Here is a 128,024-nt window from a genome sequence, read left to right on the forward strand (position 1 = left end):
GGGCCAAACCCTTAGGTTTTATAGGGGCGGCGGATGTGGGGAAGGAAACCGTCCACCTGGATCTCTGTGCCTGCCATGATTCACCACCACGTCACCACATGGGATATGCGCCCCCAATCCCTATCCTTTCCCACCAAAGTCGCGCCAGACGTTTCACCTTCTCGAGAAGACCAAGACTCTTTTCCCACAGAAGGGACATAGGTCAAAAAAAAGTTTCTACAGCCCGCCTGGGTCCAGGAGTTCAAGGGCTAGCCCAATGGTTTTGACGGCCGTCCCAACGAAGGATGGGCCCGCGAGCACCCAAAACTCAGGGACACGAGCCTCAAGGGAGTCTCAATCCACGATCGAGTCTTAACCGGGCTGATCCTGGACAAATCCCCGTGAACGGGATACTAGGGTTCCCTTTAAGCTATCTGGCTAACAAAAACACCAATTCTCACAGCCATGCCCACGAAGGGTCTGAATTACCCCCCGAGCGATTCTATCCGAATCACTCGGGGGTTCGGGGGCTACACTCGATGGTTGCGCTCGTGCGCACCCTTTGGCAAACCAAAATACCTTTTGGGCGATTCTATCCGAATCACTCGAGGGCTCGGGGGCTACACCCATTGGGTGCGCTCATGTGCACCCTCTGGCGAATCAAAATACCCCCGGGCGATTATATCCGAATCACCCGGGAGCTTGAGGGCTACACCCATTGGGAGCGCACCCTCTGGCAAGTCAAATCACCCCCGGGCGATTCTATCCGAATCACTCAGGGGCTCGATGTCTACTATCGGGGACCGAATACTTGGGTACCTAAAGAGGAGGAGCTAATAACTTTCAAACGTTGATGCTTCCGAACAAACAAGAACACAGCTACACTTGTTGCACAAATGATTGAGGGTTGGCTCTGCCTCGCTCGACCCCTGAGGGCTGGCTCCACCTCGCTAGACCCCCGGGGGCTAGACTCTGCCTCACCCAATGTCTAGGGGCAGACTCCGCTTCACCCGACGTCTAAGAGCAGGCTCCGCCTCGCCCAACGTATGGGGGCAGGCTCCGCCTCGCCTGATGTCCGAGGGCTGGCTCCACCTCACTCGACATCTAGGGGCTGGGCTCTACCTTGCCCGATGTCCAGGGGTACACTCTGCCTCACCAAAATGTCTAGGGGCAGACTCCGCCTCACCCGACGTTTGGGGGCAGACTCCACCTCGCCCAAAGACTGAGGGCTGGCTCTGCCTCGCCCAACATCCGAGGGCTGGGCTCTACCTCGCTCGACATCTAGGGGTAGACTCCGCCTCGCCCGACATCCAAGGGCAGACTCTGCCTCATTCGACGTCCAAAGGCTGGCTCCGCCTCACTCGACGTCTAGGGGCAAACTCTGCCTCGCCCGATGTCTATGCGCTACTCCTTCATAACTTCGTGTGCAGATAAGGCAGGGCACTCAAGTCAACCACAATACCGAGGACCATACCCTACACGCCTACAGGGAAGTAACATCAGGATATGACCAGACGGGCGCTTTAAGCCCTTCTAGGCATGTCAGAGCCCAAACAGTGTTGCGGGCGCCGACATTTATCCTACAACATTATGGGCTCCAGCATTTGCCCTCAGACATGAATCCTAATGGGAACATACGATAACCACTACGATCCAGGAGGAAACTCATGTCATCTACAGTACAAACGTGGGGCCTCTACGCCATCTGCTCCCCATAGGGTCATGGCTCGACGCCCTGGCACGCCACGCCGCCCGTTGGAGTGGGATGGGACGTAACCTCTTACTGAACAAATCTAGAGAATGGCCCTATTAGGATCAGCGAACGTGCTATCCCTGACATCATCTGCCATGTCAGCAGGGCAGGCTCAAAGGAAAAGGAAGACCCGGCACCTTCGAAGGACTTTCTCTACCTCTGGTTTTTCTTCTTTCTCCCATCTGTAATCCCTGCTCCCCCTTGATCTATAAAAGGGAGGGAAGGGCACCCCACTAAGGGGACGGATCGATTCAACACACCACGCACCACATAACATATGGCTGAGCAGCAACCGAGCTCTCAGCACCAGTTTGACCTTTCTGATGAGGACATGACATCCATGCATATGAACATGTTTGGCACATGGTATGGAGGGGTAGGAGGCCATCAAGGGTGTCCAAGTCAAGAAGGAGGTCCAAGGATAATTCGGTTTGAGTCCCTGAGGTGGAGGCCCAAAGCAACTCAAGTTCGAGTCTACCTCGGTGTCCAGGACTAGTCTACCTTAAACTGGTCACCCAGGACGCATACAGACTCCGTTTTCAACAATCCACATATGGTTGGAAAGCTAATTTGATAAGGAATCCAATCCAAGTGGTCTCACATCTAAAGACCTTCATAATCAACGGGAATCGTCAAAACAATTCAGCATCTAGAATCTGCCAGGTGCCGCAACACTGTCTTTTTGTCCGTTGAACCGTGTATCGTGTTTGGGCCCATTAGGAGGCCCATTAGGAGGTGCGTCTCGGGCCTCCTTCTTGACTTGGACACCCTTGATGGCCTCCTACCCCTCCATGCCATGTGCCAAACATGATCATCTGCATGGATGTCATGTCCTCATCATCTGAACGACGAAACTGTTCTTGACAGATTAATCTAAGCAAAACTCAAAACATAATGACGGCGGTGGCATATGATTAGAAAGGTCTTAGGGTCATCGCCTACCCTGGATGTGCCTCCTAATAGGCCCAAACACGATACATGGTCTAACGGCCCAAAAGACGGTGTCATAGCACCCTGGCAGATTTTGGACGCTGACTTCTTTCGACGATTCCCATTGATTCTGAAGGTCTTTTGATGTGAGACCACTTGGATTGGATTCTTAATCAAATTAGCTTTCCAACCATATGTGGATCGTCGAAAACAGAGTTCATATGCGTCTTGGGTGACCAGTTTAAGGCAGACTGGTTCTAGACGCCGAGGCAGACTCAAACTTGAGCTGCTTTGGGCCTCCACCTCGGGGACTCAAACCGAATTAGCCTCGGGCCTCCTTCTTGACTTGGAAACCCTTGATGGCCTCCTACCCCTCCATACCATGTGCCAAACATGGTCATATGCATAGATGTCATGTCCTCATCACTTTCCATCAGAGACTTAGGACATGTCCCTCTCTCGACCGTTTGTACACCATACTACAAACCTTTCAGTGCTAATAACACGAGCAGCAGCAGCAAACTAGACGTAGGGACATTCTGTCCGAATCAGTATAAACCTTATGTCTTTTAGCACACCATCTGAGCCTAACGTGCAATAAATATAATTTTAATAGTTGGTGCTTACTCGAAACACCGACAAAAACTTATGCATGTTTGCAGCACACGTGCATGTCGTTTGCTAAAGGCGCCATCAAATGTTTATGGAAAACTGAGATGGGGAATGTTACATAACCACCTTTTTACGAAATTTGAGAGCTATAATTTATTTTGTGATGAATGTGGTACTCAAAATATAAGGTAACATTGGCAACAATACGACAATGTCTAATTAAATTTATATTAAATTAAAATATAGCCTTAATATACTCTTTCTCATGTTGCTAATTAAGCACAAAAATATTTGCTCCTAGATATATCTTAACTTTAAATTTGATATAATATATGTGTTTGTTGATACAGTAAAAAATAAAAAAAATGAAATGGAAACACATTTAGTTCAACGTTAATTTTTATACAACTAAAATATACGGATTGTCAACATCTACCCGGCAGGACCAAAACACGCATGCGATCTATATCCGGCAGGAAAATAATCACCGCATGGAGACACTGGAAGGCAAGTAAATAAAATGTAATAAAACAGAAAGAGAATTATGGGAAGAGAAAAGAATTTATTGGAATATCACAACGCAATGATCATGATCGTGATCCAAATCTCGTTCGTCGTCCTTCGCGTTGTGTGTTGACAACAAATACTTTTTTCCCTAAAAAATGAATTATTGCCATGCCTCATGCGAGCTAAGATATTGTAAGTCCGAGTATACATGTTTTGGCAAGGCAGAGCATGGATAAATTCAATTCGATGCCTAGCAATAAATTTTCAGCCTTTGAGGCAACTGTTGTTTGTCGTAACTTTCAGACAACAAGCAGAATAGGGACGTGGCTAACACACGCACGGCCATGCATTGTGCCGTGTGCACGCACGCAGGCAGGCACATTAGCTTCTTAGGCGCCAAAAAAGCACAGCGGCATCTTCCTCCTTCACTCCGGCGTCCTCGCCTTCGCCCCCACTGTTGCCCACCACCCCACATCGGCGAGCTAGGGTTTTGTTGGAGGTCCGCGGCCGCGGCCGTGGCCATGCAGCTCCTGCAACTGCGAAACTCTAGCTCGCCCAGCGACGCTACCTTCTTCCCCTCCCCCCGCCGCGTGCCGCCTCCATCGCCGCCGCCACTGCCTAGGCCATGGCGCCCTTGCCCTAACCTGGTCCGACCACCTCCATCGCCGCCAAGGCCCCTAAATCGCCTGCCGGCTTCCCCGCCGCCAGACCATCCATCCTCCCCCAAGGCCCTTTCCTTCTAAGACCACCGATGTTTGGAAAGAAGAGAAGAGAAACTCGTCGGAACCCTAGCTCGCCTGAAGAGGAGGAGGACGAGGAGGAGGACGCCTACCTCGTCGGATCCGCCATGGCAGGGGCTGGATCCGCCCCCAAGCCATCATCCATGGCGCGGTGGGGCGTGGGGAGGAGCTCGCCGTCGGAACCAGCCGCCGCTACCACCATTGGGGTGAGAGGGAGGAGCCACGGCGCATGGGGACTGAGGAGAGGGAGAAAGCACGTCGAGCGCGTGGGGAGTGAGAAAGCGCATTGGCGTGTGGGGAGGAGTCGGGTAGATGGCCGTGCGATGGCCCTTAATAATATAGTCGTCCGTTATTAAGCCTTTACCTTTAATATAATTTTGTTACTTTTTTATGGTTGGGCATACAAGCATGCATTTGATGAATTCTTTCCGCACTCCTACAGCTATTGTACCCTAATTTAGCCATTTGTTGTCATGGTTTTAAAGGAAAGATATATTGCGACATGGTTAAGCTTCTTGATTTTTATAAGGGCATGGCTGCAACTTCTATTAATAGTGGTTCCACTTGTCTCTTTTGGTTGGATGTTTGGAATAATCACATCCTGTCCCTACAACTACCACAACTTTTCTCATTTGCTAAGGACCAAACTATTACAGTACAACAAGTATGCCAAACTCGAAACTTGTATGACCTTTTCAATCTACCTCTCGGCTAGAAAAAGCTTTTCAGCAATATCAGCAGCTGGTTCTAGTTCTGAATGACCTCCATCTGCAAGCAACCCTAGATCAATGGACTAATATTTGGGGTTCCTCCATCTTCACCCTATAGAAAGTTTATGATCATCTCATCGGTTCGCCACAGGTCCATTTAGTCTTCAGATGGCTCTAGAAGTCATGTGTCAGAACAAGCGCAAGGTGTGCTTTTGGCTTCTTTTGCGAGACTGTTTGACCGTTTGAGTACCAGGCAACTTTTGAGACGGAGAAACATGCATTTGGATGACTACAATTGTGTTCTCAGTGCTTCTCCTTTAGAAGAGACTGTAGTTCATATGTTTCTTTCCTGCCCCTTTGCCCAAGTTTGCTAGGCAAGTCTAGACCTGGTTGCTACTCAACCTATCACCGACACGCGTCTCACCGCCCAGCTCCCGCCCCGCAGGAGGCCCTGCCCTGATAGCCAGGCCACGCTCGGGAAGTCGGGAGGAAGAAGGTGTGTTTTTCGTTTTGACCCCTAAATATGTTTTCATAATTACATATAAGTCCATTTCAGAGTTAGAGTTCTGCCAAACGGTTTGGTGAGAGGTCAACTCCACCGTAGAGTAGCTCTATGGTGGAGCTCCTGCTCTGGAGTTGTGTTTTCAGAGCTAGAGCCCTGCCAAATAGGCCATAGTGTGCCTAAACTAACGATGCATAGTGATGCTACCCCATTTGGGAGAGCTCTGTTCCCTTATTCTTTAGTTCTGCTCCTTGATTCTTCGATATAGTAATTCAATTGGATTCCTAGGAGGGAGCAAGGTGGGGAGCTGATGAGAATTGATTCTCTACTGATCTCCACCAGAATATAATAAGGAGCAAGGTGAAACATTTTTTAGCTCCCAGCTCCTAGTTCTCTTCTGATACCCACTTGAATCAGTTGGCATTTTAAGCATTTGGTAGGTTGGGAGTGATTCTCTTCGGAGAAGCTGAAGATCTCCCAAACAATCCCATGTCCTGTCAAATCCACCAACCTTTAGTTGGTTTCTAGATTTTATTTTTGTACACATTTTTAACTTTTTAGTACTGTCGATTCGACACCAATGTATCTACTAGTTCCTAGGAAGATGTAATTAGGGCGATCACGAGAAGGATGAATAAGTGGCTATGATTCTTCGTTTCTTTGTGTGGGCTTATGACATTAACTCTTCAGAAGCAGTTGTGAATGCTTTGGCCCCGTTTGGCATAGCTCGGCTTCTCCATTGTAGAAGTAGCTTTCTCAATGAAGGTAATCTATTTTGAAAAAAAAATTGTTTGGCAAAATAGCTTCATCAACAGCATTATGCATGATTGAGAGAGGGAAATATGGGAGAGAACCGTGAAAAGCTATTTTTTTAGCTTCACTTATCTCTATTCCTTTGCAAGAGCATTAAAAATGAACTTCACCCGTTAAGCTGTCGTAAAAAGGGTGTTCGGTAAAAAAACTGCTCACAACCACTAGTAGAGAAACGACCTTTGATCCACTTAGAAATTTGGCTGTAGTCCCGGTATTTTTCGTGCCCAGGGCTAGAGAAACCTTTAGTCCCGGTTGGAAGCTCCAACCGGGACTAAAGGTCCCTGCCCAACGGCTACTGCGCCAGGCTTTTGCTGGAGGGGACCTTTAGTCCCGGTTGGAGCTACCAACCGGGACTAAAGGTTCACTTTTACTCCTGGTTGGTCCCTCCAACCAGGAGTAAAAGTCTACTCCCGGCTGGAGGCTCCGTCCGGGACTAGAAAGGGACCTTTAGTCCCGGTTTCTGTCTACAACCGGGACTAAAGGTCCCCTCCTATATACCCCTTGTTCCTCCCCGAGCCTGAGCCACTTCGAGCTCAGTGTTCTTGCTTCATCGCCGGCCTCTCTTCTTCCTCATCACCGGTGATCACAAGATTTCTTCCATTCCTCCATCGATTCTTCGGTTCTAAAGGTTACCAACTTTATACTCTCATGTTTCATCAGTAGCTTATTTCATTTTGTGGACTAGATATATGTGGTTTTTTTATGGTAGATTTTTTATTTGTAAGCCATTTAAGCTCAAAATCACTTTAAAGTTTGCATATTTGGATGAAGGAAGGTTAAAGTAGTTATTCAAAACTAGTATTGAGCTTTCATTTCTAGCATACATAGCACACTTCATGCTTTAGAGATATAGAGAATTTTAGAGTTTTTTTTTAATTTTATTTGTTTATAAATTGAGAAATTTATATTATATTAAAAATGAGTATAGAGAGTAGATGACAACTGCTTTTGGGTCCTCGGCCTCTCATCGGGTTACAAAGCGACTGAGGCCGGACCTCCCTCTCATTGCATGTGGCAAGTGTGAGGAGAAGATTGTGATGGAGTACCGGGTGAGGAAGGAGTGTCCCAACAAGGGCCATATCTTCTACAAGTGTTCGGATCGCAATGTGAATTATTTTGTCGCATTTGATGATTATGGTTAATTTATACTTATTTTCATGATGATTGTGATTAAAGTTCTAATTTTTGTTTAATTTCAGTGGGATGACACTTGATGTTCAGGCTGGTACTGGGAGGAAGAGTATGTTGAACACGTGCAAAACTCTCTTGCACAGGCGGTTACGGCAGCTGATGAGGCAGTGATCCTGTGGAAGAAGCCCATAGATGTTGAACAAACGCATGATCTGTCTGTTTTAGTTGGGATTGGTCGCGAAATCCTTATGCTGCTGAAGTGCATTTTAGCTTTAGTTTTTTTAGTGGTAGTTGGGATTGTCTACATTGTAGCGAGACTTTCATAAATTAATATCTTGTGTGGTGGCATGCATGTCGTATAATTAACTAATTATGTTCTAGATTTTAATATGGTATAGGTTTTAATATGGTATGTATGTCATGTAATGCAGATGAGACGGCATTAGATGTACAATGCTGATCGCCGCTCCCAAGAGTTCATTGAGGGCGTGCATTCTTTCTTACGTGTGGCCGAGGCAAACAAACGCGATGGTTTCATGTGCTGCCCATGTGCCATATGTAAGAATTTGAAGGAATATGCTAGCTCAAGGAGTCTTCATTCACACTTGTTGAAGTCGGGTTTCATGCCAAACTATATTTATTGGACGAAGCACGGAGAAACCGGGGTTATAATGGAAGAAGGTGAAGAAGAACAATGGGACGATGATGACATTATTGCTGAATATGGGGCCTTCAATGATACTGTAATGGGGGAAGCTGAAGAAGAGGTAGGGGCAGAAGATGAGCCCGCTGATGATCTTGGTCAGGCCATTCGTGACGCACAAAGAGAATGCAAAAGTAAAAAGGAGAAGATCAAGTTCGAGCGCATGCTAGAGGATCACAAGAAATTGCTATACCCAACTTGTGATGCAGGGCAGAAAAAGTTGGGTACCACACTAGAATTACTGCAATGGAAGGCAAAGAATGGTGTATCTGACAAGGGATTTGGGGAGTTACTGAAAATCCAAAAGAAGATGCTTCCGAAGGATAACAAATTGCCCGCCACTACGTACGAAGCAAAACATGTAGTCTGCTCTTTGGGATTAGAAATCCAGAAGATACATGCATGTCCTAATGACTGCATCCTCTACCGTGGCGAGGAGTATGAGAAGTTAGATGTATGCTCGGTATGTCATGCATCGTAGTATAAGATCAGGCGAGATGACCCTGGTGATGTTGAGGGCGAACGTCCCATGAAGAAAATCCCTGCCAAGATTATGTGTATGCTCCTATAATACCACACTTGAAACGTCTGTTCAGAAACAAAGACCATGCAAAGTTGTTGCGATGGCACAAAGAAGGCCGTAAGGTAGACAATATGTTGAGACACCCTGCTGATGGGTCCCAGTGGAGAGCAATCGATAGAGAATTCCCGGAGTTTGCAAATGATGCAAGAAACTTAAGGTTTGCTTTAAGTACGGATGGTATGAATCCTTTCGGGGAGCAGAGCAGTAGTCATAGCACTTGGCCTATTACTCTATGTATCTACAACCTTCCTCCCTGGTTATGCATGAAGCGTAAGTTTATTATGATGCCAGTGCTCATCCAAGGCCCAAGGCAACCTGGCAATGACATCGATGTGTACCTGAGGCCACTAGTTGAAGAACTTCTACTTTTGTGGAACAGACCAGGTATACGTGTGTGGGATGAGCACAAATAGGAGCACTTTGACCTACGAGCATTGTTGTTTGTAACAATCAATGATTGGCCTGCTCTAAGTAATCTTTCAGGACAATCAAACAAGGGATATAATGCATGCACACACTGTTTCGATGACATTAAAGGTATATTCTTAAAAAAATGTCGAAAGGTCGTGTACCTTGGCCATCGTCGATTTCTTCCTGCGAATCACCCCCTAAGAAAGAAAGGCAAGCATTTTAAAGGTAAGGCAGACCACCAGACCAAGCTGGGCAACCAAACTGGTGAGGATGTACTCAATATGGTCAAGGATGTGAAAGTAGTATTTGGAAAGGCACATGGCAGCGAACCTATTCCGAATGACGCCGACGGTCACACACCCATGTGGAAGAAGAAGTCCATATTTTGGGAGCTACCCTATTGGCAAGTCCTAGAGGTCTGTAGCGCGATCGACGTGATGCACCTGACGAAAAATCTTTGTGTGAACCTGCCAGGCTTCATGGGTGTGTATGGGAAGCCTAAGGACACACTTGAAGCACGACAGGACCTGCGGTGTTTGAAAGAACAAGACAACCTGCATCTAGAGAAGACAGATGATGGACACCATTACTTAAGTCCTGCTAGCTACACTCTTAGCAAAGAAGAGAAGAAAAGCATGTTTGAATGCCTAGCAAGCATCAAGGTACCATCTGGATTCTCCTCGAATATAAAGGGTATAATAAATGTGCCAGAGAAGAAATTCCTAAACTTAAAGTCCCATGACTGCCATGTGCTCATGACACAATTGCTTCCCGTTGCATTAAGAGGAATTCTATCTCCAGATCATCATAGTGCTCTGGGAAATCAGGTGGCAACGCCGCCACCGCCGCCACCTCCAAGGAGGTCTCCAACGCCTCCAAGGAGGTCTCCAACGGCTTCCTCACCTCCCTTGATGACTAAGAAGAAGCCAGCTCCTAAGAGGTCCGCCCCGCAAACGAAGCCGTTGGCCCACCAGCCGGCAAAGAAGAAAGCCTCATCTAATCCAGTTATTCCCCAAAAACTATCTTACGAAAAAAGTGAAAAGGAATTAAATGCTGCAGTACAAAAAGATGTGAACAGTTTCTTTGAAAAAGTGAAAAAGCAACGAGAAGCGAGGGAGAACCCGGAGAAACCGTACTTCTACCTACCTCCAGATCTTCTAAGAAAGAAGGTGGACCAGAAAAAGCGGGAATCTCAAAAGACCCTGCCAAAATCGGACTACGACCGCTCTCTCACCAAGTCATTTGAGACGGCGCAGAAAAAGACTAGACCAAGGAAAGGTGTTGCACAACTCGGACAATAATCGCAACAATCAGCCCCCCCCCTCTTGTCGTTCGTAATGAATATGGTTCGAACTTAGACTTAGACGTCGATTTTGAGGAGCTGGCTCGGTTTTACGAGGAAACTGGTTTGGACCTTGCCCAAGTGCTCGCTGAAGGACCATCTGCTCCGAAAGTGGATCCTTGGAAGAAATTTGAACATGGAAAGAGTCTATATAACCCTGAGGCCTTAGGTGAACTGGGTACGCAAATGTGCCTGCTAAACAAGTGGTATATGGCGGCGTGTGAACGGGGAGAGGCCTTTGTTCCTGTCAGAGTTAGAAACCAACATTACTTCTGTGGTGATGACGTTATATATGTCAAGTTTGTAGAATTACACGAACTATGCCACCTGGACTCTCTCGATAAAAGTCTCATTAGCTGCTATTGTCTGTAAGTGTGATTATTTTCTACTATTAAAGTGTATATATATAAAGCTACATGTATATATATAAATTATATATCCTCACACTATATTTTTATATATGCAGATATGAGATGACAGAACTCAGAAAGAGAAAGGATAATGATGTTGGTTTCATTGATCCAAATGTCGTATTCAAACACCCTAACCCCCGCCTCAATGGAAAGCTAAACTCGTGAAAAAATCTCATGAGGTTCTTAGTGAGCCAACAAAACAAGAACATACTCTTTCCCTACAACTTCAAGTGAGTGTTAAATAATTAATGTCGATCATATGAACATTTATTCAATTATTTGCTTACTAGCTAAGCTATCTCACTCTCACATATATATATATATATATATATATATATATATATATATATATATATATATATATATATATATATATATATATATATATATATATATATATATATATATATATATATTGACTCTAGTTAATGTCGATCATATTTGTGTATAAAAACATATGCAGCAATCACTGGATATTGATGGTCATCGATATGGCCAATAGTCGGTTGAGCATCTTAGACTCGTTAAGAAAAGAGCAAACAGAGTACCAAGATATGATAGATATTATCAAGGGTAATTTGGTCTCTCTAGCAACTATATATACCCCGATCTCTTAACTGCAATAATTATTAAATGCCAAATTAATTTTTTATTTTATTGGGCATAATGTTTGGAAAAGTTTCATTGAGGAATACCACATGAAACATTGCAAAGCACCACGTGATGTAATCGCACACAAAGTAAGTACTAGCTATATATATATATATATATATATATATATATAATTCAATTAACACCATGCATGCTTTTAATTCACCGGATCTTTTTTCTTGTAAAAGTGGGTTCTGAGGCAAGAACAGGGGAACAACTACTGCGGATACTATGTTTGTGAGTTCATCATGGCGTACGCAAAAAAAACTCCTGAAGAGATCATCAAAGTACGTTATATAAATATATTCATATATTCACAATTTCTTTTGTTGCTCATATATATATATAAGTAATCACGTGACCAACATATATATATATATATATATATATATATATATATATATACTTTTCCTTTAACTTTTATTGAAGACTCTATGGTTGAAGGAAAAAGTCATACGACGTGACCAACTGAAAGCAATTTAAGAGATCATAGCAGGATTTCTTAATGACCAGGTCTTCAACCCCGCCGGCGAGTTCTACAATGACGTCAACGAAACATGGAAGCCAAACCAGATGGAGTGAATTTGTTATCCCAAGGATATGATAGAATATACAATGCAAACTTTATTTGTAATATATATATATATATATATATATATATATATATATATATATATATATATACATATTATATGTACATAAAATAATGTACAATATATGTATATGCATGTAATATATACGTTAGTTTCATACTTTAGTTTGTACAAAATGTTCGAACATTATAAACGTGTAGAATACGTATATTACTAGCAGCGTAGAATGCGTATTCGAAAACCTATTCAAAAACCGAAACGAATCATCAATTGAAAATAGAAACAAAAAAAAAAGAAAAAAAAAGGAAACCTTTAGTCCCGGTTGGTAATACCAACCGGGACTAAAGGGCCGCCCCACGTGGCCAGACCGGGAGGCCTCTTTAATCCCGGTTGGTCTTACCAACCGGGACTAAAGGTCCCGGGCGAGAAGCCGGGACTAAAGGAGGGGCCCTTTAATCCCGGATTCATGCTCTCGGTTGGGAAACCGGGACTGAAGGGGTTTCCCAACCGGGAGTAAAGCCCGTTTCTGTACTAATGAACAACTCATAAAGCTGTCAGCCAAGCTATGCTAAATATAGGGATGAAAACGGTACGAATATTTTTCGACCGTATTCGAAACCGAATCCGTTTAGAGGGGTTGAGATCTGTCCGTATCCGAGTCCGGATATCCAACATCCGATACCGTATCCGTATTCGAATACTCAAATCGTATATTTATGATATCGATATCCAATCGTATCCTATCCGACATAGTTGACACTATCCGTATTCGAATCCGAATTCGGACAGAAATATGAAAACAAATGTAATATCGGTGATATCCGTCCGTATCCGATCCGTTTTGACCTTTGTGCTTCTCATGACACCCTACACCGATGCATTCATGGGAGATGCCACTGGAGTGACATGTCATCACGGTCGGATTCACCACCCTCCCCAGCCATTTGTCTCGTGGTTTGGACGGATATGGAGTCAATCTTGGGGCAGCCGGATCCAAGGGTTCTTGAGTCCAAATCTGCTCGGTGGTGACGCATAGGTGTCATGTGATGGCTTCTTTAGTGGCAGTCATTGTGCACAACTACTACTCATCGTGGTCCGCGAGGGTGGCTATAACCATGGCCTCAAACGATTTGCAGAAACTCACAAGGTATTGGTGGTGGACTACTTCTGCGTGTGGGTAGTGGGTGGTTGTTGTGGATGTGCTCACGAAAGCCTCAACGCTGTTCCTACCAATCTTGACAACGGCGATGCCTTCAGGGCGCCGTTTCTCTTCTTGAGGTGCCATTATGGCACTCCATAGCCCTCCTATCCACCGATCTCTAGGTGAAAACTTTGCCTTGGATTTTCAGGTGGACAACATCGGTGACACTCGTCGTCATTTCCATCCTTGGAAGCGTCGCTTTGGAGGTCCATCTTCACAAAACGTCGATAAGTGGATTTATGCAACCCCAACCTCTTGGGTAGTGAAGCTTCGAACTTGTGTAAGATATTTTGTGTGCTATCTTCACTACGGAAGACATTCGTTTGCAGGAGGCCATAATGTTTGGAATTGTGTGCAGCAAGTTTGGATGGCAAAGTGCTGGGATTTAGTGAGTCTTGTTTCTTTGTTTTCTACCTTAACTTTGTATCATCCTCATATGGGTGGAGTATAGTCTAAGCAACGTAAGTCTGTTATAAACGGCTATACACGCACTTATTCATTTATGAATGTTCGAAGTTACAACATTATATTCCTTTATTAATAAAAATGCTGGCATATTAATCCAATGCCAAGACCAGTGTTGACTTGCTGGAAAACACGGCTCATTTGCATTTCTAGCAGGCCAGGCCTCGTCCGTTGCACTCCATGGACTAGGCTACGGGCCTCAAGCAGAAACTATACAGGTTGAGGCTGCACTACGGGAGCTTGTTAAAACAGGGGAACGAATAATGAAGAAGAAGGCGGGCTCACGGAGATGCGTGGAGAAGGTGGGGACGACGCGCATGCGGCGGTCCCGCATGTGGGTGAAGGCGACGGCGCAGAGCCACGCCGCAAGCCCCTGCGCTTGCTTGCTCCATGGCACGTACATGTCCATAACCGTCACCATAGGAGCCGCACCACCCCTGTGGCCGTCGAGGAGGCGCGGTACTGGAGGAAGGCCTCGTCATCGGGCGTCTCGAACCTCCCGTTGTCCTACCTCCACACTGTGCTCTCCGTCTCTGGCGGAGGGGCCTCCACCGTCCGCTGGGCCGCGCCGCCACCCTCGTCCGCCATCACCCCTCATTCCTACCAAAATATCAAAGGATGTATTTGTAATTAAAATGAACATTAAAAGATTGTTCTGATATTATTAGATGTTGAAACCGTCATATTGTTTTAAGATTCGTGCCAATGTAAACCCTAATAAGACCATCTCTAGTGCCTTTCCTCTCTCCCTCCTAACATAACCGCGCCGCCGCCACTCCTCTTTCTTTGGTACACCCCACACCCACCCACCACCACCATAGCTGTCGTCGTAAGCTCCCCCTCTGAGCTCGCTCTTCCTACTACGGTCGTCGTCTTTGCCTTCCCCATGTGCGTCGTCACATGATGTTTAATTCGCTACACTTAGTAAGTATCGCTACCATCTCTTGTTGTTGTGGATCTATTAGTCACTTGCTTCTCTGGCGCCAACCTTCCAACTATAGGTAACCACTTTCCCCATCTCAAGCATGGCTGCCAAGGTTTATCGCTGTGGATCAGCCTTAGTCATTGCTTGGTTCTCCGTTTCCATCCTTCTAATTAAGGTAACCACTTCCTCATCTACACTACTACAGAAAATATTTTGCGAGGTAGTGCCCTTTTATTACTGAGAAGGCGGGCTGGGCGGCCACCTCCGTTAATCGGTGGCAGGGCCGCCGGCTGAGCGCCTACCTCAGTTAAAGATTAACATAGGTGGACAGATTTAGTTGTCCGTCTCCGTTAATGCTCTAACAGAGGCGGTCGCTAAATAACCGCATCCTAAAATCTAGTAACGGAGGCGGAGCTCCCAAAAAATAGAGGCCATTTTCGGAGACGGATGCCTTATAAGGCCCACATCCATAAATATATTGAGGCCTAGCCAAAAGCCCATACCATACCACCTATCGGGCTTATATAAATTGCAGAAGTTAGGGTTTCCTGACTTATCTCTCTTAGCTCCTCCCTCACCGCCCCAGTGCGACGCCCCCTTCTTTTCCCGTGCGCCCTCCTTCTCCAGTGCACGGCGGTGCCCCACCTTCTCTCATGCACGGCGATGCCCCTTCCTCTCGCCCGTGCATGGCGGCCCTCCCCCACCCGAGCTGGCAGTGGCGTCCCTCCTCCACCGAGCACGACGGTGGCGCCTCTCCTCCACTAAGCACGACAGCGGCGCCGGTGCCACTCCTCCATCGAGCACAGCGGTGCTGCTCCACCCTCAAGCAGCGGATCCGGCTCGACGGCACCCCTTCCCCACCCTCGACGGCAGATCTGGTGAGTGGCGCTTCTTCCCCACTCCCGATGATGGTGGATCTGGTTCTGGAGGTGTGGATCCGGTGGTGGTGCGACTAGATCCGGTGGCAGAGGCGCGGCGCGGGGCTCGGCCCTTCTCCGGTGGTGGCGGTGGCACAAGGCTCGGTCCTTTTCCGATGGTGGCCAGATCCGGCTAGTAGGCTAGGAATAGGCTCGCCGGTGGGCTCAAGAACGGGCTCGCCATTGCACGTTAATAGGTGAACCGAGGTAGGCAAAGCAGCCGTCTCCATAGGTTTGTATTAATGGAGACCTTTGGATGGAGGCAGTTGCAATGCCCGTCTCCGTTAACCAATTTCGCCGGCCTCCAGTAAGTTTTTTGTAGTAGTGCTAAGCGGCATCTTCTCGTCTAGTAGCCAGTGTTCCAAAAGGCGCTATTAGGTGCTCACCTAGGCACACTTATGCGTTAGGCGGAGGGGCACCGACTCGCCTAAGGAGTAGGAAGAGGATAGGTGGCGTGCCCCTAGATCCAGAGCTCCATTGCTTAAGGGAGTGATGGCGGGTGGCGTCGGAGGCAGCGAGCGCGCCCAGGAGGAGGCTAGCGGCGGGCGGCCGATGGCCGGTGGGTGACGGGAGTGATCGGGTGGAGAGGCAGAGGCAGCGAGCGACGAGCATGGCTAGGAGGAGGCAAAGGCAGCGGTCGACAAGCACGGCTAGGAGGAGGCAGAGGCAGCGGACGACGAGTGCAGGCGTGCGACTGGAATCAGGAAGAGGTGGATGGATAAGGTTGGGAATGGGTAAGGTGGGCTGGACTCTTTGATGGGCCTTTTTTCCCAATCTAAGCTCATCTTTTCTTTTAGATGCAATATATGTAAATGTATATGTGTACAAAACGCCTTAAAACACATTGGTTCGCTTAGGCTCCAGACAGTGGGTCAACACCTAACTAGCGCCTAATGTAACCTTGTGCCTAGCATATCCATCGTTACCTAAAAACATAACTTGTTGTTCTCACATATTTCACCTTGATTGAATTTAGGTTTAATGCATTTACGCCTCCACTGTGCTCTGCCCCTGCATAACCATTTATGTTTCCCCCCTTTTTACGAAATTTGAGATCTATAATTTATTTTGTGATGACTATGGTACCCAAATATAAGCTAACATTGACAATAATACGCAAAGTCCAATTATGTTTACATTTCATTAAAATATAGCCTTAATATATTTTTTCCTCCTGTTGCTAAGCACAAAAATATTCGCTCGTACATATATATCTTAACTTTAAAGTTTGATATAATATATGCATGTGTTGATGTACAGTAAAAATAAAAAAATGGAATAGAAACACATTTAGTACAACGGTAATGAAAAAGAAAAGAAAAGAAAAGAAAAGAAAATGTAACCGGGACGGGAGAGGTTTGGAAGGGGAAAACCGGAATAGAACGTAACCGGATTACCGGAACGGGAGTTTCAGTAGGGCTCGCGATCCCATGATCCATGGGGGGCGTCGCCGATCGATCCACGTCCGACCCGCCTCCTGCTCAATCTATATACTCCGTGTCGACCTCCGTGTCCGACCCGCCTCCTAATACTTGTTACACTACTAATACTTGTTTATATTAGGAGGAAGAATTACTTCGTTGATTACACGGCGACGACGCGATCCCAATTCTCCCATGGCGGACGACGACGACGCGGCTGCTAAGAGACGACGACGGAGAAGCACGGGCACGGACGGCATCTCGGTTTTGCCTGAGCACCTCCAACACGAGGTCTTCTCCCGCGTGGGAGACGTCAAGGCCCTCTTCAAGCTCGCCGTGACATGCCGCGGGTGGCTCCGCCGCTTCACCGACCGGGCATTCCTCCGCGACCTATGCCCTGGCAGCCAGGGCTCGGGCTCGGGCCACCGCGCGCGCCTCCTGGGTGTCGTCGTACAGGACAAGTGGTTCAATAGCGGGAACAAGGCGATGGTGCAGGCGCGGATGACGACGATGGCGGCACCGCCGCAGCAGCGCGCGTCGTCGTCGGCCTTGGCGCCCGTCTTCTTGCCGGCCCTGGGCTCGCCGCTCGGCCCTGCTGGTCGTGCCCTCACCTCCTTCGTCGGCGGCGGCGACGACGACGGCACCTTCGACTATGCCGAGCCCCTAGCGGCGCGCCGCGGCATCGTGCTGCTGTGGCTCGCGCCCCGCACGCCCGAGGAGATGGAAGACCGCCACCTGTTTGGCGTCTGCAACCCCGTCACCGGCGACCGCCACGTTCTCCCGCCGTTGGAGTGCATCCGGAGACTCGTCGGTTGTAGACTGGTCGGCTACGCTATCATCACAGCCGCCGACGACAGCAGCATTAACGGGAGGCCGGCGCGCTGGACGTTCTCGCAGCTGCTCGTCATCACCCAAGATGGAGATCTTACCAGGGGCGAGGTCGACTCGGCGTACCTGCACTCGTACTCCGCCGCCACGCGCCGCTGGAGCGCGCCCACCAGGTGCCTGGACAGGTGCGTCTTCTCCCTGGTGGGCGCCAGATCCGCCGTCGTCCACCGCGGTGCGGCGCACTGGCTGTGCGTCGACGATGGCCACCGCACGTGGAGGCGACGGCCGGGAGGAGGCAGAGGCGACGGCGACGACCACCAACTGTACAGGCTCAGCGTGGAGGTGGCCACCGCGCGCGTCTCCTTGAAGAGGCTCCCCGTCCGTGTCGGAGGCAAACAGCTCCTCTGCGTCAACGGCGACGGCAGGCTCGCGGTCGCCTCCGTGTATCCTCTGCACGTGACTGTTTGGACTCAGCCACCAGGCGGAGCCGGAGACGACGACGATGACGATGACGACACCACTCCTGCGGTTGCTGCGGTGTGGCCCCGCACTTCTTTTAGAATAGCCCCGCAACAGCACCACAATGACAGGTGGTGCAACTTCAACCATGGATCGTTGCTCGCGCTGTTCAGGGGCAGCGGCGTCTTCATCCTCGACCTCGACACCAAGGTGATGGAGAAAGTCTTCATCCTCGACTTGGACAACAAGGGCAAGCGGTATGTGACGTGTGTGCCCTATGAGATGGATTTGGTGGAGTTCTTCACGCTCCAGCTTGGTGGCATACGAGAGCGACTCGGAACTACTACTATCCCAGGAACTGAATCTCCATAAATGTTAGTACTCTTCTTTCGTGATGATGCTATTTAAAAAAAAAATCAACAATTGAGTTTTTTTGCTATTTAATTTTGTTACTTTTTTATGATTGAATATACAAGCATGCATTTGATGAATTCTTTTCGCACTCTTACAGCTATTGTACCCTAATTTAGCCATTTGTTGTCATGGTTGTAAAGAAAAGATATATTGTGACATGGTTGCAGCTTCTGTTAATAGTGGTTCCACTTGTTTCTTTTGGTTGGATGTTTGGAATAATCACATCCTGTCCGTACAACTACCACAACTTTTCTCATTTGCTAAGGACCAAACAAACTATTACAGTGCAACAAGTATGCCAAGCTCAACTTGTATGACCTTTTCCATCGAGCTGGTTCTGGTTCTAAGTGACCTCCATCTACAAGCAACCCTAGACCAATGGACATATATTTAGGGTTCCTCCATCTTCACCACAAAGAAAGTTTATAATCATCTCATCGGTTCGCCACGGGTCCATTTAGTGTTCAGATGTCTCTAGAAGTCATGCTGTCAGAACAAGCGCAAGGTGTGCTACTAGCTTCTGCGAGACCGTTTAGGATTAACTTTAGTTGGTGGGAATTTGATGGAAGTCATGCTGTCAGAACAAGCGCAAGGTGCATCTACAGGTATCTGATGGAAGAAGTTGAAGATGCCAGTTTGGACAAGTTTATAGCATAGATGATAAGATATCACTAGGGACAATGTCATCTTCGAGCAATAATTGAGTTTTATGCCCGATGGAGTTATATTGCCCTAAGCAAACGCATGGCTAATGCACCGTAACACCCCAGGCCCGGCACATGGCCCAAGCCCACTCTGCGAGGGGTGGGTCCCACCTACGTAGCAACCCGTTTGCGCTTTCGTCCTCACTTCGCACAAAACTGTTAAACGAAGGTTACTACGCGTCCTTAGTCTGGCTATTTAAGCTGGTTCGGCGAACTCAAAATTCACGATATGGTACTAAATTTCTGGTTGCACAGTGTTTTCCGCAGCTACACTAACTCGGCGCTACATAGCCCGAATTCAGTCCAGCCCAATTCAGCGCTACAACTACAGTAGCCCGGCCCAACCGCAATTCGGCCCATGAGCTGGGTCTCACATCCACCCACCCTTAATGGGTTCGACGTCCTCGTCGAGCTATGTAACTAGCTTACCCATACAGGTCAAATGCTCAAGATCGACTCTCTTGGCCCACGTCCATATCACCAGCTCCCCGGCCCAAGTGTCATGCTAGCTGTTGCAGAGCTATGCGCAACCTGTCCGAGCTCCCGAGCCATACATCCGTGAAACCGCGAGAGTTGACTCTGAATATCATTTGTAACATCCCATCCCCGGCACACGGCCCAAGCTCACTCTGACGAGGGGTGGGCCCCACCTACATAGCAACCCGCTTGGCTTTCGTCCTTGCTTCGCATAAAACGGTTAACCGAAGGTTACTACGCGTCCTTGGCCAGGCTATTTAAGCCGGTTCGGCGAACTCAGAATTCACAGCATGGTACTAAACTTCTGGGCGCACAGTGTTTTCTGCAACTACAGTGCTCACGCTACAGTAGACCGAATTCAGCCCGCCCTGATTCATCGCTACAGCTACAGTAGCCCCCGCCCAACCGCAATTTGGTCCATGAGCTGGGTCTCACATGCACTACTGGAGGTAATCATCAAGAAGAGTCAATTTTGGTTAAGACGATATTTTAGTATACAAGTTTTACTAAAAAAATACCGGGATACCTTAACCACTAAAATTGTCCAAAGGAGGCTAATTTGGGAAAACTGACTAGGCCGGATTTGGAACTTCTGCAAATTGTAAATTAGATTTACATTAGCGTTCCTCTCGTCAAGATGGTCGAAATGCATATATAAAGCGTCAAATTGGAGTCTAGATAAGGAAGTTACAACATCAAAAGAGATCCATCAGTGGCCGATTTCCAAAATTGCCCAGTTTTGGCTGACTGAAATCGAATTAGAATTGTATTATTACAGAGATTTCAATCCATTATGAAACATAATCCCACCCCACCCTATGTTAATAAAGGGCCACTATCGATTGATTTAAATACAATCATACAAAACAATCTACAACTTTATATGTCAACACATGTTTTTGATATAATACCACCCCACCTTACTTGTTGTTGATCCTTGATCCGACAATCAAGGTTGGTGCCCTACACCTGCCGAGCAACCTAGGGCATCCCACTGATGTTCACATCCTGTTAGGTCCCTTCTGGGCGAGAGTTTCAATGGTTGTTTACTAGTTTGTGTGAAAACCTGTCATTTTTCGACATATATAAGCACAATAGTTATTTTTTACTAGTTGGCTTGTAAACTTAGCTATTCTTTCACCATATAAGCGTCAGGAATGAACACAAAACCGTCAGGAATATAATTTCTGACGGGCAGCCGTCAGGATCAGCTTGACAGGAAAACAGAGAATTCCTGACGGACGTCCGACAGGAAATAATTCCTGACGGCAACCCCTGTCGGTTCTAAACCCACCGACGATTCTAGTGTATTGTCAGCCTGACCGACAGGAATTTCCGTCAGGAATCATAAACCGACAGAAATCAGCATATAATTCCAGTCGTTGCAGCCGTCAGGAGAGAAACCAGAAACAGGATTAAATTTCATTTTCTTGTCGCCCAACCATCAGGAAAGTAATGACAGAAATCCCTTCCAAGTTCCTGACGGGAGTGGTGACAGGAATCAAGATCATGCTCACAGGCATCCATTTTGATTCCAGAAAAACAAAAAAAATATTATTCTACCACTTGTATTTGGCATCACAGGCACAAATTTACACACACATTCTAAATCCAAATTGCACATTACATTTCAAACTGGTTTACAAGTACAAATTCACCACATTGCTCGAGAGTCTGACTTCAACAAGTCTTACATGCTAAGTAAGTAAGTTCAAGAGGCAAGATTTCACCAAGTCTAGCTGCTTACATGCCAACTAAATAACAGTTCAAGAGGCAAGACTTCAGCAAGTCTAGCTGCTTACATGCACACTAAATAACAGAGAGGCCTTTTCACTCTCTGACATCTACATACTAGGTATATCACTGCTCAAAAGAGGTCAGCTTACTTCAACAGAAGCAAGTCAACTTGGAGCTTCACCATATACACTCCAACTCAACAAAAGGAGTCAAAAGAGGCTTACACTGTCTAGACACTATTTCAGTCTATGTTAGTGTTGCCTTTGAAAGGGGACCGTGACGCCTAAGAGGGGGGGGGGTGAATTAGGCAACTTAAAACTCTAACTCTAAACTATGGTCTATTTTTCTATTCTTAGCAAAACATATGCAAAAGATAAACTATCTAAATGTACAACTATAGTTTTGCTTATGTGTTGCTATCTCTACCGTAAAAGGGGTTATGCAAACAATATAATTGCAGAAGCTAAAAAGTAAGGTAGAGATATGCAAACTCCTATCGATGACTCCGATATTTTTACCGAGATATCGAGAAGCGTGCAAGCTTCCCTCTAGTCCTTGTTGGAGCCCCTCGCAAGGAATCCCTCACAAGGGCCAAGCTCCCGGTCAGGTAACTCCGTGGATAGCCTCGGGCCTTCCCCACGCGTAAGTGGGTCTCTGGTGTTTCTTCCGGCAAGCCTCTCCCAGACCGCTTTCCGCCGTCTTCACTATCAAGCTTCCGGCCGAAACGTCATGGGCCTGTTCCCTCCGGTACACGGTGGCGGCCACACCACAAACGCGGTTGGTGTGATCTTGCAAGACTACAAGCCCCTCTGATGTACAACAATGGTGCGCGCAAGCACCGAGTGGTAAGAGGTATGCAAACCTCACTAAACACTAGGTCTAAACCTAGAGCAAGCGCATAAGCGGTGGTCTAATCAACCTAAGCACTTCACAAAGCACCTACGCTAATCACCTAATGAATCACAAAGCACTATGCAAGTGAAGATCACTAAAATGGTGTATCAACACCCTTGGTATGTTTTCTCAGCTCCACACTACTCAAATGGCCGGTTGGGGGTCTATTTATAAGCCCCACTGAGACAGTAGCCGTTGGGGACCAAACCCACTTTTCTGCTACTGACCGGACGCTGATTACGTCTTGACCGGACACATCCGGTCGTCCCAACCGTTGGAGCGCGCGTGTTGATCGGACTCTGGGCTGAGTCCGGTCATTATTGACCGGACGCGTCCGGTCGCGCTGGCGCCGCTTTGGAACCTCTTTGGACTCGATCGGACGCTGCACTTCGTGCGTCCGGTCGTCTAGTCTGTTGCGTCCAGTCACGCTGAAAACACTGTCGTGACGATGAACAGTGTCACCGGTGCATCCGGTCACTGCTTCGCTCAGCGTCCGGTCACATCTGCCGACACCTGGTGTTGCCTGGCACTTGATCGGAGCGTCCGGTCACTCATAGGTCCGCGTCCGGTCACCTCTGCCGGGCTCGTTTCTTCGCGATTTTGCGTCCGGCTTGGCTCTAATCTTCGTGCTTTGGACTTTGCTTGACCTTGTATGTCTTCTATGCATCTTCACATGTCTTTCTTGAGGTGTTGATCATCGAATCATCACGTCGCCTTCGTCCAAGTCATGTTTTGCACCCTATTGAACTACAAAACAATTACTTGCAAATTCATTAGTCCAATTTAGTTGTGTTGGTCATCAAACACCAAAATCCAAAGTAAATGGGTCTAGGATCCATTTTTCTTACAACCTTCATTCTCTTCGATGCCATTATTGCTCTCTAGACCACCAGAACCAGCGTCTCCAGCATGGGATGATTTTGTACCCTACAAAGTGATAGAACTTAAATTGATGAGTGATTCTAATAGTAAAGACAACACATGACAACTCAAGTTCAAGAGATATAATTTGAATAAGCTAAACAATTTGAATAAGTGAATGAAATGAGATGTATTTTCTCCAATTCCTCTTGTAGCACAAAGAAAAACTACAGCGAGACCTTATGTGATACAAGATGCACAATGCTAAAAATGGACATAGTTAACATTGCATAACAGTAAATATACACAAGTAGGACAACCAATCGACGTTAATCAACCTGCAGCCATACATGTTGGTGCTCACAGCCAAAGTATATGTAACTGAACATCACACGATACGAAGAGACGAAAGCTAGATATAGACCTGTTCAATTGGTGGCATAGAAGCATTTGCATTTGCATTTGCATTTGCACTTGCATTGACTGACTGCAGGATGTCTGTAATTTTTGCTGGTAATTCCATGTTCAGCTTGTCAAAAATATCCAAAAACACAAGATGATTTGAGAACATTTTGAAGCAAAAGATTAGGTACATATAGTATGTCAAATTAGCTCAAATACCTTCATATGTTTGGTTAGTACAAGTCCAATATTGTTGTTCCGAGCGTTCTGCTCCAACTGCGCATTCCTCCTCAAAAGATATTGATAAGACATTGAATTTGCTTGGCTTGTTGTGTTTGTCCTCCTACTAGATCCTTTCATCTCAGTTTTTCTTATAGCACCATTTGCTATTGGCACACGGCCATGAGCTAAGCCACGACCACTACTTTTGTATAGCACAATAGGATCAAGTTGTGCATCACTTCTGCGCTGCTCACAATCATCTGGATGTTCAGCCTCAAGAGCAGCAAAGTAACCATCCTATGAAACAAAAAAGTTCATGTTACCCTTCATATCATACTACAGAACCTTAGATATTTAAAAATTAGGTGGAACATACAACACGCTGTTGGGCCTTTTGGCTTGGAATTGGACCACTATTTTCATTGCTATCACAATTTTTGACACCCGACTTCATGGAGCAAAATGTATTCATGTCAGTGGCTGTGTGTGGACCATAAGTCTTTCCCTGTGACATAGAGATCTAATTAGAAAGTTGTTCAACCCAACAGTAATATATGGACATGTAGAGTTCAGCTCATCACAACTTACCAGATATTGTTTGGTTGGACCATATGGTCAAGATCCGCCCCTGACAGGAATCTAAACTCTTTGCTGACGGCTATATTATTTTTCTGACGGTTCTGACAAACCGACAGGAAATATCTTCCTGATTCCCGTCAGTTTTCAGTGGCCGACAGGAATGGTCTCGGATTCCCGTCGGTTTTTTAAAAACCGTCAGGATTTCACGTAGCTGACAGGAATTTTCCCTAGTCTGGTAGTGAGCTGCCGTAGCATCGCTTGGCTCGTGATGCGTCGCCCTTCGGCTGCCTCGATGACGACACAAATCCGTAGTAGCAAGCGTTGCAGGCTCTGCAGCCTCTCCTCCATGTCTGGCGATGCAGGTGTTGAGTATCTGTCGATCAGAAAAGATATGGACCTGCTTGCGAGTTCACCAATGGCTGCGGTGAGAACTACCTCCATCGGGAAGGTCTAGATCCCCTCCAATGTTTGCAAGATGATGGTGGATGCTGGTATGGAACCGCAGCAATATCAGTCCAGTGTAATGTGGAGCTTTTTTGTTAATGACGAAGGAAGACGGAACTACTCCTAACTAATAACGGTGGGGTCTTCTAGGTTTAACCGAAGGATGTAACGACCTAGAGTTTATTTTATTCCATAGTAGGTTCCCAAGGGCATGGAGAAATGCTTTCAATCTTGTCCTATATGTAGTTCTTGCTTAGGATCTGACACCATCAAAATGGAATCTACGCAAATGACGAGAGAATCTTTATGCATTATTTTGTCTATTTATTTATGTTCTTCTATACTCATCTACTAGTCCATTTATCAACTCATGCTCTATATATGTAGGCCAGTAACTTAAAATGCATTTCAAGCAAGCGCAAGCGCACGCGCACACACGTACGCACGCACCAGCCCCTAAAAATAATATAAAGTAACCCCTAAAATCTATAGTTAAATTATCTACCTCTACCATCATAGATATAGCATACACATTTTTTTGCAGTATTTATTTAAGTAATCTAACATTATAATATTTTCCAAAAGAAAAAAAACATTTTTTTGTTGTGGCCTGAAGGCATAATTCCGGTGTGGTCATATGGGAGCAATGGATGGTCACTATCGTGCCAACAACCGGCAGTGATGCAATGGGTCGATGTCAGACCACATATAACTGGCAGTGATATCACGGATCACTAACGGGTTGCCAACAACCGGCAGTGATGCAATGGGTCAATGTCAGACCACATATAACTGGCAGTGATATCACGGATCACTAACGGGTGGCAGTGATATCACGGTTCACGTACACTGGGTTTTGTTTTGACTGAGCAGTGAAACTTCTGTCCCTGTGTATAACCAACACGCCCCTTCCGAAATTTCATCTCCCTGCGCCACTTTCAAATTTTCATCTCCCCACATCCATCAACTCCATGTTGCTGCCACCGCAGTGAAATTGGTAAAATTTTGATTTGATTTAACTTTACATGTGACGTTTTCTTGTCTCATAAGCCTTTCCCTCGAAACTGGTAAAATTTGAAGACAGCGACAATGTTAACAGTATCTAGTTGTTCGTGATTTGGGATATACGGCAAGCATTATATATATTATAATACTAGCTACACTACTGGAAACAGAGACTTTGCCGAGTGTAAATTTCTTTGCCGAGTGTCAAAAATCGGACATTCGGCAAAGATCTTCTTTGCCGAGTGCTGCACTCGGCAAAGAATTGCACTCGGCAAATATTTCTTTGCCGAGTGCCGGGCACTCGGCAAACACAGGCACTCGGCAAAGGACTTCTTTGCCGAGTGCCAGACTCTCGGCAAAATCTCTACACTCGGCATAGGCTGCCCGTGAAACGGCGCCCTGCCACGGCCTTCTTTGCCGAGCGCCTGCGGTTAGGCACTCGGCAAAGATTTGTTTTTTTTTTTTAATTTCTTTGCCGAGTGCCCTAGATCTGGCACTCGGCAAAGAAATTAAAAACAAAAAAAACAAAATCTTTGCCGAGTGCCTCCCTGATCCGGCACTCGGCAAAGCCGCGACTTAGCGGTTTTTGACCGGCCGGGCAGTCACTGTCAGCCATCCCGCGCCCACGCCTGCCCGCCCACGCCTGCCCGCCCCGCTCGCCCGCGCCGCCACCGGCCGCCCGCGCGCCCGCGCCGCCCGGCCGCCGTGCTGCCCGCGCGCCCTGCGCCCGCGCACCCGCGCGCACCTGCCGCCCGCGCCCGTCCGCGCGGCCCGCGCCGCCCGCGCGCCCTGCGCCCGCGCGCACTGCGCGCCCGCGCGCCAGGCCGCCGCGCTGCCCGCGCGCCCCGCGCGCCCGGCCGCCCGCGACCGCCTTGCCCTCGCTGCCCACGCGCCCGGCCGCCAGCGCGCCGTGCCCTCGGCCGCCATGCCCCCCGGCCAGCGCCGCCCGCTGCCTTCGCGCCCTGCCGCCGGCCGTGCCGTGCCCCCAGCCGGCCCTTCCCCCAGCCGCGCCACCCTCTGCCAGCGCGCCAGGCCGCGCCGTTGCCCCTGGCTGGCCCCTTCCCCCGGCCGCGCCGCCCTAACCCCGGCCGGCCCTGCGCCCCGGCCGCGCCTTTTTCCGGGCCTTGCCCTGCCCCGGCCGCGCCCCGTGGACCACCCGCCCCGACGCCATCCGTGCTCGACCCCGTCCCCGACTCCGCCCGATCCCGACGCCGCCCGCCCCTACCCCGTCGCCCGTCAGGTATGCCTTCTCACTTATTATTATCGAGGTAGTGGTAGTTGTAGTAGTATTAGTTGTACTAGTGGTAGTATTAGTACAACTAGTGGTAGTATTAGTAGTAGAATTAGTGGTAGTAGTAGTAGTAGTAGTGGTAGTAGTAGTACAACTAATGATATTAGTTGTAGCAATAGTGGTAGTAGTAGAAGAACCAATGGTAGTAGTAGTAGCAATAGTGAAAGTAGTAGTACAAGTAGTGGTACTACTTGGATATATTCTTCTGCATGGATTGATATCCAAACTACATGGCTTTTGTTGAGCCATATGTGCTTGTCGGCCATCGTGCCGTTGTTTTTTGCAGGTTTTGGAAACCTCACCGTGCAGGGGAGGTTCTGCCGAATTTTTTTGTAAATAACAGTATTTTGTTCCATTTTTGTAGAGAAGAGCCCGTCAGAGTTGAGTCGGAGTTCTCGCCACCGTGTCGGTCTGCCTGCACCGCGTCGTCTCGCCACTGCACCGACCCGCCACGGCCCCGCTAGCCTGACTCCGTCGCCACCCTAGGTATAACCCCTCTTTTCATATCATTGTCGTAGATCGCGTAACCCAGTTAGGCGTCTCCCGTTCGAAAGAGATACGGTTGGAGGTATGCAGATCTTTGCATATCTATGACCGTATCTATTTCGGATTGTCCACGCTTTTTGGACAGCCCGCGGATGCGTAGATAGATTAGTTTCCATGTTCTGCTCTAGTCCGAGACAGAGTTTCGGCATCACCTCCCTATTGTTCTCTGGATACACACTCTTCTTTGACAGGACGTGTATCTGGAGAACAGCGGGGAGGTGCTGCCGAAATTCTGTCTCGGATAGGAGTAGAGCATGGAAACTAACCTCATCTACACATCTGCGGGTGGGATTAGAACATATCCTCACCTATTAGACAGTAGGAACACCATGTACATGCAATTAATGGTTACATTACTCGCCGATACATATGTTAGAGGATGGATGACCGTCAGTGGATGTACACGGGCTGGAGAAGTCAGAGTGATTACACCACGGAATGGATGAACAAGACCGATGCTTTCTTGAACAGTGCATTTGGCAACGCTGCTAAAGGACATTGCCTAGTTTTGTGTCCCTGCAGCAAATGTGGAAACAGGAGAAGGGTAAACAAGGTGGAAATGGGTAAACATCTTGTGAAGAATGGATTTACGTCGGACTACACCCGGTGGGTCCACCATGGTGAAGCCCATCGTATGAGAGAGGAGGTGGTGAGACCACGGGTGGAGGCTTTTGATGCTGATGCCGGGATAGTAGACATGTTAGATGACTTTCACCAAGGATAGTTCGATGAGGGACGTGAGAAGGAGGAGATGGAAGCAGCCGCACAGGCGTTCTACAATATGATGGACTCGGCACAGAAACCCCTTCACGATCGGTCAATGGTGTCTCAACTGGATGCCATTGGACGCTTAATGGGGTTGAAGTCCGAGTTAAACTTAAGTCGACTTGGCTTCGATAAGATGTTGGCCGTGATTGGCACCTTGCTTCCGGAGGGCCACATTCTGCCGAAGAGCATGTACGAGTCACAGAAACTCCTTCGAGCACTTAAGATGCCGTATGAGCAGATACATGCTTGTCCGAAAGGGTGTCTCCTATTTAGGAAAGAACACGAGCATGCAAAGTTCTGTCCAAAGTGTAAATCCTCCAGGTACCTGGAGGTAGACTCTGATGATGGCCAGAAGAGGCAACTTACGATCCCCATGAAAATCCTACGGTACCTTCTGTTCCTACCGAGGATCCAACGACTATACATGACCGAGGAATCCGCGAAACAGATGACATGGCACAAAAATGGCAAACGGTACAATCCTAACAAGATGGTACATCCATCCGATGGTGAAGCTTGGATCCGCTTTAATGACAAACATCGTGACAAAGCAGATGAGGCTCGTAATGTACATGTCGCGTTGGCAACAGATGGGTTTAATCCTTATGGAATGATGGCTGCCCCATACACATGTTGGACCGTCTTTGTTATCCCCCTTAATCTCCCCCCCCCCCGGTGTCTCCTTTCAACGACATAACGTATTCTTGTCGTTGATAATTCCTGGACACCTAGGGAGTAATATGGGTGTGTTCATGGAGCCCGTATTTGATGAATTGGTCCGTGCTTGGGACGAAGGGGTATGGACATACGATCGAGCTACAAAGACAACCTTCAAAATGCACGTTTGGTACCACTACTCCCTGCATGACTTCCTGGCGTATGGGATATTCTACGCCTGGTGTGTTCACGGAAAGTTCCCATGCCCAATATGCAAGGAAGGTGTGAGGTTTATTTGGTTGCAGAAGGGTGGCAAGTATTCATCGTAGGTCTGTGAACTCGATTTACCAAAGACAACGCCGGTCGCAGGAGGGGGCGGAGGGGGCGGCAGAGGGATCGAACAGGAGGAGGAGGACCGCTAGCCGCAGGAGGAGGCCATCTCCTCCCACGCCACGTGAGGAGGACCGCCAGCCGCAGGAGGAGGTGGCGCCCGTGGACGAGTCAGATGAGGAGTTGGTTCGGCAGACGGAGGAGGAGGAGGAGGAGGTGGTGGAGGAGGAGGGGGGGGGAGGCGGCAGGCACGGGTTCCACTTCCTCCAACTCCTCTTCGAGTGTCTACTTGTGAGGTCCCATGAGCCTCCCACAGGTTCCGCTTCGTCACCAATGCCCACTGATTCGCCCCGAAGGACAAAAGTAAGTAACTGTATATGTTATCAGCACTACTTCATATGATATGATGAAAAAAACTAATATTTTTTCTTAATTACTTGTGCAGGAACTGGGTGGTTGTGTCGGGTGGTAGCGCACGGCTAGTCAACGGCATCCTGGGTCTTCTGTGCAGGCAGCACTTCCCCGGCATTGTCACGTACGCATCGAAGACGGAGCCGGCCTACTCGTTTGACCACTACGTCGTCGCCTCCGATGCGGAGTACCCCAACAAGGCGGCGCGGGTGAAGGCAGAGTTTTGGGTAAGTCTCCCTTGCACAACATTGCTCAATACGTCGCATTCATTAGACTTTTCTTGAAATAATGAATCGATACATCGCTTTTGTATGCAGACTTATTACAGATGCGAGGAGGGATTTGAGGCCAGGGCGGAGCAGGCGACTACCAAAGCCTGTAAAAAACTCGTCACCGACATGCATCATGAGGCGCGCATCTAGGCCATCGTAACCTACTACGGGTCGAAGCTTGGAGAGAGGAAAACCAAGAAAGACGCAAGAGAGATGCAGCTGACCCGGGAGCAGTACCTTGAGGTAAATGAAGAACATCAACATTGATTCGATTTGAGATTAAGTTGGTTTAATTTGATCTTCTTATATGTCCAATACTTGATGACGTGTAGGTGATTCCCTGGTGGTGCCAAGCGTATCTCGAGTGCTGGGCGATGATGGTGGACAGGTGGTTCACGGAGGAGTACCTCAAGATGCACAGGGATGCCCGGGACCGTCGTTTACTGATGCAAGGTCCAGCACACCATCAAGGAAGCCGCAACCTCGCTGGATACAAACAAGCATGGGTACGCGAATTGATTTATCTATTGTCACGCTCAGTTCTGTCTGATTTCTAATCATCGTGCTGTCTTTCTCGCAGTCGGCGTCACATAGTGGCCAGGCTTGCTCGGACTTCTAGGCATGGTGTATGGCCCACAAGGGTAAGGCGACGTCTGACGTCTCCTTCAACCTGGAGGACCCGCCCGAGGCATACACGAACCCGAGCGTCCACTCCCGCATCAGTGAGTACACTGAGGTGGCGAGGTCGCTCCATGGGGCAGACCACGATCCGAGCACCCAGGACTTCGATGGAGAGGCCGTCATGAGGGCGGGGCAAGGCAAGAAGCATGGACGGTTCTGGCTTGGCGACGGCGTCATCGACACGGCCTCTACTCCCTCTCTCTCCCAGATCCGAGCACGGAGCATGAGCGAGAGCCCGGCCATTCGCACACGGCCGACCGCTGCACAGCACCGGGTCGACGCACTCGAGGTTATTCCTGTTTTACTCGTCATACATTGATCTTTACACACCTTAATTAGCTTTGCATTACTGAAACATTGGAGTGAAATATTGCAGGCCCGGCTGGAACAAGAAATGAAGGAACGTCAGGAGCTGGGGGCCCAGTTGGAGGCCGAGCGGGCCGAGCGGCAGGCCCAGGCGCAGAGGCTAATGGACATTACGGATTTCCTACAAGGGCTTGGGCAACGTATGGGCTTGTCTCTGCCACCTGGGCTGTTGGTTCCACCTCCGCCTCCGCGTCCTGCAGCTGTAGCTACTCCTGTGAGTATCAAAGTTTTTTACTTTCACTTGTGCTTTGCTTGTATGGCCTCTATCGTCCTAGATTAGCTATCAAAATAATTTTGTCTCACATGCAATCTTTTCTCCTTTGTGCAGTCTCCATCTGACGGTGGTTCGAATAATCCACCTCATGCACCTACGAATGATGCACCTGGGCCTTCACCACAGTCGCAGTGGCCGAGATGAGTGCATGTTGTATTTTTTACATTTGTTGTTCACTTGGTGATGGACTTGTGATGCACTTGTGGACTTTGATGGACTTGTAAACTTATTTGGATGGACTTGAGCACTTATTATTACATATTGTGATGGATGTGTTATGGGCGGATGGATGTGTGGATGGATGAGATATATATGTGATGGATGAGATATATATGCGATGGATGAGATATATATGTGATGGATGAGATATATATGTGATATATGTTTGTATGAATGTATTTGTCATGATGGAACGCAAAAAAAAAAATATTTGCCGTTTTGGGTCACTTTGCCGAGTGTTGCACTCGGCAAAGGACCCCTTTGCCGAGCGCAATGGTCACAACACTCGGCAAAGCTGGCAAAATGGGCGACTAGAAAACAGATTTTCCAGCTTTGCCGAGTGCTGTTACTATAACACTCGGCAAAGAAATTTTAAAAAAAAATTTAAACTTTGCCGAGTGCTTGCTGTGTTGGCACTCGGCAAAGAGTTTAAAAAAAAAATCTTTGCCGAGTGCCTGGAGTGGTGGCACTCGGCAAAGAAAATTTCCAAAAAAAAATAAAAGCTCTTTGCCGAGTGCCTTCCGGGTTGACGCTCGGCAAATAATTTTTTTAAAAAAAATAAAAAAACTTTGCCGAGTGCCTGGAGGTTTGGCACTCGGCAAAGAAAATTTTCAAAAAAAAAATAAAAGCTCTTTGCCGAGTGCCTTACGGGTTGGCGCTCGGCAAAGAATTTTTTTTTTAAAAAAAAGTTTTGCCGGGTGCATGGAGGGTTGGCACTCGGCAAAGAAAATTCTCAAAAAAAAATAAAAGCTCTTTGCCGAGTGCCTCACGTGTTGGCACTCGGCAAAGAAAGTTTTAAAAAAAATTTAAAAAAATCTTTGCCGAGTGCGGCAGGGTTGACACTCGGCAAAGTGACCGTCAACGGAACCGGCGCCGTGACGGTCGCTTTTCTTTGCCGAGTGTTTCCGGGGCACTCGGCAAAGCCTTTGCCGAGTGCCCGATAAAATACACTCGGCAAAGAGTGCTTTGCCGACCAATTTTTTGCCGTGTGTGCTTTGCCGAGTGCAATATAGCCTTTGCCGAGTGCCTCAGGCACTCGGCAAAGAACCTGAATCCAGTAGTGCTAGCTTAGCCGCTTAGGCTACATTTTAACTACATCTAAATTTTGGCCCAAACTATCATACAACAAGATGTTTCCCTAGCTAGTTAAGCATGCAAATTCAAGCAACATATGGGGTATTAAAGTAAGTAATTTACCTTTATATGTTAGAAAAAGTTAAAGTACTTTACCCAGTTAGTGCTACTTGCAAGGGTGGCAAAACCACAGGATCATTGTCATCACATATTGATGCCACGTAATTCATCATGTTGGCAGTGTAATTTTTAATCTGAGATGCGATTTCTAGGGTCCCACCATAGGCACTTTTGTCAGTGGAGCCTGGAGGCATGGAGTGCAAACGGCGAGTTGATCAGCTAGATAGTGCTCGACCTTGTCACCTCCGATCATCGTTTCATCTAGTCTTTCTCACCTTTGGACTTTGGAGTGCAGGTTCCTTGGTGCCGTCGAAAACTACATCCACCACAAAGACGATGGGCATGCGTGCCTCTATCTCTAGGCTCCACATGTGGTGACGGGTGGCTGCTTTATCTTCTACCTCCCGTCACACCGGTGTACCCCGCTGCTCTCCGGTGGCACATGCCGTCGTGCTCACTTCATCACTTGCGTCACACCAGCTGCACATATATAGGAGATCTCAGCTGGTCGCACGTACGCCACTTCATTTTGTGCTTGGCCGTAACATTGAAGAACGACCAAGCAATGGTCGCTTGCACCAACTTGAGGCTTTCGGCGGCGGCGCTCCTGGCAGCGCTGGCCGCGGCGGCCACCGTCTGCTCGGCGCAGCAGCTCCGTCGCAACTACTACGCTGGCGTGTGCCCAAACGTGGAGTCCATCGTCCGCGACGCGGTGACGAAGAAGTACCGGGAGACGTTCATCACGGTGGGCGCGACGGTGCACCTCTTCTTCCACGACTGCTTCGTGGAGGGCTGCGACGCCTCGGTGGTGGTGGCCTCCACGCCCAACTCCACCGCGGAGAAAGACCACCCCGTGAACCTCTCCCTGGCCGGCGACGGCTTCGACACCGTGATCCGCGCCAAGGCGGCCGTCGACGCGGTGCCGCGGTGCCGGAACCGGGTCTCCTGCGCCGACATCCTCGCCATGGCCACCCGCGACGCCATCGCGCTGGCCGGCGGGCCATCGTACGCGGTGGAGCTCGGCCGCCTCGATGGGCTCTCCTCCGCGGCGACCAGCGTGGACGGGAAGCTGGCGCCGCCGACGTTCGACCTGGACCAGCTCACCGCGCTGTTCGCGCGCAACGGGCTGTCGCGGGCCGACATGGTGGCGCTGTCGGCCGGGCACACCGTGGGATTCGCGCACTGCGGCACGTTCGCCGCCCGAATCCACGGGGGGTCGGCGGCGCCGGACCCGACGCTGAACCGGAGCCTCGTGGAGAAGCTGGCGGCGTGGTGCCCCGACGGCGTGGACCCCCGCGTGGCGGTGACCATGGACGTGGTGACGCCGCGGGTGTTCGACAACCAGTACTTCCGGAATTTGCAGGTCGGGATGGGCCTCCTAGCGTCGGACCAGCTGCTGTACACGGACTCCAGGTCACGGCCCATTGTGGACGCGTTGGCGCGGAGTAGCGTGGCGTTTGAACGGGCCTTCGTGGAGGCGATCACGAAGATGGGCCGGATCGGGGTCAAGACGGGGGCCCAAGGGAACATACGACGTAACTGCGCAGTGCTCAATTGACCTGGTGAAATCTAAAACTGAGGTGTTTGTTGCTCTCATGCTCTGCACTTGTACTCGTCATCGATGTGATGAACAAATTTGCCATGCTAAGTTCTTGTGGTACAGTGGAAGTAAATGAATTCTCTTAGGGGCCGTTTGGATCGCATCATTTTGAAGGAATTGAAATCTATATAATGGATTAGGCTATTTAGCTTGGAATTTGTCATTCCATACAATTCCTAAGCTCACAAATAAGCCTATCTTAAATTGATAGGGTGGGAGATGGAAATAGATTTTATAGATCACTGTGCTATAATTCTATTCTCCAACTTATAGCACGCTCTTCAACTCACTTTCCTACAATAAAAATACAACATATAAGTATGTCCCTCGCATGCCTAACAATAAATATACAAATATATATAACTATATTAGCTTAATTAATTTATGCCTAAATTATAATTATTAGAATGAATTCAATTCAAGAATCCAAATAGTCCCTTATATATATTGGAAAAAGGAAAGGATATCAGTTTTTGGTCTTCATTTTTTTTCTTTTCTTTTCTCAAACAACGCAGATGAGCTCCGTGTCATTTCATTAAGAAGAAATAAAAATTCAGAGAGACAAGACTACAAGAGTCTACTCCTACAACAAGGGAGAGAAACTCAACCCACACTCACACCTCAGTACACTAAACCACCACTCCTATCTTTGTGCTTAGCTGAAGAAGCATCTGCATGTTTTACAGCAGAGGCTCCCGCCATGCACCAAAGAACACCCTCATTAGTTACAGCTTGCATAATTCCCAAGCGACCAAGCAGATAATTAAAGAATTCAGCCCTTTCCTCATCTTTTTATCGAACCCCTTGATTTGGTCTTCATATTGAATGATTGAGGTTGATCTTTACCGTTGATCGGCTGATGAGATGGTGAAAGGAGTAGAGTATTTGGTAAAGCAGGCAATGAATTATTGGCCATGGATGACGAAATGGATCGGATGACCTAATAAACGACCCACTTGTGTCAATCTAGGCACGGCAAGCAGTGAGATAGGAGTGTGTTTAGTTATACTTTTTCCATACTGCCAAAATGGCAAAGGCACTTTATTTCAAATGTGAAGGCATATGGAGAGTGCAAACGCACGTATGGTCTGGTCACTTGTAGTTGTAGAGCTCGATCGAGTAGTTACTCACCTCCATGGCTCCATGTATATATCTAGTACTGTATATATATAAGTAAACTTTTGACTCTTCAGCTAATTCAGAATGAATTCATCTTCACTGTTCACTCTCTCTCACCTCCATGTATATACTTATCTAGTACTATGTGGAGGCTAGTGCTTGGCGTGGGTATCAATCATTTTTCAGTTCTAGTGCACTGCCACACTCACGTCCATCTCTAGCTACCCTAATGAACCATTAACAACAACCCTCCTTTCCCTCGGCAGATTTTTTTTCTTTTCTTTCGAGAGCGTGTCTCGATATAGGAACAGTAACAAATCAACTACTGTCGTTATCACAAGACAGAAAGGCCTATATATATATATATGAGAGGTCCAACAGTACAGCTAATTTGCATTCGACTTTGTTCTATCTTTGTTCGCCAGCGCATGATCCACCACTTTATTATTATCTACATACTTTCCATGAACCAGTTGAAATCGACCTGAGACTGTGAGTCAGTCTTTGACATTATTCTGACTGTCAGCAGGCCGGGCAGAGATAGGTGTCACTTTCAGTTTCAGTACACTGGCAAGTGGTGGACGGCTAGTTAGCTCGCCCAGTCGCCCTGCACCGTCGATTCCACGATCAGACGGTCCATATTATTAGTCCGGTCCTCGTGAGCAACAGCCATATCCTCCGATTCCTATACCACTATAGCGCATCGTCTGTACTCATCCACTTCATAATGGGCAGAAGAAGCACATTGAGCAAGTGCAGGCTGTCGTAGTGCAAACTAACATAATGGTCACTTAAACTTGTGCTTTAATTAGGTTGTCACATCACATACAGTCACATCCATTACTCTTTTTTTCTCGAACGTGGCATTGGCATGGTATTCATTAAGCAGAAGGAGAGTTTTATAAATTATTAAAACTAGGACGGTAATTTGTGGTTACCGAATCAAACACCGATAAAGCTCACACAGTTGTGAGTACAAAAGAAACTACGTAGCGGCCGCACAGAGGACCAAGCAAAGGGACAAACAAACACAGCAGGCCCTGAACCCAGCGGCTAAAAAGTGTTCTGCTCGAAGCCAGTGAGGTTGAGCTCCATGGCCACCGGATCAAAATCTGGAGCGAAGAGCGCCTGAAGGGCCTCCTGCTTGGAGGGCGACAACGGCTCAGCGAAGAAGGCCTTGATACTGTCCAAGGCCGCAGGCTCCGGACTCTACGCCATGTCTGCGATCCCTAGCTTTTGCTTCGGCACATTTTGTGCCTGGACAGTCGGGTTGGAGGCCTTGGCCTTAGCAGCAAGCCTCCCACTTCAACGCACCGACAACACCGTTGAAGGTGTCCTGAACCTCCTCAACCTTGGCTTGCTGATCAAAGGGGTCTCGAGCGGGATGCATAACTGCGCCTACAATTGTGTCAACAGGGACACATCAGCCGATGGAGGTTGAGCGCTATGGCCTTCGTCGTCAGTCGAAGACCCGCGGCTGGGCCTCAACAACTCAAGCTCCACAGCTTCCGAATCCAGCACAGGCATCATCGGTCGCTTCCTACCCTGGGGGGAGCAACGCGTGGCCAAGTCAGGCGATCCACAAAGCTACGCCGGAAGGGGCGACCCTCTTGCTGGGACCCCCACACCCGAAGGCTTCTCCATGAGGACCAACCCCTCGGAGCGCATGAGATCCCATCGCTCATGGGCCGGCACAGCCTGCATCTCGGAAACGATGGGGTCGAAGAAGTCGTCGAAGGAAACTTGAGGCAGGGAGGAGTGCACGGCAACCTCGCTTGCAGCAGGAATCACGGATGGGGCGTGGGGCGTCGACGGATCAACGGGCAACCTAGATATGGCCTTGACGGTAACGCTGCCGAAGCGAAGCGAGCCAGTCCACAACCATGCTCTGCCACCCAGCGCACATACACCCATCAACGACGAATAGTGGCATGTGGAGGCGGTAGCGACAATGTTGGACCTCGGCCGCTTGCAGTCACGTGCTATGTGCCCAAACCCGTGGCAGTGCAGGCAGTGGCGGGGGAGCCGGCAGGTGGCCACCCGTTGAGTCCGGGATAGACAGTGAAGCACCTACCCCAAAAATCGGCGGGGAAGATCCGGGGTCTGACCCCCGGGCGGGCACCTTGTTGAAGCCTGGCCTGACCGCCTCCCGGCACAGCTGCTGGTTGCCCACGGGATGATTTGGAGAATGAGGCAGGATGCACCGCCACCCATCAGCATCAAGGGCGGATACCCTGCTCCGCGGGCCGAGCCGCAGTTGAACTGGGATCCACGGAGCCTCGGAGGGCGAGGCCGCACCGCCCCTGTGTGGTGCATCGCAGTCACCCGTTGTGGCCGTGGCAGCCCTCCGCCAGCAGTGTCGGTGACGGCGTCGACGCTGCCTACGGCGCCGCGGCACCGGGATGGCAGCCGCAGCCGCAGCTGCCATCGGTGGGGGCTCACCGAGGAGGGAGCAGCGCCCGAGCGAGTCAAACGCGCGGCCTGCAGCGACGGGGAAGGAGAGCGCTCGAGGTCGGAGTCGCCGGAGAGAGAGCCATCCTCCCAACGCAAGCGCTTGGACCTACCGGCGGAGAGGTGGTCGGGGAAGAACAAGGCGGCGTCGGGGGAGAGAGTGGGGCGACCAGGTGACGCCAACAGCCCAGAGTTGGTGGCCGTGGATGCGCCCAGCCCGGCCCCACCCTTTCGGGACGGCGGCGACGACAGCAAAGAATGCGTGGCGGCGGGCACGCCGGCAGCCACGAAACCCTCATCGGCAATTGTGGCAGTCGCAGGTCCACCCGCTCCAGGCGAAGACCGCTCGGCCGGCAGTAGCCATTGGCCGCCCGCCGGAGGGGAGGCGCCATCACAACTGCAGCCAAGACCGGAGGCAGGAGACCCACCGGTATATAGATCAGCACGAGGAGGGAACGGATCCGAAGCTAAAGGAAGGATTTGAGCGGGATTGAGGGAAGATTGTGGTGGATTTAGGGGATTTTGTGGAGGGGGCGGCGAGCACCCGAGGGGAGCGGGTGGGGCTCCAGCGGCTCCAATAGATTAGTAAACTGTGTAAGGAACTATGGACGTGTATATACAAATACATCCATTACCCATTACTCTAGACGCAATGCTAACTACTATATAATATATATATATATATATATATAAATATATATATATAGTATTACTATATGGTACCTGGGTACCAAATAGCTATTCAGGATACCCAGCACCGCCACCGTACATGCTAATCCTTTGCTTCTAGAATATGTTGATGACTTACAATCAAATGATGTCCCTAACCATAGCATTAGAAACATATTAAGAGATATGCATGGAGGTGAGGAGAATATAGCGATGACAGATCGAGATTTGGAAAACCGGTGAGTGGCAAAACATAATATATTTTTCAATTCTTGTCGATATGTGATGAGCTTATGTACGACTAACCTGCAGAAAGACGGCTAATATGAGGGCGGAGCATGCAAATGCCGTCAACAAGCTGCTGGAATTCTTCAAAGACTGTGAGTTAGAAACCCCCCAATTCCGCTGGGAGGCAAAGGTTGACTTGAATGGATGTATACACAGGATATTTTGGAGTCATGCCTAAATGGGCAATGATCACATTAGCGTACAACACATGAAAAAGGCCACTAAAATAAAAAAAGCATGTACTAACCGCTATGGAGTGCTCTCAAATACAAGCCTTTTTGGGTTGTCAGGCATCTTATCAACTAGCTCCAACCGGAATCTGAAGACATTGAGTCAGAATCTAATTAGAATACTGCACTCATATAGTCTACAACTTAAAATTACAAACTCAATCCACATAACAATGTAGTTGCAAATGCTGACTCAATGTGAATGTCTAAAATAAGATAAGTAAAACATAATGGGGAAATGATAAAAAGAACACGCCGCCCCATAGCGCTGTGCCACCGAACACACACGTTGATTGCCGAGCTTGCATCATTTTGGATGGAGCCGCCCGGTCCCTCAGGTTTCCTTTACCCTTCTTATTCATGCATCTCGCTTTGATGCCCCATTAAGGTAGTGTCAAATTTGCTTGACTATTTAGATTCCCTGATATGGTTACTGTTTGTTAAAGAATGATTAATGTGTTTCCATTTCATTTTTTATTTTCCCTTTTATTTTAGTTTTGGTAAGCATTATGCAGATATAATTCTTGAACATCCTGTTGAACTTCACTAATTCATTATGCGATGATCTAATTGGTTTCTTACAACCATACACGTTGATTCAGCTTTGCATTGTGTTTTTTAGATCATACACGTATGTTTTTACTTATGGCGTGATTATAGTTTCATAAATCAATTCTATTTATTCTGCATTTGCAGAGGATGCCCATGCCGGAAAAGGCCCTGGTTCGTCAACTAAAAGGTTCTTTTTATCATTTCCCCATTATGTTTTACTTATCTTATTTTAGACATTCACATTGAGTCAGCATTTGCAACTACATTGTTATGTGGATTGAGTTTGTAATTTTAAGTTGTAGACTATATGAGTGCAGTATTCTAATTAGATTCTGACTCAATGTCTTCAGATTCCGATTGGAGCTAGTTGATAAGATGCCTGACAACCCAAAAAGGCTTGTATTTGAGAGCACTCCATAGCGGTCAGTACATGCTTTTTTTATTTTAGTGGCCTTTTTCATGTGTTGTACCTGCTTTTTTCTGTACGATGATGCTAATGTGATCATTGCCCATTTAGGCATGACTCCAAAATATCCTGTGTATACATCCATTCAAGTCAACCTTTGCCTCCCAGCGGAATTGGGGGGTTTCTAACTCACAGTCTTTGAAGAATTCCAGCAGCTTGTTGACGGCATTTGCATGCTCCGCCCTCATATTAGCCGTCTTTCTGCAGGTTAGTCGTACATAAGCTCATCACATATCGACAAGAATTGAAAAATATATTATGTTTTGCCACTCACCGGTTTTCCAAATCTCGATCTGTCATCGCTATATTCTCCTCACCTCCATGCATATCTCTTAATATGTTTCTAATGCTATGGTTAGGGACATCATTTGATTGTAAGTCATCAACATATTCTAGAAGCAAAGGATTCTTGTACTTGTGCGCCCTCATCTGTTTTGTTTCTGTAGGTTTTGGGAGCAACACGTGGTTATGGTTCAGTCTGACATCTGTAATCTCTGCAAATTCTTCACTATTTTCTTTGTCACATCTAAACTTTAGCTTGATGAATGCCAGGCATGATGTCTTCTTTGTTGTCTTGCCCCTGACGTGTTTTGCCTCGTTCCCCTTATAGTATTTACCTATTCCATAATTATTGCACCTTAAGTACCTAGTATAATCCGTTTTGTTAGCCTTCTTTGGCTGGAAACCTACCCTCTCAGCATATGTACAGTAGAATTTATGTTCTTCATCCTCTGTTTTGAAGCACATACCCACTCTAGGAATCAAAGCTTGGTCCAAGTTTTCTTTCTATTCAAAAAAATAATTCTCATAACCATTTCAGAATTATATGCTTACCATTTACACTACTGAAACAAATAGACTGTTTTTAAGATCTACTCAACTCAAATTACCGGCAAGGCCAATATTACACTTACATGGCTGTATTTATGCTCTTCGTCTGGTGTCACAATCACTGATGGGTCAACAGTTTCAAGCGGTGAGAACAAAGTTATGCTACGTCCTTCTTAACCTGAATGAGAATAAAGCTTAAAATGTATGAAGCTGTACAAACCTTGAAATGGAATAACCAAGCACTAACTGCATCTGTATCTGTCACCTCTAAAAAAAAGACTGCATATTATTATTGGGAGTGACTACCCATCACTCGGTTGATAGTTGATACAGTTATCATCCACTTTTTGAGCCAATCATAATTAAACACGTCATCAGTAGGATATATGTATATAAAACGGCACAGAAACAATGATTGAAAAATATGATAAAATCAACCAGATTTTCTATGCAGAGCAATAAAAAACTGATTGACAAGTAACAAAATAATCAAACCAGATTCTCCCTCTCTGCCCAAACGCAACTACTCACAGGAAAAGTCACGTGCCCTCTGTACACATCCAACCACTCCGATTCCTTTTGGCAAGCTAACTGAAACTTATCATCTTGGAGGCCAAGAAAAAAAAAGAATAAAAGGAAGGAAGATAGAGCCAAAGATAAGAAAAGAAGTGCTATTTGCTGATCAGAAATGGACATTCTAAAAGCAATACTGTAAAGACAGATACTGCTGCTAAACACCAAAAGTTTAGAACCAGCACACACGTAGACCACTGACAAAAAATCATTGAACCGATTACTGAAAAAAATCATGCAAGCAATAAAATAAATATTGATAGAATTAAAAATTTTAATAATTTATGGCTATCGAGCACCAATTTCTGAACCAGAGAATTGCAGTGTAATTGAAAGCTTGGGTATATGCAGGCTACTGAATCTGAATAACTTTGCAGTCAGAGATGGTTCCTTTCTTTTTCAGTCAAAAGGCACCAGAAACATAGTAGCCAACAGATACTGTGCTGGAAAATGATTTTTGAAGTACAGCTGAACTGTCTATATTGCTATTATGGATTCTTGTTCACTGACAGAAAAGGGAAGAACGCTCTGGCTGCAAGAAGCCTAGAACAGAAACTTTTAGCATTACTCGTGGTACATATAACCTGAACTGAAGTTATCTGCTGAAGACAATGACGGAGCATAGTAACACAAGGAAACACTTGAAGTGGGTCCCAGATTAGCCTACTTTGGAAAAAAAAGTGTAACATTCAACTGCGAAGAAGGATTGGACAGCAATGAAAATTACTGCAGACTGAAATACAGAGCAAAATAGTGGAGAGAAAAATTCAGAGGGAGCACAACTGAAGACTGAAAATATTCAGACTGAAAATTGAAACAATAAAATACTGAAATCTAAAACACTAACCCTCGGTTTGGCAGCATGCTTGCGGTGTGCGGTTTCCTTCGGTGCTTCTTTCACTTGAACCATTCCCCTGGACTCCTTGATAGACAAAGTTGCAGCATGGAGTGTCAACCTGTTGCATCCCTATATTGCATCTTGTCACCTCTTCAACAGCGACACCCTCTTCGTTCATCTCTGCAACACATCTATTCTTTCCTACTTCATCAAATTGCAGCCTTCTCGTTGCCATCCTTATTCACTGATCAACAAATGTTTAGGGCCCTTCAAGACAATTGTACATATTTATCATCATTACTCAATGTCAAACATTTTGGAAACAAAAACTCTCGAAGCCTACACCTCTCCTTTCCTTGTCTCAATCTCTTATATTTTTCTTTCCTTATGCAATTCATTATTTTTTTTGCCTATTGATGCATGCAGATTCATAAATTTCTTTCATAATAATCGGATTGTTTCTATAAATCTAATTTTCCATCTCTCTTTCCCATGTTGCTTTCTTTGCTCCTACCTCCAGCTTCAATTGGGTTGATTGGGATCAGTTGTCATTTCAGACATGGCACGTGTATGCACAGAGCAGAAACTAATCTCCACAAATTAGTCAACAATCAGTCCCATTGAATGAACTGGTTCAACAATCTATAAGAGTGCATCCATAAATTGGGGACGCAATCAACAGGAAAAGAATCGATAAGAGCCTGTCCCATTCACTGAACATGTAATTCATTTTTCATACCACAATCTAATCCCCAAAACAAATTTATGATCATGTAAGTTATTATGGACCAGAAATTGTACAGGATGCACTCCTATTGAATGAGCCGGTTCATTCAATCCTATTGAATTGATGGACGCTTTTTGCGACAGTGACATTCAGAAAAACCAAACTGGACTTGCAATCACTTTCAAAGCTTGCCCATACATGTTGAACAGAGAAGAACCAAGGACTAAGGTTTCCAGCAGTGATTTACCCTACCCCAAAAGTAAATATAAAGTGTCAATAACAATCAACTGTGATTACCCTCCCCTGACTTTACTACCCTGCAAGTGCCCCTCACCTAAGATTATCAGTATGACTCCATGGTGGCATTTAGTATCGGAAAGGTGCTTTCTTTCCCTTAAGCAGCTTAATGGTATGACAGCGACTGACAAAAAATATCAGGACAAAAGTTTGACCTCATAGCTGATCCAAGGAAACTGGTGAATCAATCCGTATATATAGAGTGACAAATTTAGTCACTGGAAATCAATCAAAAGCACATCAAGTTGCAAGATTTGAATGAATGAGAAGCGAAATCCTCAGGTCAACTGCTACAGCCAAGATTCTACAGTGCAATATTAGGCCCCAAAGCCAAGGTAGCACAGATTATTCATGCATCGAATGAATCTCGCACAAATCAAGAACGTATATGCTACTACATAGTGATAACATACAGGATCGTGTAAAGCAAAAAGGAAACCAGGATGGAGAGATGAAGCAAATGAACGCAGCAGCAGGGCAGCTACAGGATAAACAGAGAGAAGGTCATGGTCTGACCTCGCTGTCCGATGGTGAGGGCACCGGGCGCTGGCCAACGGGGGGTGCCGGCCGCCGGGCGCGCGCAGGGCCGGAGGGGACGGCAGCGGTGGCGGCGTCGGGCTTCCGGGGCGGTGGCGGCGTCGGCCTTCCGCGGCGGCGCGGGAGGCCAGCAGGGTCGCGGGGACGGCGCGCGGGAGGCCGGCGTGGGTGCGCGAGGCCGGGAGAGGGCACGGCGAGCGCATGGCGAGGGCTCCCGCTCGTTTGTCAGGCCAGGGCGGCCGCAACCGCACGGCGAGCGCTGCTGCGACCGCAAGGCGAGCGCACTGTGGTGTTCTCGTTTAACCGGGAAATTGACTTCCTGCTCGGAGTAGCAACCGCACGGTGAGGACTGCGTACGGATGGACCGAATCCAAAAATTTTTCGGAAGAAGGTGCGCACGGCCGAATCCAATTTTTTTTTCGGAAGGACGCTGGGTACCAAATAACTCAGTAAATAACTAGTACCCGGATACTAAATAGGGTTGGTATATATATATATATATATATATATATATATATATATATATATATATAAGAGAGAGAGAGAGAGAGAGAGCACCGGATGATGCATCAATACAACGGTAGACAGCAGACAGACATTCCACACCAACCATATAAGCAGAAATTAAAGCTGATCGGCTTTGGCACTGGACGGCAGGAACCAGGAAGTACAGGTGGTCGTCTTGGTAAATAAAGATTCATTTCTTTTTAGAGAACGAGTTTGTTGACATGTGTTTGTGTAAAAGAGGATAAAGTGAACAGTACAAAGCGTTAGACACCTTGCTCCAGACACGAGAGAAGCCATGGAAGCAAATCAGAACAGCTGCTGACTATATTAAAAAAAGAAAAGGTCCAAGGCCTCGTTTGGTTCAGCTCCCTCTGGCTCCGTCTCCACCTGCAATCGTCCTGTGTGTCACTGTGCTCTCGTGTAGCAGGCCCTGAACCAGCTCCGGCTTAGGCAGAGACTTTGAGAGGAGCTGGGGAAGCCAGCGATGGGTGGCACCGGATGGCTCTGCCACAGTAGTGCAACAGTGACAGAGCCGGAGCCACACCAAACAGCCTCTTAGTAGTACAACGATTCAACGAAACACCGAAGGGTCTAGCAACAACATAACTAAAGCAAACTAACAACAATGACCCGTTGGAATTGGACCTCAACACGAGCCGTAGAAACATCAACTCTCACCCTCCACTGCTCTACACCAACAAAGACCTGACCCTCGTTAAGCTTCCCCACAAAGCCAGTCGAATATCACACATCATTGATTGACGGAGTCGTCAAGTCGAAAAAACAAAGTCAATGCGCACGCCATGCTTAAGCAAGCAACAACACAAGGGTTGGTCACTACCAAAATGGTGGACTTCTCCTAGTGTTTTTAAGTAGTAATAAAATAATACCGCTAGTCATAGCATATAGAAATTTCACTAAAAAGCATTTAGTAGAAAAAATTTATATTAAATATTAAATGCTAAAACACTAGGAGAATCCCACCTCACTAGAGAAAGATGGAAATTCTAGTTGTGAGTCTTTGCACTCTGAATGGGCAGCAAGTGCAAAGGTCGGGCATTGTGTGCGCGGATAGGTGTCGCCACTTTGTTACATCCATCGTCTTGCATGCGTGCATGCATGATCCACTTCCATTACCTAGCTAGGAGTACTAGCATGATGATAAAGCGGTTGACTGCCAGAGTCTTGCACTCTGACTGTCTCTTTCAGTTTCAGTCCACTAGTAAGAAGCCCATCTGGTATGGATTCGCCGGCAGCTTCGAGAGCTATTTTTCAGCTCCGGTCACCAAACGGGGTCACGCCGCTCCACTTCACACAGGGAGCTCCGCAATTTACGCTGAGATAAACGAAGAGAGACAAGATGAGCCAAAAATACTGGCATCACCTAGCTGCGCCTCACAACAGAGACAGCAGTGGGCCCTCGGGCAGCCATGGTCGGCTTTGCCCTTGTGGAGCCTTCGCGCGGGCACGGTCGGAGCCAGCACCGGGAGCTACGGACGGCCGCGCGGCGAGGGCACAGGAGGCGCGTCCGCGGGGAAGGACGGCGGCGCGGCCACGCGGCGAGGGCGCATGCGGCGCGCCCTCGCAGGGACGAGCATAGGCGGCGCGCCCGTGTGGGGAGGAGAGACTCCGCCGGTTTGCTCTGGGTCGCCGGTTCGCTGGGCCGCGCGTGGGCGAGCTCGCCTGGCCGCGGTGGAGCAGAGACGTGGAGCAGACGACGAGCGCCGTGCAGCTCGAGGAAGATGTGGACGCGGTGGGGAGAAAGAGATAAGGTAGACAGAAGGGAAATAAAGAAAGAAACAGGGAAAAGAAAAAAAAAAGGTATTATGGGTATTTTACACCTTTCAACAATATAATGAGAAGCTGACTGTCCATCAAAATAGAAGCTCCATCTATAGAGCTGCTTCTGAAGTTAGAGAAAATAAACGAAATGACTAGCGCTCGGAGGTCTAGACGGACGGAGCGTCCGGATGCCCGCGCCTGCAGTCGTTTCCCACGCCGTTTCGCACGCCCACGCGGGGCCCGCGTCGGCCCAAGCGTCACCAGCGTCGAGAAAGAGAGGGATGGGGGCGGCAGATGCCCAGCCGGTGCCGGAGGAGGAAGAGACACCGATGTGAGGCAGCAGAAAAAGTGAGGAGGGAGATGCAACACCCGATCTACGTTTGAAACATCCAGATGCAACACTTGCAACATACATCTGAAGGTAGATTAAATGCTTGAAACATGCATATGAAACACTTGTTGCAACATCAGATCTACTTTAGAAACATTTAGATGAAACCAACATATGTACGAAAACAACTGAAACACTAGGAACATATATTTGAAAAACTTGCAAAAATATATGCAACATTCAGATGAAACACTTACAAACATATATCTGGAAAAACAGATGAAACATTCAGAACATATACTTGAAACATATGTGTATAGCCATTGCAACATGTGCAACATCCCGATCTACTTTTGCAACATCAAGATGAATCACTTGCAACATCCAGATGAAACATCTAAAACACTTAAAACATACGGTTTCGACATGGGCTTTTTACGCAATGTCTTTGCGTTGCTTGGACGAACGGAGGCTTGTCGTTGTGGAGCTCGACGCCGGCGCGGAGGTCGTCATCAACGCATGGAGCTCGTCGTGCGGCCACGGCATGGGAAACTCGTCGATGGGACGACTTCATACGAAGCTCACCCCCTTACCTACTTGCTGGAGCATCCGTCGTGGAGGCTCGCCGGCTCGGTGGAGGCGGCCACAACGAGCGGGCCGGCCGCGGCAAGTAGGCAGCGTGGTGGAGTGCAGCCGCGCACGAGCAGGCAACGCGATGGAGGTAGACAAGAGCGAGAGAGGACATGATGGAGAATTTTACTTTTTGGCAAGGTGCGGACCAGATGGAGAGAAGACGCGATTACGAGCGGGGGAGGCACGTCCGTCCGCCCACGGACGCCCGTGTGAAACCATTATAAAAAAATGAATTTACGGGTGAAGCGGAGCTGTACCGAACCGACCCAATACGGGCCCGTTTGTTTCGGCTCCAAGTGCTCCGGCTCCTACTGACACCGGCACTGTTGATGAAGCTGTTTCTCTCTCTCCTATACTGTAGCAGCACGGTTCACCGAATCCGTTTTTCTCTTTCCTACTTTTTCGTCTCACTGTTCACAGAGCACTGCTGATGAAGCCGGTGGAGCTCGATTTTTCTGCTCCCGCGGCTCCGGTACAGTGCGTGAACAGTGCCGAAGCCGGTGCGCGCAGGAGCGGTGCCAAAGAGGGCCGTACATGTCCTCGTTCCACATGTCCACGTCACGACGTGACGGCTCATCCCGCAAAGTCGATCGACGGTCCAGAAGTTGTCCACATCCGCAACCAGTGTACACAATGCATACACACACATAATCGAACATGAATGAAGATATCGAGTTCTATAAAGCTGCAAATGGAGTGTTTTGCGCGCATGCGCTTGTCCACTTCTTGTCTTAAAAATTCAAGTGTGTTCTCAGGGAACGTACTAATTGAAGGATGTGGGAAATATATACATTATTCCGCTCTGCGTTATAATGCATTTTTAAATTTTTAAACGATTTAGGGAAATACTCAAATGATGCATGTACACATGGATTAAATTAAACTCAATTCAGAAAAAATAACAATGATGAGGGACCTAACTAGTAATTACTGTACTGTGCGCCAATCATACTTCATTGCCTCTATTTATTTATTTATTTATTTTCAAATCAAAATAAAATGAAATGGCGATACACCATATATGGGAGCTTATTACTGTATCACACATAGCTTGCGAAAAAATAGCAGAAAATGTTTTAATTTTTTTACTCACTGGTATATATATGCTGCTAGTTGTTAGAGATGTGAAAACCTTAACCATGCAACATCCCCTAGAAAAGCTGCAAGTCAAAGAAATGGAGATGTTCGGATAGAGGAAGTCCAACTCTATGGTGGAGTTGGTGAAGTGATGAATCTCGTTAGTTTGAGAAAACTACTAAAACAATCCCAAACACCCACCCTAAACCAATCTCCCTCTCTGCAATATATAGGAAGCGTCACAGCTCAATTTCTTGTTGTCACATAGCCGAAATAAATAAAGGACTTCAACACAAGCAATGCGACAAGAGCTAGAAACATATATACGACAGGCTCTGAGAGGGTCCGAAAGAGGAATGAAGCACTGGGAAGAAGAAAGATGCATGCCATATTGTTCCTTGTGTACCAAAGGCAAGGGTAGTTCACGGTAGACACCAACCAGTCAAACATGGGCAGAAATGAACCGCGCAACTGTAAGAGTCTTTTTATATCCTTTTGTATTGATAGGAATATAAACTTTGGTGGAAAAAAAAAATTCTCCACTAGTTTCTTCAATTTGATCTCTAATAAAATCCCCTTTGGATTCGAGGAACTTTTTCTATTTCCCGTGTTTTTCTATGAAAATGGACTGATTTCTGTAAAATACCTGTACGATTCCGGTGGAAGTCCTATGTTCCAAAGGGACCCTAATTATTGTTTATTCCTATGTTCTAAAGGGGCCCTAATTTAGTTTCTCACTAACTAAAGATAAAGGGCAGAGATGGCTCTCCAAAGTGTGCACAACATATATATAGCGGAGTTGTTGTGGGGTGTAATGTCATAGAGAGCATTTTTATTCAAGTAGTTCTCTAAACGAGGATTTAAAAAGTGAGTCTAAAAAAACTGGACCTGTAGCGGGTCAGACCACCCCCAGGCATTGTTGTGATAGAGAAGACCTTTTCACATAGGCCGTGAAAACCCCCGAACCTCTGCCCCACCCTAACACAGGGGCACTGTTGCCCTGTAAGAACCGGGCGGGGCCTTTTGACATGTGCTTTGGCCATGGGACAGACGAGGGGATTTTTTTTAAGTACTGCCTGAAATTCGCTCCCGCGGGGAGTCAAATCCAGGACCTATGGAGTGCCACTGAGGCTCTCTAACCAGATGGACTAAGATTATTGAAGATACAAGGAGTTACTGCATTTTAAGTGCCTGAATTTTTTAGGCAACAATCTTAGACAACCAATTACCAACCAACCAACAACAAAGCCTTTTAGACAACCAATTAATATAATTAAAAGACGCAAGAAATAATTTAGTTTTTTTTTCTAAAGTTAAATAATGATATAATTATATTTTTTGATCGGAGATATAATTATATGTTACTTATGTTACCTCAACAATAGCAAAAAAACCCAGGCAACTAAAATATAGGATAAGTGAGAAATGAAAGCTCATCATCTTTGCAGTCGTCTAGCGCCAAGAAGCAAGGTTAATGTTCTAGCTAGCTAGCAAGTGACCTTATCTTATCCCCTATAGGCTGTGGCCACCATGCCGCAATATTGTGTCGACGTCGTATCGTAGTGAGCACTTCACTTGAGCACTTGCGTCACACCAAGTGCAGCAGCGGCTTGCCCTAGCTTTATTTGCAGTTTTCTTTGCAACTGTGCAGTGCATACGTGTGTATATATATATATAGGTAGCCTCCGGTCGCACGCCACCGGCCATTTGTTCGCTGGCAGCGAGAGCAACGGCCAACGGGCAAGCTAAGGTACCATTGCTAGCTCGTTAGGCGGTAATAGGTAGCTAAGCTAGCTAGGTAAGGGCAGCATACGTACATCGATCAGCATGGGCGCCGGCGCCGGCAGCGTGAGGCGTGAGGCGGCGGCGCTGGTCTGGGTGCTGGTGCTCGCGGCGGCAGGCGGCGGCAGCGTCTGCGAGGCGCAGCTCCGGCGCGGGTACTACGCCGGCGTGTGCCCCAACGTGGAGTCCATCGTTCGCGGCGTGGTGGCCAAGAAGATCCAGCAGACGCCCACCACGGTGGGCGCCACGGTGCGCCTCTTCTTCCACGACTGCTTCGTCGAGGTACGCACACAGACACTGACACAGCAACACGATCGTGTACACGCATGGGACGCGACCGCCTGAAGGTTGCAGATCGTTCGTATGGCGGTGCGATGACCATGCCGCATGAATGCGTCGACCAATGCAGGGCTGCGACGCGTCGGTGATGGTGGCGTCGACGGCGAACAACACGGCGGAGAAGGACCACCCCATCAACCTGTCCCTGGCCGGCGACGGCTTCGACACGGTGATCAGGGCCAGGGCGGCCGTGGACGCAGCGCCGGGGTGCCGCGGCAAGGTGTCGTGCGCCGACATCCTCGCCATGGCCACGAGGGACGCCATCGCGCTGGTACGCACACGCACGCCGCACGCGTTACGCACACAGCACACTGCACTTCAGTTACAAGCGAATTCACGGAAACTGAATTCGTGCATGCAGTCCGGCGGGCCGTCGTACGCGGTGGAGCTGGGTCGTCTGGACGGGCTGAGGTCGACGGCGAGCAGCGTCAACGGGAGGCTGCCGGCGCCCTTCTTCAACCTGGACCAGCTCAACCAGATGTTCGCCGCCAACGGGCTGTCGCAGGCCGACATGGTCGCCCTCTCAGGTACGTTTCTGATCGTTTCTGGTCTCTTGCAAGCTACTCACGACCTCAATCATCAGTGGCCTCTGCAGACAAGTGCATGGCATGCAGCACTTTTCTGAATCTGAAAAGCTAAGCCTACCTTTCCACCATAACTGCTTGCATTGCTTATGGTTGGCAATCAGACAACCACAGCCATGCACGCAACCGTCGCCACTACCTTCCGCCATGCCGAAATCCAGCAGCTCGCACATGATGGAAGTCCAATCCATGTTTCGCTTTCCCGTTCTGGAAAGCTTTGTGAAGCTTTCGTACAAAACAACATCCGTAAAAACCTCACCGACCAAGGTAGAAGAAACATCAATGACTGACGACGACCACTCACGTACCGTTACCTTGCATACATGCAGCCGGGCACACGGTGGGGCTGGCGCACTGCGGCACCTTCGCGGCGCGGCTGTGGGGTGCCGACGCGACGCTGGACGCCGGGTACGCGGCGCAGCTGGCGGCGTGGTGCCCGGCGGGGGTGGACCCGCGGGTGGCCGTGGCCATGGACCCCGTCACGCCGGTCACCTTCGACAACCAGTTCTTCCGCAACCTGCAGGCCGGGAAGGGCATGCTGGCGTCGGACCAGGTGCTGCACACGGACCCCAGGTCCAGGCCCACCGTCGACGCGCTGGCCCGAAGTCGCGTCGCCTTCGAGCGGGCCTTCGTCGACGCCATCACCAAGATGGGCCGCGTCGGGGTCAAGACGGCGTGGGCCCAGGGGAACGTCCGCCGCGACTGCGCCGTGCTCGGCTGAGAACAGGTGGTGGATGCTGACGTGGACTAAAAAGACAGAGAACTGCTGCTGATGCCGTTCAGCTACATTGTTACTCGGATTCTTCAGGCGTTTATTTAGAGGGGGAAAAAATGGAGAGAATTGGTTTAAATTTATGCGTATGTATAACTGGAATTACACTATGCCAGAAAATGTTATCAGTGACGCGTGTAGAGGGCTTTCAGTGACGCGTAAAATACGCGTCACTGATGTTGCGTCAGTGATAAGGGCATATCAGTGACGCGTAAATACGCGTCACTGATAACCCTCTATCAGCGACGCGTGTATTCAAGACGCGTCACTGATAAATGGTTATCAGCGACGCGTGTGGCCAAGATGCGTCACTGATAACCCTTTATCAGCGACGCGTGTGGCCAAGACGCGTCACTGATAACCCTCTATCAGCGACGTGTCCAGCCAAGACGCGTCACTGATAAGCCCCTATCAGTGACGTGTCCAGCCAAGACGCGTCAATGATAACTATTTCAGAAAAACAAAAAAAAACTACAATGACCCTATATACATCTAATATGACCCTATATATATAAATATATACACACACATCAGACAAGTTCCACCATTTCAACAATCAATCCTTAGTGCAGGGCGCACGCCATCGCGCGCACATGCAGTTACATATTTGAAGAACACAATGCATAGTATGACACATTGGGAGATGTAAACAAACATAAAAGTGGTCCTAGGAGAGTAGTGAGCAGGTTCAGATTTCTAAATTACATAACTTCTAGTTCAAGTTCAGGCTAACATAGCATTTGAGCAGGTTCAGGCTAACATAGCATTTGAGCAGTACAGAATGAGGTGGTGCATCCCTCTTGGTCACTTGATTTTTTCCGCTTCCTCCTATTCTTCTCTGATGGACCATCGCTGTTCTGCTTTAAAGCAACGTCCTGTAATGGCATGGCATCTCTCTATAAATATGTGAAACTACAGAGGCATCGAATTTTGAGTCTCATGGCATGGCTGCATCTGTCTATAAATATGTGAAACTACAGAGGCAACGAATTTTGAGTGGCAAAGCACAACATTAAAAGAAAGCTGTTTTGTAAAAGATATTCAGAGTCCATCACATGGCCTGAAACTCTAAGTATTAACAGATCAGATGTCTAACATTATTTAAGTCCTCTATCTAATTGACATTCCCTTGTATCTATAACTTGCTGCTAGCTGTTACAAGGTGTCTCAACTCATGTTATTTTCACTGGCCATATTTGAAAGCTGAAAATGGCCTTAATGTTGATTCTGCAAGTGTAGAGAGGCATAAACAATGACATTATTGGAAAAACACTTCGGGTGTAGAAAGGTACGTACATACTTTACATTTGCTGTTCCTAGGCTAAAGTGCTCTGGTTGCTGATTCCCTGCCACGCTGAACAAGACGTTAGCTTCAAACCTTGCTGTACAAAGCAACAACGCTAACAATAAACCAATATAATTCAGATCATCATCTCCAAGAATCCACATATATGACTGATTGACTGAACCGCAAAGCAGCAGCCTGTAGTAAGAAAAAAACAAAGGTTCAATTAGTGAACAAACAAAGGAGCTGCTGCAGCAGAGTGGGAAGAGCAAGGCAAGACTAGGCCATCAAATACATAGTCCAGACCCCAAAAAAAATTGGCCTAACAATGTAAATCCAAGAAGAGTGACTACAGCTACCATTTTCCTTTGGTACAGTATGATTTTTAGCAATCAAAACAGCACAACTTGTGCAATACTATTCAAAGTTGGTTACTGTACTACAGAATTCAAATTTCGTAGTTGTCTCCCACCCTCCAGCAAGATAACTTGATGACTACTACAGACCCTACAGTACAAGGCCTCCTCATTTCAAGGTTACAAGATGTGAATAACATGAGCATGGCAGCAATTATAAATCAATGATGGATAGCTACCTGCATTTGCTAGAGTGATTTATTACCAGCTAGAAGCCAACATAGCTATCTGCAGTCCTGCAAGCATCAAAATTTAAGTATAGGCTGATTACAACTAAATCTGAGAGGCCGGCTACAGCTACAGCTTATAAATCTGAGAGGAAATGCTACAACTAAACAACTATAACTATAGGCAATATGAAACACTGAATTGCACTGGTACACTATTAATATTTCTAACTTATTATATTTCAGCAACTGATTTGTGTAAAACAATCAGTTGCTGAACTAAAATGTAGAAAATAATAATAGTATCGATAGTTATATGTATTCTTTTATTTACACAAATCCAAATGAACAGCTAGCTGTCATTTTTGAGTCATGGCCAAAAGATCTTAATAACTGATCTCATTTCATATTTCTCTACTCTTAAGGTACAGAATGATTAAGACTTCCATAGCAGTATTTATCTAAAAGGCTACCGATAAAACGCTTTTGTTTATGTGGAAAGCCACACTTTCCTACTACAGATAGTATAAATCAGTGAATCACGTGATGTGCAACAGATGTGTGTGTATAGTTAAATTATTTGTCTCCAGATCAGTACTTCAGGTGCCTAATTCAGTTCTGATCTCTTATAAACATATAAAACAGTATACATCATACATCAGGGAACATTAGACCATATCTATTGCTATGTTGTCCAAAGTTCACTAATCACTAGTTCGCTGAAGACACTGGTAGGAACCAGTAGGGACACTAATGTTATATCTGAGGGTTGAAGCTGGAATCAAACTTGTGTTTTCCCCTCATATTCAAGACATGTAAATATTTTGAGTCATTGAGATGATTGATTTTTAACTTCAGTAATTTTTTTATCTAGACTTGGTGTCAATGGGTGCTGGATAGTGTCAGTGCGAATTTCCTAGTGTCACCGAAAAAATTCTGGTGGATTGGCATGGTAGGAATGGTTTTGCAAAGGTTTGATAGCATAAAAAAAACTGTGAGATGGAACAGCAAAGAAGAAAAACCTGTACATGCCTCAAGTCAGTGCTAACAGCAAAGAAGAAAAACCTATGAGATGGATGTATTGATATCCTAAGTTACTTATTGAGCCCAACATGACAATAATAGGGGTAGTTGTAAAAATTTTTAGTCATATATAAAGTGACCACTTAGATTGAATTGGTCAGGAAAGGAAGAAAGAAAGGACGTCCATAGAGTTAGAGAACAACACCCATACCTTCCTAATTCCAGAACACGTCGTCCATCCAAAATCGACCGGTTCCTAACCAGCTATGTAGCAAATGAAAATGTCCCAAACCATAACAGGTTGGCATTAAGCTCATGGCATGAGAACTCCCTTACACTCAGTTTTTGTATGTCAATTTTTGAATGGTGAACAAATTGAGCGTTAGCCGCCAGTTTAAGAATTGTAATAATGCAATAAGGAATGGCTATAATGAAACTGAAATGAACTAGTTAAATCCTTGATGACAAAGTCAAGCCTTGATGACAATTCAACTGCTTTTGAGGATATCCCCAGATTATTAATAAAACACAATGATGCAGCATATACTGAAATGAACTAGTGAAATCCTTGAAATTACAAAGTCATATAGTATTTGGGCAGTGAGCTACTCCAAGAAGGTAATACAGTAATACACTACATCATACTGATTTAGAATGTCCAATTATACCATTGTAAGAAAAGGTCAATAACATAGCCGTCATATGGCCTATCGACCCTTGGTTGTGAGCCTCTCATTAGGTGTATGACAATAGCATTACTAACCTGCTCATTGTGGCCTAGATCGAGTTGAGAGACTTGTGCTCCTTCACAGCTGTAATGGCATGGAATTTGTGGGCTTCATCAGTTCTTCTATGCAATTGAGACTGAAATCGAGTTGTTGTGTGTCAGAACTTCAGACAAAAGCAGTAGATCAAGCACACTTAACAAAGATGCTATGAATACATAATAAAGAGGCAATGAATACTTAATAAGCAGTGGTTCAAGCAGACATGACGTGCCCTTATGGTCGGTTAGGAGCAAACTTCTTCTACTGAACTTACTTTAGGAATCAATAGGCACATAGCAGTACTGCAGTATTTATTTATGTGTCTTGCAGATGGCCAGTCACTTGTCTTATGTTTTAGACCTGAAGGATATAAAATCATTAGGGCATCAGAGTGTAGCCTTGGGTTTACCAAACCAAAAAGGACTACATATTTTTGTTAGGGTTTACCAAACCTAAAACTATCTTACCTAATTTTCCAGATAGTTAAACATCAGCTTACTAATTTTGCACAAGTTACAATGTAACAGCTACATCATTCCAACTCACATGTGTCACGTAATTACCACAAATTAGTGATTGGGTAAAGCAATAAACTTATTACCTAGCATATTGTCACATAAGTTTCAAACAAATTTGAATATAACCTAGCATAGAGATTGCAGTACAAACAAATATTAGTTTTAGAAAAATTTGCGAAACCTCAAGTCAGGTGGTCTTGCTGGCATTGCGTCGAACACCTGCTAAGCGTGCGCTGAAGACACAATATGGCTCGAAGAAAGTACTCCGCGTCAGTGGTCTAGGAGACCCTGCTTGAGTAGAAGGTGCTGCCGTAGGGAACCCTGCCTGCCCCGCCCGGAGCCACCACCGCCTGCAGCGCCTGGAGCAACCCCTGCCTGTGCAGAAGAGAGGCGGAGGCTCCATCCAGATCTGTAGGAGAAAGAGAGAGATGGCGGCGGGGGAAGAGGACTGGTGGAGGTGGAGGAAGAGACGTGAGGGGTGGCGGTAGCCAACGGAGGAGAAGGGGCGACCAGCGGCCGGCGGGCGGCGGGCGGTGGAGTGGCGTCGGGATGGAGGCGAGAGAAAGAGAGGGGGGGTAGGAACACGTGATGAGGTGAGGTGCCGTCCGAGTGGAGTCTGTACAGGAGGGTGGGGAGCGGAGTCCGGACTTCACTTTTCAGTAAAGCGTATTTGATAATTTTTTCGGGTCCGAGACCTTGAGTGACGCGTTTTGTCCCAACGAGTCTATGATAACAGCTACGGCTATGAGTGACGCGTATTCTTAAGAATCATCGCTGGTAACTCGTCATCAGTGACGCGTTTTTGTCTCCAGACCATGGGCGGCACCTGACTAGTGACGCGTTTTGTGTACCCGCGTCACTGATCCGATGTTAGTGACGCGTTTTAATTTTTGGTCACTAAGCAAGGTGTCACCGATAAGCTTTTCTGGCATAGTGTTATATATCTGAGTGTTTGCTGACGCACTCGAGCAAATAAAAAAACGATGTTATAACTCTCATGTCGGTTTCTTAAAAAAAACTCAGGTAGCAGTTTAGCACTAAGTGCAGGTGAGCAATTCGGCCAAATCAAGCAGCCAACCTACACAAGGCTGATGCATGCACCGTAAGTGTACATGCATCGTTGTCCGGAGTTTGGTGTAACATTCAGGGCAGGAAAATAAACGCTTAGTGTAACCAAATAGGGGAACATACCTCCATCAGCTTTGATAATGATTGTCCTACTCGTCACACAGAAATCATCTAAACATGAAGAGACATTGGATCACAGGGTGTGTACCTTTCGACTGTGCAGAGAGAGATGATGTCGCAAGTGGTGGAGACGCTATTGTTGATGGTGTTACAAAGTCATCGATGAGAAGTAGAGGAACATTCCCGTTCAAGATGCGACAAGCCTGCTGGCGGTAGAGAAGGCGCCCCCCGACGCGCCCCGATGCAGCCTTCGAAAGAGAGCCATCGTGGAAGTTGGTACCAATTATGCGAAGAGCGCAGTAGGGAGAAGAGGAAAATACTAATTGACTGCATTAGGATTTTCCAAACTAGAAACTCCTAATAGTAGTTTTTGGTGTGTCTTTTGCCAGGAGGATTGGTGTGTGTGTGTGACCAGCAATATGGTACTAATTGATGTTGCACCTTCCACCTCTTCTTCAAACGCTTAAAAATTAAAGCCCAATAGGGAACACAAATATTGAGCCTTTGAGATTTATTATAATTTATGCATATTGGCTTAGGGGAAGTAGACCATATAAATTCTAACATGGTCATGTATAAATACTTAGCTGGCAATATGGTTGTGATAATGATGTACTCCCTTTTGTCTTGAAAAGAATCAAACTTTACTTAAGTTTGTCCAAATTATAGAAAATAATATCGATATTTATATATCTAAACAAATTTACTATAAAAATATATTCCATAATTAATCTGAAAAGCACTCTCCAAGCCTTTCATTTACGTCTAGTGGATAACAACCCAACGCCAACATAATTAGGAAGCAATTCATGTTCATCGATACTGAATTTGCCACAACTATAACCATGCTCTAATATAATTAGCACAAGTGGTTTCCAGCATGGCTAAACATGCCTCAATCAATATTGATCTAACAAACATACCCTGTCATATCATCTGAAGCGACTCAATTAGTGGTTAAGCATTATTTTTCAAGTTTCAAACATATGACAAAAAAGTTCAGTGTGGAGTAGTGTTGGGATTGAATCGCACCAAACACTTGGCACTTCACGTGCGCTTGTAAAATTGCACACTAAATCGTATCAACCTGGTTTCCAAAAACAAATCCTCTAGATTTCACGAGTATTCCATGAAAACCCACAAACACCCATCTAAGGCGGACGCACCCTATCAGGGTAGATGTACTTTGGGTTGTTCTAGAACCGACAGGCCACCTATAACGGCCTCAATGATCATTGCAAAAAGAGCTCCAACCTAGGGTTTGGAAATTTGATTTGGATTTGAGGAATAAAACGTAAAGGCACATGTGCTCTTTACTCATTGAAACATAGTATATGCGCACACGCTCAGATACGTATGTCCTAACCCTATGATCTTATATACAAGCATGCATGTCCTATGGGGAAGGACATGATGATTATATCTAAAGCTTGGGGTTGCTCAAGGGATAAGGGAGATATAGAGGTAGAGCTAGCTGGGTAAGTGTAGGTAGTGATAAGGTGCTCACCGTTGAAGAAATTGAACCGATGTTGCTGGTTGTTGGAGATTGATGGCAGCAGCTAGTTTATTCTTTTCAGATAGAGGGTGGAATTGAAGGGCCCTCGCTTGTGGTGGCAATAGTCGATGTAGAGTGGCCAGGGGCTTGGTCAGTGTTGTCACTAGAGGTCGAGGGTGCCATGAGGGGATCGGTGAGCGTCACGATTTGTGAGGTCATCGAGTGTGTTGTGTGCAATGAGAAGAGGCATTGCTTTTTTCTAAAGAGGAGGGGTTGGCAAAGTGGCCGGATGGGTCTCCGGGCCTCATCCCTCCTCCACTCCTACTAACTCCTCTGAGCCGCCTTGCCCATTGCACTATGCATTAGCATTAAAACTTGGCTAGCTAGTGAATTGAGGATTGGCGGTGGGAGCCTGGGACGGTTTATAGAGTGCAGGGCCATGACTTGCATAACACGTGCATTGAGGAGACTGTTAGAAATAGCTTGTGATATGTCAATGTAAATCCTGTAACGTGATCTTAGGTAGACCGGCATGAGAGCCCTTGATTGTAGGATTGTTACTAAAGATAGAAACTGTTGTATAGGATCCTAGAAACATGGAACTCTCATGCCGTGATCTCCTGAGTCTGTTACCTTGTAAATGTGCTACATATATCAACACGAACGGCGCCCCTGGCTATCATCTTGCCAAGCGCTTCTACCATCTGCCCTCTGTATTTCTTCATGGTATACAGAGCCATAAACACTTAATAGATCCAACTGCCGCTCATCATGTCTTCCTCGAATCTTCATCACCCTAACAGCAATCCTCTCTCGGCCGGCGCTGTGACAGAGAAGCTTACCAGGAACAATCACTCCATCTGGGAAGCCCAGGTGCTCTCGGCCGTGCGCGGTGCCCGCCTGCACGGTCATCTCACTGGTGCCTCTCCGCCGCCGGCGAAGGAGATTGATGACAAGGATGGCAATGGCAAGAAGGTCTTCAACCCGGCGTTCGAAGAATGGGAGGCACGGGATCAGCAGATCCTCAGCTTCCTTCTCACTTCCGTCTCTCCGGGCATTCTTAGCCACATCGCCAAGACGAGGACGGCGGCTGATGCATGGGCCAAGATTGAGGCCATGTTTGCCTCACAAACCCGTGCGCGCGCGGTAAACCTGCGCATCTCCCTCGCCAATACCAAGAAAGGTAACTCATCTGCTACCGATTATTTCACCAAGATGAAAGGTTTCAGCGATGAGATGGCGGCCGCAGGACGACCAATCACTGATGACGAGCTGGTTGAGTACATACTCACCGGTTTGCCTGCGGAATATGAGTCACTGGTTACCTCCCTCGTTACGAGGGTGGAATCGGTGACTGTCGACGAGCTGTATTCACAGCTCCTCAACTACGAGACCAGGATGGATCTGGTTCAAGGCGGCGATCAGAACTCGGCCAACATGGCCGGCCGTGGAAGAGGCCGTGGCAATAATCGTGGCCGTGGTGGTCCCTATCGTGGACGTGGCCGTGGTCCTCCGAATGGCGGGGGTCGTGGTCGCAGCCAAAGGAGCAATCAGCAAGGAGGCGGCTTCAACAACAAGAAGCAGGACAAACCGATCTGTCAGGTGTGCTTCAAGGAAGGGCACACTGCAGCTCGTTGTTGGTACCGCTTTGATGAGGACTTTGTCCCTGAAGAAAGGCATGCAGCAGCAGCGGCGACTAGTTCATACAACATCGACACTAACTGGTACACCGACAGCGGCTCCACCGACCACATCACCAGCGAGTTAGAGAAACTCTCCATGCGCGAGAAGTACAATGGTGGTGATCAGATCCACACCGCAAGCGGTGCAGGTATGGCAATTAAACATGTTGGTCAATCTACTATTGTTTCCCCTAGCCGCAATCTCCAGTTAAAAAATGTTCTGCATGTACCTAAGGCTTCCAAAAATCTTGTTTCAGTTCATCGATTTACTTCTGATAATTCTGCCTACATGGAATTTCACCCCACTTATTTTTTGGTTAAGGATCAGGCAACCAAGAAAACTCTGCTTAAAGGTCGTTGTCATCGGGGGCTATATCCTCTTCCTTCACCGCCAAAACAAGTCCTCGCAGCATCTCGGCCGTCCCTGTCTCGGTGGCATGAACGACTAGGACATCCAGCTTCCCCGGTCATCCGTCGCATCATTAGTAATAATAGCCTTTCATTTGCTTCAGAGTCCAATAATGAGCATGTGTGCGATGCTTGTCAACAAGCAAAGGCACACCAGTTACCCTATCCTAAGTCAGTGAGTCGATCTAGTGCTCCCTTAGAACTTGTGTTCTCTGATGTATGGGGTCAAGCTATCGAGTCTGTTGGCAGAAAACAGTATTATGTTAGTTTTATTGATGACTACAGCAAGTTTACCTGGATCTACCTCATTAAGCATAAGTCTGAAGTTTTTCAGAAATTTCATGATTTTCAGAACCTAGTTGAAAGGTTGCTTGATCGCAAAATAAAAGCCATCCAAACTGATTGGGGTGGTGAATATCAAAGGCTTAGTTCCTTTTTTACTAAAGTTGGCATTTCGCATCAAGTTTCATGTCCTCATGCGCATCAACAAAATGGTGCAGCCGAGCGCAAACATCGGCACATCGTTGAAGTTGGTTTAGCTCTTCTTTCAGGCGCCAGCATGCCGCTAAAATTTTGGGACGAAGCGTTCCTCACAGCCACATACCTCATCAATCGCCTTCCTAGTGCAGTCATCAATTTTACTACCCCTCTAGAGCGTCTCTTTGGTCAAAAACCAGATTACTCCTTTCTACGTACGTTTGGTTGTGCCTGTTGGCCCAATCTTCGCCCATATAATGCCCATAAACTCCAGTTTCGCTCTAAGAGATGCGTCTTTTTGGGTTATAGTAATCTTCACAAGGGGTATAAATGTCTGGACATCACATCTGGGCGTGTCTATATCTCTAGAGACGTCACATTCGATGAAACAATCTTTCCTTTTGCCGAGATGCATCTCAATGCGGGTCCTCGTCTGCGCTCAGAAATTCTTCTGTTATCTCCTGATTCCGTGGCTATCCGAGGGGATAGTAGTTTGGATGATCAACATGTTGATTTGCCTGTTAATTTGCCTAATGTATCTAACAATTCTGCCGGAGTCCCTAGTTTGCCTCAGGCACCAGGTATACACGTTGAAAGCAGCAGCATGGATCACGGAGATGTTTCTTGGCCGCCTTCTGTGATCGGATCAGCATCGGTCCAGCCGCCTGGGGGCCAATCAGCCACACATACACCATCACCTGCCGCCGAAGTGTCTCCAACACCAGATGATGATGCCGTTATACGGACCCCGGGGGAGATTTCTGTCAGTGGATCCTCTACGGCCGGTACAGAAGAAGTCGCAGCTCCTGCTCCTCCAGAAGAAGTCGCAACTCCTTCTCCTCCAGCCCCTGCTCCTTTGCGGCCGGTTACAAGGCTCCAGCGCGGCATTCAAAAGAAGAAAATTTATACTGATGGCACTGTCAGGTACGGGATGTTAGCAAGCATTGGTGAACTGACTGATCTAGCTGATGCACTGCAGGATAAAAATTGGAAACAGGCCATGAACTCTGAATATGAAGCACTGATGAGGAACAAGACATGGCACCTAGTTCCACCACAGAGGGGAACCAATGTTATAGGGTGCAAATGGGTGTATAAAATCAAGAGGAAGTCTGATGGGAGTCTAGATCGTTACAAGGCTCGTCTTGTGGCCAAGGGCTTCAAGCAAAGGTATGGAATAGACTATGAAGATACATTCAGTCCAGTAATTAAGGCTGCAACTATTCGAGTTATATTGTCTCTAGCTGTATCTTGTGGATGGTCTCTTCGCCAACTCGATGTGCAGAATGCATTTTTACATGGGCTCTTAGAAGAAGATGTATACATGCATCAACCTCCTGGCTTTGAGGATCCAAACCGGCCAAATTATGTGTGCAAACTTGATAAAGCCTTATATGGGTTGAAGCAAGCTCCTCGAGCATGGTACTCCAGGTTAAGTGAACGGTTGATTCAATTGGGGTTTAAGGCATCCAAGGCTGACACATCCTTGTCTTCTTCAGTAAGGGAGGCATCACAATGTTTGTTCTTGTGTATGTCGATGACATAATTGTGGCAAGTTCCACCGAGCAAGCAACAAGTGCATTACTTCGAGATCTTAAAGAACAGTTTGCATTGAAGGACTTGGGAGAGCTTCACTATTTTCTTGGTATTGAGGTACATAAAACAAGCGGTGGAATTCTGCTTACACAAGAAAAATATGCGTCTGATCTACTGAAGAGGGTCGGCATGGCAGACTGCAAGCCGGTCAATACACCGTTATCCACTAGTGAGAAGCTATCTCTGTATGAAGGAACTCCTCTAGGGGCTCAAGACACCACAAGATACAGAAGCATTGTAGGAGCTTTGCAATACCTAACATTAACACGACCGGATATCTCATTTGCTGTGAATAAGATTTGTCAGTTCCTTCATGCGCCAACCACAATACATTGGGAGGCCGTGAAAAGAATATTGAGGTATATAAAGCAGTGCACTGGACTTGGACTAAAGATCCACAGGTCGGCTTCCACACTAGTAAGCGCCTTCTCAGATGCTGACTGGGCAGGCTGTGTGGATGACAGAAAATCCACTGGAGGATTTGCGGTTTTTATAGGAACCAATTTAGTGTCCTGGAGTGCTCGCAAACAATCCACTGTCTCTAGATCGAGTACTGAAGCAGAGTATAAAGCAATAGCCAATGCTACGGCAGAGGTTATGTGGATACAGACCTTGTTACATGAGATCGGTGTGAAGAGTCCTAATGCTGCAAAATTATGGTGTGACAATCTAGGCGCCACATACCTTTCAAGCAATCCTGTATTCCATGCTAGAACAAAACACATTGAGGTGGATTATCATTTTGTGAGAGATTGGGTCAAGCAGAAACGTTTGGAAATCGATTTTGTTTCCTCCAAGGATCAAGTAGCTGATGGATTCACCAAGGCTCTGCCTGTACGGCTTGTTGAGAATTTTAAGATCAATCTCAACTTGGCAAAGTTGTGATTGAGGGAGGCTGTTAGAAATAGCTTGTGATATGTCAATGTAAATCCTGTAACGTGATCTTAGGTAGACCGGCATGAGAGCCCTTGATTGTAGGATTGTTACTAAAGATAGAAACTGTTGTATAGGATCCTAGAAACATGGAACTCTCATGCCGTGATCTCCTGAGTCTGTTACCTTGTAAATGTGCTACATATATCAACACGAACGGCGCCCCTGGCTATCATCTTGCCAAGCGCTTCTACCATCTGCCCTCTGTATTTCTTCAGAGACAACCAACATAAGAGCAAGTATAATAACAGGCTGTAAACCGGCTAAATGCTGAGTGGAAGAGAGAAAAGAGGAGAGAGAGGAGAAGCGGGCTGTCAACTTATAGCCAGCTTAGACATAGGAACCAAAAAACTCTATGAGAGAGACAAGTGGGCCATGTATTAAAGGTAAAGAGCTAACTATTATATGGGTGGACTCAGAGAAGGCTGCAAAGAACCTTACAGCCGGTAAACCGGGTGTATTATTAGCCTTGCTCTAAAGGTGCACGAACTCTGCAGTGAAGGGTAGCCAGGTGAATATGTGATGTCCAAGGTGACTCTACTAGTCTACTTTCGTGTGCAGGCGGCGGGCACAACATTTAAGGACCTAAATGTTGAGGATGACGAGAAGGATAATGACGCTCTATCTATATGTTACACGCTCTTTGAATTAATTTAGATCAGATCATTAGGTGGTCATAAAATCCAGCAATGTTTGGTGGTTTTGTGGCCGGCCATGGGAGAGGCCTGTGAATCACTACTGGAAACAGGATCTTTGCCGTGTGCCAGGCACGAAAATACTCGGCAAACCCTTTGCCGAGTGTAACATTTGACAAAGGACACTCGGTAAAATTTTTAACGGCAAAGAATCTTTGCCGAGTGTTTTTTGTCGGGCACTTGGCAAAGACTTTGCCGAGTGCCCAAAAAACACTCAGCAAATATTTTTTCAAAAAAAAAAAATAAAAAAACAGCACCACCACGCCAGCCCCTCCACCAACAGCGCCGCCGCCATCGCCGGCGAGCTCATCGCCTCCTCGCGCTAGACTGGCTCACGCAGCACCTGCGCCTGCCACCACGCCCGCCGCTGACACGCCTGCCACCGCCATGCCCGCCGCCACCAAGCCTGCCGCCAACACGCCACCACCACCACCACGCCTCCCGCCAACGCCACGCCACCACCAGCACCACGCCGCCACCGAGAGAGAGAGGGGGAGCGGCGGCGGTCGGATCCGGGGAGGAGGAGGAGGGGAGGGGCGGCGCCCGGATCCGGAGAGGGAGGGGAGGAGCGGCACCGGAGAGAGGGCGCGGGCGGGTGGATCTGGGGAGGAGGCAGGGGAGGAGGGAGGGGAGCTGAGGGCCGAGCGGATCTAGTGAAGGGAGGGCGGGGCCGCGTCGGAGAGGGAGGAGGGGAGGGCGGGGCCGCGCCGGCGCCGGAGAGGGAGGAGGGGAGGGAGGGGAGGGCGGGGCCGCACTGGCGTCGGAGAGGGAGGAGGGGAGGGCGGGGCCGCGCCGACGTCGGAGAGGGAGGAGGGGAGGGGGGGGAGGGGGGGCGCGTCGGAGAGGGAGGGGAGGGGCGCGTCGGCGCCGGAAAGGGAGGAGGGGAGGGGAGGGAGGGGGCGGCGGCCGGGGAAGGAGGGGGTGGTGCCGGCAGGAGGAGGGGAGGGGCGCGGAGGCAGCTGGGAGAGGGGAGCGGCAGGCAGGGAGAGGGCATAAGTGTGCAGGGGTAGGGAAGGAGGGGGTGTGCGTGCGTGTTAAGTGTGTGGCGGGCGGGGGCTTTGCCGAGTGCCCTGGATCTGGCACTCGGCAAAGAATGCTTTGCTTGCCGAGTGCCAGATCCAGGGCACTCGGCAAATAACTTGTATGTCGAGTGTTTTAATAAAAATACTCGGCAAATCACTTGTATGCCGAGTGTTTTTATTTTACCGAGTGTTTTTCGAAAAGCACTCGGCAAAGAGCTGTTTGTCGAGTGCCCAAGAGAATGCACTCGGCAAACATAAAAACACTCGGCAAACTTAAGGATTCCGGTAGTGAATGGCTTGCATCAACTGTCATTGGGTGGAAGGGGCGACGTACATACAGAAGAAAGGATAGTACTCCCTCCTTTCCTAAAAAAAGAATGCAATTCTAGAACAATACTCCCTCCATATCGTAATTAGAAGTCGTTTTAGATAGCATTGTGCATACCAAGGAGTGAATAATTAGGGGGAAGTTTTCCTTCTTTGCCCTTATTAAATAGGCCTGCGGGTGTCACCTGTACAACATTACTTCGTAGTCCGAGTGGTAAGCTTTCCGCCGCCGAAGGCTAGAGGTGTAGCGTTCGAACCCTCAGCCGCGCTATTTTTTTTACCTGTACGTGTGGATTTTGCATGAGGAATTTGCATGGCGCTGTGCACACTCGCTGGCTCGCTGCATGCGCTCGCTGCTTTCGCTCGCGTTTAGGCGTGTTTGTGTACCATCTACCGCGCTATTTTTCTGTTGGCTCGTGTGTAGGCTTAAGGAGTTCGTTTGTTTCGCTTGGGCACGTTTAGGCGCGATATTTTCGTTCTTTTGGCGCTCACCGCTCAGCAGTCCGACGGTTCGAGTGCCTGTAGTATTAAAACGCCTCGTTGCTAGCTCTTGTTGTTCACTTGTTCATCTAGGATGCATCCATGGAGTCCGGCGCCAACGCCGATGTCGAGTCCACCGAGGATGCATCCATGGAGTCCGGCGCGGGCTTCATCTTCTACTGCAGCAAGGGCGAGCGGCTAGCGGCGTGCGGCGGCGGCTAGGGCTACCGGGCAGCGGCGTGCGGCGAGGGCGAGGGCGAGCGGCCAGTGGCGTGCGGCGGCGTGCGGCGAGGGCGTGCGGCGTGCGTCGAGCGGATGGGAGGGCGTGAGTCGAGCGGATGGGAGGGCGTGCGTCGAGCGGATGGGAGAAGTGGCGCTAATAACTCGCGCGGATGGGAGGCCAATCGCGCATGCGTCGCGGCGCTAATAACTCGCGCGGCGCGGGAGGCCAAGCGCGAGGGGCAGCGGCGTCCAAAGCTGCGTTCATGCGGCAGAACGACATCTTTTCGTCAACTCCATTCCAACTGCAGAACGACTTCTAATTACGATATGGAGGGAGTACCATGTTTTAGTATATCAAGTTTGACCAATTATAAATAAAAAATATAAATATCTATAATATCAAATAAATATCATTAAATTAATTACGAAATGTATTTTCATATAAAATTGATTTTGAGTCATAAATGTGTATACTATTTACTAAAAACTTGATCAAACGTGAAACACTTTAACTGGCACGCATACCATAGTTACCGCCTTTTCAGGACAGAGGTAGTATGTCGTTGTTACAAGCTCCTTGAATTAATCTAGGCCATTAAATGATCATAAAATGCAAATGGTGTTGCGGAGTCCTAAGTGGCCATTGGAGAGGCATAGGAGTGGCTCGGGCCCACTTGTCGTTAGAAGGAAGGGATGGCATACATAAGAATCACTATTGTTTTAAAATAGTATATAAATATTATATAAGTATAGATAAGGATGGTATATGGTTATCAGTGTTTTGAATTTACGGATGTATGGTTTTGTCCCCTACATTTTTCTCTACCCTCATCCCAGTTAAGAACTAATAGCATTTGTACAAGAAGATGGACGTTATTAGGGTTTTGGATTTAGTCACGTAGGATTATCCCTCAGAGTTCATTTATACAAGAAGATGGCCATATAATAGAGTTGTTTATTTAGGGTTTATTAAGATCCTTCTATTTAGAATTTAAAATTGTTTAATATTTGTCCCCTAATTAAAGTTTGGTATATGCAAACACCGCCACTCTCCCCTGCACACACTAGTACCACCAATTCGGTTTATGCAACAATTTATTTTGTATATCCCCCGGCTACTGTTAAAAAGAAATACAATGAAAAAAAAAGAATACAACAATAGATTTCACACATAATTTTTGAATGATTGGGCTTTGCATTTGCAGGTGCCGAATAACGTTTTGTTTGGGGCCCAGCGCAATTATATTTGATTCGTTTATTTGCCCAACAAGGAACAATAACCGGTCTGTTAGCTTCTTTTACTTTGCGCTTCTGAATGATGTGTTCATGCGTCTCTATGTTAACAAATGGGAGTTATAGTTTGCTTAGGAATTTGCAATGTCCGATGTTTTTTTTTATTCTGGCTGGACCATCCGGTTGTTGGCCGGCTAAAAGAAATTAAACACGAATACCAAGTAGACTTTGTATATGCTCTATCACTGCTACGTACTACGTGCTCACACGCGCTGCCATGTCCTTTTGCACGTTAAATATATTTTACAAATTACAACATACGCTAGCTAGTCAAGTCTACAGTAATAAACCCACCCAGACCTGGATCTGATGTGTGAATCTCTCTCGCCCCTCAGCTCATTGTTGTGAGCTTCTTTCAATCCTCTACTAGTCAGCTGGAGATCAGAAAGAGGCCGGCGAGTTTTGTAATATGTTTGGTTTGATGCTTTTTCTTTAAAGACATCTGATGCCTGAACTCTTTTCATTATCTAAAAAAAATTATATACTGAAGAAAAAGAGCTAAGTGATGTTATGGTCTGACACTCTGACTCAATGCACGTGATGTTCATGGCGCCCGATGCAAGTGATGGCTCTTGCTCCTAGCATTACCGATCGAAGAAAAACACGAATACCGAGTAGACATTTGTCTATACTCTATGACTGCTACGTACTACGTGCTCACTCGTGCGTCCATGTGCTTGTGCACGTTAAACTAGCTAGTCAAGTCCACAGTATTAGTAAACCCACCCATATACCTGATCTGATGTGTGAACCTATCTCTCTCGCCCCCTCATTGTTGTGAGCTCCTTCCCATCAGTCAGCTGGTAGAGATAGATCAGAAAGAGGCTGGCCGGCGAGATCGAGCGAGATGGCGGAGACGGTGCTGAGCATGGCGAGGTCCATGCTGGGGAGCGCCGTCAGCAAGGCCGCCGCCGCCGCCGAGATGAGTCTGCTCATGGGGGTGCAGAACGAGATCTGGTACGCACGTTGAGCTGTTACTCTCCACTTGTCGCAGTTCCTTGCTGGATACATAGTGTTTCTTCAGTCGTTTGGTATGTAGGCAACCAAAAGGGCTTGCTTTGCGTTGCTCTCCTAGCAAGCTCATCACTCGTCCTAGCCAAGCCAGTAGAAAGCTTTTTCCTTGGGCGTGCGAGTGAGCCAGATCTCAGCTCGCCCCCGCACTCTAGTCCAGCTCGGAAACACGCACGGGCAGCAGCAACAAGGCTGTGCTGCCGAGTTCGAGTTCAACGTCCACGTTGCCTCGATCTGGTCCATGGCCACCATAGCCACAAGCCTGAGTTCCCCGCCAGCGAGATGGAGGTCTCCGCTAGCGTCGTCCCTCACACTGGATTGGCCGATTGGGGCTGCAGCTCACCCACACGGCTACACTGTCCCAGGCTCCTTCGCGTCTAGCTGCCAGCCTGCTACTCATCACCTCCTCCTTACCTCGCGAAGGGGATAAGGTGGGTCAAAGGGCCTAGCTAGTGCAATATTTCTCACCTTTCTTCTATTCCCACTACCAGTTAGAGTAGGCTGCATTTTTAATGAGGGAACAAAGTTCCAACCTCTACTATCTGGGAATGGTACACAGCTGATAGTCAAGATACAAATCAAAGCCACAGGGCTTATGCAACCAGAAGAAACAAAAAACAAGATTCAACCCAGCTAATGAGTGCAGTAAGCAAAGCAAAGAGCTAAGCCTCAATGCGGCTCCTCAAGTTCCAACCACACTTCGCAAAGACAGCTAAGAGCAAAGTCTCGCATCTTCTGCAGCCTTCCATGGTCAAAGGTCGCTCCTCCTCTCTATGCAGCATAGACCACTGTCGGATTCAAAAGGTCACACTGAAAATTACCTGCATACATGTATTAGATTTAGCCTTGATAAATACCATATAATTTCAATTCAATCATATCGCCCAACAAAGTGTAGACACTCCTAGCAAAAATTTGGTTTCTGAGCTTTAGACTTAATCCTTGTGTTTGTCGGAGTAGGCTGCATGGTTCTTCTGTTTATCCTTGTGTAACCTTACCAAGCGAGGATATGGGGACAAGCTTGCTTATTTGGATGTCTTGTCTAAGTGTTCTGGACTTTTTCGTGGTCCACAAATATCATCGTTGCCCTAAGCAACAGACCAGCCCAAGCCACGGCTCGGGCGACGTCGACAGCTTGCTGATCAGGATGTTGGTGGCAGGAGGGAAATTAAGAAGGTTTGTTAGGCAAGTTTATCAAGGGCTGGTGGTGGAAGGAGGGACATTAGTAAGATTTGTTAGGCAAGTTTATCAAGGGCACATTAGTTTGGATTATAATCATCAAAGAGAATAAACTTTGCTATATAGGGCGTGGGTTTCTCTTCGATAGTGGCGCTGGGTTCTTCCTGCCGCCACCGCCTCCGTCGACCGCGACCCTCCACCAGTTCCTCGCTATCCTTCGTGTTCTTTGCCTCAATCCCAATTGCTCCTACGCTCACCACTATGCTCTCCTCACCGATTAGCCCACGCATGCACGTGAAGGACTCGCGCTTGAGGTGCCCCATCAAAGGGCTGGCCACACCACCATAGCCGGCGAAGAACTTTCAGTAATACCTAGTGAGTCCTAGGAAGTCGTGCAAAGCACATGTTCTGCGCAGACGCGGCCACTCCTCCACTACCGCCACCTTGTCTAGATCCATGACAACGCCCTTGGACAATGTGATATGGCTGAGGTACCCCACAGAGGATTCACCAAAGAATTAAGCACTTGGAACGTTTTGTGAAGAGGTGGTGGTCACACATCTCTTGCAGCATGGCCTCCACATGCTATAAGTACTCAGCCTAAGAATAGCAATACACAAGAATATCATCAAAAAATACAAGTACTGAGTGGCGGATGAAAGTTTAAAGAAGATCGTTCATGAAAGTATGGAATGTTGCTAGGGCATTCGTGAGGCCAACGACAAGATGAGGAACTCAAACCGGCCACGGTGGGTTTGGAAAACTGTCTTGGCGGTGTCATTAGAGTGCATGCACAACTGATGGTAGCTCATCAACGACCGGAATGGGGAATTTGTCCTTGACTATCTTGTCGCTAAGGGCATGGTAGTCGATGCAGAAGCGCCAACCGCCATCGTGCTTCTTGTCAAGGAGCACAAGGGTGGAAAATGGCAATGTCGATCTCCAATGATCCCTTTTCTGACCGAAATCTCCAATGATCCCTTGGGTGAGCATATCCTCACACTGGGGGTCCAATGTTGTTCTTCAAGAGCTGCAGTTAGTGGTACAGTCGCACGACTACCGACATCGAGTTGGGCATCAGGTGGATGCGATAGTCGTGGTGGCATCAGGGCAGAAGGTTGTGGGGCTCGGCGAAGATGTCGTTGTAGGCCTGTAGCATCTTCAAGGTGGCTAGACCACAGGTAGGGCATGTACCATGTCCGGACCTCTTGATCCATGTCTAACCCTCCTGATCCTGTGGATTGGGCAGCCGAATTGGATCACATCCTGGCCTAGCTCACCACTCTCAACAATCAGATGGACTCTTATGACAAACATATTGTGTGCACTGAGGATTTCTAGTTGGGTGAGGATACCAGCGACCTCACCGATGATTCCACTTCTGAAGGGCAACTCAACCGTGGTGGCGGTGGCAACAATGGTGGTGGTGGTGGTGGTAGCGGCAGTAGCAGTGACAATAGCGGTGGCAGTGTCGGTGATTTTTGCCACGATCACTACTATCACCGTGATGGTCGCTATGGCTGTCCTTGCCACCCGAAGCTCAACTTTCCATCAAACAACAACGAGTCTGATCCGCTGGAATGGCCGAATAAATGCAACTTTCTGCGGCCATCGCACACTTGAGGACAAGGTGTGGATGACATCTCTCTATGTTGATGGTGTGGCGGTAGATTAGTGTCAGTGTTTTGGTCCGGGGGGTCCTCAACCGACTAGTGAAAGTGTACTGCGTGCCCCTAATCCCGGATGGTGATGCAAAGAGACACAAGGTTTATACTAGTTCAGGCAATAGGTGCCCTACGCCCAGTCTGAGAGAGCGATCTTGTATTCCTTGAACTGAGGTGCTCGTAGTAGGGGTTTACAAGCTGAGCGAGAGAGAGAGCTAGCCCCAGGTCTCTACGTAGAGTGGCGTGGGTTGCTTGAGATGTTGATCTCTTGTAGCGAGGGAGCGTGTTACAGAGCGTTGTGTGTTGCTTGCCCGTGTGTGTCTGATTTTCTCCTTGAAGGAGTCTCCGTCCCTAGAAGCGGCCCTGGTCAGTCCCTTTTATAGTCGAAGGGAGGCACAGGGGCGGTACATGTATTTGCTACGTAGTATTTTGTGAGCAGAGGCGGTATGTCCGAGCCCTGCAGCTTGTCACTGTGGCGGCATGATCGGTGGAGCGGTCTTGTCCTCGGTGTACTAGAGCGACGCGCCGGTCACGCCTGATCCTGTACGACGTGAGAGCTCCTGTGGTGGCATGCACGCCTTCTTCTGTTGGAGGCATGCTGGTCGCTGTATGTTTGACCGGCGCGGAGTGCCGAGGCCGGGTTGATGTGATGGCGCGGGTACGCTGATTCCGAGGCTACAAGAGCTAGGCCCTGTGCACGACGTGGGAGCTCCTGTAGCTTGACGCAGGGCATGGCGTGGATTGCAGACGACGTGTTGGTCCCAGAGTGCTGACAACGTAGAGAGCCGAGGCCCAGTCGGTGCAGAGGCTGAACCATTGTGGGGGGCTCGACAGGCGTGAGTCCTGAGGCTATAGGAGCCCAGAAGCGGATAGCCGAGGCTCGGATGGAGCAGTTGGTCTTGTACGTCAATTCCGAGGCTATAGGGACCCGGACTTGACTTTCCACGCCGCGCTATCCTTGGAGCAGGGGTTAGGTAGCACAGTGCAGCACGGGTGTCAGCCGTGGGCACAGTGCCGAGCACAGTGGCCGGTAACCCCTGCCCGTCCTGTCCCGGACGGCATGGCGTCGATGTGACTCCCATCTCGTCGGCCACTCCGCTGTATCGTGCCGTCGTTCGGCTGACGTCGCGGGAGTGGTTGGACGCGTTAGTTGGATGTGACGTCCCGTCAGAGAAGTCGGTCAAGGCGGCGGTGACGGGGTTGATGCCGAGCCAGCCTCAAGCGAGTCGGTAACTGGGTGCTCGTCCGAGGTCTCGTGGCGCGGGGCCTCGGGCGAGTCAGAGAATCGGAACCCTCAGGCGAGTCGAAGAACCAGAACCTCATCTGAGGCCTTGTGGCGCGGGGCCTCGGGCAAGTCAGAGAACCGGAACCTCATCCAAGGCCTTGCGGTGTGGGACCTCTAGCGAGTCGGAGAATCGGTACCTCGTCCGAGGCCTTGCGGTGTGGGGCCTTGGGCGAGTTGGAGAATCGGTACCTCGTCCGAGGCCTTGCGGTGTGGGGCCTCGGGCGAGTTGGAGAATCGGTACCTCGTCCAAGGCCTTGCGGTGTGGGGCCTCGGGCGAGTCGGAGAATCGGCACCTCGTCCGAGGCCTCATGGTTTCGTTCTGGGCCGAGCCTGCTTCGGGTGAGCCCGGATATTGTTCGAGGTGGGCCGGGTGGTCCAGCCAGGCCTCGGATGTGGCGGGTTTGCCTGCGGTTGTTTTTTGGTTTCGTTATTTACAAGGTCTAAGCAATTTTTTCGGTTCTTGCTTAGGGTACCCCTTTTTATGGTATTCGACAACTAGTACTGTTAAATGGAACATGACTTTTGCATTGTATCTCCTAGCCATGCTTCATTGAGTTCATCAATTTGCGCTTCGGTCCCCAATTTTCTCCAATGTCCTCATGGAGTTGGAGGCCCTGCATCGCTTCGGTTCTATGGAGGAGTACTAGCAAAGTTCCATAACACTCCTTTGCCATTGTGACAATCTAACCTCACATCACAGGATCAACCTCTTCATGACCGGCTTGGCATAGCCACTATGTTCCAATGTTGAACTCTAGCGTCTATCTAATCTATAGACGATCATGAGTTTGGTGCGGGCATATGAACATCACCGGCATGAGGTGAGTTCAGTCGCGACCTATGGCACGACCAAGACAACTTCGCGCAGCCATGCGACACCCACAACCACCATAGTGGCACCCTCAGAAACGCCTACCAATGCCAGGTGGGAGGGGCCACGCCCTCGCTTCCATCCCTTAACACCCAAGGAGATGTAAGAGAAGTGCCAGAATGGTCAATGCTATATGTCCACTCGGTGGCCTCAACATCTGTGCGACGCCCATGAAGCCGGCCATGAGGGGACACACAAAACTCTTCTCTGTGACTCCTTTTACAATGAGCACGCCCATCATCTGGTGCGTGGCTTTGTCCACAGCTATGAGGTGTGCCAGCAGAACAAGATAGAACATCTCCATCTGGCTTGTCTCCTCTAGCAAGTGCCAGTTCTGGAGCATGTCTGGAGTGACATCTCCATAGACTTTGTCATTCCCTCGTGTCGGTGGCAAGTCTATGATCCTCACCATCGTCGATGGCTTCTCCAAGCTGGCACAATTCATTGCTTTAGGCCACCCTAATCCACTAGCTCTATTTCTCGGGCCTTCTTCAAAAACTTTGGGCATCTTCATGACATTCCATGCACCGCTGTGAGTGACCGTGACCCAGTCTTCACCAACAACTTCTAGGAGGAGTTGATCAAGCTGGTGAGTGTCCAATTCTTGTAGAGTTTGGCCTTCCATCCCTATACAAATGGTCAGTCCGAGGTGACAAATTGCATCATCATTAAGGTACCTGCGGTGTCTAGCTGGGGATCATCCAAGTTCCTGGTTATAGTGATTTCCATGGGTAGGATATTTTTAAAATACTTAATACTAGTTGGTTCTTCATGTTATGCCATTCGAGGTGGTCTATGGACGGTTGCCACCGGCGCTCATCTCCTATTCTCTGGGCTCAACCAAGGTCATGGTTGTGGATGATTAGATGAGGAGCATAGATGAGTTCCTCGCTGAAATACAAGAACGCCTACTACTAGCCCAAGATGTGTTTAAGCACTAGTAGGACAAGAAGAGATGCCTTGTGGAGTTTGCTATTGGTGATTGGGCGTGACTCTGCCTTCACCACCAGATGATGTCAAGCATTACACTCTAGCTTCCCCGTCTAAGCTTGGCCTCGCTTCTTTGGGCCGTATCAAGTCATCGAACACTAGGGTACCACCACCTATCCATATAGCTATCGAAGAAGGCCAAGATTCATGATGTATACCGTGTCGCCCTCATGAAAAAGTATGAGGGTGCTCTGCCAACAGCGATGGCCCCATTGCCACCCTTGCTTCATGATTGTGTGGTTCCGATGCTCACCAAGATTGTGCGTGCCCATCTCAACCATGGCCAGTGGCAGCTCTTGGTCCATTGGGAGGGTTGCAATGCAACTGATGCAACATCGAAGTCTTTAGCTGATTTCATGGACTGTTACCTGGAGTTTCAACATGAGGACGAGCTTTTTGTCATGGAGGCGAGAAGTATTGTGGACTCCTTCATGGACCACCAATACCGTCGTCGTCCTAAGCAACAGGCCAGCCCAAGCTGTGACTAGGGCGATGTCGACGGTGTGCGGATCCAGCCGTGGCTAGGGCAACAGGCCAGCCCAAATCCACAGAACTCATTACTTGTCGGCTTCATGAGTTTTTCCTTGTTTGCTCGAGAGAGCCAAATCGGCTCATCCTGTTGAGCAAGGTTCTCATTACTTGTGCCAACTAGGACAAGCTAGGCTAGCTGAGCTAGGTTTATACCAAACTTGCCAAATAATAGCAAACCTAGCAATGATACCAAACATACCCCATATTATGCCAAATACAATACTATTGATTGCCTTGTTTTACTTCCATGAGAGTATATATATGATTAAAATATATTATCCATGCTTGCTTTTGCTTGCTTTATCTCAACTATGCAAACACATAACTATACTATATCTTGATTATAAATGACGACATTAAGGAGCTGCTAATATATCTGATTGGCTGTCATGTTTTTCCTAGAATCCGGTCTTTTTATTCACACCGAAAAAATGTCCGAGTAAGCAATATTTTTTAAGTGTGATAATAATTCAGAATCATTTTTTTAATAAAGAAGCACAAAAATGTGGAATAGAAACAAAATTCCCCCTGATACTAACAATTCCTCCAAAAGTCGAAAAGTATATTAAGTTTTCTCAAAATCTGGTTGATTGCAGGTTCATGAAAGATGAGCTAGAAACTATGCAAGCATTCCTGGTGGCCCCTGAAGTAACCAAGAAAAAAGATAAACTGGTGAAGGTCTGGGCAAAGCAAGTACGAGATCTGTCATATGACATTGAGGATTGCCTTGACGAGTTCACAGTACACGTGGGAAGCCAAAGCCTGTCACAACAGATGATGAAGCTGAAAAACGGTCACCGGATTGTTGTCCAGATCTGCAATCTCAAGGCAAGAGTTGAAGAAGTGAGCAAGAGGAACACACGCTACCAGTTAATCAAGACAGAGGCATCCAACACCACCATGGACGAGACGGAGTCCTACTTGGAAGATATTCGCAACCACTCGGCTAGCAACATCGATGACGCACAGCTTGTAGGCTTTGATGAACCCAAGAAGAAGTTGCTTGAGATGATACAAGAAGTTCGTGCCGATGATGGACATGCAGGTGTGATCTCAGTGGTCGGCATGGGAGGTTTGGGTAAAACTACTCTTGCCAGGAAGATATATGAAAGCAAGGAAGACATTGCAAAGAACTTCACATGCCGTGCATGGATCACTGTATCACAATCATTTTTGAAGATAGAGCTTCTGAAAGATATGATTAGGCAACTGTTGGGCGATGAATCATTGAAGAGATGCTTGAGACAACTTGAAGGAAAGGGATTGCATGTAAATGACCTTGCCAGCTACCTCACACAAGGGCTAAAGGATAAAATGTATTTTGTTATTCTTGATGACTTGTGGACCATTGAAGCATGGAATTGGATTAATAAGTTTGCTTCTCTAAGCAACAAAAGCAAAGGTAGTCGGATCATAGTTACAACACGTGATGCTGCTATAGCAAAGGCATGCAGTTCTAATGACTCTTGTTTACCATCTTCAACCTCTAGAAATAGGTGATGCCAAAGAGTTGCTTCTAAGGAAGGCACAAAAAGATACCAAATTAGCCACCATGAGTGAGGGTTTGATGACAACAGTAGAACAGTTGGCAACAAAATGTGGTTGTTTACCACTGGCTATTCTCACAGTAGGAGGCATCCTTGCTAGTAAGAAGATAGAGGAGTGGGAGAAATTTAGTAAGCAATTAACTTCCTTCAGAGCTTGAGAACCACCCAGGCCTTGAACCTGTGCGAAGGATAGTAACCCTTAGCTATAATCATTTGCCATCTCATCTCAAGCCATGCTTTCTATACCTAAGCATTTTTCCTGAGGACTTTGAAATTAAAAGGAGGCGTCTGGTAGATAGGTGGATTGCAGAGGGGCTGGTTACTGCCAGGGGTCGAGTAACAGCTGAGGAAGTTGGAGAAAGTTACTTTCAGCAGCTAATCAGCCGAAGCATGATTCTACCAGCAAGAGTGAATATAGAAGGAGTTGTTAAGAGCTGCCGTGTTCATGATAGCGTGCGCGATACAATAATCTCGATATCCAAAGAGGAGAATTTTGTTTACTCAACAGAAGGTAATGTACCTGGAGTACTAGTTGGAGAGAAATTCCGTCATGTGGCACACCATGGCAAGAGCCGCACAAATGTTGGAGTGGACTGGAGCTGTGTCCAATCATTAACTACCTTTGGTGAGAGACCAATAAAGCCTGCACCTTCACTTTGTTCACCTGAGTTGAGGATGTTAAGAACCTTGGATGTGAAGGATGCATAGTTCAAAATCGCGCAAAAATTAAAGATATCAACAACATAGGATTATTGCGCCACTTGAAATATGTGAATGCTCAGTATGATGGTCCAAGCTATCATCATTCAAATATTTATGCACTTCCCAGATCTATTGGAAAATTACAGAGCTTACATGTCCTGGACCTAAGAGGCGGTTGTATTGCAGCACTAGCAACTGAGGTCACTAAACTCCAAAGCCTACGAAGCCTCCGCTGTAGCAAATATACAGATGCTATTTATAGTTTCAACACCGGGAGACCATTGAGATGTCTGAAAAACGTATTATGCCCATGGTTTCCTTTATCGGCCGAAATCTCCTGATATTTCCGATATATCCTTTTTATCCGTAGGTGACGATAAGAAAATATCTATCTTTTTCGTATAAATTTTGTTTAAATTGCGAACACAAGGTTGACAAGTACCCTTGTGTGTTCGTTTTGTGATGAGTGATTGTCAATGTGATCCACGAAGTGGGTTGAGTGGTGACTAACCCTACCATGGCGAAAGCTATGTGTGCGATATGTCTTTTGGCTTGTGTTGTGCAGGTGTGGAGCTCGGATGCGGTGGTCGACGGCGAGGTGAAGGTCAAGGAGGACGTGCCGTGCCGACAGACCGGGAGCGGTGAAGGACGGACGTGAGGCTTGGACCGAGGGACCCAGAGGCCGGGTGACTAGCTGCGGTGGCTGACACTTGGGACATCGACAAGTGCAAGAAGACATGGAGTGACGGTGTTGACCGGGTCAAGACGGCGGACGCGTGAGTCGAGCGAGGCTCAGGAGGACTTGGCGGGCCGGCCGGTCGAGGACGGCGGTGACACGCGTCGGATGACGGGGAACGCGTATGGAGTACGCTACCCGCGGACGGTTTACGGGTTTGGGCCTCAAAACCCGGGCGGAGGTTCCGAGGAGGGACGGACGGCACGTGGCGGCATCGGGGAGTTCGCGTCGAGGTGAAGCTACCGGTGAGAAGGCGCGGTGGCCGTCGGATCAAGATTACACCGGGTTGGACAACAACGCCCTTGGGCTTAGCGGTTCAACTCATTTGTATCCAGGGGCAAAACTGGGAATGTGTAATAGCCCTGTTAAATAGGATGAGGGAGCCCCCATCTCCCTCACCTCCTCCAGTTTTCATTTTCTCCTTTAGGGTTTCTTCCTCTAGTTTGCTTCCATGTATGCGAGAGGTCCACAACTCAAATTGTGACTTGGTTTTGAAGGAATCGGTGGCCGTAACCACCGTATGCCCTTCGGGATTCATGATTTAGTTGTGTTCTTGATGTGATTTTGGTGTTCTTCACGAGCTCCTTTTGTCTCCTCTTGTTTCCCCTCTCGTTTCTTCGTTTTGGGATGGTTTTGGTTCGTTCTTGTTGCCTTGGATCGATCAATGACATGAGTAGAAGCTTTCCACCGAAGGAAATCCACTAATTCCTCACGAGATCGCAGATCCGAGCAATTTAAGTTCTTGACCTATTTTTGGGGGATTCTTCAATTCCTTCGATTCACGGAGTTAGAGTTTGTTTCGGGCCATGATCCTTTAGAGGTTGCCTTTCTACTCGCTTGTGAACCCTTGTGCAAAGTTTCAAGTCATTTGGAGTTGATTTGATCAAGTTATGGCTTGATTTGATTTTTCCCGAGAAACTGCTCGTTTATACCGGACGCGTCCGATATGATCTAGGACGTATCCGATATTTCTCACTTTGGAGTTTTGAGCTGAAATTTGGTGGAGACCTTCCCTTGGTGTCTAAAGAGCTATGGTTAAAATTTCATGATTTTTGGACACCATTTGACGGGGTTTTGGATTTTTCTCTTTTGGTCAGCTTGCTGCTGAAAATACCGGACGTGTCCGAGATCATACCGGACGTGTCCGAAAATACCGGACGTGTCCGATATAATACCGGACGTGTCCGATATTTGCAGGAGCAGTGCTGTTTTCTTTTGGGAGTTTGCTCGTTTGGGCTTCGATCTGTGTTCCGTTTGCTCTATGGTGACCCGCTGTGTTCTGAGGGAGCATCCACCCTTCTCTAGGGTCGTGGTCATCAAGTCTTTTGTGTATGCTTTTTGGGGATTGATGTTGGGACAGTGGTCGAAGATTTCGAAAGAAATTTGAGGCTCCCATTCACCCCCCCTCTGGTCGTCGTTTCCGGTCCTTCAATTGGTATCAGAGCCGGTTAAGGATCATTCCACCTTAATCGGTCCGTGATCCACGAAGGCGACATGGAGCGTGGTTCCGGCAAACCACCGCACTTTGATGGGTCCAACTATCCTTATTGGAAGATTCGCATGTCTGCGCATCTCCAGGGGATTGATTGGCTCGTCTGGAAAATTTGCGAGGATGCTACTTACGTTGTGCTCCCTGTTGCGGCCCGTACCACCCAGGATCACAAGGATCGGCACAACGCAAATAGCAAAGCTCACAGTGTGCTTTTCTCGAGTCTTTCGCTTTCTGAGTTCGAGCGTGTCTCCGATTGTACTACAGCTCGAGAGATCTGGGTGAGGCTTCAGAGCTATCACGAGGGGACCGCACAGGTCAAGACCAGACTCTACGAGACGTACAAGCGCGAGTACGAGAATTTCTCTCAGCTTGATGGCGAGTCCATCGATGCCATGTTTTCCCGCTTTCAGACTATCGTCAACAAAATGAAAGCGAACAAGGCCAACCTACCTTATAGTGACCATGAGAGGGCGCTCAAGCTTCTCTATGCCCTTGATCGAAAGGTATGGGATGTGAAGGTGTCGGCGATCATCGAGTCGGCCAACTACGACACCCTCACCGTCGACGAGCTTTTCAGCAAGCTCAAGTCCACAGAGATCGACTACCAAACCCAAGCCAAGCTCAAGAATCCTTCTGCACCAACCATGGCTTTGGTCTCAGGTAGTGGTTCAAGTTCATTGACTAACCCTTCACAAGCTTCCTTCTCTTTGTCGTGCTTGATGTCAGTCACAGAGGAGCAGCTGGAGTCTCTTGGGGATGATGAGTTGGCACTCATCATCAGTCGGTTCTCTCGGTTTCACAACAACCGTTTGAACCGCCGACGCAGTGGTGGCACGAAGGAGGGATGCTATGGATGTGGAGATCCGGACCACTTTGTCGCGCACTGCCCCAAGAAGAAGCCCTTCACCAACAAGTACGACTCCGGCAAGTGCAAGGATAAGCTCGACTACACCTCCGACAAGCACAAGGCCAAGGGCGGCTTCGACAAGGAGGCGATCAAGAAGGCATACCGTAGGAAGGCCAAAGCTCAAGAACGCGCCTTCCTCGCCTCTCTCAGCGACCTCGACGACGACTCCGATGATGATCACTCTTCTTCTCCCTCGACCGACGATGAGTCCGAGAAGAAGCGCGAGGACAAGCTCAATGGTCTCTGCTTTGTCGCCGGTGCAAACCGTGGTGGGTTTTGCACTATGGCGGTTGATGGTGGAGCAAAGCTCAAAAAGGACGTCGACGTCGACGACGACGAAAACGAGGTACCGCCCACACTTGACTCACTTATGCTTGAGCTTGATACTATGAATGATACATTGATGAGTCAAGATAAGTTGCTTAAGCGTGCTGCCCGCGAGAGAAAAGAGTTTAAGGACCAGCTAGAGGTTGCTTTGAAGGAGTTGGAGCTTGCCAAGAGTGGTGTAGTGGTGTTAGAGGAGGAGGAGTGCGATGAGTGCGCTATACACATGTCTAACCTCTCTGACTTGCAATCCAAGTATGCTGTTTTGCTTGATGAATGTGATGAGCTGAAGTCTCGTTCTGGGTTGCTCGGTGCGTGCAAGTCCTGCTCAGGCTTGCAATCTGAGTTGGCAGAGAAGGTTGCCAAACTTGCTGAGCTTGAGAAGGCCAACTCAGATAGCACCACCACTACATGTGTTCGATGTGAAGCTTTGGTGTTGGAGCTTGAGTCCTGCAGGCACGACAAGATCGGAACTAAGGAAGAAAACACACAACTTCGGCCCATCTTGAGCTGGGTGTCATGCAGTGAGCCCCAGTTGGGCATGATGGTGAGCCAGTTCAGGCAGGGAACTGACTCATCGGGAGTAGGCTTTGCTATAGGAGGGAAGGGTGAGCATGTCTATGGCAAGGTTGGTGAACATAGTGGTTTGAACCCAAGTGAGAAACCCACCAACACCCCCCAATTGATCAAGATCCCTTCACCAGAGCCTACCAAGCCTATGATCAAAGATGGTGTGTTTGAAGAACCACCAAAAGCTCCACCATCCAAGCAAGTTTGGGTTCCCAAACCGAACCACTTTCGGAACTCACTCGATACTCTACCCAACATCTCTAGTGCACCCCTTCCTAAAGCCAAAAAGCCTCAGAGAGTGAACCACATCCACAAGAGAGTGAGTCAACCACCACCCAAGAGAGAGGTGAGGTACCACTGTGACTATTGCCATAGAGATGGTCATTTGGCTGAGTTTTGCTTTAGGAGGAAGAGAGATGAGCGGCGCGAGTATGAGTTGAACAACCGGAACATGTACCGTCCTCCCCATGGCGTACATGTACCGCCTGTTCAGAGGCATAGTGTTAGGCCTAGAGGTGCAATGCCTTAAGGTGCTAGGCCTCAGGTGGCGAGATCACGTGGTGGTCGTGCCCGGCGTGGCCCAAGTCATGATCTATATGACTCTGGACCTCGCGACGGTGGCTTTCAGTCCCACACTCCTAGCGGACCACGTTTTCCCCCACGTGGTGATTGTTTCTCTCCAATGGGACATGGCATGTATGGTGTTTTTCCTAACACTTTTCCAGGGCAAATGACTCAACACTGGTATTCTCCTCATTTCACTAACCCCAGTGTTGTGCCATTTGCTCACCCCCTGTCTTTCTATTGATGCAGAGCGGAGGCCTGGAGAACACGTGGCTTGTTGATTCCGGCTGTTCGCGCCACATGACCGGAAGTTCCCAATGGTTCTCCAGCCTCGACCCCATGCAATACAAGGAGTACATCACATTTGGGGACAATAGCAAAGGTAAGGTGCTGTCTCGTGGGACCATTCGGGTCAATGAGTCTTTTATCTTGAAGGACGTTGCTTTGGTTTCAAGTCTGCAATTCAATTTGCTCTCTGTTTCGCAACTCCTTCAAGATGGGTTTGAGGTGCTCTTTAAGACTGGACTTTCTTGTGTGCTCGATTCTCAGGGACATCTAGTTTGTTAGATCGTTCCTTTTGGCCGAGTTTTCAGAGCTGATTTCTCTCAGTCTTTCGGTTCTTCTCGCTGTTTGGTTGCCGGATCTTCTTCTGATTTGTGGAAGTGGCATAGGAGACTTGGTCACTTGAGCTTCGATCTCCTAGTGAGGTTGAGTTCTCTTGACATGATCCGAGGATTGCCCAAACTTAAGTTTGAGAAGGATCTGGTATGCCATCCCTGTCGCCACGGGAAGATGGTGGCTGCTTCCCATCCTCCAATGACTCAGGTCATGACCACGAGACCCAGTGAGCTACTCCATATGGACACTGTTGGTCCGGCTCGGGTTCGGTCAGAGGGAGGGAAGTGGTACGTTCTTGTGATCGTGGATGATTTTTCTCGCTATTCATGGGTGTTTTTCATGGAGGGCAAGGACGAAGCGTTTTCTCATGCTCATGACTTGATCTTGAGGTTGCAAACTGAGTTACCAAAGAATGCCATACGAGCTGTCTGCAGTGACAATGGCACTGAGTTCAAAAACTCATAGTTTGACACCTTATGTGCTTCGTTGGGTCTTGAACATCAGTTTTCTTCGCCCTATGTCCCTCAGCAGAATGGTGTTGTTGAGCGCAAAAATCGGACTTTGGTTGAAATGGCCAGGACGATGCTCGATGAGCATAGGACTCCTAGGCGTTACTGGGCTGAAGCCATCAACACCGCCTGCCATGTTTCAAACCGCATTTTTCTTCATGCTTTCTTGAAGAAGACATCCTACGAGTTGCGGTTTGGGCGTCCACCCAAGGTGAGTCATTTTCGAGTCTTCGGTTGCAGGTGCTTCATTCTTAAGCAAGGTAATCTTGACAAGTTTGAATCTAGATCTTCGGACGGTATATTTCTCGGTTACGCTTCTCATTCACATGCGTGCCGTGTGCTTAATCTTGAGACTAACCGTGTCGTGGAGACTTGTGAAGTCACCTTCGATGAAACCATGCCCTCTTCTGTTTCTATCTTTGAACGTGCAGGTGATGAAGAGATGGGTGACAGCATTTTCGTTGAGGACGACGATGACGCCGATTGGGATGATCCCAAGCCATCTCAACCAGCTGCACCGATCGAGCCAGCTTCGACCACCTCAGCTCATGGCCCCGAGCCCTCCACCTCTACTTCATGGGGTCCGTGCGAGCCGCTTCCTCAATCGACTGAGGAGGCCCCAGCTGTGGATGAGGGGGAGGCGACTTCGTCTTTGGGTGCACCTCGACATATCCAGCGACGCCATCCTCCTCAGACCATGATCGGCGACATCGACGAAAGGGTAACGCGTTCCAAGTCTTATCATATTTCCCATTTCGCTCATTCTGCTTTCGTAGCTTCTTTTGAGCCTCGAGATATTGGACACGCACTATCTAATGTCGATTGGGTTAATGCTATGCACGAGGAGTTAGAGAATTTTGAGCGGAACCAAGTGTGGGTTTTAGTTCCACCTCCACCAGAGTGCCACCCCATAGGTACAAAGTGGGTTTACAAGAACAAGCAGAGTGAGGATGGGGTGGTGGTGAGAAACAAGGCAAGATTAGTGGCTCAGGGTTTTTGCCAAAAAGAGGGAATAGACTATGAAGAAACCTTTGCTCCTGTTGCCCGTCTAGAAGCCATTAGGATTCTTTTAGCATTTGCAGCTTCGAAAGGGTTCAAGCTGTATCAGATGGATGTAAAGAGTGCCTTCTTGAATGGGTATATAGAGGAAGAGGTTTATGTGAGGCAACCCCCTGGCTTTGAAAATCCAAAGTACCCCAACCATGTTTTTAAACTCCACAAAGCCTTGTATGGTTTGAAACAAGCCCCGAGAGCCTGGTATGAGCGTTTAAAAGCTTTCTTGCTTGATAAGGGTTTTAGGATGGGTTCCGTAGATAAGACTTTGTTCCTCCTCAAGCAAGGCACAGACATCCTTTTGGTTCAGATATACGTGGATGATATAATCTTTGGTGGCTCTTCTCATGCTCTTGTTGCCAAGTTTTCAGATACTATGAGCAGGGAATTTGAGATGAGCATGATGGGCGAATTGACTTTCTTCCTCGGGCTGCAAATCAAGCAAGCTCGTGAGGGGACGTTCGTGCACCAAGGCAAGTACACCAAGGACGTGCTCAACAAATTTGATATGGGTGAGTCCAAGCCTCTTTCGATGCCCATGTCAACCACGACAGCCCTGGATGAGGACAAGGAGGGAGAAGTCGTGGACCAGAAGGAATACCGAAGCATGATCGGGTCCCTGCTATACCTAACGGCGACGAGACCGGACATCCAGTTCGCAGTCTGCTTGTGCGCGCGCTTTCAGTCTTCGCCGCGCACGTCTCATCGTTAAGCCATCAAGTGGATCCTCAGGTACCTTCGTTTCACACCCGAGTTTGGTCTTTGGTTTTCAGCTTCCTCCTCTCTTTCTCTTTGTGGGTATTCTGATGCGGATTATGCTGGTTGTCGTGTTGAGAGGAAGTCCACTTCGGGGACTTGTCAGTTTCTTGGATCTTCTCTTGTGTCTTGGTCTTCTCGCAAGCAGTCTAGCGTCGCCCAATCCACCACAGAAGCTGAGTATGTTGCTGCTGCTGCTTGTTGTTCCTAGTTGCTTTGGATGATAGCTACTCTGAGAGACTTTTGGTTAGAGTTTAGGCGAGTGCCTTTGTTTTGTGACAGCATCAGTGCCATAAGTGTAGCCAAAAACCTAGTCCTTCACTCAAAGACAAAGCACATAGAAGTTCGCTTTCACTTCTTGCGTGACCACTATGAGAAAGGTGATATCGATCTGCACCACATTGATACCCAAAACCAGCTCGCAGATATCTTCACCAAACCACTTGACCAAGCCCAGTTTGCTCGCTTGCGAGGGGAGCTTGGAGTTTGTTTCCCTTTTTAGAGGGGAACTTTGGTTGTTGTATTCTAGTTTTGCTTTTCTTTGTAGTTTAGCCTTTGTTTTTGTTTTTATATCATTCTTGCATATCATATCATCATGTATCATATTGCATCCTGAGCTTCATCCTTATAGTAGCTAGATTGACACTATGCTCTTGTTGGGGATGTTATGGATATACAATGATGTGCTTCTGGCTTAGGCTCCTTTTGATCAATTGATACATGTTATGAGCTAAGCTTGTTTTCCAAACTGTGAACTTGATTAAAACTTGTTGAAACATGAAATGTGTTCACCACTACTTGTGGCACTAGCATGTGTAGAATGTGTCGAGATCTTTTTCTTGCTTCACATATATGCTTAGTTGCTACGGCTCATACCTTGAGTTACACACATGCTTGAGAAACTTGAATTTGTGCTAAAACTTGAAAATCAAACTAAGTGATTTGAAAAGATCGGGATGGGTCTGTACTATCCTATGTCAGAGTATCGAGACAGCTCCAAATTGCACTTATTGGTGAACTTGAGCTCTGTAATGGATACCGAGATCATTGTCTTAAGCTTCTGATTGCCTTTGGCATAGGCTTGACATGGTCGCTAAGTCAGGTTTTGATGGCACAGATAACCTCCCGCACACACTTGTCTGACAAACTTTGGTAATAAGCTGCATAACTCCGATAAATTTCAATTGGTGTCTCAAATTTGATCAAACCACAAGTTTGTCTCATGACATGATGTGTGAACTTTGTTTGGGGTAGTTCACTTTGCATACATGTGTAGCACAAGGTCGATCTCCTGTCTATTTTTGCTATGTGCTCCTTTGGTGGTGAACCCTCTTTTAAAATTGCTCAAACTTGATCAAACTTGCTTAAATGCCATATTTCGTCTCATTTGGTCACCTTGAGCATTTGCTACCACTTGTATGTGTTGCTATATATACATGACAGCATCAACTAGAGCCTCTTTTCAATCTCCTTACTATAATCGTGAAGCTTCTGCATTCGTGCATTTCTGCATTCATAGCATGATTTGAGGGGGAGATGCAATCTTTGGGCTCTAGCTTGATAAGTGCATGTGTCAACAAGGGGGAGAAGTTTTCCACACTCACAATGACACAAGGGGAGAAATATTCAGAAAAGGGGAAGAAACTTCCAATTTCACCTAAAGTTGAGAGATATGCATTCATTTGAGAGAGATTGCACTTGTTCAGGGGGAGTTGCATTTGAGGTGTTTTGCTAGATGTGTTGAGCCTTTGCCTCTTCTGGAGGGTCTAGCTTTTCGAGCTTTGCTAGTGGTGTTGAGCCCGTTGCCTCTTCTTGAGGGCTAGCTTTGTTTTACTTGGTTGCGTCGAGCCGTTGCCCATGTCTTTGGGCACCAAGTTTTGCTCATTTTCAAATGACCCGGTTCTTGGCTTTTCTTTGGCTTTTGGTCATTTGGGTGAGTTCTTTCTTTTCTCTTCTTCTTTTTTTTTCTTTTGCTCAAGCTATTCGTGTATTGGTGTTGACAATGCACTCATCAAGGGGGAGATTGCGAACACAAGGTTGACAAGTACCCTTGTGTGTTCGTTTTGTGATGAGTGATTGTCAATGTGATCCACGAAGTGGGTTGAGTGGTGACTAACCCTACCATGGTGAAAGCTATGTGTGCGATATGTCTTTTGGCTTGTGTTGTGCAGGTGTGGAGCTCGGATGCGGTGGTCGACGGCGAGGTGAAGGTCAAGGAGGACGTGCCATGCCGATAGACCGGGAGCGGTGAAGGACGGACGTGAGGCTTGGACCGAGGGACCCAGAGGCCGGGTGACTAGCTGCGGTGGCTGACACTTGGGACATCGACAAGTGCAAGAAGACATGGAGTGACGGTGTTGACCGGGTCAAGACGGCGGACGCGTGAGTCGAGCGAGGCTCAGGAGGACTTGGCGGGCTGGCCGGTCGAGGACGGCGGTGACATGCGTCGGATGGCGGGGAACGCGTATGGAGTACGCTACCCGCGGACGGTTTACGGGTTTGGGCCTCAAAACCTGGACGGAGGTTCCGAGGAGGGACGGACGGCACGTGGCGGCATCGGGGAGTTCGCGTCGAGGCGAAGCTACCGGTGAGAAGGCGCGGTGGCCGTCGGATCAAGATTACACCGGGTTGGACAACAACGCCCTTGGGCTTAGCGGTTCAACTCATTTGTATCCAGGGGCAAAACTGGAAATGTGTAATAGCCCTGTTAAATAGGATGAGGGAGCCCCCATCTCCCTCACCTCCTCCAGTTTTCATTTTCTCCTTTAGGGTTTCTTCCTCTAGTTTGCTTCCATGTATGAGAGAGGTCCACAACTCAAATTGTGACTTGGTTTTGAAGGAATCGGTGGCCGTAACCACCATATGCCCTCCGGGATTCATGATTTAGTTGTGTTCTTGATGTGATTTTGGTGTTCTTCACGAGCTCCTTTTGTCCCCTCCTGTTTCCCTTCTCGTTTCTTCATTTTGGGATTGTTTTGGTTCGTTCTTGTTGCCTTGGATCGATCAATGACATGAGTAGAAGTTTTCCACCGAAGGAAATCCACTAATTCCTCACGAGATCGTAGATCCGAGCAATTTAAGTTCTTGACCTATTTTTTGGGGATTCTTCAATTCCTTCGATTCACAGAGTTAGACTTTGTTTCGGGCCATGATCCTTTAGAGGTTGCCTTTCTACTCGCTTGTGAACCCTTGTGCAAAGTTTCAAGTCATTTGGAGTTGATTTGATCAAGTTATGGCTTGATTTGATTTTTCCCGAGAAACTGCTCGTTCATACCGGACGCGTCCGATATGATCTAGGACATGTTCGATATTTCTCACTTTGGAGTTTTGAGCTGAAATTTGGTGGAGACCTTCCCTTGGTGTCTAAAGAGCTATGGTTAAAATTTCATGATTTTTGGACACCATTTGACGGGGTTTTGGATTTTTCTCTTTTGGTCAGCTTGCTGCTGAAAATACCAGACGTGTCCGAGATCATACCGGACGTGTCCGAAAATACCGGACGTGTCCGATATAATACCGGACGTGTCCGATATTTGCAGGAGCAGTGCTGTTTTCTTTTGGGAGTTTGCTCGTTTGGGCTTCGATCTGTGTTCCGTTTGCTCTGTGGTGACCCGCTGTGTTCTGAGGGAGCATCCACTCTTCTCTAGGGTCGTGGTCATCAAGTCTTTCGTGTATGCTTTTTGGGGATTGATGTTGGGACAGTGGTCGAAGATTTCGAAAGAAATTTGAGGCTCTCATTCACCCCCCTCTAGTCGCCGTTTCCGGTCCTTCATAAATTTATTTAAATTTACTTAAATTCAAATCAAATTTTAATTTCCGAAAATGAAAACCTTGATTGTGCCTGACCATAATGTCCACACCCCTAGTTGATTTTGAAAACCGCAATGAAATGGTTCCTGAGGCACACCTGGCCTTCTCTAGCTCTTTTTCTTATGGAGGACGAGTATCAGGTGTGCGGGTGCCAAGAGGAATCGGCAACCTAAAAGCGCTGCAGATCCAAGAGGTTGTGGATCTTAAGGGCACTGGTACGAAAGCAATTGAGGAGTTGGGTGATCTAAGTCAGCTAAGAAAATTAAGCGTGATGACAAGAGGGGCAGCAAAGGGAAAATGTGAGGCCTTTTGCAATGCGCTTGTGAAGCTCACCTCTAGAGTGGCTAGTTACTGTATTAATAATGGTTTTGGAACACTAGAGTGGCTAGATTCTTCTCTCTCCCCTCCCCCGCAGCTAAGGAGCCTAAAGTTGATTGGAAAGATAGGGACTACACCGGCTTGGTTTGGGGATCTTGGGCAGTTGGTCAAGGAGTACTTAGAATGGACCTACCTAGAGGACTTGGAGATACTTCGGGCGCTGCCCAACCTTATGCTCATTCAGCTTTTTAGAAGGGCATATAGTGGAGAGAAACTAACATTCAGAACTGGAGCATTCCCAGGTCGCAGGAAACTTGTTCTTTCTCAACCGGAAGGATTGACAGAGGTGACATTTGAGGAAGACGCCTCACCCTTCATGGAAAGCATCCATATCGAATATCTGAAGCTAGAGTCAGGGATTATTGGTATCAAGCACCTTCCAAGGCTTAAGGAGATTTCACTTGGTCGTGGCTGCAAGGTGGCAGGATTTAATATGCTGCAAGCGGAAGTCAACCAACATCCCAATAAGCCCGTGCTGCGACTGAATGAGGACCGAAAGTACCATGTCGTCGGAGCCGGTGTTGAAGAGGATGCAACCAAACCTCAGCCTGATGACACCAAAGAGAGCTCGTTTGATTCCCATTCGGCGTGGTTGGCTGGAGAGTTCATGGTGGGCGTCTTGTCCTTCTTAGAGCCTTAGATACATGTTTATTACGATGAGATCATTTTGCCTTACGATCTGCTACTCCATTGTAAATCTAGACTAGAATACTCGATTCCTTGTCAAGAGTTTAGCTGTTGCCCCTCGTTTCTGGAGTACTAGCTAGATTCATCAGAGACTGAACTGTTGGTGACTCTGGTTGTTCTGTGACATCTTAGTTGTCATATTATAACATGTTAACGTATATAATTTTGAATCACTAGGATTTGTACATATCACACAACTGGTTGTCTGAATGCCATTAAGTTTCATCAGGGCCATTAGCAATTTTTTGACTCAGTCTGTACACAGAACATTCAGAATATATTTACAATCCCAAAGTAACAAGTTTGTTAACCAGTCTGCAACATTACCTTCTGCATAGTTGTTATCTTCAGTACACATGAACATTGTTACAGGCCAAAATACAGTGCCAACCTCATAAGTTTTTACTTGGCCTAAACAACCAAAGTTTGCTGGTTAGCTGTCATCGTTCTCTGCAGAGCTTTGTAACCGGTCATCCAAATAATAAAGGACTTCTACAGCCCAAAACACACGGTGTTGTTCATCAGTTTGCAACAGCAGTTATCCCTTTATTATTTATCATATCACTTACCGCATCAATTGCTTGTTGTCGTACTAAAATGGCCGTTGAATTCAGCAATTCCTCGGGTCGAGAGGCTGACAGCGATCCTGGTGATCGTGATTCGTGACGTCGTTCTTGCTGGTGGTAGTGATCGATCGGCGGAGGATAGCAACTTGAGAACAGAGGATGTCGTGCCTGAGCCACACAGTAGTGCCAGTGGAGCGGGTGGCGCGGCCTCAGCGCACACCTCGGCCTCCGCAAAACCACCGGTGGGCGGTGGCTATTTTCCTTCGCATGGACCGGCATCAGGACTCAGAAGCGGTCGGGTGCCGAGGCGGGTGACATGGATGCGGCATGCGGGCGTGCTCGGTGCACGCACGTTGCAGGGCCTTAGAAGGTTGCGGAAGGAGGTGTGCGCGTGCACGTCATGTCGCCGTGGGAGATGCTCAGCAGCATCAGAACTACGGCTGGAGGACAAGATACCGGCGGCAAGACGCGGCGGCGGCGACCACGCGGGCCAGGATGAGGATGAGGGCCGCCGTCGCCTGGACCCGGTTGGCATCCTACTGCTCCGCGCTCTGAGCTAACAAGAGAAGAACAAAGCAATGGTGGACATGCACGGAACATCATCTGGAACACGCGCGTGAAGGACAACAAAAACAAGTGTTGATGCGCGGTAAACTGGACATTGGGCGAACCGTAGCGTCTGTCCTTAGGGCAATCAGAAATCCATTCATTCCTTGAATTGGTGTCCCAGCAAAGGAAGTTGCAACCTCTGTTTTGGGACGAAGTAGGTGAATTTCCCGCTCGTTGATGCAAAAGTTTAGGAGTGAATTTAAGGTCAATGATAGATGGCAAAGATCAGTCAGTTTCGGTTGCAAAAAAAAAAAGAGTGTAATATTCCCTAAAAAAAGAAGTAATGTAGGTACAATTACGAATAATATTATTTTGAAATGACGTGACAACTTAGAGGAAAAGCAACAGTACTGTATAGTTACCAATTTTTAATGGCTGCAAGGATTACGACGCTCTCCGTTATAGAACATAGTTTTGCATGAAGTCATCCATGCCTATGTTAATTTACGTTCCTAGCGTGTTTGGTTTAGAGAATGCACCGACGCGGAGTGATCCGATCCTAGATAGGAAGCTAGCCACAGCGTTTGGTTTATGTCATGGGTTCAACCCATCTCTCATCGAGTAAGCCTGTTTTCGTGCGCAAGTCCATCATGACCGACTCATTCCGTGAAAAACTACCGGACCACCTCGTTCCGCATGGACTCATTCGGGATGTCATTACTCCTTAAACCAAACAGGTAAGAATCATCGTCAAGAGCGCCTGTATAGTTTTGCATCTCCAGAGCCTGGTTCTGATATTATATATATAGACAACAATAATATCAAAGTCGCGTGGAGTGAATGAAGCACAAGCTAGCACTGAACTGAAGCTGCATGCTTGCTCTCCAAGGCCAAGAATGCCACGCCCTCCCTGCTCGTCCGATTCGTTCAGAGACCAGACGTTGACGACGCGTGTCGTCGTGTGTCCAACTCCAACAACGTGCCCGATTCCGACACGTGGTTTCTTTCCTTTCTCTGTTCACGAAGCACTATAGTGTTTAGGGCTTCTCCAAACCGACTCATCATCCTTGCTAGACCTTTGTGAGTCAACTCAAACGACTAGAGAAAGCCGACTCAAGCAGGAGAGAGAAAGCATCGACTCAAGATAAGGTGTCGACTCGTCGCTGTTAAAATATTCATGTACAGAACGAGTGCTCCACTTCGTAGCAGAGAAAACAACTTTGGTTGTGGGTCCCACAATGGCATGCATGACGGATTAGAGGCCGCATGAATTGAGGGTTCATTTTTTCTACATTATATGCAGGCCCCATGGTACTATTTTCCAAAAAGTCGGCTCGATCTATGTGATGAGGTGGCACTCTCTCTCTCTCCACAATGAGTCAACCCACCACTGCTGTTGGGACACTAGAACACGGATTCATGGAGGCTAAGGCTAACATCGCTCAACAACCTCGGATCGTCTTTGGATGTTTTGCAGGAGCACCTGATAGAGAGCCTTTGCTCAAAGGCTAGGATGAAGCGGAGACCCGGGAGGCAAAGGCGGAGGCCCACGCGGGGGGACCCGGAAGGCGATCCCACAGAGCCTTCGTCGGGCACGGCGAGGCCTCCGCCTGCAACCGACGGGATGGGCGAAGGCCTGCCCATGGGCCCACATAGGGGCGGCAGGAAATCAAAGGCGGAGGTCCCAAAGCAAAGGACGGAGGCACCTGCGCCCTGAGCAAAGAACGTGGTTGTGCGGAAGACAGGCCGAGATAGTACGGCCCAAAAACTGGAGATGGGCCCTTGGTGGGCCTGAAATCGTGGCCCAAGGAGCACAGGCGGTGTAGGAGAACAAAGTCAGAGAGCACCCTGAGGGTTAGAACTAGTGTAGGAATATCTCGGCAATATGCTTGAGTGGTTAGAGGGAAAGATTGTAATGTACGAAATTAGCAAGTGGCACCCTATAAAAGGGTAAGGTGTCCTGTGCAAAGTTTTTGGTTGGTGAGTACATTTGTGGAACCCTAATTGAGTTTGGGCCCACATTCCTCTTCTCTTACCTTCGTCCAGAGCAATCGGCTGGGCGAAGGCCTTCCGTATACTAGTTGCTGGAAACCCCGAGTTTTCCAACAACTGTGGGTGCCCTTAGGCCATTGGGCGCGTGGCTCATGCATGTTGGGGTCCCTTGGTCCAACAGGTTTCTTCTCTGGAAAAAAAAATCATGGGGACTGTCCGCACCCTACAGCGTGCGGATGTCCACCCAATTGCTGACTTGTGACTTTTTGATCTAACCTGCTGCCTTGGCTTTCTAGCGTTGGTTCCGAACTCTCTTGCCATGTGTTGTGATTTGGTTCTACGTCGGCACCGTGCCAGATGCAGATGGTCCCATGGAATTTTTTACCCCTTCTCTTGGCATCCTGTGGGTGGGAGTGGGACGCACTCTTCACTGAGTTGGGGCATCTCGTGTAAAGGTGCATCTATGAACATGCATGTGAAAAAAAAAACAGCAGAAGCGTGTGAGAGCAGGCATCAATTCATGTCAACTGGACATTGGGTGAAGGTGAACCAAATTAAAGCATTTGTCCTAGGATCGAGCATAATTCCATCTGTTTCTTGGGGCTTGCTTTGGTTCCTATCTAGGCAAGGTTGCTTGGCCCAGGGAGGCTCTTGAGGCATCTGATTTAGCCACATAGCTGGGTTGAGATCGATGCCTAGCTGGTTCCTTGCCTGGCATAGGCAACCCCTTGGTCTCTCGAGTGGAAAGAATTATGGAGTAGAACTATAGAAGAAAACGTCTTATAATTTGAAATAGAGGGAGCATCTAAAGACAAGAAAGCCTAAAGACTCGACGGCCAGCCAGCGTGGCCACGTCGGCCGTTTTTCGTGGCCGTTCGATCGGCCGCGCGGACGGCTCAGATCGGACGAGCCGTGGTCTTTTTTCGAAAAAACCCTTTTACTTTTCGGAAATAAACCCGCGCTTCAGAGTCCCTCTCAGGATATTTTGTAAAAAACTCCTCAGATTATTTTGAAATCAACTCGCAGGCCAGAACGGATGGCCTCCGGGTTTTTTGTAAAAAAACCCTTACCTTTTTCGAAAATCAACCCGCGCTCCACAAACCCTCTCACCGTTTTTTGCGAAAGCCTCCTCAGATTTTTCTCAAATCAACGTACAGGCCAACTTTGATTATATCTTTTTTTTCCCTCAAAAAAAAAATACGTGTGGCCAGTGGGCCACGCGCATGGGCGCGCCCGAAAGACTAGTTATTCTACATAGAATTGTGAAGCAGAAGAAACGTGTTTTGTTCCTTGTGTTAAGACCCAGTGTGTGTAGTAGCTACTCTATGATAGTCAGTTGAAAACTCTGGCGCGCGCCAATCCTTAGGCTTCTTTTCTTTCTTTGTTTTTTTTTGAAAAGAAATGAAAACATCCTGTTTTGCTTCAGAGGCAGCGGTTGCAGAACCATATGCATGATTGGCGCGGGTCTGTGGGAGACAGAACGGGCCCATGCATCGGCAATTATTGGACGTGCTTTGCATCTGCTTTACTAAAGTAAACCCACCAAGACTTGTTCTTTTGTTCTTGTACGTGCTTTGCATCTGCTTTACTAAAGTAAACCGGCCCACCAAGACTTGTTCTTTTGTTCTTGTGCATATCTCCCAGTCCCAGACTCCCAGTGTTCCGAGCTTCCCTCACTGTTGTGAGCTTCTTCCGATCCTCTACTAGTCATCAGCTGGTAGAGAGAGAGAGCAGAAAGAGGCCGGCGAGATCGAGCGAGATGGCGGAGACGGTGCTGAGCATGGCCAGGTCCATGCTGCGGAGCGCCGTCAGCAAGGCCGCCGCGGCTGCCTCGGAAGAGATGAGCCTGCTCATGGGGGTGCAGAAGGAGATCTGGTATGTATGTACGATCCATCCGTCTTCGTCTCCGATCCGTTAGTTACTCTCGATCGACTAAGAGCATCTCCAAGAGCCTTTCTAAATCTCATTCTCTAAATCATCATTTAGAGAGTCATTTGCATAAAAATCGTTTTCTATATCTTTTCACTCTCTAGCAGTTTTTCTATATCTCATGCACATTCTATAGAGCCATTCTCATCTTCTATTTTTGGCTAACGAAAAATCCGAAATAGAAGATGGCTATATTTATATGACCATTTAGAAAAGCTGTTAGAGGGTAGTTTTTCATCAAAATCTCTATTCCTAATTTGTAGGAAGAATATGGAGAATCTCTCAGAGATGCTGTAATATACCTTTCAGGCTTTCACTAGCTATAGCTAAGTTGTTCCTTAGGTTGAATGAAGAAATTGGGCGTGTTAGCGAGTGAGGCTAGTACCTACTGTAGTTTGCATTCGTAGGCAATCAAAATAAGGCAGTGTTGGGCGTGGCTCCAGGGGCTCCGGCTCCTCATGCCTCGGTCCTGTTAAACACTGTTGGTGACTGTAGCGGCTCCAGGCTCCGTCTCTCTCGAAATTGCACTGTGAAACCAACAGAGCCGGAGGAGCTGTGAAATGGAGGGAGCATTATTCTACATAGAAATGTGAAGCAGAAGAAACGTGTTTTGTTCCTTGTGTTAAGACCCAGTGTGTAGTAGCTACTCTATGATAGTCAGTTGAAAACTCTGGCGCGCGCCAATCCTTAGGCTTCTTTTCTTTCTTTTTTTTTTGAAAAGAAATGAACAGAGCCGTCTCTCTCGAAATTGCACCGTGAAACCAACAGAGCCGGAGGAGCTGTGGGTTAGAGGCTCGGGCGGCTCCTCCACAGTGGTGCTGCAGTAGCCAGAGCCGGAGCTGCCGGAGCCTCTCCAAACAGGCTCTACAGCTTTGCTTTGCTCTCCTCTGGCAAGCTAGCTAGCTAGTTCACTCGTCGTCTCGTCCTAATAGCAAGCAGCAAACTTTTCCTTAGCTTGCCCCATGCATGCCATTTGGGCGGCAAGCAAGGTTCCCTTGCTCAAGCTAGCTCTGGTCCGGCGCATGCATGCAGAAACGCACGAGCAGCAGCGACGTTTTCATCTAGTCGCTCGAATCAGTTCCTGTGCAATTGTTCCGAGTGATCAATATGTATTTTTAAGTGTAATATAAAAGTTGTGACAGTTCCAAAAGTTGGAAAATGATACATTTCTTCTTGAACCTAATTTGACCGGCAGGTTCATGAAAGATGAACTAGAAACTATGCAAGCGTTTTTGGTAGCCCCTGAAGTAACCAAGAAAAAAGATAAACTGGTGAAGGTCTGGGCAAAGCAAGTACGAGATCTGTCATATGACATTGAAGATTGCCTTGACGAGTTCAAGGTACATGTCGGGAGCAAAAGCCTATCACAACAGATGATGAAGCTCAAAGACCGCCACCGGATTGCTGTCCAGATTCGCAATCTCAGGGCAAGAGTTGAAGAAGTGAGCAAGAGGAACACACGCTACAACTTAATCAAGACAGAGGCATCCAACACCATGGATGAGACAGAGTCCTACTTGGAAGATATGCGCAACCATTCTGCGACCAACATTGATGAAGCACAGCTTGTTGGCTTTGACAAACCAAAGCAGGATGTGCTTAAAATGGTACAAGAAGTTCGTGCCAATGATGGACAAGCACGTGTTATCTCTGTGGTCGGCATGGGCGGTTTGGGTAAAACTACTCTTGCCAGGAAGATATATGAAAGCAAGGAAGACATTGCAAATAACTTCTCTTGTTGTGCATGGATCACTGTATCACAATCATTTGTGAAGAAAGAGCTCCTCCAAAATATGATTAGGCAACTGCTGGGTGAAGAATCGTTGAAGAACTGTTTGAAAGAACTTGAAGGGAAGGGATTGCAAATCAATGACCTTGCAATCTACCTCACACGGGAGCTAAAGGATAGAAGGTACTTTGTTGTTCTTGATGACTTGTGGAGCATTGAAGCATGGAACTGGATTCACGGTATTGCTTTTCCAAGCACAAATAACAAAGGCAGTCGGATCATAGTAACCACACGTGATGCTGATATAGCAAATGGATGCACTTCCGATGAATCCTTTGTCTACCATCTCAAACCCCTAGAGGTAGATGATGCCATACAGTTGCTACTAAGGAAGGCACGGAAGCATCACAAAGACCTAGAAAACAATAAGAATTTGAGGGACACAGTAACACATCTGGTAGAAAAATGTGGTTGTTTACCACTGGCTATTCTCACAGTAGGAGGCATCCTTGCCAGTAAGAAGATAGAGGAGTGGGGGAAATTTTATAACCAACTCCATTCGGAGCTTGAGAACAACCCAAGCCTCGAACCTGTGCGAAGGATAGTAACTCTTAGCTACAGTCATTTGCCATCCCATCTCAAGCCATGCTTTCTATACCTAAGCATTTTTCCTGAGGACTTTGAAATTAAAAGGAGGCGTCTGGTAGATAGGTGGATTGCAGAGGGACTGGTTACTGCCAGGGGTCGAGTAACAGTTGAGGAAGTTGGAGAAAGTTACTTTCAGCAGCTAATCAGCCGAAGCATGATTCTACCAGCGAGAGTAAATTTCGAAGGAGTTGTTAAGAGCTGCCGTGTTCATGATATCGTGCGTGATACAATAATCTCGATATCCAGAGAGGAGAATTTTGTTTACTTGACAGAAGACAATGTAGCTGGAGTAGTAGTTGGAGAGAAATTCCGTCACGTGGCATACCATGGCAAGAGCTGCACAAATGTTGGAGTGGATTGGAGCTGTGTCCGATCATTAACTTCCTTTGGTGAGAGACCAATGAAGCCCCAACCTTCACTTTGTTCACCGGAGTTGAGGATGTTAAGAGCCTTGGATTTGAAGGATGCACAATTCAAAATCACTCAGAATGATATCAACAACATAGGATTATTGCACCACTTGAAATATATGAATGCTCAGTATGGTGGTCCAATCATGAGTCATTCAAATATTTATGCACTTCCCAGATCTATTGGTAAATTACAGAGTTTACAAGTCCTTGACCTAAGGGGCAGTTGTATTTCAGGACTACCAACTGAGGTCACTAAACTCCAGAGTCTCCGAAGCCTCCGTTGTCGCAAAAATACAGTGTTAAATAGTTTCGACCCCAGGTGGCCATTGAGATGCATGAAAAATGTATTGCGCCTGCCCATAATGTTCACACCCCTAGTTGATTCTGAAGACCGCAATAAAAATGTCTCTCTCCGCTCTGTCCACGTGGATGCTGGTTGGGGAACACTTGAGTGGCTAGGTTCTCCTCTCTCCCTTCCCCCGCTGCTAAGGAGCCTAAAGTTGAATGGAGAGCTGCAGGTGACACCCGCTTGGTTTGGGAGTCTTACACAGTTGGTGAAGATTTACTTACGACGCAGCAACCTAAAGGACCTGCAGATACTTGGGGCACTGCCCCAGCTTATGCTCCTTCAGCTAATTGGTAATGCATATACTGGGGAGAAACTAACATTCAGAACTGGAGCATTCCCAAGTCTCAGGAAACTTGTTTCTCAAGAATATTACTTGACAGAGATGAGGTTTGAGGAGGACGCCTCGCCCCACATGGAAAGCATACATATCTATCAGTCCCGGCTAAAGGGATTATTGGTATCAAGCACCTTCCAAGTCTCAAGGAGATTTCACTTGGTTACGACTGCGAGGTGGCAGGACTTAATATGCTGCAGGCGGAAGTCAACCAACACCCCAATAAGCCCGTGCTGCGACTGTTGAGTTACCAGAGCCACCATGACCTGGGGGATGTCATCAGATCCGGTGTTGAAGTGGAAGCAACCGAACCGCAGCCTGATGACGCCGAAGAGAGCTCCCAAGTGATCACAACGGCCGACAACAGGTCAGTCCTGCTCCTGCTCGCGCACCATAAGTTATCTATTTTTGAGCGTAGTTTGTTGTCAGCATGCATGTTTTATGCTTACAGCTCGTCTCTTTTCTTGCGTTGTTTCCAGCGAAATCCAAACCGTTCCCAGTTGATGCTGCCTGCTAGTGCGAGATGCCCTGTGCCCTGACTCTCCCTAGTCCCTGCAAGGACTCTGCTCCTGGTCTCGACCTGCCACGCAGATTGCCCTTATACCCTGCTTGTGTTCTGCATCGGATTTCTTCTTACGGCTAGTGGCAGCGGTATCAGTCCAACCTGCAGCTGAATCTGAATTGGCTGTCTGTCTGATTATATGCAGTACAGTACAGTACAGTATTTGTGAACTGCAGACTCCGAAATTTGTTTCTGCGATATCCTCGTATTTTTGCTTTTTTTAGGCTGCCTTTTTATTTTTAATTTAAAGTTATGTACTACTATGTAATAAGAAGAAGTTGCGTACTGAGATACTGTAATCCTGTTGTTTTCAGCTGTTAACTGCACATCTCTGCGGACCTGTTTATTTGAAAAGCAAAGACAGTTGACGGCTGCCAATGCCTGTATGTGCAGTCAATTCCCTTATATCTCAGCACGCTGGATGATGTCGAACATCCAACGAAATGGGTCACACTTATTTATCATGGTAGGCGTCCTGTTCTTCCTTAGATACATCTTGATAATGAGTTATGACATCATTTTGGCATACGATCTACTCCATTTGAATCTGGAATGCTTGGTTATTCCTTGTCAAGAGTTTAACTGTTGCCCTCGCGTTTCTGGAGTACTAGCTAGATTCATCAGAAACAGAACTGTTAGTGATTCTAGATGTTCTGTGACATCTTAGTTGCCATATTATAACGTGTTAACGCATAGAATTCTGAATCGGTAGGATTTGGACATATCGCACAGCTGATTGTCTGAATGCCATTAAGTTTCACCAGGGCCATTAGCATTTTTTTTTACTCAGTCTGGACATAGGATATTCAGATTACAGTTACAATGCAATCCAAAAGAAACAAGTTTGCTAACCAGTCTGCAACATTAGCTTTGGCATTGTTGTCATCTTCAATACACCTGAACATTTTGTTACAGGCCAAAATACACTGCAGAGGTTTGTAACCAGTCATCAAAGTGCTCCTGATCTTCACTGTTACAGGCCAAAACACACGTCAAACGGTGTTGTTCATTATAGTTTGCAATGACAGTTAGCCCTTTATTATTTACCATATCGCTTCCCGCATCGACACTGCTTGTTGTGGTACTAAAATGACCGTTGGATGCGATCCCTCGGGTGGAGAGGCTGACGGCGATCCTGGTGATCGTGACTTCGCTCTTGCTGGTGGTGGTGATCGATCGAGCAGAAGATAGCACAACATACACAAAGCTCCACAGCAGGATCCAGCAACCAGATGAGCAGAGCAGAGGATGTCGTTGTCTTGCCTGAGCAGCACGGCGGTGCCGGTGAAGTGGGTGTGGTGCGGCCTCAGCCGGCTCAGCGCACGCCGCGGCCAGTCGGCCGTCGCGGAGCTACCGGTGAATCTTCTAGCTTTGTTCATCCCATGGACCGGGGTCCGGGGATCAGGACTAGGGAGCGGTCGGGCGCCGAGGTGGGTGACTTGGATGCGGCATGCGGGCTGTACAGCGTCGTGCGTGCACGTCTTGTCCCCGCGGGAGATGCCCAGCACCACCAGCACCAGGGCTGGAGCCTACAGGACGAGCCACCGGCGGCAAGGGTATCGTTCGACTAATCTTGATTAGTCTTCTGATAATAATTAATCAATTCTGAATGTCTTCGGTCAGGCATAGACGACATAGTATCCATCCTCGGCTGCCAGCTTCAAGATTTCCCTATCAGGTACCTTGGACTTCCACTCAGCACGAAGTCCATACCAAAGCAGCATTTCCAATCATTGGTGGAGGCGGTAGCAAGGAAATTGCCACCGTGCCAGGGCTCCCTGATGGCAAGAAGCGGCAGGCTGGTTTGGATTAAGTCCGTGCTGCGCTCGGTTCCTATCTATGCCATGATGGCCGAGAACTTGCCACAGTGGGCCCGAAAGGAGATCGATGCCATTTGCAGGAAATTCCTGTGGGCGGGGACTGATGCATCAGTGCGAGGCAAATGCATGGTGGCGTGGCCGGCAGTTTGCAAACCAACGCAGCTGGGAGGATTGGGAATCAGTGACCTCAAGCTAGCCGGATATGCCTTACAGACCAGGTGGTTGTGGCTGCAGAGAACAGACCATGACCGTGCATGGTCCGAGCTGCCAATCCAAACCGCACCGGAAGTGCAGGCCTTCTTTAGAGCGTCAACCTTCATCATCATCGGTGACGGGACACAGACCCGCTTCTGGGAAGACAGGTGGATCAGTGGTGAATCAGTTGCAGATTTAGCACCTTGCCTATACCAATTCGTGCCTAACCGAGTGAGGAGACGGCAAACAGTAAGGCAAGGATTCACCAACAGAGGATGGGTTCGCAGCATCTCTGGAGGTTTATCGCTGCAAGCTCTCACTGAATATCTTCACCTTTGGGGCGCGGTGAGAAACATACATCTGACCGAGCCACCGGACAAGACAGTATGGAGGTGGACTCAAGATGGCAAATACTTGGCCAAGTGTGCATACAACATGCTACATGCTCCTGCAATTCCTTTCTTGGGACACAGACTCATATGGAAGACTTGGGCTCCATTCAGGATCAAGATCTTTCTGTGGCTCGCCTTCAAGCGCAGGCATTGGACGAGCGACCAAAGGGACAGGCATGGGCTGGAAGCAAGAGAGATGTGCTACCTATGTGATCAGGAAAGGGAGACCATCGACCACATCCTCGCCAATTGCCCATTCACCAGAGAGCTGTGGTACTTCGTCCTGCACGCCCTGGGGAAGAAACCGCTTCCTCAAGCAGCAAACTCGACACTGCGTTGGTGGAGGTGCCTGCGATCACTGCATGACGGAGACCGAAGATCAGGCATGGACTCCCTGTTAGCTTTGTTCGATCATGCAGGGATCCCGGGTTGTTCTAGTTCAAAATGTAGCCACTCGTGGAAACTTTAGCCGGTAACGGCACTATTGTACTATATACTTCACTCCTTCTAATGCAATGATATGCACACACGTGCGTATTCGAGAAAAAATAATAATAATTAATCAGACGACCACAAATCTTATCGGTCTAATTAAGTCGTAGCTCCAAGACGAGTTTAGAATACCGACTAAGATAACGAATCAGGATTAATCAGACGGCTTGAACTCGTGATTTTGTACTTTGAGCTACCTTTGACTGGTATGAGCCCGTTATGCTTTGCTGGGAAGCTTCTAATTTCCTGGATTACTGCGTGGTTTCCCATTGGCTTAGCAGTGATTCAGACGGAACTTGGATGTAGATAACCCGAAACCAAGTTTCTTTGATCCAAAAATATAATTTTGAGAACAGAGGAATCTAGATGACAACATTTTGCCAAGTCGAAGAACTACTCATGAATTTTACTCCCATCATCAAAACTGCCCGGTATTGGGCCGGAGAACTGGTTGTTGTCGGCCGTGAGTTTCTTGAGCGCAACTGATCTAAGCATCACGAACATAAGCTGCCACTGAATCCGGAGAACGTGGCTGGAAGACTCCCACGTGGAATAGAGAGGATCGGTGGACATGGCATGTGTGTCCCACGTGTTGAATTCACGTCAATGCACGGTTAGCGTACCACGTCGGCAAACAGGAGTGGGTTTGGCTCCATTCGGACCTACATGAAACCCCAAAAGCCAATTCGGAGAATAGAGGGACCTAGATAACACCCTTGTCAAGTTAAAGAAACATCCATGAATATTATTCCTCTGACCAATACTGTCCAGTATTGGGCTAGAGAATTGGTTGTTCTCTGCCGTAAAATTGTTGAGCGCAACTGATCTAAGCGCCATTACTCACGAGCATAAGCTGCCACTGAATTGGTTGTTGCCTATGAGCAATCTCCTAAGGTTGCTAGAGAACGTGGCTGGAAGACTCCCGGTGAGAAGGTTACTCTTCAGTGACAAGTAACGAAGCTGCGGTGCAGTCCACAGAGCTTCTGGCACATCTCCAGAGAGATTGTTATTATCTAGATACAGGATTCGCAGAGTTGTGCAGCTTGCGAGGGCTGCCGGGATAGAACCATTCAACTGGTTGCCCATGGCAGTGAGGTAACGGAGCTGGCCTCTGGCGCACAGACCTTCCGGGATGGTACCAGTGAGCTCGTTGTCATCAGCCTCAACAAGGGTCAAGACCGAATTCTTTCCAAGGTCTGGCGGGAGCGTGCCAGTAAACCTGTTATTTGCAAGCCTGAATACTGACAGTGACGGTAACTGGCCGATGCTCGTTGGTATCTTGCCAGAAAAGTTGTTTCTGAAGAGATACAGCTCAGTGAGATTCTTCAAGGTCCCGAAGACTTCTGGGATAGCCCCAGTAAGCTTATAATTCTCTGAAAGGTCGATAAACGTTAAGCTCACCGCGGCGAAGTAATCAATCACCACATCACCGCTGAAGTTGTTGCTGTACAGATACAACTCTTGCAACTTGCTGAGCCTCCAAACTGCCGCAGGTATGCTTCCCTTCAACATGTTATTGGATAGGCTCAGTACCTCCAGCTGCTTCATCTCAAGCACATGGCTCGGGAAGTCGCCGACGAGGTTGCACTGCTCTGCCCAGAGGCTGACAAGGTTGGTGAGGTTCTTGAACGACACCGGCAGCTCGCCCGCAAGGAACGGGTTCTCGGCCAGCCACAGGGTCCGAAGCCTTGTCAGCGCGCCGAGAGTCGCCGGGATGGTGCCGTTGAATCCGTTCCCGTATAGGAGCAGCGTGGTCAGGTTCTCCCCTAGGCGGCCGATGTCCGCAGGCAGCTCACTAGTGAAGTTGTTCTCGGACAGGTCGAGGTACCGGAGCGAAGCGCAGCGGTAGAGCGCGGTCGGGAATGCGCCCGAGATGCTGTTGTTGGAGACGTCGAGGTAGGTCAGGGCCGAGAAGCCGCCGACGGCGTCCGGGAAGGGCCCCGCCACGCCGGCGCTACAGAGCGTGAGGTTGGTGACGAGCCCGGCCGTGTTGCACCCAACGAATGTCCAGGTGCATGGCGCGCCCGGGGATGAGGCGTTCCTCCATCGCGCGAGCACTGGCGGGTTGCCCCACGCGCTCTTGATCTGGAGCAGCAGCTGCGCCTCGTCCGCCGGCTGGGACTGCGCAGCCGCTCGTCGGCGCACAGGGCAGAAGAGAAGCAGCGCGAGCAGCAGGAAGAAGTAGGCGCGGTCGCGCGGGTACACGCGGCGCGGTGGTGCCATTGTAGGTACGTCTCCGCCGGCTTGGTGGCGTTGGCGTTTGGTTGTGTTGACTGGTGCTGCGCACGGCCGCGGCGCGCTGTTGGCAGCCGGTGGCGATAGGGAGGCCGATTTGTATGCTGAGCTACCTTTGACTGGTATGAGGCCGTTATTATGCTTTGCTGGCAGGTGATTGCTGCGAAGCTTGTAATTTCCTTGCTCGGGGAGAATCCCTGTGGAGGACCGGCCTCCAGCCGGGTCTTCGCTCTAGAAGTCTGAATTTTTTGTTCGTGGTGGGAATTTTTTGTTTAGTTGCTGTCCCACTAATTTTTTAGGTGCTGTCCCACTAATTTTATTAGATGCTGTCCCACTAATTTTTTTGTCTAGGTGCTGTCCCACAAATTAGGTGCTGTCCCACTAATTTGTTTAGCCTTCTAGTACTAGACCGAAGACTAAACTCATCCTTCAAATCTCATATGAAAATTCACCTTCGTATTTAAACAAGAGAGAACCAAGGGACATGGCGACGGCTATTGTATATATTTTATATTAAAATTGTAATTTTAGTTTATTGTAATTTCTGTAAGTATAATGTGTAATTTTTAGATTCGAGAATAAAAAACTCGTCGATCTCTAGAAGGACTTGCCGCAGCCAGCAGCACTCAGCAACGCACGTGGTCAATCACACGATACTTCGCTTCTGCGCTTGAGTGGGAGACTCTAGTCTGGCACTTAGAATAGACCAGCACACTAGGTTGTTGCCGAGGAAGATGCAAAAGTTAAAAGTGGAATGCCGCGACTCCTAGCAGTCAGTCTAGTCGGCGTTGGAGTATGCAGTTAGGGAGATAACTAGTCTAACACTAATGTGAAGGCTCACAGAGAGGATGCCCTTCACAAATCGGAGGATCTGCTTGATCGACGCGAGATGAAGCTCGTGAAGATCATGCATGAACTGACGGACCAGCTGAACTGCATACGACAAGTTTAGTCGCATCAGAATGAGGTGTTGGAGTGCACCAGTGAGGCTCTGGTACTCCGAGAGGTCACCATGGTGGCAACTTTTGAGGCCGACTGCATGTCCACTGGCATCACAGTCGAGTGGCACTGGTCCATATCCTGGGACACTGAAGGAGGTCAACAACGTACTAGCTCTATGACAGGAAGAGGCCGTCGTTGGAGCACATCACTGAGATGCCGAGGAAGTGGTGCATATCCCCAATGTTGGTCATGGAGAACTAGTGATATGCATGAGCAGTGCCGAGGATGACACCGTGAGGATGATGTCATTGACGTAGTAGAGCAGTAGGTAGGTGATATGGTATCCATCTATGCAAACAAAGAGAGACGCATCCGACTTGGAAGCAATTAAACTGATGATGTAGATGTCCTCGGCGAAGCACTAGTTCCAAGCTTGAGATACCATACATAGATTTCTGCAGGAGATAGACATAGTTAGGGGCGGTAGGGTCGACGAAGGTTGATGGTTCTTGGTAGTATACGGTCTCCTCCAGATGGATGTGAATAAAGGCATTCTTTTCATCTTGCTGATGAATCGGTTGGCCAACTGGAGTATTCTTTCTCTACAAAAATGGTGGAATTCTCTTAGTGTTTCTAAGTAGTAGTAAAACACTACCACTAGTCATAGCACATGGGAATCATCACTAGGAGGTATTTGGTAGGGAAAGTTTATACTAAAATTTGAATACCAAAACCCTAGGAGAATCCCACCTCTTTAGGAGAAGTAGAAAATTCTGGTTGTGTTTATACACCAAAGAATAGGGGCGGGAGCTAGGAATTTTGAATTTGAAAATTCAGAATGGGTGTTTGCTTAGCAAATGGCTTTTTATGTTACTGGGTGAGAATAGACTATGTCAAGATTTACCTAAGAGAAAATATTTACACAGTAAAGCCATTACTCAGGTTAGTATGAAACCAGGAGACTCACAATTTTGGTCAGGTCCGATGCATATGAAAGACCAATTCTTGTTTTTTAACAGCAAGTTAGATTTTGGGTGGATCTCTCGAGTGTTAATAAATCTTTGATGTTGCCTTGTCCCAGCGACGGAGCTACCGGCCGGTCAAGCCGGGCTCCAGCCCGGGCTACCGATTCCAGGTACGTGAAGCCCCCCCTTAGCCCTCCCTTAATTTTTAATCTATAATTACATAGATTAGGAAGGGCTAAAACTCTTTTACTTATTGGGCCAATTCAGCGACGAAGCCAGAAAAAAATTTAGGTCGGGCTGAACAAAAGTCTACGACGATTTATCTCTACTATGGCCCCACACAATAGACGTATATATAATAGCTTGAATTAATATTATATTGAAAACGTCGACCAAAGACGAAATTCACAAAATACAGCATGAAAAAAAAAGATGAAGTTCATTCATACCGAAAGGACCAATTGTGAAACTAATAAATCCCCCCCCCCCCCCATTATTCCTCCGAAGTAGCAACCTACACAAAATAGACATAATCGATTAGTCATACATATATTGATATATAGACCTCCAAATTATAAATTTAGAAGAGAATAGAGCGTACCACTACTTTTTTAGGCAATAACATACGTCGCTTTTTCATCTCTTGAAACCGTTTTTTGATCTTTTCATTATCAATCTTTCTAAATATCTCCTTCTCAGTATAGCATATCATCAAGTCATTGAGCCATTCATCACCCATTTTATTACACAAATCTGTCTTTATAATGTTCAAGGCTGAAAATATCCTCTCAACTGAAGCTGTTGCCACCGGTAGTATCAAGATTAGCTCAATGAGACGATAAACCAATTTATAAGATGTGTGCATGTTAGTCTTGACCATAATTTCAGCAACTTTTCCAAGCTCAGTGCATCCAAGAAAGTCTGGAGTTCTTCTAGCACGGTTGACAAATTGTGTAAGATGATTTGGCAAAACAGCAAGTTCACCAATATCAAAATCATCGGCATAAATTTCAGCAAGCCTCACAAGTTTCTTCACATCAAAATTAGAGAAGGAGTCCCTTGGGTTAAAAGCAGCCATGCATACTAATAATTCTGAACTAGTTTCACTGAACCGATGATTCATCTCAGTCAAGAGGGCATCAATGGCGACCAGAAAAAGCTCAACATGATAGTAATGCATATTTGTTACCTTTTGCTTCCTTCTTCTAGGTGTCCCTCTAACATTTATTTCCTTATCCATATCTGGCACTTCAATCTCATTCTTCTCACAGAATGTTATCACTCTTTTGAGTAATGGCTCCCATCCATTTTCCCTCATATCCTGCAAGCTATCTTTCACATCTGAGATCAAATGCATTGCTTCAACTATGTCTTGATCCTTCCTTTGCAAAGCTTGTGACAAAATATCTGTCATGCTCAATAATTGTATCATCAAATGTAGGATGAACACAAAATCAAAGCTCTCCATTTTTTCAATTAAACCTAAAGCTCCACCATTATTTCTTGGTTTAATAGAATCTTTTTTCACTATCTCAAGCACATCTATGATAGCCTCCCACATCACCAAAATGCGAAGCAAAGTTTTAAGATGTGAACCCCATCTTGTATCTCCTGGCCTAGCTAGGCTACTTTCTTGATTTAAACCTTTTCCAGTCATAATCTCACCCTTCTCAATCTTTTCTAGCAACACATCCTGATGCTTTGCAAGCAAGGCATCTTTTCTCATACAAGATGCACCCACATTGCTGACTATTAAAGGAACATAGTTAAAGAAATCTGCAATGTCTGCACTAGAAGTGGAAACAGCAACAACCACTAATTGTAATTGATGGGCAAAACAATGCACATAGAAAGCATAAGGATTTTCATCACGAATCAATTTCTGCACCCCATTAAATTCACCTCTCATATTAGAAGCTCCATCATACCCTTGCCCACGAAGCATAGAGATAGACAAATTATGACTTGAAAGCATATCAACCAAAGCTTCTTTCAATGCAATAGCTGTACAACTCTGAACATGCTGAAGTCCAAGAAATCTCTCCACCACTTGCCCTTTATCATTCACAAACCTACATTTGTTTATGTGTTAGTATAATTGTAGAAATAATTGTAATAAAATATGTGCACAAAATTGCAATTATAGAGTACTAACCTTAGAATCACTGCCATTTGCTCTTTTATTGATACATCCCGGGACTCATCAATAAGCACTGAGAATTTTCTACCTTGAATCTCTTCCATACTAACAGCTGTGACTTCCCCTACACAAGCTTTTGCAAAATCCTTTTGTATATTAGGAGATATCATCTGGCAATTTTTAGAACCTTTTTCATATGCATCATTGACTATATCTACCTTATCTTTATACCAATCAACCATCTCTCTGAACATACCCTTGTTGAGGGAAGTAGAACTCTCATCGTCTCCACGAAAAGGTTGCCCTTGATATATGAGAAATCTTGCAACATCTAAAGATGATGTCAGACGAATCTCATATCGTTTTTCTTCCTCCGTGCTTACCTCAACTATTCTTCGACCCACACTTGTCCTTTGGTTCATAAAATCATCACACTTCAGTCTAGCCTCCGTATGAGCCTTGGAAGCACTGTGCTTATGAAAAGTATCCTTAGCATTCTTCCAATTCGTATAACCTTGATGTGCAAAGACAGAACTCCCAAATTTTTCGGCCTTTCCCGAATTAAAGAAAAGATAGCAATATAAGCAATAAGCAGCATCCTTGGACTCACTATACTCTAGCCAATCAAATTCATCAAACCAAGTCTTTTGAAATGATCTCCATTGACCAAACATACATTTAGAAGGAAATGTAAATTCATGAGGTTGGGTTCGACCACTCAAAACATATGCTCTCTTTAATTGGTCTCTAATTGCTGGTTCATAACAATCAATTGGTTTGCGTTGTCCAGGGTCAGCAATTAGGATTGAATGACTAAATTCTTCCCTCGGTTTCTTTGGTTGATTCGTGCTCTCATTAGTACGTGGAGTTGAGCTGTTGCCACTTGAACCAGCCTGACTTGAACTTGAATAATAATTTATCAAAGTTCTTTTCGACATACTGATGACCAGCGCTGCTGATGACTGAAGATCTAAAAATTGAAATGTACCATAAATAAAAAACAATCACGCATCACGGACTGTTGTACTTGTACTCAAGCTGTTTTACAGTTAAAAATCACCTTCCTGCTTCCTGTCATGGTGTCGCCTGCTGCCCTGCCCCAAGAGCTTCGCAGCGCTGCGTGCTGCGGCCGCCGGCACCTGCTCGCCCGCCCACCTCGCGTCCTCGCTTGGCCCCCGCCGGCCGCCGCCCAGGAGCCGCGCCGCTGCGGCGGCGAGCGCAGCGCCGTGGCTGACGGCGCCCGCCCGGCTGGCTACCGTGTAGAGCCGCGGGCCACGGCCGCGCCGCCCGCGTCCAGCGACCTGCGCGAGCAGGAAGCCACCGCCGGCCGCCGCCGGATGGGGAAGGTCGGGGCGAGCCGAGGGGCGGGGGCCGAGGGGCGAGGCGTCGGGGGAAGTCTGGAAGCCGAGATGTGGGATGGGGATTGGGGAGTGTCGGTCGGCGGAAGGAAGACGATGCGGCTGCTGCCTGCTTGGGTTACGGTGGATGTGTTTCCACTTAGGCTTGGGCCTGACTTGGGCTGATGTGCGTGCTGTCTAATTGGCCCAGCGACGGAGCTACCGGCCGGTCAAGCCGGGCTCCAGCCCGGGCTACCGATTCCAGGTACGTGAAGCCCCCCCTTAGCCCTCCCTTAATTTTTTATCTATAATTACATAGATTAGGAAGGGCTAAAACTCTTTTACTTATTGGGCCAATTAGACAGCACGCACATCAGCCCAAGTCAGGCCCAAGCCTAAGTGGAAACACATCCACCATAACCCAAGCAGGCAGCAGCCGCATCGTCTTCCTTCCGCCGACCGACACTCCCCAATCCCCATCCCGCATCCCGGCTTCCAGACTTCCCCCGACGCCTCGCCCCTCGGCCCCCGCCCCTCGGCTCGCCCCGACCTTCCCCATCCGGCGGCGGCCGGCGGTGGCTTCCTGCTCGCGCGGGTCGCTGGACGCGGGCGGCGCGGCCGTGGCCCGCGGCTCTACACGGCAGCCAGCCGGGCGGGCGCCGTCAGCCACGGTGCTGCGCTCGCCGCCGCAGCGGCGCGGCTCCTGGGCGGCGGCCGGCGGGGGCCAAGCGAGGACGCGAGGTGGGCGGGCGAGCAGGTGCCGGCGGCCGCAGCACGCAGCGCTGCGAAGCTCTTGGGGCAGGGCAGCAGGCGACACCGTGACAGGAAGCAGGAAGGTGATTTTTTAACTGTAAAACAGCTTGAGTACAAGTACAACAGTCCGTGATGCGTGATTGTTTTTTATTTATGGTACATTTCAATTTTTAGATCTTCAGTCATCAGCAGCGCTGGTCATCAGTATGTCGAAAAGAACTTTGATAAATTATTATTCAAGTTCAAGTCAGGCTGGTTCAAGTGGCAACAGCTCAACTCCACGTACTAATGAGAGCACGAATCAACCAAAGAAACCGAGGGAAGAATTTAGTCATTCAATCCTAATTGCTGACCCTGGACAACGCAAACCAATTGATTGTTATGAACCAGCAATTAGAGACCAATTAAAGAGAGCATATGTTTTGAGTGGTCGAACCCAACCTCATGAATTTACATTTCCTTCTAAATGTATGTTTGGTCAATGGAGATCATTTCAAAAGACTTGGTTTGATGAATTTGATTGGCTAGAGTATAGTGAGTCCAAGGATGCTGCTTATTGCTTATATTGCTATCTTTTCTTTAATTCGGGAAAGGCCGAAAAATTTGGGAGTTCTGTCTTTGCACATCAAGGTTATACGAATTGGAAGAATGCTAAGGATACTTTTCATAAGCACAGTGCTTCCAAGGCTCATACGGAGGCTAGACTGAAGTGTGATGATTTTATGAACCAAAGGACAAGTGTGGGTCGAAGAATAGTTGAGGTAAGCACGGAGGAAGAAAAACGATATGAGATTCGTCTGACATCATCTTTAGATGTTGCAAGATTTCTCATATATCAAGGGCAACCTTTTCGTGGAGACGATGAGAGTTCTACTTCCCTCAACAAGGGTATGTTCAGAGAGATGGTTGATTGGTATAAAGATAAGGTAGATATAGTCAATGATGCATATGAAAAAGGTTCTTGCCAGATGATATCTCCTAATATACAAAAGGATTTTGCAAAAGCTTGTGCAGGGGAAGTCACAGCTGTTAGTATGGAAGAGATTCAAGGTAGAAAATTCTCAGTGCTTATTGATGAGTCCCGGGATGTATCAATAAAAGAGCAAATGGCAGTGATTCTACGGTTAGTACTCTATAATTGCAATTTTGTGCACATATTTTATTACAATTATTTCTACAATTATACTAACACATAAACAAATGTAGGTTTGTGAATGATAAAGGGCAAGTGGTGGAGAGATTTCTTGGACTTCAGCATGTTCAGAGTTGTACAGCTATTGCATTGAAAGAAGCTTTGGTTGATATGCTTTCAAGTCATAATTTGTCTATCTCTATGCTTCGTGGGCAAGGGTATGATGGAGCTTCTAATATGAGAGGTGAATTTAATGGGGTGCAGAAATTGATTCGTGATGAAAATCCTTATGCTTTCTATGTGCATTGTTTTGCCCATCAATTACAATTAGTGGTTGTTGCTGTTTCCACTTCTAGTGCAGACATTGCAGATTTCTTTAACTATGTTCCTTTAATAGTCAGCAATGTGGGTGCATCTTGTATGAGAAAAGATGCCTTGCTTGCAAAGCATCAGGATGTGTTGCTAGAAAAGATTGAGAAGGGTGAGATTATGACTGGAAAAGGTTTAAATCAAGAAAGTAGCCTAGCTAGGCCAGGAGATACAAGATGGGGTTCACATCTTAAAACTTTGCTTCGCATTTTGGTGATGTGGGAGGCTATCATAGATGTGCTTGAGATAGTGAAAAAAGATTCTATTAAACCAAGAAATAATGGTGGAGCTTTAGGTTTAATTTAAAAAATGGAGAGCTTTGATTTTGTGTTCATCCTGCATTTGATGATACAATTGTTGAGCATGACAGATATTTTGTCACAAGCTTTGCAAAGGAAGGATCAAGACATAGTTGAAGCAATGCATTTGATCTCAGATGTGAAAGATAGCTTGCAGGATATGAGGGAAAATGGATGGGAGCCATTACTCAAAAGAGTGATAACATTCTGTGAGAAGAATGAGATTGAAGTGCCAGATATGGATAAGGAAATAAATGTTAGAGGGACACCTAGAAGAAGGAAGCAAAAGGTAACAAATATGCATTACTATCATGTTGAGCTTTTTCTGGTCGCCATTGATGCCCTCTTGACTGAGATGAATCATCGGTTCAGTGAAACTAGTTCAGAATTATTAGTATGCATGGCTGCTTTTAACCCAAGGGACTCCTTCTCTAATTTTGATGTGAAGAAACTTGTGAGGCTTGCTGAAATTTATGCCGATGATTTTGATATTGGTGAACTTGCTGTTTTGCCAAATCATCTTACACAATTTGTCAACCGTGCTAGAAGAACTCCAGACTTTCTTGGATGCACTGAGCTTGGAAAAGTTGCTGAAATTATGGTCAAGACTAACATGCACACATCTTATAAATTGGTTTATCGTCTCATTGAGCTAATCTTGATACTACCGGTGGCAACAGCTTCAGTTGAGAGGATATTTTCAGCCTTGAACATTATAAAGACAGATTTGCGTAATAAAATGGGTGATGAATGGCTCAATGACTTGATGATAGGCTATACTGAGAAGGAGATATTTAGAAAGATTGATAATGAAAAGATCAAAAAACGGTTTCAAGAGATGAAAAAGCGACGTATGTTATTGCCTAAAAAAGTAGTGGTACGCTCTATTCTCTTCTAAATTTATAATTTGGAGGTCTATATATCAATATATGTATGACTAATCGATTATGTCTATTTTGTGTAGGTTGCTACTTCGGAGGAATAATGGGGGGGGGGGGGATTTATTAGTTTCACAATTGGTCCTTTCGGTATGAATGAACTTCATCTTTTTTTTTCATGCTGTATTTTGTGAATTTCGTCTTTGGTCGACGTTTTCAATATAATATTAATTCAAGCTATTATATATACGCCTATTGTGTGGGGCCATAGTAGAGATAAATCGTCGTAGACTTTTGTTCAGCCCGACCTAAATTTTTTTCTGGCTTCGTCGCTGAATTGGCCCAATAAGTAAAAGAGTTTTAGCCCTTCCTAATCTATGTAATTATAGATAAAAAATTAAGGGAGGGCTAAGGGGGGGCTTCACGTACCTGGAATCGGTAGCCCGGGCTGGAGCCCGGCTTGACCGGCCGGTAGCTCCGTCGCTGGGACAAGGCAACATCAAAGATTTATTAACACTCGAGATCCACCCAAAATCTAACTTGCTGTTAAAAAACAAGAATTGGTCTTTCATATGCATCGGACCTGACCAAAATTGTGAGTCTCCTGGTTTCATACTAACCTGAGTAATGGCTTTACTGTGTAAATATTTTCTCTTAGGTAAATCTTGACATAGTCTATTCTCACCCAGTAACATAAAAAGCCATTTGCTAAGCAAACACCCATTCTGAATTTTCAAATTCAAAATTCCTAGCTCCCGCCCCTATTCTTTGGTGTATAAACACAACCAGAATTTTCTACTTCTCCTAAAGAGGTGGGATTCTCCTAGGGTTTTAGTATTCAAATTTTAGTATAAACTTTCCCTACCAAATACCTCCTAGTGATGATTCCCATGTGCTATGACTAGTGGTAGTGTTTTACTACTACTTAGAAACACTAAGAGAATTCCACCATTTTTGTAGAGAAAGAATACTCCAGTTGGCCAACCGATTCATCAGCAAGATGAAAAGAATGCCTTTATTCACATCCATCTGGAGGAGACCGTATACTACCAAGAACCATCAACCTTCGTCGACCCTACCGCCCCTAACTATGTCTATCTCCTGCAGAAATCTATGTATGGTATCTCAAGCTTGGAACTAGTGCTTCGCCGAGGACATCTACATCATCAGTTTAATTGCTTCCAAGTCGGATGCGTCTCTCTTTGTTTGCATAGATGGATACCATATCACCTACCTACTGCTCTACTACGTCAATGACATCATCCTCACGGTGTCATCCTCGGCACTGCTCATGCATATCACTAGTTCTCCATGACCAACATTGGGGATATGCACCACTTCCTCGGCATCTCAGTGATGTGCTCCAACGACGGCCTCTTCCTGTCATAGAGCTAGTACGTTGTTGACCTCCTTCAGTGTCCCAGGATATGGACCAGCGCCACTCGACTGTGATGCCAGTGGACATGCAGTCGGCCTCAAAAGTTGCCACCATGGTGACCTCTCGGAGTACCAGAGCCTCACTGGTGCACTCCAACACCTCATTCTGATGTGACTAAACTTGTCGTATGCAGTTCAGCTGGTCCGTCAGTTCATGCATGATCTTCACGAGCTTCATCTCGCGTCGATCAAGCAGATCCTCCGATTTGTGAAGGGCATCCTCTCTGTGAGCCTTCACATTAGTGTTAGACTAGTTATCTCCCTAACTGCATACTCCAACGCCGACTAGACTGACTGCTAGGAGTCGCGGCATTCCACTTTTAACTTTTGCATCTTCCTCGGCAACAACCTAGTGTGCTGGTCTATTCTAAGTGCCAGACTAGAGTCTCCCACTCAAGCGCAGAAGCGAAGTATCGTGTGATCGACCACGTGCGTTGCTGAGTGCTGCTGGCTGCGGCAAGTCCTTCTAGAGATCCACCTCTCGATCCCATCACAAGGATTGTCTACATGGGACAACATGAGTGGTATCTACATGACGGCCAACCCCCTTCATCATCGATGAATGAAGCATATCGAGATTGACATCCACTTCGCTTGTGAAAAGGTCATCTTGGGCCGTGTCGGTGTCCTCCATGTTCCCTTGGCGCACCAATTTGCAGACATGATGGCGAGAGATTACCTATACAACTATTTACTGACTTTAGATTCAATGTGTGCAACCGTGACCCTAGAGCTACAACTGTGGGTAAATAGTATGAATTATGTATAGCTGATATTAGTTTTCGACCCCGGCAAAGCGTATCGCGCATAGAGAATCATAAGGGTAGCACACGGGACATAGATTTATGCTAGTTTAGGTACGTGGTACCCTATGTCCAGTTTAGAGTAGATAACTTTATCTCCCATGCTTGAGTTTATAAGGGGTTGCTGAGTATTGTGAAGGTACCGACCGGGAGCTCCCTACCCCGCTTTATATACACCGGGAGTAGGGTTACATCGACGGCCATCGGTTCCTAGTTAGTTACAAGGAAATAACAAGAGAATGACTATCGTATCCCACAGAAGTCAGTGTCTAATCTCCTCGCGCTAGGTTACTTAACCACCACATCTGATGACATACCCTAGCTCAGGTGTGCCTCATGTTCGCCAGCCTCGACCTATACCAATGGTAGTGGGCCTATATACATTATTATACCAACACGTGTACTATTACAAATGGCTATGTATACAAAAGAATTTTAGCTAGCATAAATTATACACGTGTGCTATTTATTTATTTATACAATAGCGACCAATCCATTATCCCCACTTGATTTATGATTTACAATAACAACCAATCCATTATCCTCGCTTGATTTACAATAACAACTCAGATAAAGAATTTTAGCTAGCATATATTATACACGTGTACTGTTTATTTATTTATTTATTTATACCTACTCCCTCAATCCTGAAACATATAGTCATTATCAGACAAAATAAGGGAGAGTGCAATAAATACATGCACCCCTCATTTATAATTTACTAATCTATTAAAATAAGGGTGGACTTCTCAGTTTCCACGTACAAAAATGCATGTACCCCTCATTTAATTTACTAAACGTACCCCTCATTTAATTTACTAAATCCAAGTACTGAATAACATATTTGTATTTAGTAAACAATATCTTTTTTTCCCAAATTCCTTATATTTTAGGACAAATTTCAAAGAAAATTACGCATGTATCCCTATTTATTGAAGGTAAACTATGATAATTAAGGAATAAATCCCTCATTAAAAGGAATGTATGGAGGCATGCAAATCATAATTTCAAGTTGATATGACAAAATTTATGGTTTCTCCTACAACTAAAAAGAACAAAGTGTGGACATTTTTGGTGCGACATTTATTTTGGTTCGTCCGTCTACCCACGCCTGCGATCCCTCGACGTCTTAATCACTGATTGATCGTGCCATTCTCCTTGATTGAATATTGTCTGTCATGTGATAGAGGAATCATGACAAAATAGGAAGTAGAAAATTATTGTGCTATCCATATATGCATTGCATGTTTGCATGCACCAGCATACATGGCAACGAGTAAAAGGAAAGAGAATTAACACAGAAGGAAAGAGAATTAAGACAAAAGAAACCTCTTTGCATTTCTGAGAACCTTGCCAAATCTACCTACATTTAATTACTTTCCCTCTTTACATTTGCAAAAGGGATAGCTTTTTCCTCTTTTCATTTGGTTTCACGCTCACGTGTTCCATCGCCCTCACTTGCTGTTTCTTGCGTGAACCATAGTGGATGTCATCTGTCTTCCATGGCTCAGCCTCCCAATCCTAAGAGAAGGTCCCTACCTCTCCCTGACTGAAGATCTGGCCTACCAGAGGATCTCCTCGAGTCCATCGGGCAGCGTCTGGCGTCAGGCCACGACGCGGCGTCCTTCCGATCCGCTTGCTCCCCATGGCGTGCCGCCATCCCGTTCACGACCTTCAGGCCGCTCCTGCTGCTCCCGTTCGACCCCGACTCGAACCACGTCAGCTTCTACTGCGTCCCGGAGAAGAAAGTCTAGTCCAAGACGCTGCCCGACGTGCGCGGCAAGGTGGCATGCGGCTCCTCGTGTGGGTGACTGGTGCTCATGGACGAGGCGGCGTCCGTGACGCTGCTGAATCCATTCGCCGGTGCCCGTGCCCCCGCGTTGAGCTCCTGCCAGCAGGCGAACACGTCGCGGCGGCGTCCTCATCGTAACGCGTGTCTAGGGTCCACGGCCGGTGGGTCCTCCATCCCACCAACGGCTACGGGGCGCGGATGCCGCAGGCAGAGCCATCAAGCTAGAAGACATGAGGGACGTGTTCTTCCGTGAGATCGTGCTCTCGGCGCCGCCTGACGCCGCCGACCGCGAGTGTGTGGCCATGGCCATGCTTGAGTGCTCCACGGAGGCCGCGTTCTGCCGGGTTGGAGTCGACAGCGCATGGACGCTGCTCGACACCAAACTGGAGTTCTCGTGGGGTCCATCGTCCACTGCCAAGACAAGTTCGTGGCGATCGACTGCACTGGAGAAATCTTCGTCTGCAGCAGCAACGCCGCCGTCGCTACTCCAACCGCGACGCTGCTGCCATCGCTGTCGCTACCTGCGGGGCTCTACCACTGCAGCTACCTAGAATCAAACCTACATCTATACTCTTGTCTCCTCCCTTGCCTCATTCCTTGCCCTCTCCTACTCTAACGTCATCCGTCTCTCCAATCCCCATTTGTTAAGCCCAACATCGATCGGGTTACAAATACCGTGTTGTCTAGCAAACTCACATCTTTTCTTTGTGATGTTTAACGAATAGGTTGTTGTAGTCAGGTCCATATCTCCTCTTTCGTGCAATTACTTGCCTCTTCTTCAGTTCATCCAAGAACTTAGCTTGACCATCATAACATTCCCACCTGCATTTCCTAGTGCTCTATTGAAACGAAAAATTATATCATATATGTCTTAGCAAAAGAAACAAAATACGATTTCATGTTTACCACAAAAATAACCAACCTCATCATACTCAACCATATGGCCACAATAATGGCCTATTCCAAGCTCCGAAGGGACTAGGCCATAGTTGGATTTAACACCACATTCGCACATGATAGGAGGTGCTTTGTAAATTACCCTTTCTTTCTTCTTTTTCCTTAACCTTTTGCGGTTTTTCCGGCCATTGGTTCTTAGGACCATACAACCACTCCTGGAAACGACACTTCGCCATTGAAAACACCTAAATAAGTAGACATTAGTACATGAACACATATAGCTCAACATTTCAACACATACACTTTGCACTTACTTCATGCTTGTTTGGACACACAAACTCCAACATATTCTCAGGGTTTATCACAGCTCGATCTCCACAATCGCATAGAGGAGGTTCCTCGAGTTGTCTAATTGTGGCTAGGTGCTTCTCCTTAGCCGTCATTGGCGGAGGGTTAGGGGGGGTGGAACCCACTGCTTGAAGTGCTCACGTGGATGTCTCCCTCTAAACCAATCGTTGAAAAGGAGGTACCTATGATCAAACTTGTCTGCACCGTCGATCCACTGAAAGAAAAAGCACCTCTCATGGTCCTACATAACGAGATTGCAACAAAATATTAGTAGCATGCTTACACAAATAAAAGAAAAAGGATAGTGGAAACAATTTCTTACATTAAAACGACTTCATGTGTAGAAGCAACTCGCCGCTGTGTCCCGATGTTTCGATTGAAAAACATGGGCCGGGAAACCACAGTCACAGTTAGGGACAGGGAGGTCAGGAGGAACGAGGGCATCTTTGCTAGACGCGTCGGGGTATAATTCTCGAGGACGACCTCGTTTTTGCCAAAACTCCTCCCGAAACATTTCTTGCATCTAACAAAATGGATGTAATTTAACAAACAAAACTCAAAACATCACAAATAAATTTCAATGCGAACCATAACTACTATACAACCAATTTCGTTCTAAGAACCGAAAGCAATTAACATTAAACTCTAAACCTAGGATTTTCCATTTGATGCACAACAATGAACCCATAACATAACTACATGCGCCTAGGTTTGCTAGCTTTTCCATGCTTTGGCATCATCCTACGGTTGTATAATACATATATTGAGGGATAGAATGAAAACCTAAGTGATGACGATTCTTAAGTTCAAAAATCCGAATCGATGTGAAAAAAACTAGGAGGGGAGCGAGGATACCTTGCTCTCGAAGATCTACGGATCAAATCAAAGTTTCCAAGGTCCAATATGTCAATTCGTGAGGTAGGGTGAAGTGGGGAGAGAAAAAACCCGAGAGAGAGGAGAAAGAAGAGGAAGAACGCTCGGGCAAGAAGGTTGGGCCAGGGTTAAAATAAAGGCTCGGCGCCAGTCAACCTGGCGCCGAGCTTCCTACCATGTCACCTTCCACGTTCGCTTCGAGCCCAGGAGCTCGGCGCTAGGCACGCTGGCGCCGAGACGTGTTAGCTCGGCGCCAGCATCAATGGCGCCGAGCTAAGGGTCCATATTCTGAAATCTTTCCTCCAGGGGTCTATTTATGAGAAACTTTTAAAAAAAGGGCTAAAAAGTTAAAAAATTCGGTCATGGGGGTGCAAAATGAGATCTAGTATGTACGTACTATACGTGTCCGTCTTTGGTGCATGAAATCAGGCCCAAGGAGCACATGCGGTACAGGAGAGGGTTAGAACTAGTGTAGGAATATCTCGGGAATATGCTTGAGTGGTTAGAGGGCAAGATTGTAATGTACGAAATTAGCAAGTGGCGCCCTATAAAAGGAGAAGGTGTCCTATGCAAAGTTTTTGATTGGTGAGTACATTTGTGGAACCCTAATGAGCTTGGGCCCACCTTCCTCTTCTCATACCTTCGCCCAGAGCAATCGGCTGGGTGAAGGCCTTCCGTATACTACTTGCTGGAAACCCCGAGTTTTCCAATAGTGGCGCCCACTGCGTGTTGGCCAAGCAAAACTCACAATAGCAAGGAAGAGAGCAGCCTCCACAACGGCATTGAGGGACCCCACACCAAGGAGAAGACCAAGGCACAGCGGCCGAAGCACCAACGCCACTGCCGCAGCAGACCAAGCCACGGAAGAGCCGATCGTCAAAGACCAGCCTCTGGCTTCCGATGATCAGCAGATCCTAGACCCAACTCCAGAGCAAGGGCTTCAACAGTTGCAGGCTTAGCTTCAAACCATGCAGCAAGAAAGAGACAGGGTCACAATGGCCTTCGCTGCAAGTCAGCGAGCGATCCAAGCATCAGCTCAGGCAGCAAAAATCAGGCAACAGCTAGTCGTCCTATAGACAGAGATACAAAGTATGCAGCCTTCGTAACCGATCTTCAACACATATAATCAGCTTCACTTAGCGAACCAAAGCCAACCCAACCCCCCACCACGCACTACAGCTCAACCAACCTTTGGCACACCTTACACCTCGCCACAAGTACACAGAACCACCAACCCCAAATCTCCCCTATCCGAAGGCATCCAAAACTCACCTTGGCCCACCGCTTATAAACCCATCACTCTCCCAAAATTCAATGGGAGGTCAGATCCACGACAGTTCATCATGAGCTTTGAGGCGGCTGTGGCCTCCGCTGATGGAAATGACATGGTCCTTGCCAAGTCTTTTGTCATTGCAGCCGAAGGCAACGCACTAGCCTGGTACTCAATGCTAAAGCCAAGCTCCGTGTACTCATGGGAGGTCCTCCGCGACAAAATCCTAGCAAATTTCAAAGGATTCACAAATGAATCTTTAACTTCAATGGATCTGTTCCAATGCAAGCAAAACCAAGGAGAAGCGCTGAAAGACTACTTCTAAAAGTTTGTACAAATGAAGGCAAAGGCATCAAATGTAAGGGAGAGTGCAATAAATACATGCACCCCTCATTTATAATTTACTAATCTATTAAAATAAGGGTGGACTTCTCAGTTTCCACGTACAAAAATGCATGTACCCCTCATTTAATTTACTAAATGTACCCCTCATTTAATTTACTAAATCCAAGTACTGAATAACATATTTGTATTTAGTAAACAATATCTTTTTTTCCAAATTCCTTATATTTTAGGACAAATTTCAAAGAAAATTACACATGTATCCCTATTTATTGAAGGTAAACTATGATAATTAAGGAATAAATCCCTCATTAAAAGGAATGTATGGAGGCATGCAAATCATAATTTCAAGTTGATATGACAAATTTATGGTTTCTCCTACAACTAAAAAGAACAAAGTGTGGACATTTTTGGTGCGACATTTATTTTGGTTCGTGCGTCTACCCATACCTGCGATCCCTCGACATCTTAATCACTGATTGGTCGTGCCATTCTTCTTGATTGAATATTGTCTGTCATATGATAGAGGAATCATGACAAAATAGGAAGTAGAAAATTATTGTGCTATCCATATATGCATTGCATGTTTGCATGCACCAGCATACATGGCAACGAGCAAAAGGAAAGAGAATTAACACAGAAGGAAAGAGAATTAAGACAAAAGAAACCTCTTTACATTTCCGAGAACCTTGCCAAATCTGCCTACATTTAATTACTTTCCCTCTTTGCATTTGCAAAAGGGACAGCTTTTTCCTCTTTTCATTTGGTTTCACGCTCACGTGTTCCATCGCCCTCGCTTGATGTTTCTTGCGTGAACCAAAATTGATGTCATCTGTCTTCCATGGCTTAGCCTCCCAATCCTAAGAGAAGGTCCCTACCTCTCCCTGACTGAAGATCTGGCCTACCAGAGGATCTCCTCGAGTCCATTGGGCAGCGTCTGGCGTCAGGCCATGACGCGGCGTCCTTTCGATCCGCTTGCTCCCCATGGCGTGCCGCCATCCTGTTCGCAACCTTCAGGCCGCTCCTGCTGCTCCCGTTCGACCCCGACTCGAACCACGTCAGCTTCTACTGCGTCCCGGAGAAGAAAGTCTAGTCCAAGACGCTGCCCGACGTGCGCGGCAAGGTGGCGTGCGGCTCCTCGTGTGGGTGACTGGCGCTCATGGACGAGGTGGTGTCCGTGACGCTGCTGAATCCATTCGCCGGTGCCCGTGCCCCCGCGTTGAGCTCCCGCCAGCAGGCGAACACGTCGCGGCGGCGTCCTCATCGGAATGCGTGTCTAGGGTCCACAGCCGGTGGGTCCTCCATCCCACCAACGGCTACGGGGGTGCAGATGCCGCAGGCAGAGCCATGAAGCTAGAAGACATGAGGGACGTGTTCTTCCGTGAGATCGTGCTCTCGGCGCCGCCTGATGCCGCCGACCGCGAGTGCGTGGCCATGGCCATGCTTGAGTGCTCCACGGAGGCCGCGTTCTGCCGGGTTGGAGTCGACAGCGCATGGACGTTGCTCGACACCAAACTAGAGTTCTCGTGGGGTCCATCATCCACTGCCAAGACAAGTTCGTGGCGATCGACTGCACTAGAGAAATCTTCGTCTGCAGTAGCAACGCCGCCGTCGTTACTCCAACCGCGACGCTGCTGCCATCGCTGTCACCACCTGCGGGGCTCTACCACTGCAGCTACCTAGAATCAAACGGTGAGCTGCACATTATGGGTGCCATGGTGAGCACGTTCCACGAGACACAGAGCTTCACCTACAACAGCGCGATCTACAAGTGCAACCTCCACGACCGTACGCCGGAGTGGTCCTGGGTGAGGGACATCGGTGATCAGACACTATTCGTGTCTAAACATTTCAATGAAAGCTTTAGTGGAACAAGTATATCCATGTACAAGGAGAAGAAAATTTACATGTCTGAGCCATTGTATGGGGATCCATACGATTTGGTCCATCGACTGGAGATTGTTGATATTGCTATCGGCGCATCCAAAGTGAAGCCCGTCTAGGAAAAGGTGTAGGGTTTCGAGGCTCTAGGTTGGATTCGACCCAATCTCTGGAAGCCCTAGAGTTTGTGAGCCTGTGACGCCGCGCACTCCGTGACTGTGTTAAATTCATAAACTTTGCTTTTTGGATTAAATATCAATTTAACGTTGGTATTTAATTTAACAGTATTGTTATCTTATCGTGCGATCCGTGTGTTTTTAGTATAAATTTTTAGTTATCCCGTAGCAACGCACGGGCACGCTACCTAGTCAAGAGCTAAAACTTCATGTTTTTTTGGAATAATTTTTGAATCACAAAATATAGTTTTTTTTACGGAGGAAGTAACATACCATAGAGTTTTTTTTTTGCGAATTACACAAGTTTAGAAACACACCAGCTACCAACCAAATTTAAATATGCCCCACCACTGCCGGTGGATATACAAAAATATCGGTACGGCAGCCATTATTCGTGTGGAGGCCAGGTGGCCGGGGCCATTCGCTGGCAATATTATTGGACGTGCTTGAATTGCTACTGTAACAACCCGGGTTTTTGGAGAAGCCAAAAATACGAACTTTTTAAAATTTTTCCTGCAATATGTGAAGCATGTAGATGCTAGGTCAAACAAAGAATAATTTATAAATAAATTGTTGCATACATATAGTATTGCTTGTAGGAGTTTGTTGGGGTTCCTTAGTTGGTTTAAGGTTTTGTGTTGGAGAGCACAACCCATAGCAACCTCCTTGTGATCCTTGCGGGATTATTTCGAGTCTTCCGTGAATCTCTCTCTATAATCCCGAACTCCACTAGAACCTGGACTTGCCATTTATATTTGTGCCAACCATTGGACCGGAGTCCCTAAACCCTAAGACCCCTAGTAGACCACCACGATGAGTAAGCATGTAGTTAATACATGCGGGTACACACATATAAGACCTAGGAGTAGGAGATCAAAGGAAAAGACCCTCTTCTCTAGTCACCAGTGGAAATCATCTCGAGCCCCCTCTTGGAGCTCACATCTCAAGTGCCATCAATACCCCTTTCTTGAAATTCCTATTCAAACTCCACGCAGATCTCCCCGAATTTCCCCCCAAATTCTTCCTTCGAGTCTTTCCGAATATCCCCTGAAAAATTCCCATCCGAACACTCGTGGAAATTTCGTCTTGAGTTCATATGAATCTCTCCGAAAGATTCCTCGAACACCGCTTTATATTTCACCTTGGAAATCCTTCGCAAGATGTGGTGAATTCTTCTCAAATCCAAATTCAAAACCATTTAAACATAAATTGGAAAATCTATTCCCTTCTCTCTTCTCTCCCCTCACGCCTTGGCCCGGCCCAACACTCCCTCTCTTCCCCTTCTTTCTCTTTTCCTGCACAGGCCCAGCCAGCCTCTGCCACTTGAGTCGTGGCCCAGCCTGCCTCGCCAGCCCGCTCGCCCTTCTCTCCCTCGGCCCAGCTCACCACTCCTCCCTTCTGGCCCGCTCGCGCGCGCGTGGCCTGCTTGGCCCAACCGGCGCAGCAGCCCCGCCTGCCCCTCTCTCCTCCCTTCGGCCCGCTCGCACGCGCACGGCCAAGCGGCCAGCAAGATTGGCCCAGCTACCCCCCTTACGGCCGCCCTTCTCACCCCCTCCTTGCCCAGCCGGCCCAAGACACGCCGCACGCCCTTCCAGAACCCTAGGCAGAGCGCGCCGCGACCCCGCTCCCATGCCGCCGCCGCTCGCCCGCTGCGAGCTTGCGTGCGCGCAACGCCAAGCTCCGCACCCCCGCTCGATGCACGCCGCGTGCCCCTTCTCTGCACGGAAGCCGAGGATCGTCGTCCACAGTGCCTGGAGCCCTAGCCGCTCGCCCTTTAAAATGCCACAACCGGCCGCCCCTCTTCCTCTTCCTCCAAGCCGCCGCTCGCCTCTCCATGTTCCGCAACCCCGCCGCCGGCACATCACCATGCCGTTCCACCCACCACAGCCGGCCTCGCCACCACCACAGTCTCGCCAAGCCAACGACGGCGCACGCGCTCACCGTCCTCCACCTCGAGCCCGCGCTGCCACCGGCGCCTCGCCACGGCAACGTCGTCCACAGCCACGCCGAGCTCGACCTCCACTGCGTCCGCAAGCTCCTTCTCCATCTATGGCGTCCACCACGCCGACCTCGCCACGACGCGTTCGCGAGGACCACCGATGGAGCCGCGACCGCGTCGAGCTTAGCCCCGTCCCCAAGCACCACGTCCATGACGAACCGCCGAAGCCACGTCCACACCCAACGTCATCCTCGCCGTTCGAACGGCAACCACGACGCCTCGCCTCAGCGTCCATGCTTCGTCGCCCTCCACGCCTCGCCTGCATCCTCGCCGAACGCTACGGCCATGTTGCCGCGCACGCCTTCGTCCACGACGCCCGGAACTACTGAAGCCGTCGCCCTTCCCGATCCCACAGCGCTCGCCGACTTTCGTCCACGACGCCCACGCATGCTGCATCGGCACCCTCTACTTCTGCCCGTACCATGAAATCGAGTCGAACCGCGACGTCGCCTTGTCTCGGTCACCTTCTGCACCATCCTCGGCTACCGCGGTCACCACCTCACTGAGCACCTCTTCATCCCCGTCGGGAGGCACGCCCCTGCTCGAGCTCCAAGCCTCCGGACAGCAGCAGCAGCCCTTCCTCGCTATGCACCACCGACCACTTCGCTAATGGACCGCAACATCATCCCGGCGTCGACCGTCGTCATCTTCTGTGACCGGCCTTTGAGCCGTGTAACTCTATGTGCAGGGAAGAAGCCGGCCCCTTGCGGCATCCTTCGCGAACCATGGCCAAGCTCTGTCCAACAGCTGCCACCTCTTCGGCAATCTATATCCTTCCCACTTTTGTGAACATGTGTTTATCTTTCATTCGCACATGACCATCATCTATGTATCATCTATCTATCCGTGATTAGTAAATGCCTGTGCCGACCATCGCCGCCGGTCTACTCCTTTGTCTCCATTTCCCCTCATGACGATCTATCTATTATGCGTGTCTATCTCTTGTACCTCGAATTCTTTTCCCAAGTGCTTCGATTAGGTGCTACATCTTCGTCGCCCGATCACCCGGATGAGCCGAAACCGTTGGACGACCATAGGTGCGACCAACTACAAGCTCCGCCAAGATCACGATGCCGAGCAATGCGGGTCACGTTCTTTCACTTCGACAAACCTCGGTGAGCCACCATTGTGTCCCTCTTTCCAACCCCGATGTTGCTTACCGGCCATGGCGTTCCAACCATGGAACGCGTAGACCGAGGCCACCTCCGGCCTTTGGACACACAAGCACACACACACACACACACGTGACTAACCCAAGCCAAATCGAACCATCGGAGTTCCAAGAACGCCGGTGTGGTTGCCAACCACCATTGAAGCATTCTCTAAAGCCATGTCTTGTCCACCATGAACCACGCCCGAATGAGTCAAGCCTTGATCGCCGTCTCTGACGTTGTGACGGAGCTCTACCGCTCCTAGACACGCCCACACTCACTAGCACGAGACCGGACTTAGCCAAATGGATCCACGGTGTAGGAGACGCCGGAAAGGACTTGTCGCCTGTAAAACCCGTCGTGGCCAAGCCATGCCACGGCGAAGAGTTACCATGACCTCATCGTGAGCCCTGAAGCCGTAATTGGACCACGTGGTATTGATTGCCGCATCATGGACTGCAGGATTCCCTTTTTGGTTGCCTTGACGGTTCCGTGGAACCCTGTGCCCGTGTTTCACCACTGTCTGACTACCTCGAGTTACGAGAACATGCCGTCGAGATCTACCGGGACCCACACCAAAGGCCTTTTGAAGTAGTCTCATTGCACAACTCACGGACAAAGCCCTGACATACACCGCATGACCTAGCACCATGCCATCGTTGTATTGAGTCTGTTCCCGACATTCCGACTGCCTCGTTAAACGAGGGCGAGCCGTTGAGAAACCGTGTGATCCCTAGCATCGTACCGATGACAAGTGGAGTCTTTCCGATGTTTCGGTCGCCTTGCCTTGCAAGTGCATGCCGTTGAGGAGATATCATGACCCCGTCTACTACGAGCTGTACCCTCTGGACCATGAACCCTGGTCGTATGTCTTATCGAGACCATGGAAAGCCCCATCTCGCATCTTTCCTTATACGCATATCTACCTTGTTGGGCCCTATTCTTACGACCTATCTGTCCATGACTGTCTTACAGGATCTATCCATCACCTAGCTATGGAATGTGCTACTCCATAGTCATGTCGAGTTGTTGCGTCTTCGGTCGTGTTTGGTTCTTATCGCTGATTGTTGGTGTTGTTACTTGTGTGACGAGCCTTCGAGCCGGCTGAGGGATCGTACCTCGTTCGGATGTTACGATCGCGGGATCTGTCTCGCCGTGACCATGATGCCGAGTGTAACTCGGCCCCTCGCTTTTTAGTTGACTTCATAGTACCACGAGTGTTAGCTCCTACCTTCGGCCCTAGAACATGGTCGCGATGGATTCGATATCGATATCGATATCGATGCGGATATCACCCGCTCACATCGAGCCTTTCGCGACTTAGCCTGTGGGAGATGACCTGGGAGATAACAATCGTGGAATGATGGATGCCAACACATGTTGGTATAGCTTGTGGCCACGAGTTTGCCTCGCCATGACCATGGAGCTACGCCACTCATTTGCTTTTACTTGCCTCTTCGTGCACAAACTCCCGTATGCTTGTATCTTGTATGACCATCACATTTCTTTGATTCCCGCGGTGACAACCGCACTGC

At 47.6% G+C, this 128,024-nt stretch overlaps 6 protein-coding genes, 1 long non-coding RNA gene and 3 pseudogenes across 7 annotated transcripts; 6 read left to right on the forward strand and 4 right to left on the reverse strand.

The window, feature by feature from the left end:
• Positions 1 to 17,294: 17,294 nt before the first annotated feature.
• LOC136544962 (uncharacterized) lies at positions 17,295 to 19,071 on the forward strand. Its single transcript, XM_066537019.1, has one exon. It carries the CDS (start codon positions 17,498 to 17,500, stop codon positions 18,959 to 18,961), a length of 1,464 nt encoding a protein of 487 aa, XP_066393116.1. The 5' UTR covers positions 17,295 to 17,497; the 3' UTR covers positions 18,962 to 19,071.
• A 4,572-nt stretch (positions 19,072 to 23,643) lies between these two features.
• Positions 23,644 to 24,772, reverse strand: LOC136543125 (uncharacterized). Its single transcript, XM_066535671.1, has 4 exons — positions 24,677 to 24,772; positions 24,299 to 24,597; positions 24,101 to 24,221; positions 23,644 to 23,742 (listed from the first exon to the last, which is right to left on the reverse strand). Exons 1-4 carry the CDS (start codon positions 24,770 to 24,772, stop codon positions 23,644 to 23,646), a joined length of 615 nt encoding a protein of 204 aa, XP_066391768.1.
• Positions 24,773 to 33,860: 9,088 nt separating this feature from the next.
• On the forward strand, positions 33,861 to 35,101 carry LOC136544963 (peroxidase 51-like). The gene has a single exon (XM_066537020.1). The coding sequence runs from the start codon at positions 33,903 to 33,905 to the stop codon at positions 34,893 to 34,895; it is 993 nt and encodes a 330-aa protein (XP_066393117.1). The 5' UTR covers positions 33,861 to 33,902; the 3' UTR covers positions 34,896 to 35,101.
• A 5,601-nt stretch (positions 35,102 to 40,702) lies between these two features.
• LOC136544964 (uncharacterized) lies at positions 40,703 to 44,801 on the reverse strand. Its single transcript, XR_010780881.1, has 5 exons — positions 44,495 to 44,801; positions 42,964 to 43,221; positions 41,627 to 41,721; positions 40,987 to 41,498; positions 40,703 to 40,913 (listed from the first exon to the last, which is right to left on the reverse strand). It is a non-coding gene; the product is annotated as an uncharacterized lncRNA (long non-coding RNA).
• A 5,812-nt stretch (positions 44,802 to 50,613) lies between these two features.
• On the forward strand, positions 50,614 to 52,450 carry LOC136544965 (peroxidase 51-like). Its single transcript, XM_066537021.1, has 4 exons — positions 50,614 to 50,909; positions 51,037 to 51,237; positions 51,328 to 51,493; positions 51,880 to 52,450. The coding sequence occupies exons 1-4, from the start codon at positions 50,673 to 50,675 to the stop codon at positions 52,269 to 52,271; spliced, it is 996 nt and encodes a 331-aa protein (XP_066393118.1). The 5' UTR covers positions 50,614 to 50,672; the 3' UTR covers positions 52,272 to 52,450.
• A 16,668-nt stretch (positions 52,451 to 69,118) lies between these two features.
• On the forward strand, positions 69,119 to 90,453 carry LOC136543126 (disease resistance protein Pik-2-like; annotated as a pseudogene).
• Positions 90,454 to 95,242: 4,789 nt separating this feature from the next.
• Positions 95,243 to 100,090, forward strand: LOC136541357 (disease resistance protein RPM1-like; annotated as a pseudogene).
• A 3,094-nt stretch (positions 100,091 to 103,184) lies between these two features.
• On the reverse strand, positions 103,185 to 104,780 carry LOC136541358 (receptor-like protein kinase HSL1). Its single transcript, XM_066533203.1, has one exon. The coding sequence runs from the start codon at positions 104,691 to 104,693 to the stop codon at positions 103,311 to 103,313; it is 1,383 nt and encodes a 460-aa protein (XP_066389300.1). The 5' UTR covers positions 104,694 to 104,780; the 3' UTR covers positions 103,185 to 103,310.
• A 2,325-nt stretch (positions 104,781 to 107,105) lies between these two features.
• Positions 107,106 to 108,994, reverse strand: LOC136543127 (uncharacterized). The gene is made up of 3 exons (XM_066535672.1): positions 108,768 to 108,994; positions 107,214 to 108,684; positions 107,106 to 107,126 (listed from the first exon to the last, which is right to left on the reverse strand). The coding sequence occupies exons 1-3, from the start codon at positions 108,992 to 108,994 to the stop codon at positions 107,106 to 107,108; spliced, it is 1,719 nt and encodes a 572-aa protein (XP_066391769.1).
• A 2,750-nt stretch (positions 108,995 to 111,744) lies between these two features.
• On the forward strand, positions 111,745 to 113,627 carry LOC136543128 (uncharacterized; annotated as a pseudogene).
• The last annotated feature ends 14,397 nt before the right edge of the window (positions 113,628 to 128,024 follow it).

Source organism: Miscanthus floridulus, chromosome 3, assembly GCF_019320115.1.
Source record: "Miscanthus floridulus cultivar M001 chromosome 3, ASM1932011v1, whole genome shotgun sequence".
In the NCBI taxonomy this organism is placed as follows: domain Eukaryota; kingdom Viridiplantae; phylum Streptophyta; class Magnoliopsida; order Poales; family Poaceae; genus Miscanthus; species Miscanthus floridulus.

Excerpts from the sequence above, each read along its gene's own strand:
- LOC136544962 (XM_066537019.1), top strand. The coding sequence starts at position 17,498 with ATGGCGGACGACGACGACGCGGCTGCTAAGAGACGACGACGGAGAAGC.
- LOC136543125 (XM_066535671.1), bottom strand. The coding sequence starts at position 24,772 with ATGAATACATTTTGCTCCATGAAGTCGGGTGTCAAAAATTGTGATAGC. Across the intron at positions 24,598-24,676 it reads AAAAGGCCCAACAGCGTGTT|GATGGTTACTTTGCTGCTCT; the intron begins GTATGTTCCACC and ends TTTGTTTCATAG. Across the intron at positions 23,743-24,100 it reads CTATGCCACCAATTGAACAG|GGTACAAAATCATCCCATGC; the intron begins GTCTATATCTAG and ends ATCACTTTGTAG.
- LOC136544965 (XM_066537021.1), top strand. The coding sequence starts at position 50,673 with ATGGGCGCCGGCGCCGGCAGCGTGAGGCGTGAGGCGGCGGCGCTGGTC. Across the intron at positions 51,238-51,327 it reads CGAGGGACGCCATCGCGCTG|TCCGGCGGGCCGTCGTACGC; the intron begins GTACGCACACGC and ends TCGTGCATGCAG. Across the intron at positions 51,494-51,879 it reads CGACATGGTCGCCCTCTCAG|CCGGGCACACGGTGGGGCTG; the intron begins GTACGTTTCTGA and ends GCATACATGCAG.
- LOC136543127 (XM_066535672.1), bottom strand. The coding sequence starts at position 108,994 with ATGGTTGATTGGTATAAAGATAAGGTAGATATAGTCAATGATGCATAT. Across the intron at positions 108,685-108,767 it reads CAAATGGCAGTGATTCTAAG|GTTTGTGAATGATAAAGGGC; the intron begins GTTAGTACTCTA and ends AAACAAATGTAG. Across the intron at positions 107,127-107,213 it reads TATTGCCTAAAAAAGTAGTG|GTTGCTACTTCGGAGGAATA; the intron begins GTACGCTCTATT and ends TATTTTGTGTAG.
- LOC136541358 (XM_066533203.1), bottom strand. The coding sequence starts at position 104,693 with ATGGCACCACCGCGCCGCGTGTACCCGCGCGACCGCGCCTACTTCTTC.
- LOC136544963 (XM_066537020.1), top strand. The coding sequence starts at position 33,903 with ATGGTCGCTTGCACCAACTTGAGGCTTTCGGCGGCGGCGCTCCTGGCA.